The sequence below is a fragment of the Mauremys reevesii genome, linkage group 4 (genome assembly GCF_016161935.1).
Source record: "Mauremys reevesii isolate NIE-2019 linkage group 4, ASM1616193v1, whole genome shotgun sequence".
In the NCBI taxonomy this organism is placed as follows: Eukaryota; Metazoa; Chordata; order Testudines; family Geoemydidae; genus Mauremys; species Mauremys reevesii.
The window spans coordinates 120,585,407-120,689,376 of record NC_052626.1 but is presented as its reverse complement, the minus strand read 5'-3'; the positions used below and the strand labels follow the sequence as shown (position 1 = coordinate 120,689,376).

The 103,970-nt window shown below is 51.3% G+C and overlaps 2 protein-coding genes across 2 annotated transcripts; one reads left to right on the top strand and one right to left on the bottom strand.

Annotated features, from left to right (window-relative positions):
• Positions 1-31,367: 31,367 nt before the first annotated feature.
• LOC120405163 (myb-related transcription factor, partner of profilin-like) lies at positions 31,368-42,982 on the top strand. Its single transcript, XM_039538484.1, has 2 exons — positions 31,368-31,884; positions 42,212-42,982. Exons 1-2 carry the CDS (start codon positions 31,386-31,388, stop codon positions 42,775-42,777), a joined length of 1,065 nt encoding a protein of 354 aa, XP_039394418.1. The 5' UTR covers positions 31,368-31,385; the 3' UTR covers positions 42,778-42,982.
• An 11,182-nt stretch (positions 42,983-54,164) lies between these two features.
• SHISA4 (shisa family member 4) lies at positions 54,165-102,235 on the bottom strand. The gene is made up of 7 exons (XM_039536009.1): positions 102,206-102,235; positions 99,532-99,704; positions 89,468-89,508; positions 71,359-71,530; positions 67,298-67,431; positions 59,651-59,830; positions 54,165-57,379 (listed from the first exon to the last, which is right to left on the bottom strand). The coding sequence occupies exons 1-7, from the start codon at positions 102,233-102,235 to the stop codon at positions 57,333-57,335; spliced, it is 777 nt and encodes a 258-aa protein (XP_039391943.1). The 3' UTR covers positions 54,165-57,332.
• Positions 102,236-103,970: the final 1,735 nt, after the last annotated feature.

The window sequence follows — 103,970 nt, the reverse complement described above, 5'->3', positions numbered from 1 at the left end:
GAGACCAGAACTGCACACAGTATTCCAGATGAGGTCTCACCAGTGCCTTGTATAATGGTACTAACGCCTCCTTATCTCTACTGGAAATACCTCACCTGATGCATCCTAAAACCGCATTAGCTTTTTTTCACAGCCATATCACATTGGTGGCTCATAGTCATCCTGTGATCAACCAATATTCCAAGGTCCTTCTCCTCCTCTGTTACTTCCAACTGATGCATCCCCAATTTATAACTAAAATTCTTGTTATTAATCCCTAAATGCATGACCTTGCACTTTTCACTATTAAATTTCATCCTGTTACTATTACTCCAGTTTACAAGGTCATCCAGATCTTCCTGCATGATATCCCGGTCCTTCTCTGTGTTAGCAATACCTCCCAGCTTTGTCTCATCCACAAACTTTATTAGCACATTCCCACTTTTTGTGCCAAGGTCAGTAATCAAAAGATTAAATAAGATTGGTCCCCAAACCAATCCCTGAGGAGCTCCACTAGTAACCTCCCTCCAGCCTGACAATTCGCCTTTCAGTACGACCTGTTGTAGTCTCCGCTTTAACCAGTTCCTTATCCACCTTTCAATTTTCATATTGAACCCCATCTTCTTCAATTTAGCTAATAATTCCCCATGTGGAACCGTATCACATGCCTTACTGAAATCGAGGTAAATTAGATCCACTGCGTTTCCTTTATCTAAAAAATCTGTTATCTTCTCAAAGAAGGAGATCAGGTTGGTTTGGCACGATCTACCTTTTGTAAAACCATGTTGTATTTTGTCCCAATTACCACTGACCTCAATGTCCTTAACTACTTTCTCCTTCAAAATTTTTTCCAAGACCTTGCATACTACAGCTGTCAAACTGACAGGCCTGTAGTTGCCCGGATCACTTTTTTCCCCTTTCTTAAAGATAGGAACTATGTTAGCAGTTCTCCAGTCATATGGTACAACCCCTGAGTTTACAGATTCATTAAAAATTCTTGCTAATGGGCTTGCAATTTCATGTGCCAGTTCCTGTAATATTCTTGGATGAAGATTATCTGGGCCCCCCGATTTAGTCCCATTAAGCTGTTCGAGTTTGGCTTCTACCTCGGATGTGGTAATATCTACCTCCATATCCTCATTCCTATTTGTCATCCTACCATTATCCCTAAGCTCCTCATTAGCCTCATTAAAGACTGAGGCAAAGTATTCATTTAGATATTGGGCCATGCCTAGATCAGGGCCGCCTGGTTGGGGGGGGGGGGCAAGTGGGGCCATTTGCTCCAGGCCCCGCAGGGGCCCCCCACAAGAGTTTTTCGGGGGCCCTGGAGCAGGGTTCTTCATTCGCTCCAGGGGCCCCGGAAAACTCACGGGGCCCGGGCCCCCGGAGCATCTTCTGCGGCAATTCATTGGTGGGGTCCTTCCGCTCCAGGACCCGCCGCTGAAGTGCCCCGAAGACACGCGGTGGGGGTGGGGGGTGGGGTCCTTCCGCCCTGGGACCCGCTGCCGAAGTGCCAGGTCTTCGGTGGAAATTCGGCGGCAGACCCCAGGCCCCCTGAATCCTCTGGGCGGCCCTGGCCTAGATTATCCTTAACCTCTACTCCATCCTCAGTGTTTAGCAGTCCACTTCTTTCTTTGTTTTCTTCTTATTTATATGGCTATAGAACCTTTTACTATTGTTTTAATTCCCTTTGCAAGGTCCAACTCTACATGGCTTTTGGCCTTTCTCACTTTATCCCTACATGTTCTGACCTCAATAAGGTAGCTTTCCTTGCTAATCCCGCCCATCTTCATTCCTTGTAGGCTTTCTGCTTTTTATTAATCCCTTCTCTGAGATGCTTGCTCATCCAGCTTGGTCTACAGTTCCTGCTTATGAATTTTTCCCCTTTTTTGGGATGCAGGCTTCTGATAGTTTCTGCAACTTTGATTTGAAGTAATTCCAGGCTTCCTTCACCTTTAGATCCACAAGTTCTTCAGTCCAATCCACTTCCCTAACTAATTTCCTTAATTCTTTAAGGTTAGCCCATTTGAAATAAAAAACCCTAGTCACAGATCTATTTTTGTTTATCCTTCCATTTAGTTTAAACTGAATTAGCTCATGATCGCTCAAACCAAGGTTGTCCCCTACAACCATTTCTTCTATAAGGTCCTCACTACTCACCAAAACCAAATCTAAAATGGCATCCCCTCTTGTTGGTTCTTCAACTACTTGGTGAAGGAATCCATCAGCTATCGCATCTAGGAAAATCTGAGCCCTATTATTATTACTAGCACTTGTCCTCCAGTCTATATCTGGGAAGTTAAAGTCTCCCATGATCACACAATTCCCATTAGTATTTACTTCATTAAAAACATTAACAAACATAATCCATATCCAAATCAGATCCCAGCGGTCTGTAGCACACCCCAAGCACTACCTCAGGGGAGGCTCTAGTAGCTTTCTTCCCCAATGTGATTTTTGCCCAGACAGACTCTGTCTTATCCATTCCATCCCTTCTTATTTCTTTACAGTCTACCTCATCATTGATATACAATGCTACTCCATCACCTTTGCCTTTATTTCTGTCTTTCCTAAACAGCACATAGCCTTCAATACCTGTACTCCAGTCATGACTACTATTCCACCATGTTTCTGTTATCCCTATAATATCTGGTTTCACTTCCTGCACCAGTAACTCTAGTTCCTCCATTTTGTTACCTAGGCTCCTCGCATTAGTGTACAAACATCTTAATTCTTGCTGTTTGGCTTCACTCACATTCTTTACCTGATTAGGTCCAGACATTGTACCACCAGTATCACCTATTAGAATTGTATCTGCAGTACCCTTCCTCCGTACGTCCATTCTCCTACCCACACCAGTATCCTTTCTTGCTTCGTTTTCTTCCCTCTCAATTTTAAAATCCAGCAAGGAGATTACCTGGACATCTCCCAACCATCTCCCCCCCAATTCCTAGTTTAAAGCTCTCTTAATCAGTTGTGCCAGCCTCCATCCTAGAAGTCTATTACCCTCCTTATTCAGTTGAAGTCCATCCCGAGAGAACAGTCCTCTGACCATGAATGCCTCCCAGTGGCCATACATCCCAAAGCCCTCCTTACACCACTGCCTGAGCCATCTGTTGATCACCATAATCTTGTCACACCTTTGTTGCCCTTCTCTAGGAACAGGCAGAATCCCACTGAAGATCACCTGAGCCTCAATTTCCTTAAGTGTCTTCCCCAGCCTGGCATAGTCTCCCTTGATATGTTCCAGCGAGAATCTAGCCGTATCATTCATTCCCACATGAAGGACAAATCAGCGGATTCTTTCCTGCTCCCATTAGGATCCTCTTCAGCCTCAGGTCCACATCCCATATCTTAGCACCGGGCAGACAGCACACCCTTCTGTTCTCTGGATCAGCTCTGGTTACAGGCCTGTCTATTCTTCTCAGTAAGGAGTCCCCAATCACATAGACCTGCCTTTTCCTGGTGATGGTATGATTTTCTAGTCTGTCTCCTGTTCCCTCTGGCTGCAAGTCTTCTCGATTGCTATTCGCCCTTGCAGTCCTCTGCAACCCATCCTGTAGCCTCCTGAGGCTCATGTTTGGTGTCATCTCCATTGACTCTTCCCCTCTCCTTAGAGGGCTAGCTGCTCCTCTCTTCTTCCTTGCCCTCTCACCTTCAGCGACCACCTGCTCTGCCCCTTCTTCATTTTCCAACTCTGCAAATCTGTTCCTGAGCTCTATTGCTCCCTCACTAGCCTGTCTTTTCCTGTTTGGTTTGCTTAGTCACGTGCTTCCACCGTCCACTTTCCTCACCCAGCAGTCTCCCCTCAGAGTTCTTTGGTCCTGCTTCCATCTGCAAGTCTGAGCTTTTCCCTTCAGCCTCATCAAGTCTTTGCTCCATCATCCGCTCGAACTCCCTTCTAAACTCGACCAGAGTTTCCACGTGCATCTCCAATCCTCGGATCTTTTCTTCCATCCGCTCTATCAGGCAGCACTTCATGCAGACAAAACTCTTTTCAGGTACCCTCTCCAGGATCATGTACATGCCGCAGCTTCCACATCCAGTCACCTTCATTGCGTCTTCCACTGCTTGGGTCACTACAACTGCTGCCTCTGTATCTGTCATAGGCTTCTGTCACGGAGTGTGGGGGAGTCAGGCCCTGCACCCCCGGGCTCCCTGCGATTCACCAGGACTCTCGGCCAGCCAGTAAAGCAGAAGGTTTATTTAGACGACAGGAACACAGTCCAACACAAGTCTTGCAGGCACAGATAACAGGATCCCCCCTGTTAGGTCCATCTTGGGGCCCCAGGAGCCCCACAGACCCCAGTGGGGATCAGAGCCCTGTCTCTGTTTCCCTTCTTTCCCCAGCCAGCTCCAGTCTGCCCAGCCCCTCCTCCCGGGCCAGGCAGTCACCTGACCCCTTTGTCTCCAACACCTGCACCTTTGCAGAAGAGGCCCAGGCCATCAGTTGCTAGGAGACAGAGTGTCAGGGATTTGGGTGTACCGGCCCTTTGCTCTGCAGCAATCACACACCCTGATCTACCACCTAGATATTGAGAACTGCACCGGGGCACTGAGGCACCAACACAGCACCCATAGGCCCCTACCAACACAGCATCCACAGGCCCCAGTAAGAACAGTCCCACTTCGTCACACATCTCCCCCCTTCGAGACCGAACTGAGCGGGGTCACTTCAGCCAGTGACCTGGGGAAGTTTGAACCCACCTACATTCCCATGGCTGCCCCAGGGTCCCCCCAGTTATGGGGGAAGAGTTACCCCAGGCCATTCCAGTTTCCTGCCCCCCTGTAGGTCGGGGGGACTCGAGGGCACTTGCAGGTTGCAGGAGGGAAGGCTTATGCCGCCCGTGCCCCTTCCCTACAGCCATTTTCCCCCTGTCCCGGGCCTTCCTCCCCTTCTGGCAGAAGTCACAGGAGCGGCAGTGCTGCCGGACATGGGGGAAGACCCCAGGCCAGTAAAAGCTCCGTAGCAGCCTCTGCTGGGTACGCCAGGCTCCCTGGTGTCCTGAGTGGGGAATGTCATGGGCCCGATATAGCAGCTGGCAGCAATACTTCTGGGGAACCACCAGCTGTCTCCTGATCCCCTCTGACTCCATTTTCCCTGGGGGAGCCCATTCTCGGTACAGGAACCATCCGATCTGGGTCCACCACCTCGGGCCAGGCCAGCGTCACCTCTGCGCCCGTGTCCCAGTACCCAGTGACCTCCCTCCCGTCTACCTCCAGGGGAACAAGGCACTCGCTCCAGAGGGGCAGCCCTGTGCCCACCCTGTAAACCCAAAACTCAGGGCGGGGAGCATCCAGCCCCTCGGAGGGGCCGACCCGGGGCCCCCCTCCCTCCTTTGCAGGTGGTATGCGGCCAGCCCCCCTTTCCTGCGAATGCTGCCCCTCATCTGGCTGGGTATCTACCAAGTTAACCCGGTGGGGGGTCGGTCTGCTCAGTTTGTCCATGGGTCTGGGGCACTGGGACTGCAGGTGGCCCCTCTGGCCACAGTGATAGCAGCCCATGTCCCGTTGGTCCCCTCGAACCGGTCGGTTGTCCCTGGCGCTGGCCGTTCCCTTTGGGAGGGGGTTCTCCCGATTCCCCTTTTGGGTGGTCTCAGGGTGACTCTCTCTCTCTCTGCGTCGCGGTGGGCCTGTTCCTTTGGGGCTCCTCCCTGTCACTCCCCGACCGGTTCTTCACAAAGTCATCGGCCAGCCGCCCTGCATGTCGCGGGTTCTCTGGCTTTTGGTCCCTCAACCACAGCCTCAGGTCAGATGGGCACCGCTCAAACAGCTGCTCCAGTACCAGCAGTTTAATCACATCCCCCGGCGTCCGGGCCCCCATCTGCCCACTTGCTGGCGTATCCCTCCATGCGGACTGCTAGTTGCAGGTAGGAGACCTCAGGGGTTTTATACTGACTCCAGAACCTCTCCCGGTACATCTCAGGGGTCAGCCCAAACTTGCACAGAAGGGCCTGCTTGAATAGTTTGTAGTCCCCTTTCTCCTCCTCTCCCAGCTGGCCATACAATGCCATGGCCTTGGGGTCCAGTAAGGGCGTGAGAACCCGGAGCCTGTCCGCAGGATCTACCTGGTGCAGTTCGCAGGCCATCTCAAAGGCACCCAGGAAGTCATCCATGTCCTCCCCCTCCTTGTGCGGGGCCAGGATGGACTTATCAAAGCTCCGCGCAGTGAGCCCCCCCTCACTCACCGCAGCCCGGGGCCCCCCAGCCTCGCCAGGTCCAGCTCATGTTGACGCTGTCGCTCTCTCTCCTTCCGGTCATGTTCCCTCTGTTGCGCCTCATGTTCCCTCTGTTTCTCCTCATGCTCCCTCTGTCGCGCCTCATGTTCCCTCTGTTCCTTACGATCCTCCAGCTCTCTCAGTTTCATGTCTCTCTCCCATTCCAGCCGCTTGCGCTCCACGGAGGCCGAGCGTCGCTGGGAGGATCCCCTGGTGGCCGGGGGGGGGGGGGGGTCACGGTGCCCTCAGTGGCCGCTGGGCTCCTCCTCCCACTCCCCCTAGGCATAGGACTGAGGGGTCTCGGGAAGCCCTCAGCAGCTGGCTGACCACTCCCTGCAGGGCCAGACACTGGTACCTGGGCTGCATCGGCCTGGCTGCTTCCCACAGAGACAGGGATCGGTTCATTCACAAGATCTCTCTCCTCCAGCCGGGCAATCAGCTGGTCCTTGGTGAGCTTCCCACTGTGCAGCCCCCTCTGCTTGCACAGCTCCACCAGCTCACACTTGCGCCGCTTGGCATACATCTTCCTGCTGGCCACTCGCAGGCTGGGGTGTTCGCCACTCCCCACGGGATCCAGGGGGACCCCTAGTGTGCCAGTCCTTGAGGTCACCACCTCTCTGCCAGGGTCGAGCTGCAGACTCCTCCGCCCCTGGGACCGCTCGCTGTGATCCCCCGGGGGACCCTGTTACTGCAAAGTCCTTCTCTCTGGTCACACTCTCCCAGGGGTTAATTGCTCCTACAATCGCCCCTTTGCTTTACTGCTCTCCAGTCACTTACTGCAGGAAGCGCCATCCACGGGGTGCAGTAGATCCTACCACTGCCACCAGTTGTCATGGAGTGTGGGGGAGTCAGACCCTGCATCCCCAGGCTCCCTGCGATTCACCAGGACTCTCAGCCAGCCAGTAAAGCAGAAGGTTTATTTAGACGACAGGAACACAGTCCAACACAAGTCTTGCAGGCACAGATAACAGGATCCCCCCTGTTAGGTCCATCTTGGGGCCCCAGGAGCCCCACAGCCCCCAGTGGGGATCAGAGCCCTGTCTCTGCTTCCCTTCTTTCCCCAGCCAGCTCCAGTCTGCCCAGCCCCTCCTCCCGGGCCAGGCGGTCACCTGACCCCTTTGTCTCCAACACCTGCACCTTTGCAGAAGAGGCCCAGGCCATCAGTTGCTAGGAGACAGAGTGTCAGGGATTTGGGTGTACTGGCCCTTTGCTCTGCAGCAATCACACACCTGATCCACCACCTAGATATTGAGAACTGCACCGGGGCACTGAGGCACCAACACAGCACCCATAGGCCCCTACCAACACAGCATCCACAGGCCCCAGTAAGAACAGTCCCACTTCGTCACACCTTCCCACCTAAATCCTGTGTAACCCTTCTGCCGGGCCGAAACGATAGCAGCAAGGGCCGGGTTCAATACATAGGGGTCCCTTCCCCACAACATAATGCAAAACCAGCTCGAGCCCCCACCCAGTGACCTGGGAAAATCTTACACACACCCCTGGGCGCCTCGAGGAGGCAATACTTCCCCTCTCACAAGCACAGTCTTGGTGTAGCAGAAAAGGTTTAATACATGATAAACAACAAGCATTAAATTGGGAAAATACCTCAGCTAGAGTTCATAGGTCAAACCGTGAGCAAAGACCCACCCCAGCAAATTGGGCCGTGTCCTTCTCTCGGGGCCCTTGAGTCCAGCAACCCCCAAATCACCCACAGTCCCAAAAGTCCCACAATCCAAAAGTCTCTGTCTTGGGGTCAGTGTAGCCCCAGAGCTCAAGAGTCTCTCTGCAGAGGTCCCCCTCCCCAGCCTGGGTAGAAAGGGGCACCTTACGTGGTTTTGGGGCCAACTGCCCTGCCTCTTCGTGGGGTTCTGCTTCCACCAGTCATCCCCGCAAACAGCTCAGCTCTGCTTGCTCTGTGGGCTGCTCCGCTCTGCCAGCTGCTCTGGTCCACCAGCTGTCCTGTGAGCCACTCCAGCCGTCCTCGCGAGCTGCTTGGCTCCACTCACCCAGTGGCTGCACAAACTGCCCCACTCTGCTCCACGGTATTGCTTCAGGCTCCCCCACACTCATTAGCACAGTGCTCTCAGCTCAGCAAGTCCAGCTCTTCAGTGATTTCAGCTCTTAGTGATTCCAGCTCATAGTAGGGGAGCCCCAGTGCCAGCAAGTTCAGCTCAGTAACCTGTAGCTAGATTCTTAAGGGAATCAAAAATTAACTCTGACATTCCACAGTGGAGAGAGGCACAGGTAGAACTGGTGCTTCTGGCTCACGCAAGAAGCCTACACTGCCCAGTACAGATATCTGTCCCCAGCCTCTCTCTCTTGACTGGGTTTTGGAACCCATGTCCCTTGTCTAGCAAGTGCTATTTAATTGATAATGAAACCCTCTATCATAAGACAGTTTTGTAGTTCCTCATTTACTTAATCGGGGTGACAACATTTTATCGCTCCTGCCCCAATAACAATGAAATTGGGGCTCCCACAGCTATGAAAATAACCATCCCATGCTGCTTTGCGGTATGCTAAGTGGGGTGGGAGTGCAGATGCAAATAACCAAAATACCAATGCAACACTTTAAACTTCTTTCCGCACTCCCCATAATTTACCACCAGATCAGATGTCAGGGTGGGGCTCATCCTGACTCTGCTTACACCTGTAAATCTGGGAAACACAAACCAACCCAAACCACCACCACCCATAGCAAAACAAACCCCCAACAAGAACCAAACCACTGCTAGAACACCGCACACTCCCTTCAGTAGTCTGTGTGTTCCTCTGCCTGCCTCTCTTAGTCTTCCCCCAAACTCCCACTCAAACTCCCCTGTTTAGAGCTGTTTCCCGGCTCCTGCAAGGCTGTTTATGCCACTGCCTGACTGGCTGGCTACCTTTTATAGGACCTCTAGTCAGAGAAGCCCTGCCCCCTAATCAGGGCTCAGCTTCTCTCCCAGCACACTGCCCCTACCAGCCTCCACACATACAAATACAACTACAAATACAACTAGCTACAGAGTCTCAGGAATCCTCACCTCACTGGTTTCTGAGATTCCCTCCCTTTTCTCTGGGCTCCCCTCTGCGACACATTTCCCTATGCTCCCTAGAGTGTGGTCCGTCTCTAATTCAGCTGCAACCTGCTGGAAGCTAACAACCTGGATGATTCCCTGGCAGGGATTACACCCCCATCTCTTCCTGATGTGGTGTGGCCTCCCACATCCCAGTTGAGTGGATCTCCCACATCCCAGTTGAGTGCCCTAACCACTGGGCAATTGGAATAATAGGACATGGGCACAGGCATATAGTTGGCCATGCATGCTCAGCACACACCTGGCAGCTCAGGCCCTGCAAGCGAGCTAGGCAAGGAATTTAGTGCAACAGTCCCACTGGTGTGAGAGTCAGGACTCCAAGCAGCTCACTGGCATCAGGACTTAGGTGACTTGTGCATGCTGACTGGTGGGACTTTAGGTGCCTCCAGGGGAGGCTGTGATTTTGTGAATGTCACTGGTGCCTAAATGTTGGATTTAGCTTCCCCTTTAGGGAACCTAGTTGCCTACATCCCTTTCTGAACCTAGCCTTAAGTGCCCAAGGTCACCCCAACGAGTCTGTGGCAGAGGAAGGAATTGAATCTAGGTCTCCCAAGGCTCAGCTAGTGCATTAATCAGCAGGCCATCCTTCCTCTCTCTGCATGCGTCCTACCTGCATGCCACTCCACTTCCAGGTTATATTCCAGGTGCTTATTTCCCTTCACAGAGCCCAAAATATCCTAGTCCCAAGTCACCTCAGGGAGGCCTCCTATGCACCTGGTAACCAGAACTCTTCAGCTCTCTAGCAGAGTGGGATGGATGATCCAGGAATCAGGGCATGCTCTCAGTAGTCACCTCAAGATCCAACCAAAGCAGTTTCCATTCGACAGCTGGCTCCTGCCCTGAGGATCTTTGCAGCTATCTTGTGGAGAGTATTGTTCAAATTCTGGGTAGATTTTATGGGGACAGTTTTGACCCTCAGTGGCCTGGGACCAGCCTACCTGACAGATGCCTCTTCTATGATCACTGGCCACCCTGTGACAGTGGGCAGGGCTGGTACTAGATCTCCCCCGTATCATAGAGAGTGGGTGGCTCACAGGGTGTTCTCCCTATTGGCTTCAGGGCACGGTGCATGGCCCACTTGACTCTGCTGAGCTTTGAAGAGAGGCAGGGTCTGGAGACAGTGCTTAATTTGTAATGAAAGAGGTGCTGGGGCTCAAGCTTGGCAGCTGGAGAGCCGTGGCTACTGGCGGGGCGCCCAGCTCTGTAGCTGCTGGCAGCAGCACAGAAGTAAGGGTGACATGGTATGGCATTGTGTGCAGTGCTGCTAATGGCAGCACTCAGGGCCGGCCTTAGGGGTGGCCAAGCTGGGCCACCGCCCAGGGCACCATGCTCAGGGGGACGCTGTTTGGTAGCTCCCAACCTGACCTGCCAAGAGCCAGCTGGGCTTATGCAAGCAGCCAGGCAGGCAAGCGGTGTCCAGACATGCAGCACTGGAGAGAGCAAATGGACCCAGGCTGCAAGGGGACAACTGGACCTGCCAGCTAACTCCTCCAGAGCAGGGTATCCAGGGCTCCCCTCCCTCCCAGGATGGAGGCCCCCATGTTAGAGGCTATGCCTGAGCTGGAAGAGGCTCTCTATTTCTCTGGGATGAGCAGCTGAGGTTCATGTGGCGGGGGGGAGGGAAATTGTATTCCAGCTGCTCTATGTGTCCCTGCTGGAGGCTCGGAGCCTCCTGCTGTCTAGGTTGTGGTGGGGGTAGGCCTGCAATATCACCCCCTCACAGCTCTCCTGTTTCCCCTGGCAGGTAGGGGAGTGCATGCTGTCAAGGCTGAATCCCCATTCTGTCACTCCAAGTGCACAAGTTGGAGCCCACAAGGATTTTAAAAATTAATACTGGCCATTCCAGGTTTGTATTAAACTCCAGCTTCTCTCTGACCTTGGCTTGGTAAACGCTACCACCACCCAAATTAAAAAACAAAACAAAAAACCTTTGAACCCAGAAAAGAGCACTTGGGAATTCCTTCCTGTGGGGTACCCTCAAGCCCTTTCACACACACCTCCCCTCCTCCCCACCCCACAAGGGAAGAGCTAAGAAAGAAAACAAAGGAAATTAGCTGTTGCCACCAGCTAATCAAACAACATGCACAAACCTCTTAGGACACCAAAAATCCAATCCGGTTCTTAAAAAAAGGTAAATTTTATTAAAAACAAAAAGGGAAAAAATACATCTGGAACTTAAGCTTTTTACTAGATCTTAAAAGAAATAATTACAAAAATTAAGCACCCAAAATAGCTTTCTTGGGGGTTCAGCTGAAAGATTACAAGCAAACAAAAGCATCTAGGGGGGTTAGTACAGAGGAGATCCAGGAGCCAAAATAAGAACTAAACTTGATCACATCTAGCTAAACATTCTGATCTACTTACACATTTGGAGTTCAGAGAAATAGTTCTAGGCATGATCTGATGATTCATGATCATACCTGGCTTAAGCTGCTTACAACATTGCTGCTCTGTCCCTCCAGCCCAGAGAGAACAGACAAAGGGAAAGTTTCTTTCCCCAATTTAAAAGTTCTAGCCTTCCCATTGGCTCTTTTGGTCAGGTGCCCACTCCTGTCCTTTTACCTGTGGGCTTGTTAACCCTTTACAGGTAAAGCAGGCAGAGAACAGACACCAAGAGGGATTTTACAGCTAACTGGTGGCTGGGTGTTCATAAACGGGGGCTACCCCCCCTTCATTTATTATACATGCTGTGCTCCGCACATGTGCACAGCCTGCTCCAATCCCTCTCCTTCAGGGGTGACATGTGGGGGGTCACGTGGGGTTATGTACCCTGCTAGATTTCTGCCAGTATTTGCTGGACAGCCCCCTCCCTGAGCAGCAGCTGCTGGAGCAGGCCAAGTGCGAGCTGCAGCCTGGAGAGAGAGGCAAACAAACTAGATGCTGCAGGGAGGCACTGCTGCTTTCCTGGAGGAGAGAGTGAGGGGAAGGGGAAGGGCTTCCTGGGGGGTAGGGGGCATGACTTGAGCTGTTGGGGAGAACCTTTCGATTGTGCCTACACACACACACACTGTCCTGCCCTGCTCTCCTGGCTCAGCAGCCTCCCTCACTTGGTCTCAGGGGCTGCCTCCCCAAAGTCAGGCAGGGAGATGCACAGGATGGAGATAACTAGGTGTTGGCTCACTGCCCTCATCGTGCCTTCCTCCCCCACCCCCATCTGAACAGGAATGGGTATGGGGGCCATAGTGAGTAGGGAGCTGAGTCATGGCCCTGTGCCCTGTCCCAGGAGGATATTCCCAGCACAGCCAGTCCCTAACCATTGATCCCCACCCTCAGGCTTCTAGTTTGTAACTGTTTCTGTTTCCACCACATAACAGAATACTGACATTCCTTGGGGCTGGGCCTTGGCTAAGCTGTTGGGCAAAGTGCTGTGCACATTTCTAAATGGCATCAAGAATACAGAAACACTTTTCTTTACTCCCATCTCTGACTTAATTCCATATCCTGCAAGCCTCCTTTGTCCTCTGGAAGTCGATGGGGTTCCTGCTGTTAGTGTGAGAACAATGTGTGATGTGACTTCAAGTTTCAGGCCCTTAAACTCTAGTGAGGATAGACTCTGCCCTCCTTCACCCCTCCGCCCTGCGCTTCAATCCTGCGGCTTTGGTGGCTTATAAATAGGCTTGGTAGACACAGTATTTATTTTTTATGACTTTGGCGGATAATATCAATTGTTTATTATAAGCTTTTTTGTTTTTTTTATCAATTTAAAGTTGTGGGAAATTATGGGGGGAGGTCCAATAATTATTTAATGACAATAGAAGTGGAGATTCAAAGAGTTCAAGCTTTAAAGCTATTAAAACACAAACTGAGAGAGTCAAGGCGGGTGAGGTAGTAGTTTTGTTTGGGCCAACTTTGGTTGGTGAAAGAGACAAGCTTTTGAGCTCCGCAGAGCGTATAGGCCCACAGAGAAGAGCTCTGTGGAGCTTAAAAGCTTGTCTCTTTCAGCAACAGAAGTTGGGCCAATAAAAGATATTACTTCAGCCCCCTTGTGGCTCTCATATCCTGGGACCAACACGGCTACAACACTGCAAACACCACACGTTGTCAATGTCACATGTCAAGATATACAAAATATATATCCTAAAACCAGAAAGGATTTGTTGATTGAACTATTCATTCACTAGTCCATTTTTAACCAGCTCATTTCAGAGTCTAAATCACTGGAGCATTTCCTTGTTTCCCTATTTGTATATTTCAATTATGATTGATGGAAATATTCTTGTGACTTTGTGTGTGTACAGTGAAATCAACAGCTAATTTCTAAGTTACTATCTGCAAAAACAACTAGAGTTTTCAGGTGCCTGAGTAGCCCCTGGAAACACAGTGAAAGTTGTCTCCCCACTCAAATATGAAACGGCACCCCCGGTGAGCCAGGAGTGACCAGCGGGCTGCAGATGGCCATGTGCTCTGGCAAGATGCAGTTCCCGTGTGGCAGTGCAGAGCCTGCCTTGAGCCACAGGCTGAGTGCCACTATGAGCCACAGCAGCAGCAGCAAGTGCACCTGTGGCAGAAGCTGAGGGGGCTGCCAGTGCTTCTGCGGAGCAGCTCGCGCTGCGGAGGAAGAACCCTGCCACTGGCAGCTGGTCAAGTGACCACTGAACTTTCTTACCCTCTGTGTTTCATTTCACAATCTGATGCCATTCAAAAATAGCAGTCTTCCTTCTGTACATCACATTGCAGGAATGCCTTAGGGCAGGGGTCCCCAACACGGTGCCTGCGGGGGCATCTTAATGTGCCTGCGTCCTGGCCGCCGGGAGAGCACCCGCCGAAATGCCGCAGTGGCATTTTGGCGGGGACGCCTCTCGATGATGACGCTTGTTGCCGACAAGTGATGTCATCGAGAGGCGTCGCTCCCGAATTTCGGCAGCGACGCCACTCGATGACGCCACTTGCCATCGACAAGTGATGTCATCGAGAGGCATCACCCCCAAATTTCGGCAGGGATACCTCTCGATGACGTCGCTTGTCGACGGCAAGCGACGTCATCGAGAGGCGTCACCGCCGAAATGCCACTGAAATTCAGCGGCATTTCGGCGGGTGCTCCACCGCCGCAGTGGTCCTTCGGCTGGCGCCCGCCAGCCAAAAAGGTTGGGGACCATTGCCTTAGGGTAAATGCTTAATCTAAAATCATCCATTCTCTATGTCACTGTTAGGGGGCGCTCTGCCAAGGACTGATGCATGACAGCCCCTTTGCAAGGGACAGAGAAAATAACAGGCCCTGCACTCAGGGGAGCATAGGAGTGAGCTGCTTCCTTCATATGCCCCAGGGATGTGCATTGTCTCAAAGGGGTTAGGAGACATGGTGGGACCACCAGAGCAACTGGATAATCATAGAATCATAGAAGATTAGGGTTGGAAGAGAACTCAGGAGGTCATCTAGTCCAACCCCCTGCTCAAAGCAGGACCAACATCAACTAAATCATCACAGCCAGGGCTTTGTCAAGCCAGGCCTTAAAAACCTCTAAGGATAGAGATTCTACCATCTCCCTAGGTAACCCATTCCAGTGCTTCACCACCCTTCTAGTGAAACAGTTTTTCCTAATATCCAACATAGACCTCTCCCACTGTAACTTGAGACCATTGCTTCTTGTTCACATCTGCCACCACTGAGAACAGCCTAGCGCCATCCTCTTTGGAACCTCCCTTCAGGTAGTTGAAGGCTGCTATCAAATCCCCCCTCAGTCTTCTCTTCTGCAGACTAAACAAGCCCAATTCCCTCAGCCTCTCCTCATAAGTCATGTGTCCCAGACACCTGAACATTTTTGTTGCCCTCCGCTGAACTCTCTCCAATTTGTCCACATCCTTTCTGTAGTGGGGGAACCAAAACTGAATGCAGTACTCCAGATGCAACCTCACCAGTGCCAAATAGAGAGCAATAATCACTTCCCTCGATCTGCTGGCAATGATCCTACTAATGCAGCCCAATATGCCATTAGCCTTCTTGGCAACAAGGGCACACTGCTGACTCATATCCAGCTTCTCGTCCACTGTAATCCCCAGGTCCTTTTCTGCAGAACTGCTGCTTAGCCAGTTGGTCCCCAGCCTGTAGCGGTGCATGGGATTCTTCCTTCCTAAGTGCAGGACTCTGCACTTGTCCTTGTTAAAATTCATCAGATTTATTTTGGCCCAATCCTCCAATTTGTCTAGTTCACTCTGTATCCTATCCCTACCCTCCATCATATCAACCACTCCTCCCACGTCAGTGTCATCTGAAAACTTGCTCTGGGTGCAATTCATCCCATCATCCAGATCATTAATAAAGATGTTGAACAAAATTGGCCCCAAGATCGACCCCTGGGACTCTCCGCTTGATACTGGCTGCCAACTAGACATCGAGCCGTTGATCACTACCCATTGAGCCCAATAAACTAGCCAGCTTTCTAGCCACCTTATAATCCATTCATCCAATCCATAATTTTTTAACTTGCTGGCAAGAATACTGTGGGAGATCATATCAAAAGCTCTGCTAAAGTCAAGATATGTCACATCCACTGCCTTCCTCTCATCCACAGAGCCAGTTATCTCATCAGAGAAGGCAATCAGGTTGGTAAGGCATGACTTGACCTTGGTGAATACATGTTGACTGTTCCTTCCTCTCCTCCAGATGCTTCAAAATGGATTCCTTGAGGACCTGCTCTATGATTTTTCCAGGGACTGAGGTGAGGGACTCCCCAGATTCTTCTTCTTCCCTTTTTCAAAGATAGGCACTATATTTTCCTTTTTTCAATTGTCCGGGACCTCCCCCAATCGCCACGAGTTTTCAAAGATAATTGCCAATGGCCCTGCAATCACATCAGCCAACTCCCTTGTTAGGATATAGATATTCAGGCCTGTCTGTAAAGGCCTATATTTTAAGAATTTAGGTGCATTCTTATCACTTAGCTAGTTATAGAGGTATAAAAGAAAGAATCAAAATCACTGTCTGTCTGTGTAATGGCCTTCTCTTACTGTGACAGGCTAAGGCCTTCAGCTAAGATGTAGTCAGGCAGCCATAAGCTGGGAAGGGTATGGTCACATCCTCACATTCCAAACTAGTCACATTTAAATAAGGTGATATTGGGCTATTAAGAATACAATCCTGCCCTGATATTCCTATCACCTCCAGAGAAAGGGAAGAGCCTGCCTAGAAGATGTAAAAGGAAACTTAGTTTGATAGCATCCTGTCTGGCAAGAACTCACTTATCAATAGACACAGCTGGAAAACCCTTATGTCTGTATAGATGTAGTTGTGAAATCCTCACTTCTGTATTGTTTTGTATGTTTATTTGCATGGTCTCTGTCTGGTTCTGTGATTGTTTCTGTCTGCTGTATAATTAATTTTGTTGGGTGTAAACCAGTTAAGGTGGTGGGATATAATTGGCTAAATAACCATGTTACAGTAAGTTAAGATTGGTTAGTTAAATTTCAGTAAAATAATTGGTTAAGGTATAGCTAAGCAGAACTCAAGTTTTACTATATAGTCTGCAGTCAATCAGGAAGTGGGGGGGGGGGGGAAATGGGAACAGGGACTGGGGATGGGGGAATTGGGATCATGTTTTGCTAAAGGGGGAGATGGGAACAGGGGATGGGAACGGGAACAGAAACAGGGACACAGACAAGGCTCTGTGGTGTCAGAGCTGGGAAGGGGAACACTGAGGAAGGAAACTGGAATCATGCTTGCTGGAAGTTCACCCCAATAAACATTGAATTGTTTGTGCCTTTGGACTTCGGGTATTGTTTCTCTCTGTTCACGCGAGAAGGACCAGGGAAGTGTAGGAATAAGCCCCCTAACATCCCTCAGCACTCTCGGGTGCACTGCATCCAACCCCATGGACTTGTGCATGTCCAGCTTTTCTAAATAGTTCTTGACCTGTTCTTTCACCACTAAGGGCTGGTCACCTCCTCCCCATACTGTGCTGCCCAGTGCAGCTGTCTGGGAGCTGACCTTAGCTGTGAAGACCGAGGCAAAAAAAGGATTAGTACATCAGCTTTTTCCTCATCATCTGTCACTATGTTGCCTCCCCCTTTCAGTAAGGGTCCCACACTTTCCCTGACCTTCTTCTTGTTGCTAACATACCTGTAGAAATCCTTCTTGTTACCCTTCACATCCCTTGCTAGCTGCAACTCCAATTGTGCCTTGGCCTTTCTGATTACACCCCTTCATGCTCTAGCAATATTTGTATATGCCTCCCTAGTCATCTGTCTAAATTTCCACTTATTGTAAGCTTCTTTTTGAGTCAGCCAAGCTGGTCGCCTGCCATATTTGCTATTTTTTCATGCACTTTGGGATGCTTTGTTCCTGCGCCCTCAATAAGGCTTCTTTAAAATACAGCCAGCTCTCCTGGACTCCTTTCCCCCTCATATTAGCCTCCCAGGGGATCCTGCCCATCAGGTCCCTAAGGGAGTCTAAGTCTGCTAATCCTAAAAGATGCTGAAGGGCTCAGGAAGAGATGGCACTTCCCCTGGGGCACACACCCTATTTAGATATACGCCTTTCTGGGACAATTAATTAATGTTTTTAACGCCCATGGCAGACTCCTATTGGCTATATAAAGCATATGTTGTGATAGATCAAGCATGTTTTCTTGCCAATTCTGAGACAGACATTGCAGGTATGTAATGTTGTTAAAGCTAGAATGTATGGGTTTGCACGGGAGGACATAGGTGTTGGAACTACAGGGGGGGTGGGCTTGAAGTGGCTGCCATTATGTATAGGGTTTACAGTGTCATAGAATTATAGATTAGGGTTTGAAGAGCCCTCAGGAGGTCATCTACTCCAATCCCCTGCTCAAAGCAGGACCAACCCCAACTTAATCATCCCAGCCAGGGCTTTGTCAAGCCGGGCCTTAGGGCTTGGCTACACTCGAAACTCCAAAGTGCTGCTGCGAAAGCGCTCCCGCGGTAGCGCTTTGAAGTGCGAATGTGGTCGCAGCGCCAGCGCTGGGAGAGAGCTCTCCCAGTGCTGCAGGTACTCCACCTCCACATGGGGATTAGCTTACAGCGCTGGGGCACTGTTTACACTGGCGCTTTACAGCACTGTAACTTGCTGCGCTCAGGGGGGTGTTTTTTTCACAACCCTGAGTGAGAAAGTTGCAGCGCTGTAAAGCACCAGTGTAGCCAAGGCCTAAAAAACCTCTAAGGAAGGAGATTCCACCACCTTCCTAGATAACCCATTCCAGTGCTTCATCACCCTCCTAGTGAAATAGCTTTTCCTAATATCCAACCTAAACCTCCCCCACTGCAACTTGAGACCATTGCTTCTTGTTCTGCCACCACTGAGAACAGCTGAGCTCCATCCTCTTCGGAACCCCCCTTCAAGTAGTTGAAGGCTGCTATCAAATCCCCCCTCAGTCGTCTCTTCTGCAGACTAAATAACCCCAGTTCCCTCTGTGACAAAGTGGGGGGGGGTTCTTGTTTTTTCCTTGTTTTCCAATGGTTTGCATGCAGAGGGGGTGGGGACGCAGTTTCCCTGGGTGTTACTGGTTTAATGAGGTGAGGGGAGAGGGAGTTTGTTGTTACAGAGGACCGGAGAAGGAACTTGGGACCCCAGCCACTGGCCTGGAGGACGGATACCTCAGCGACTGGTGACCTGGCGACCCGGAGGCCCAGCTCAGGAGTCACAGCCGGTTCTGGCCAGTGGGAGGACAATGGGCTGTGAAGAGAGGACCCCGGTGACCTGACCAGCTGGTTCCAGCCAGAGGGGGCCAGAGGACAGACGAGAAGAGAGGCGGCCCAGACGACCCTGTTTACAACCCTGTTTACCTGGAGAGAAGACAATGGACAGAGGTGGGGCTTGGGACCAGTGATATCAGATGCCCAGCTGAGAAGCAAGGGGGACTTTGGGCTGGAGAAAGGGAGCAGGCAGAGCCCACCTGGATGCAGGGGAGACTGGGATGTGCTGTGCTGAGGAAGGCCAGGTCTGAGGGCCTGAGAGTTTCCTGTGATGTGTTCAACACTCAATAAACCCTCCTGTTTTATGCTGGCTGAGAGCCACTCTGGTCTAGAGAAAAAAGAACAGGAGTACTTGTGGCACCTTAAAGACTAACAAATTTATTTTAGCATGAGCTTTCGTGAGCTACAGCTCACTTCTTCGGATGCATAGAATGGAACACACAGACAGGAGATATTTATGTGTTCCATTCTATGCATCCGAAGAAGTGAGCTGTAGCTCACGAAAGCTCATGCTAAAATAAATTTGTTAGTCTTTAAGGTGCCACAAGTACTCCTGTTCTTTTTGCGGATACAGACTAACACGGCTGCTACTCTGAAATCTGGTCTAGAGAACAGGGTTGCATCATCCCCTTTGAGGGGTGGAGGCCCCCGGGGTCCAGAGCGAGTGGACTCCCTGAGGGGGCCCACGGCAAGAAACAGGTGTGCTAAGGCTCAGAGAGGTGCGGCTCCAGGAGGTGGAGGGGCCTAACCCTGAGAGAGAGTGGACCCTCGAGAAGGGCTGTCTCACTGAAAGGGGCACCCCCCACAGACCGCATGGGGCCAAGGGTGGGCACAATCTGTGAGTCCGTGACACCCTCAGCCTCTCCTCGTAAGTCATGTACCCCAGCCCCCTAATCATTTTCGTTGCCCTCCGCTGGATTCTCTCCAATTTTCCACATCCTTCTTGTAGCGTGGAGCCCAAAACTGGACACAGTACTCAGATGTGGCCTCACCAGTTTGGTTCAATGGTTCTCAGCACCTCCAATATACAAATTGTTCCAGCAGCCCTGCAGGAGGAACTTACCTACAAATGAATTGCTAATAAAGAGAATTTCATCAGACTAAGCATTGGAATCAACTGCTGCAATATTGATTAGCCTAATCAACCAAATGATTAGTTTTGTAAAGACTGTGTAATAGCAGACAAAGTATGTCCAAGTCCAAAATTTATACTCTTTATGCAGTGTTTTGCACTTGTTTATATATTTTCATTATTGCTTTTTATTTTTAGCTAACACAGAATTTGCTAAGTGGTTGTTAACCTATATGATTCTAAGTTAAGTTTATTACATCACTGCCACTATCTGGAATTACAGACCATGACTCACCTGTGCACACATTTTTACCCGCTTTAACCCTTCAACAGCTCTCACTTCCTTTTCTTAGCTAATAAACCTTGAGCTAGTTTACTATAGAATTGGCTGCCAACATTGTCTTTGGCGTAAGATCTAGAGAACCAACTGATCTGGGGTAAGTGACTGGTCTCTTGGGACTGGGAGCAACCTGATGTGGTATGATTTTTTAAGTGACCTTTTATCACAAAGTCCAGTTTGTCTGTGTGGCAAGATAGACTGGAGAATCTAGGGGGACTGTCTGTGACTCCATGGTAAGACTGGTACAGCAATCCAGGGTTCACATTTGTTACTGCACAGCTCTTACCATGGCCAGGTTGTGGCTCTGAGGCTCCACCCCCCACAGCCAGAGCAGGTTGGGGTAAGAGCTGCGCAGGCAGCTGTGGGGAGCCTGGGTCCCTCCACCAGCTCTGGGCAGGAGGACTGTGGGGCAGGGACATGGGCAGGGGGCTGCTTTCAGCCCCCCCCCCTTTCCAGGGAAGAGAAGGTGAAGAGGTAATGCATTGTGGGGAAGGGGCAGGCTGGACAGGGGCAGGGCCTCATGGGGAAGAGGGGGGCCAGAGGTGCTGGAACAATGTGTATAGTGGGGGTGCTGAGAGCCATTGAACCAAACTGTAAACCCTGGATGTGATGGAAACCACTTCAAGCCAGGGAGGGCTGCAGCACCCCAGAGGTAAGGTGACCAGACGTCCCATTTTTAGAGGGATAGTCCTGTATTTAAGCCCTCCTGCAGTTGTCCCGACTTTTTCTTAAAAATAGGCAAATTGTTCCATATTTTCTGTCCCCCACATCAGTTCTGGTGGGTCCGGCTGCCGGCCAGGTCCCTGCTCACCACTCACCTGCCCACCAGCGGTGAGTGGGAGGGTCCAGCGGCCAAAGATGCAGGTGGGTGTGCAAAGCTGGTGGCAGGGCCGGCCACTCCCCTGCTGTCTGTCAGCACAGCCCCTGCTGTGTGCCGACTCTCTGACGGCAGGGTTTTGCCCCCTGTCCTGTTTCCGGCCGGCACTGGTTGTGTGCTGTCAGCTGCAGCAGCCAACAAGTGCAGGAAGGTACCAGGCTGCGGCCAGTTATATGTTGCCTCTGCTGCCCACCCATCATCCCCCTCTCCCTGCCTTCTCCTTGCTTTGTCCCTTCACCTCCCCTTCCCCAGTCCCAGTGTTCCTTCATATCACCCCCTGGAAGGGCACGTCCTGCTCCCAGTGCTGTGCGGAGAACGGCATGCTCAACTCACCAACATCCTGGTCGGGAGGCTCCTTCCTTCCCCCACTGTCTCTGGCTAGGCTGGCATCCCCGGAAAGCCCAAGACCCTGTGGCCCAGGGTGCTGGCCAGGAGTAGCCAAGCCCTGCATGTGCCAAAGCCCGCATAGAGCTGGCACAGAGAAGTATCTCCGCCCCTCAGCTAAGCTGCGGAATGGTGGAGGGGAAGCAATCTCCAGCCTGTTCACTCCCTGACTCTGCAGGCTCCACAGCAGCACCCCCTCTCCCCCAGCAGGGGCTTAGCACCCTCTTCACCAACACCCCACTCCCCGGGTCCTGCTCTGTCCCCTAGGCACCCTCTCCTGCTGAGCCACCTCTCTGGCCAGGTTCACTGAAGCCCCTGCAGTCAGGTTCCCTGGGCCCCAGTGCACAATGCATCCTGTGTGAGAGAGGTATATGGGAGTGTGTGTGTGTCACCTCTCCCTGTGTGAATCCTAAAGCCTTAAAGTTAAGAAGGTAAAAAAAGGACTCCAACTACACAGTATTTCTTTTTAACAGGAGCTCAGTCAATTTTATGTTAATTTGACCATTTGTACTGCATAATTCTGACTGATTGCCATTGAACTTTGTTTGTCCAGTTGTTCCATTGCTCCAGATATATCAAGGTCAACACCTTGGAGTCTCTTGCTTACGACATTTATTGTATGTCATGCCACAACACTAAGCCACATAGAAATTTGAAGTTATGTATGTTTCTGGTGATTCCATTTCCCTCTGCCACTGTTCTCCCACGAACAATTCCTGTCATAGCATTATCCTCCATAATGGCAACTATGGCATCATCTATCTTCTCAATTTGGTGTTTGATAGGCTTTATCGTCTCCACTTGATTTTCCCAATGTGTGGCACTCAGTGGTTTCAGTGTCAGAGAGGATGTTCCCAGATGTTGCTTCAAAATTTGCCATCAATGAGTTGATGCAGAGAAAAATACATAGATGCTTTGAATTACATTAAAAAATTCAGCAGCCTCACTAGAAGCTGATGCTGCATCACTGACCACCAATTTTAATGAATGAGAACTGCATGGGACAAAAAAATGTCAATGTCAATAAATTCTATAAAATGCTCTGTGACGGTCACCATTGCAGGGATATTTTCACTAGGTTCTGTTGTTGTTACAAAACGCACCATTAAAGTAATTTGTTCCGTATGGCTGATGTCTGGTATGCAGTCCAAAATAACAGAGTAATATCTTGCTGACTTCAGATCTGCCACAATCTTCTGTTTGACTTTTGTTGCCAGTAACTGTATGATCTCATTTTGAATTGTTTTTCCAAGGTAGTGGTGTGTGTACATTTCTTGGGTGGTGACTCTTCTTAGATGCTCCTGGAGTACAGCATCAAACTCAGCCATCAGCTCCACAATTTTAAAGAAGTTTCCATTGTTTGGCACATACAGCTGATCTGAAGTGCCACGCAGGGCTAGGTTTTGGGTAGCAAGCACTCTCACAATGGCAGTGAGCCTTTTCAGAACATTTTGCCAATAAACAGACTCTGATGCAATCTTCTCTTGATGCTGATCATCTATGGTGGCCTTTTAACCTTAGTCTCATCTCAAACTCTTTCCACCTATGGAATGCTCTCTGGTGATTTGGCATGCAGATTTCTAGCCAGATTTTTCCAGTCCTTTGTTCCTGTAGAACCCAATGTGGCTGGAACATTAGACTGGAAGAGTTTGCAACAAAAACAGTATGCAGCATTCTGGGTTTTTGAGTACATAAGCCATGGCCTCTCCTCTTTGTCACCATTGGGGATTTCATGCCAGTCATGTGTTGGATGGAAACTTCTATTTTCATTGTCTTTGGGGAACATGAAGTTTTTCACTTGCTGTGGCCCACGCAGTACAAGTCCCTCAGGCTACTGCTCAAGTGGGTCCACAGTCCTGGATCATCTAGACTTAAGGAACTAAACTAAGCAGCAGATGTTTCTCGCGCCTCCACCATGCTCTTCTCTGATCTACACTTTTCTTTAGGAATGTGCATGGTTACATCCATTTGAGATGGAGATATGGATGCTGCAGTAGCTGCCAGGTCACCTGCACTCTGACTAATTGGAAGATCAGGCATCTCCTCACCACTCACATCCTCACTGGGGCCGGAAGGCTCACCGTGAACATTTATGTCTATGTATTTCAGGAGAGCTCCTTCCTCATAGACTTTAAAGTCAGAAGGGACCATTATGATCATCTAGTCTAACCTCCTGAACAATGCAGGCCACAGAATCTCACCCATCCACTTCTATAACAAACCCCTAGCCTATGTCTGAGCCTTCCTGCTTCGATAGAAAAGCTTCCTTTGCTTTCTTTCTTTTTCTGAATGCTGCCCCAGGGTGGCATTTTCTTCTTTCACTCCTGACTGCTGTTCTGTGTCAGGTATAGTGGCTCTCAACACTCAATTGAAGGGGACAAATAAGCAGGCTGGTAGCAGGGCCTGAGTGAGGGAAGATATCAGCATCTTAAGAGCGTAACTGGCTCCTACTACTTCAGTTGACTGCCTGTTCTCCTCAAGTGGGTTCAGGGAAGCAGCAGGAAACAGGAAGCTCCCTGAGAAGCTGGTGTTAATCAGTCCAGGCTCCTGGGGATGCTAGAGAGGTCATAAGAGGCTCCTCCTCCTCTCTCTCCCTGCAGCTCCTGCTGCTTTCTGTTATTCCCTCTCCCCTTTTCTCCTGCCTGCCTGTTATGTCTCTTATGCCCTCCTTCCTCCAGCACAGAACTCCACCATCTCTGTACATCTAGAGCAGAGAGAATACATATGCACCAGCACCAGACACAATTTTCTACACTCTGTGTCCTAGTGGCATCCCCCCAGTCTGGCACCGAGGTGGCTGCCTCAGTTCGCCTCATGGTAAGGCCAGCCCTGGCTGCTGGCCAGGAGCTCAGAGCTGCCAGGGCTATGAACTGCCAATCCTAGATGTGCTCAGCCTTGGCACAAATGAAGTACTGGCTGGATATACATTCTGATGGATGGGGATGCTCCTGTTAGACTAGCAATAGACTGAGTCTCACCAGCCGCAAGTGGCTCTTTAATGTGTTTCCTGCAGCTCTTTGCCACATGTGATATTAAAACACTGTGTGATTGAATTATTAACCCATCTACGTTATTAACCAATGAGAATGCCTTTACTGTTATTAACCAATTATAGTTGATAAAATAGTCATTTTGCTGTGAGAATTTTAGATAGATAGATAGATTAGATAGGCTGTCAATTAATCACACTTAATGCATGCAATTAATGCAAACAAATTAACTAGATTTTAAAAAATTATTATTTATCAGTTTTAATCGCATTGTTACTACCAATTTAAATTTATTATAAATATTTTTAGATTTTTTTTACACTTTCAAATATATTGATTTCAGTTACAACACAGAATACAAAGTGCAGTGCTCACTTTATATTATTTTTATTACAAATATTTACACTATAAAAATATAAATAAAAGAAATAGTATTATTGAATTCACCACATGCACGTACTGTAGTGCAATCCCTTTATCATGACAGTGCAACTTACAAGTGTAGAATTATTTTATCATACCTGCACTCAGAAACAAAACAATGTAAAACTTGAGAGCCTACAAGTACACCCAGCGGGGGGGGGGGGGGGGAGCAGAAGATAGCTCAGTGGTTTGAGCCTTGGCCTGCTAAACCCAGAGTTGGGAGCCAGCTAGGGATCTGGGGCAAAAATCTGCCTGGGGACTAGTACCTGCCTCAAGCAGGGGGGCTGGAGTAGGTCCCTTTCAACCCTGACATTCTATGATTCTACTTCTTGTTCAGACAAACAAGTTTGTTTACATTTAAAGGAGATAGTGCTGCCCACTCCTTATTTACAATGTCACCTGAAAGTGAGAATAGACATTCACATGGCACTATTGTAGCCAGTGTTGCAAGGTATTTACATGCCAGATATGCCAAACATTTGCATGCTCCTGCATGCTTCAACTTGTAGGCTCTAAGGCACTGGTTCTCAAACTTTTTCTTTCATGGACCAATTGAAATTTGCTGAGAGTCTCAGCAGACCACTTAATGATCTTTCCAAATGTTGCTTGTACCATTAGCTAACTATTGTAAAGTGCTTTGGATAAAAACACTATATAAAAAAACCTTAATAATTAACTTGTTTTTGTTCTACAAATAAAAGCACACAACTCATATTTTAATATCAGTAGTCTTACTTTTCTAATGTAATGGATGTGCCCTCTCTCCCTCACCACAGCAGCCCCTGAGCTGGGACTGAGAAGCAGGGGCATCTCTCCCCAGCAGCCACAGCCCCCAAGCTGTGGAAAGTCACCTCTTTCTCTGGCCACCACAGCCCTGGACATCCCAAATTCCCCCACCCCCTCTTCTCACCCACACTGCCCCTTCCCATCTACCCCTTATTCCCCCCAAGGCCACCACCTCACTTTACATGTGCATCTTCTCCAGGGTCCAGGCACCTAATTAGTGGAGCCACGCCTGTGCAGCTCCACTAATTAGGTGGGTGGCCCTTCATTCTCTCATGTGCAGCCACCCAGGTGTGCACCTTAGAGGAAACTATCTGTGGACCACCTAAATAGAGGGTCCGCAGAGCACAGTTTGAGAATCTCTGCTCTAAGGTTTTACATTGTTTTGGTTTTGAGTGCAGTTATGTAAAAAAATAATAATTCTACATTTGTAAATTGCACTTTCACAATAAAGATATTGCACTACAGTACTTGTATGAGGTGAATTGAAAAATAGTTTATTTTGTTTTTTACAGTGTAAATATTTATAATAAAAATAATATAAAGTGAGCACTGTACACTTTGTATTCTGTGTTGTAACTGAAATCAATATATTTGAAAATGTAGAAAAACCAAAAAAATTTTATAAATGTAAATTATTCTATTATTGTTTAACAGTGTGATTAAAACTGTGATTAATCATGATTTTTTAATCTCACAATTGATATTTTTTAATCATTTGACAGCCCTAATGTATACATACATATAAACTAAATATTTTCCATCATACTGTTTAAATATGACTATACAGCACTAAAGTAAATGAAACAATGAATGCACACGACTGTGGCTCTTTCGGGTAATGTCAATCTGTAATCTGACTCCTGAACCCCTGAGGTCTGAATGGTGAAGGGATGAGCGGGTTGTAATTGGTAGCTGCTTGCACGGGCATGTTTCTTATTCTAAATCAAAATAAAATAAAAATAATATATAGAATTTGCTCCCCTTAGAAATCTCTCTGAGCCTGGCGCTGTCAAGAACTCCCTGCATGAGCCACCGCCCTGCCCCGGCTTTCCACTAACTGGGGGAACATAGGAAATGGAATTACCAGACTGGATTAGACCCAGGGTCTGTCAAGTCCAGTGTTTTGTCTCTGACTGGAACCACCACCAGCTATTTCAGAGAAAGGAGCAAGAAACCCCGCATTGGGCAGAAGGGAAATAATCTGCACCCCAGGGGAGTCTCAGCCTGAACCCTACTAGCTAGAGATGGGCGTAAGCCCTTAAACCAGAGGACTGATCCCCACTACAATGTTTAATTTTTTTAACTATTCTAACTCTGGCTATTCTTGTTGTCCATATAACTGTCTAATCCCTTGTTAAATCTTGGAAAGTTCTTGGCCTCAGAATCCTGTGGCAATGAGTTCCACATGCTAATCATATGCTGTGTGAAAGATTATTTCTTCTGTTTGGAATTTCCCACTTTTCAGTTTCATTAAATGTCCCCCATGTTCCTGTGTTGTGAGACAGGGAGAACAGACACTTCTTCACGTCCCTTCTCTAGACCAGTCAGTATATTTTACAGACTTAGAGCATGTCCCCTCTTACTCTTCTCCTTTATAATGTAAGAATCCCAAGCCCAATCTGGATCAGGGAGCTGCATCTGAGGATCATAAGCACAAAGGTGATAGTCAAAGCCACATTTGCAGCTGAGATCATCCCTATAGAGGATGTAGAGACAGAAGAGGATGAAGCCCTGCGGAACTCCCACAGAAAGCAGAAGAGCTGATACACTGAAGGCAGCAGGAGAACAAGAAGAGGATGGAGTCATGGAAGCACAGAAATGACAATGACAGGAATTGGCCAGCCAGCCCATACTTGTGGTGAGACGCTAGCCAGGAGAGATTAGAGGAGAGTCTGAGGCCTGGTCTACACTGGGTGGTGGTGGTGGGGAGGGTGTCGATGTAAGATATGCAACTTCAGCTATGGGAATAGCATAGCTGAAGTCAATGTATCTTATTTCGACTTACCTCCCGTCCTCACAGCACGGGATCAAGGGCCGCAGCTCTCCCAAAGACTCCCCTTCCGCCACTCGCCCTGGTGGAGTTCCGGAGTCGATGAGAGCGTGCTCGGGGATCGATATATCACATCTAGACAAGACACGATATATCGATCCCTGATAGATTGATCGCTACCAGCCGATCCAGCGGGTAGTCTGGACGTACCCTGAGAGTTATTTCACAGCCAGCCAGGCAGGCAGGTGCCAAGGGGAGGGGCAGAAAGCAGTTGTGTGAGTGGCATCACAGCAGCCAGTGTGGGGTCAGGGCAGTTTATCATGCAGTGGCCAGGTGGCAAGTAGTGTCAGCTGAAGCCCTGACCCCTTTGGGGGCTCAGTGTTCTCACTGGGATAAGCCAGACCTCAGAGCAGGGGGGAGCGTCTGCAGTAGAGATAACCAGCTGGTCTGTCAGAAGCCACCCAAAACACACTGTGTAGTGAGGGGGAGAGTGGAGAAACCTGCTCTGCAAGCCAGCTGCCCCTCTTCCTCAGCCCCCAGGAGGAGGAGGGGAGAGATAGGCAAAGGCCAAGGCAAGGAAGAGCTCACACAGGGCTACAGGCTTCCTCTTCTGTGCATCTGCTAGCCTACACAGTGCAGATGGCTGGTGACTTTATGCAAACGAATCAGCACCCTAATGTGCCTATTTGTATATGTGTGTCATCTTATTTACATAGGTGCCAGCAAGTGTCCAGATCCAACCGTCTCATCATGACATTGCCTCCAAGTGCAGGTCCTCTTTCCCTTCCCCCAACCATGGCGAACCTGGGCTGGGCTCCCCCTCCACCCACTGGCAACCCCCTGAACCATCCTGCCCCCCATCACACACACACAGTTTCTCAACCAGTTGGGGGGGGCGAATGTTGTGCCCCTGCCTCCCTGCCAAGGCCTCAGCAGGACACTCTCCATAGCTCATAGCTCTCCGCTCGTGGTAGGGTGCACTGGAGGCAGCTGCTCAGGGTGGGGGAAGTCTTGACACTTAGGAGGATGGCAGAAACCCGGAGCCTTCCAGCTGATCCAGGAGTGTGCCCAGATCTGAGCTCACGGTCCTCAGAGTAGGCCTGGCAACAACCCCCAGGCTGGACACACTCCCTGGAAGGGGAGATTCACTGCCCCGCTGCTGTCCCCTGCAGGAATGCTGACAGCTGGGGGGCAAGGTGTCCCTGAGACACAGCCAGCCTGGCCGGAGGCCATGCGTGTCTGCCAGCTAGGGCAGCTATAAGGGGGGTTTAGCTGCAGAGAAGCTGGGCCTTTGTTTATTTCATCCTCACAAGAAATGCATGAAAAGGAGCTTTAGGAAGTGGAGTCCAAAGGGAGGGTCACTCTGGACACACCAACCAAAGCTTGAAGAGCTTGGCATTAAGTTAGCCGACCCTGCCAGTTCTCCTCTGGCTCTTTCACCACTGCCTCCTCTGGGCTGGCCTACGGAAATCCAGGTCCTTAGGCACCTAAGTTCCCTCTAAGCTGCACAGCCGCGCAGCAGCCTATTAAGCACCGTACAGGTGCTCAGGGCTACAGGAGGGAGAGATGCCTCTCCCCCAGCCCCTAACCTGCTGCAGCCAGAGGGAGAGGTCCCAACCCAGCCCAACCCCAGCCTGGACCAGGGGTGGCTGGGAGAGGCGCCCCTCTCTTGCCCCCAACCCCGGTCCAGACTTGTGGTGGCCGGGAGAGAGGCACCAATCCCATGGCTCCAGCCCCAGAGTGGCCTCTCCCCACACAGCCCAGGTGCTGCTGTTGGGAGAGAGAGCTGGGGGGAGTCCTCTCTCCCCACTGTAGCCCTGGGGCAGCCTGCACCCCAAATCCGCAGTCATGCCTGCGGAAGGTCCACTGGTCCCGCGGCTCCGGTGGACCTCCTGCAGGCATGACTGCAGAAGGTCCGCTGGAGCCGCCTGCCGCCCTGCCGGCAAAATGCCGCCCCAAGCGCGCGCTTGGCGCGCTGGGGTCTGGAGCCGGCCCTGGTTACTAATCCAGGCTATGACAGACTTCGGCAGGCATTGTACATTAGCTACACACTGCTCATATTTTCAAGGTTTTCTTTGAAACAATGAGCTAGAAACTTACCTTACATCAGACTCTTGTTTGTTTGTTTTTAAATCACAGCTTCAAGGGCGGGGGCCCCGGGCACAGACCTAGAGTGTCTGTGCTGGGAGCCTTTGGCCCTGTGCACTACCCAACCTACACCACTCACCCAAACTTAACTTTCTCCCTCCAAAAATGCAGACAAACATACAAAAAATCACCAGAACAAATCAGCATCAGATGATAAAACTCTCTCTTAGGAATTCATCTCCAGTGTTACTGTGAACTAACAAAGAACAGAAGCATCCAGCTGTTATTTCCTACAAAATAGAGTTAAAAAGGCAAATGCATGAGTTCAACATGTACATCTTTAAGCCCGCCGTACTCTAAAATCAACACACTTCATAACACCAGACAGATCGACTGTTCCAATCCTAGTTACCCAGCTAATCTCCTCATGCAACACCCCACCCCACAGTCCATTGTGATCATCTAATCTGTCCTGGATAGTACAGGCCAGAGACCCACCCCACAATAATTCCTAGGCCCTACTCAGCAGTTCAAGTTGTGACAAGTGGCCTATATGTCTGTTACTTGCTACCTGGGTTGAGTAAGGAGCATGATCCTCATTTCACAGATAGAAAGGCAGAGGCTCCAAGAGGTTAAGCAACCTACCTACAGGACATTCTGGATTAAGTATGGGACTGGCAACCTGGAACAAACTGTGTCCTAATTGAATGGATACTGATTCACTGCATGGCTTTAGGCATCTCACAAAGGTCCATATTTTCAAAAATGGCAGCCGATGTTGGGTGCCTCAAATTTTAGGTGGCCAACCTGAGATCCCTTGGGTCTGATTCACTGAGTTGCTGACCTGCACTGCAGCTGGTGGCACTCAGCCAAGCTAAAAAATCCAGCCTGAAAACAAGGCACCCGCTACCTGCACCAGAGGCCCCTTTTGACAAGTTTGGCCTGGACTCTTTGGGCTCAGGGTCCCTAGCTGCAAAGTGGGGCCACAAGTTGCTCCATAAGGCAAGTCTGGAGAGCCCACTGGGGCTGGCACTGAGCAGCTGGCCGGACATCCCACCAGCCCTGGATCACACAGTGCCCAGGCGGAGCTGGGTTTGCTGGGGGCAGCACAGGACACAGGCTGACCCTGCCTGAAGGCCATGGGCTAGCCACAAGCTCCACGTCCCTTAGTCCGGGGCTGGTTCCTTGGCTCGGTGTGGCGCCCCCGGACAACCCCCAGCCCAGCGGCCGGGCGAGCCCCTGGCCCGGGGCGCCCAACAGGCAGCAGCCGGGCAGAAATCGGTGCCCCAAGGCCCGGCGACGGCCTGGGGGGTCCGGGCCCCACCCCGCGGGCTTTGTCCCCGCGGCCGGCCGGGCCGCAGCCTCCAGCAGGGGGCGGCGGCGCCGCGCAGGAGCCGCTCCCCTGGCCCGCCCCGCTCCGCTCCGCTCCGCTCCCCGCCCGGCCGCAGACAAAGGCCGGCCTCCCGCCCGTCCCGCCGGCTGCCAGCTCCGCGCCGGGCCCGCGCGCGGCATGGGCGGCTCCGGGGCCCCGCGGAGCCATGAGGCGCGGGCTGCGGGCGCAGCGGCGAGCAGCATGGCCGGGGCCGGGGCCAGGGCCGGCCGGCGCGGCATCCCCAAGCGCAAGCCCAACTTCACGCTGCAGGAGATCGACATCCTGATGAGCGAGGTGCTGCGCTACGAGCAGCTGCTCTTCGGGGCCAGCTCCACCAACGTGAACGCCTACGAGAAGCAGAAGATCTGGTGGCGCATCACCAACAAGATCAACGCGGCGGGCCGCAACCAGCGCGACATCGGCGAGGTGAAGAACCGCTGGCGCGTCCTGCGCCGCCGGGCGAACGACAAGATCACCCGGCAGCGCCAGGATCGCCAGGCGCCGCCCGACGTCCGCGGCTACCCCGCTCCCCGCGGCGCCGTGCCCCGCGAACCCGAGCTCGGCCCGAAATGGGGCCTGCACGGCGTGTGCCCGCTGGACGCGCCGCCCGGCTCCGGCGAGGTGCCCGCGCCGCAGGGTGAGTGAAGGAGGCCCGGCCGCGCCAGCGCCCCTGAGCCGGGCCCTGTCCCCCCCTCCCCGGCGCTGCCTGGCCTGGGGCCGCTTCCCTGGCTGCCCCAGCTGTGGCCCGGCCCTGGAGGGGTAGCCCCTGAGCGCTCGCGGAGATCCGCTGCCCTGCGTGGGTCGTGGGGCTCCCCGGCTTCCTTCCCCTGCCCGCCTAGCCCGCGCCTGCTGCTGGCTAGTGGGGGGTCACCCCCGGGGCTGGCTCTCCCCCAGCCGCACGGCAGCAGCTTGTCTGTGGGGTGCCAGCCTGGAGGGCAGTTCCAGGCAGGTCTCTGATGCCCAAGAGTGTGTAACCCGTGGGGTCGTGGTTGGGGAGATGTAGCCTTGAGATTGCTCGAGTTTGGAAGAGCTGCGTGATGCAGCCTGGCAAAGCCGGCGGCATGTCCCTGCGCCCAGCACCCCGGAGAGCAGATCACACAAGAGCTGCGTGGTTCTGGGGCTTTTTACCAAATCCTTTAGCAGAGAGGCCATGTTACAAGAGACTGGGTTGGCTACGCTTCCCCGCGGGGGTGGAGGGGGGGATTCCTGGTTTGAGGAGACATGCTCGCAGTAGCTCTGATCAAGGGAGTGTGCTAAAAATGCAGGGTATCTGCCATAGCATGAGCCCCTAGCTGCCCCCGCACATACCCGTCTGAGATGTTAGGTGGGTGCTTGGGAGGCTAGCCCCTCAGCCCATTGTGGCTCCAATCTATTTAGCACAGTAGCTTGACATGCAGACACTCAGTCTCTCCTTTGGGCCCCACCCTAGCTGGTGCATTTAATAGAGCTTGGGTGCAATTTCTCTGTTTGGTCAGTATCTTTCTGGTGTTGTTTGTAGTTCATGGCGCTTATCATAGCATCAGAGCACCTCCAACATCAGTGGATTAAGCCTCTGTCACAGCACAGTATTGTGGCCATTTTAGAGGGGGGGGGAATTCAGGCATGGGTGGTGAACTGACTTGTCCAAGCTCACACAAACAGTCTGGCAGTGCCAGGAATAGAAGCAGATTTCCTGATTAGCTGTACTATGCCTTAACAAGCAAATCTTTGCTTCCAAAAGGCACCAGAACAGAACACCGTGATCTAGGTGTGGCTGGCACACAGCTGTGGGGAGGGCCTTGCCTCCATGCTTGGGAACATGATACCTCAGCAGCTGCTGCCCAGTGCCACACTGCTTTGTTGCCCTATCACTCTGCAAACTCGCATCTGTCTTGCTATTCTCACTACTTCCTCTGGCTCTTGTAGCACTGCTCCTTTTCAGATTTCTTCCTCCCCATGAGTACTTTCTTTCAGGCTCTCTTCCCTCCATGGTACTCGGATTTTTATTTATTTATTTAATTTTGTTAAGCTATTGCAGTTTTGCTCTTTTATTTTTAGCTTCAGCAAGAGCCTCTGGATCTCTCCTGTGTCCTCCCTGGTATCTTGACTTTAGCAAAGCTTTTGATACAGTGTCCCACAGTATTCTTGCCAGAAAGTTCAAGAAATATGGATTGGATGAATGGACAATAAACTGGCTAGATTGTCGAGATCAACGGGTAGTGATCAATGGTTTGATGTCTAGTTGGCAGCCAGTATCAAGCGGAATGCCTCAGGGGTCAGTCTTGGGCAAGTTTTGTTCAACATCTTTATTAATGATCTGGATGATGGGATGAATTGCACTCTTAGCAAGTTTGCGGATGACACTAAACTGGGGAGGGGAGTAGAATAAGTCATAGAATAAGAGGAAAGAGGGAAGGTCCTCTCATGGATGGATAACTGGTTAAAATATAGGAATCAAAGGGTAGGAATAAAAGGTCAGTTTTCAGAATGGAGAGAGGTAAATAGTGGTGTCCCCCAGGGGTCTGTACTGGGCCGAGTCCTATTCAACATATTCATAAATGATCTGGAAAAAAGAAAAGGGTAAACAGGGAGGTGGCAAAATTTGCAGATGATAGAAAACTACTCAAGATAGTTAAGTCCCAGGCAGACTGCGAGGAGTTACAAAAGGATCTCTCAGAACTGGGTGACTGGGCAACAAAATGGCAGATGAAATTCAGTGTTGATAAATGCAAAGTAATGCACATTGGAAAACATAATCCCAACTATACATATACAATGATGGGGTCTAAATTAGCTGTTACCACTCAAGAAAGAGATCTTGGAGTCATTGTGGATAGTTCTCTGAAAACATCCACTCAATGTGCAGCTGCAATCAAAAAAGTGAACAGACTGTTGGGAATCATTAAGAAAGGGATAGGTAATAAAACAGAAAATATCATATTGTCTCTATGTAAATCCACGGTACACCCACATCTTGAATACAGCATACAGATGTGGTCACCACATCTCAAAAAAGATATATTGGAATTGGAAAAGGTTCAGAAAAGGGCAACAAAAATGATTAGGGGTATGGAATGGCTTCCATATGTGAAGAGATTAATGAGAATGGGACTTTTCAGTTTAGAAAAGAGATGACTAAAGGGGGGTATGATAGAGGTCTATAAAATCATGACTGGTGTGGAGAAAATAATACTTCCGTATTTACTTACTCCTTCTCATAACACAAGAACTAGGAGTCTCCCAATGAAATTAATAGGTAGCAGGTTTAAAACAAACACACAGGAGTATTTCTTCACACAATGCACAGTCAACCTGTGGAACTCTTTGCCAGAGGATGTTGTGAAGGCCAAGACTATAACAGGGTTCAAAAAAGAACTAGATAAGTTCATGGAAGATAGGTCCATCAATGGCTATTAGCCAGGATGGGGAGGGATGGTGTCCCTAGCCTCTGTTTGCCAGAAGCTGGGAATCGGTGACGGGATGGATCACTCAATGATTACCTGTTCTGTTCATTCCCTCTGGGGCACCTGGCATTGGCCACTGTCGGTAGACAGGATACTGGGTTAGATGGACCTTTGGTCTGACCCAGTATGGCCGTTCTTATGTCTGCGTGGCTGTTCTGTGTCTGCATTATGGCTGGGGAGCTTTGAGGAGGCACTCTAAGGAGGATATGGTTATTGATGGCTTTAGGGATTCTTGCTGGGATGAAGGGCTAACATGGGAGAAAGTTGGAAAATACTAGATGATCCTCACTCAGATGAGACTTTTGGCATCATGGGGATGGGAAGACTGGATCTTGGAGGTCTCATGTAAGAAGAAGTGGCAGAACTTAGGCACAGCCTAGTCAAAGAAGGTGGCCAAGTAAAACATAGGACTTGAGAGATGCTGTCCATTGTGCTAGAGAAGTGAAAGAGCAGGAGCCCCAACTTGGCCAAGTTAAATTTCATTTGGCAGCTGTTTTGTTCAACACCTTCATTAATGATTTGGATGATGGGATGGATTTCACCTGCCGCACGTTCGCGGATGACACTAAGATGGGGGGAAGAGGTAGATATGCTGGAGGGTAGGGATAGAGTCCAGAATGACCTAGACAAATTGGAGGATTGGGCCAAAAGAAATCTGAGGAGGTTCAACAAGGACAAGTGCAGGAAGGAAGAATCCCATGCACAGCTATAGGCTAGGGACCAACTGGCTAAGCAGCAGTTCTGCAGAAAAGGACCTGGGGATTACAGTGGACGAGAAGCTGGATATAAGTCAGCAGTGTTCCCTTGTTGCCAAGAAGGCTAACAGCATATTGGGCTGCATTAGTAGGATCATTGCCAGCAGATCGAGGGAAGTGATTATTGCTCTCTATTTGGCACTGGTGAGGTTGCATCTGGAGTATTACATCCAGTTTCGTGGCCCCCACTATAGAAAGGATGTGGACAAATTGGAGAGAGTCCAGCGGAGGGCAACGAAAATGATCAGGGGGCTGGGGCACATGACTTATGAGGAGAGGCTGAGGGAACTGGGCTTGTTTAGTCTGCAGAAGAGAAGAGTGAGGGGGGATTTGATAGCAGCCTTCAACTACCCGAAGGGGGGTTCCAGAGAGGATGGAGCTAGGCTGTTCTCAGTGGTGACAGATGACACCACAAGAAGCAATGATCTCAAGTTGCAGTGGGGGAGATCTAGGTTGGATATTAGGAAACCCTATTTCACTAGGAGGATGGAGAAGCACTGGAATGGGTTACCTAGGGAGGTGGTAAAAATCTCCTTCCTTAGTGGTTTTTAAGGCCCAGCTTGACAAAGCCCTGGCTGGGATTATTTAGTTGGTGTTGGTCCTGCTTTGGGCAGGGGTTTGTACTAGATGACCTCCTGAAGTCTCTTCCAAGCCGATTCTTCTATGATTAATTCTGAGGATGCTGATAAATTGAAGAAGGTTCAGAGAGGATCTGGGAGAATGATTAAAGGATTAGAAACAAGCCTTATAGTGAGAAAAGCAAGGAGTCCAATCCATTTAGCTTAACAAAGAGAACACGAAAGGGTGACTTGATCACTGTCTGTAAATACCTACATGGGAAAAATATTTTAAAATGGACTCTTCAGTCTAGCAGAGGAAGGTCTAACACAATCCAACAGCTGGAAGTTGTGGTTAGACAAATGCAGACTGGAAATAAGGTGTAAATGTAACAGTGAGGGTAACTGGTAAATTAAGCATTGGAACAAGGGGCATGGTGGAGTCTCAATCACTGACCATTTTTTAATTAAGATGGGTGTTTTTTCTTAAAGAGCTGCTTCACTAATTGTTTGGGGGAAGTTCTGATTTCCTGCATCACGCAGGCCGTAAACCAGATGATCACAATGGTCCCTTCTGGTCTTGGAGTCTGTGAATCAGAGGGAGATGTTTGGAGTCAAGGTAGGTCTGTGAGTTATCAGCTCATCAGCAGAAGCAAGCTCCCCACAGTCTAGCAAACACCTGCTCAAAGTGGCATCTGATCCTGCTGTAACAGCAGATGCAAAACCTGCAGCCATATCTCCACAGCTACTTATGATCAATACCCCCCACAGCACACCTTTTAGGATCCATGGGTGCTACACGTGCCCATCATAATATGTGGTGTACCTCACCCAGCACACTAAATGCTCCAGTAACAACTACATAGGAGAAATGAGATAATCGCTACATGCTGGAATTAATGCACGCAGAAAAATGAGACAAATACTCTACCACCTGTGGGTGAACACTTCACAAAGCAACTCTCTATAGCTGATCTCTCAGTCCTCATTCTCAAAGGAAACCTGCACAACACGGTCAAAAGACAAGTCTGGGAGCATAACTATGCTAGATGCTAACAGTCATGCTAACAGTCTCTAGTGTAGACATAGTCTACAGCGGTGCAGCTCTACCGCTGCAGTGGCACTGCTGTAAGGTCTCCCTATAGCTGCTCTTTGCTGATGGGAGAGAGCTCTCCTGTCGACATAACCCACTCCCAACGAGCAGCAGTAGCTCTGTTGGCAGGAGAAGCTCTCCCACTGACATAGTGCTGTGCACACTAGTGCTTATGCCGGTATAATTTATGTCACTTGGGGGTGGAATATTCACACCCTTGAGTGACATCAGTTTTGCAGACATAAGTGGTAGTATAGCCATGGCCTTAATACAGACACTGGATTTATGGCTTATTACAACAATCTGTAACCCACTAATCCCCCTCCCTCCCCCCCTTTTTTTGTTCTCTGACTGCAGGAGTGTTAACAGGCCACTTCACTTTGAACTGTTCCTTACCATTGTGTTAACTACTTAGGTTAAACAATGTGTTCTACCTTGCCCTTAGCTATGATGCTCAGAGTACTTTTCCCAGGCCTGAAAAAGAGCTCTGTGTGGCCCGAATGCTTGTCTCTCTCACCAACAGTATTTGGTCCAGTAAAGGATAGTCCCTCACCCACTTGTCTCTGTTAGCAGCATAGAGATAGTAGCCAAAGCCACGTTTGCAGCTGAGAACATCGGAGACAAGGCCAGGGTAGAGGCCGTAGGGGGGTGGGCATAAGGACAGATGAAGGGAGAAGGGAGGGCACTGATGGAGCAATCTGAGAGGTTCTAGGAGAACCAGAAAGGGACTAACTCATGAAAGCCCTGGGCTGACAGGATTTGTTTTAGAAGAGATGGGGTGATTGTGTCAAAGGCAGCCAATGGGCCACGAAGGCACCGGCCCCGAAATCGGGCCAGGAAATAGCTGTTGGAGACCGTGCAAGAGCCATTTCAGGACAATGCAGGGGGCAGGTGCTGGCTTGAGAGGGCACTCAATGGAATTAGGGAGGAGTTTCAGACAGTGGCTGTAGGCACCATGCTCTCAATGAGGGGGTGGGGCAGTAATTTGTGGGGAGTTGGGGTCAAGATGGCTTTTTATCATCTGAGAGGCCATGCACATCTGCATGTTGAAGGGCAGGAGCAGGAGAATGGAGGCAAGCGGTTAGGAGTCAGGGCTGGGTCCCTGGTACCAGTGGGTGGGAGGGTGAGCAGGGAAGTCAATGGAGTGCATGAGCACCCACTGGCAGCCCCGCTATCAGCTCCCCCCCAGTGCCTCCCACCCACCATGAACAGATGTTTTGTGGTGTGCAGGAGACTGAGAGGGAGGGGGAGGAGTGAGGACACGGTGTGCTGCGGGGGTTGGAACTGGGTGGAGCAGGGGTGGGAAGAGGTGGGGCCTGGAGGGAAGGGGTGGAGTGGGTGTGGGGCCTGGGACAGAGCTGGGGGTCAAGCACCCCCCAGCACTTTGGCAAGTCGGTACCTGTGCTGGAGTGTTAGTAATGGGAGAGGGGGAAGATTGGTCCAGAGCTTATCTGGCAACCCCCTGCCCTGCCCTCATTGCTTCCTAGGGAAGGAAACTTGGCTGAGCAGCGATTGGCTGGGTTATGCTCCTTTCCTCTCTGGAAAACTTGGTTTTCTCGTCTGATAATTCCTCAGTTCCTCCCAGATCTTCAGCGAGTCTGTGCTCTAAGTAGCCCCTTGCATGTCACCAATAATGTGCACTTCTGAGGAGCTGGGATGCCAGACTGCCCCACACAGCTCTTGAATACAGAACTGCTCACTAAGATGTCAGTTGGCCCCCCCTTCCTTTTAGCACTCTGATGTTTTCTGAGCCAACCCTGCTCTGATGTATTCCTTTTGCTTGGGTTAAAATATCCTTACTCCTCCCTTATGAAGGGGTAAGTGAGCTCACCTGGCCTCCTTTTCTCTGCATGTGTAGCTTTGGAGCTGTCCTTAACATGGAAAAATCTCTTCCCATTTTGGCCTCTGCAGGGCTGGCAATGCCAAAGGGCTGTGGATGGTGAGAACTGGCAACTTCTTTCAGAAATGCCACTTGGCCCCATGTCAGACAAACCCATCCAGACAGCTCAGTTTTCTGCAATAACTTTATTAGTGCTTAGATGCAGAGGAGCATATATAGTAACTCATGGGCCAAATTCAGCATTGGCAGGAACACTGCCAATGGAATGGTGTGTTTACACCAGCACTGAATTCGGCTCTACAGCTGGCTATACAGCACCTTACTGCTTCTCTGGCCTTGGGCAAGTCACTTAACTTCTCTGCTCTCTGCCTTTCTGTGACATGGGGTAACTGCCTCCCTACCTCCCTGAGATCTTAGGCAGCCACTCTGCAGTCTTTTAGCACAGACCCTGCATAAGCCCATTGATTTGATGAGGGCTTAACATAGGACTCCATGTTAGTGAAGACTTGCAAGAATGGGGCCTTAATTAGCTGACACTTCTGAAGGGCATTCAAAGAGTGCTTTCAGGTCAAGCTCCATTGTTGGGGTTACATTCTAAAATGGGACCATGTTCCTGTTTTCGGGGTTATAGGTTTGTGAGGCTTTTTTCCCCCTCTTGGAAAAGCAGGTGGGCCATTGGTGTGACAGCTCACATGGGGTCACTTTCAGGCCACCGGAATGTTCTTCGTCGTGCTGTGGTGGGTTTTTCTCTCTCAAAATATTTTACTGAGGAAATTTTTTTCAGGCTCTGGTTGAAATTTTTCCTTGGTACTTTGTTGATGCAGTCTCTTCAATAAACCCTGTCTGGCTCCACAAAATGTAGAGGGGTGGGTCGTGGGTACAGCTGGTGCAGCATGGAATATGGAGGTGTGTTGGAGGGACACACTTAGGAGTCCTGCACTTAGGACAGAAGAATCACGTTCACTGTTACAGACTAGGGACTGAATGTCTAGGAAGCAGTTCCGCAGAAAAGGACCTAGGGGTTACAGTGGACGAAAAGCTGAATATGAGTCAGCAGTTTGCCCTTATTGCCAAGAAGGCTAATGGCATTTTGGGCTGTATAAGTAGGGGTATTGCCAGCAGATCAAGGAACGTGATCATTCCCCTCTATTCGACATTGGTGAGGCCTCATCTGGAGTACTGTGTCCAGTTTTGGGCCCCACACTACAAGAAGAATGTGAAAAAATTAGGAAGAGTCCAGCGGAGGGCAACAAAAATGATTGGGGGCTGGAGCACATGACTTGTGAGGAGAGGCTGAGGGAACTGGGATTGTTTAGTCTGCAGAAGAGAAGAATGAGGGGGGATTTGATAGCTGCTTTCAACTACCTGAAAGGGGGTTCCAAAGAGGATGGATCTAGACTGTTCTCAGTGGTACCTGATGACAGAACAAGGAGTAATGGTCTCAGGTTGCAGTGGGGGAGGTTTAGGTTGGATATTAGGAAAACCTTTTTCACTCAGAGAGTGGTGAAGCACTGGAATGGGTTACCTAGGGAGGTGGTGGAATCTCCTTCCTTAGAGGTTTTTAAGGTCAGGCTTGACAAAGCCCTGGCTGGGATGATTTAGTTGGGAATTGGTCCTGCTTTGAGCAGGGGGTTGGACTAGATGACCTCCTGAAGTCCCTTCCAACCCTGATATTCTATGACAGTTTTAGCTGTTTGTTCACGTTATAACTGAAAGCTTGTGCACAGTGCACCCAGACTAGATTGACTGACCCCATGACATTTTTCCTGTCAGATTCTATCCTACAGATGGGAAGGGCTCATGTGCAGCTGCTGAATGATTTAAAATGTATTCTCTCTCAGCAGCTGTACTTCAAACATCCATATAATCTGCTCTCGTTTCTCCTCCCTCCAGTAGCATGGCTGGGTGGGAGCGGGGCAGCGGCCACTCCCTCACTGAGCATCTTGGCGCCTTTATAATTTTTACTCACCCAGCGGCTCTCCAGGTCTTCGGCAGCACTTCGGCAGTGGGCCCTCACTCGCTCCGGGTGTCTTCGGCAGCACTGAAGGAAATGCCGCTGAAGACCTGTGGAGCGAGTGAAGGTCCTGTCGCCGAGGTGCCGCCGAAGACCCAGAGCGCTGCTGGGTGAGTAAAAGCACCACAGTGGGTGGCGCCTTTTTTAAATCGCCCCCTCTGTTCCCTCCACCTGGCTATGCCACTGCTTCCATCCCCCTTTGTGTGTAACCCTCCACTCCCACAACACCACTTAAAAAATGCTAGGAAATTCATACACACAGCTCTGCTGATAAGCAGTTAAGGTTGCTACACACACAACATACCTGACACAAAAACAAGGAAATGAAGTTAAGCCACCTAACAAACAGTATGTACCGATCCCTGCATATACATCTGCACGCACATACCTTATCCTTGCCACAAACCATACAGTGTAGTCTCCCTCTGTCCCCTTCGGTACCAGCCTTCCACTACTACCGTTAACCCACCCCTTTACCAGAGTGCCCCCTCCCACCACAACCACCATCCACAACTACTAGTGGGAGAGAAGTGGGAATAGTCTCTTCTGTGGTATCTCCATTACTGGAGGCTTGCACTCATGGTAGCCCATTGTATACGATCCTCAGCTAATCTCTTTGTGGATTAGTAGTTTTCTTGATCCACCCAGGACATTGCTGTTAAATGGCTCAAGTTTTTGTGTTGTGTATGGGAGGGGAGTGGGTGGCATCTCTAGCTTCTTCACAAGGGAGTTCATGTACTAGATACTAAAATTGGAATGGGGGGGAAAATTAAATCCACTACATGTATGTCCTTGTCCACGTAGCCTAGATGGCTTCACTATGCAATGCTGCCAGTCCTGGCATGGGGTGAAATTGGCGGAGGGGGGGCAGGCCTGGGATATGGCTCTCCCTGCAACGGGGAGGACTGGAAACTCTTATTTAATGAAAAAATAAGGTGCCACAGGACTCTTTGTTGCTTTTTACAGATCCAGACTAACATGGCTACCCCCCTTATTTAACGGTAGCTGAGACTGGAAGACGGTGCTGTGGCTGACCCCCGGCCCTCCTGTTGGAGGAGAGTGGGAGACAGAAGGTTTTTCTGGTCTTGCTTTGGTGGGGGTGGGGTTCAAACGTAACCCTGGCTATCCAGAGCCAAAGCACAGGCTGTATTTTCCTTGGTGGCCCATGTCCAGGTCGGAAGCCGCCCTCTGTTGATGACCCTGGTTCTGGCCTGCTGCCTGCTTTCTCTTTCCAGTCTGATCTGATCTATCCTCTTTGCCAGGGACGGGTGTGAAGGAGGAGCCAGTAAAGGAGGAGCCAGTGGACGTGAAGCCAGAACCATTCCATACGCCTTCCACTGAGACTATCCATCAGCAAGTGACGCGGGGAGGAGAGAGGCGGCTCCTCAGGAGTGCTGGCCATGTGCCGGACGATCCATGTGAAGGCTGGAGCCGGAGCCCGCAGAATCCCTCGCAAACCGAACTCGCCATCAGCGAGCTGGGAGGGCAGCAGGAGCCCCTGGGCACGGATTTCACAAGTATTATCTTTGACCAAGAGGCAGAGCACCTGAATGACTGTAACGCAAGTGAGAGCGTGACCCCTGTAACTGTGGCACTGCAGGAGGGGGGGCTGGAGAGTGGCCATCTCAGCCCTGTGGAGAAGCGGATTCTCCAGTCCAATGAGCAGCTGGTGCAGGAGATGCGAGCCTTCCGCAGGGAGTACACGGAAAGCCGCAGGGAAACTGCCTCTATCCTACGCATCATCGCCAAGGCCCTCAGCAGTGTGAGCAGCAGCCTCTGTGAGATCCGCGATCTCTACCTCCGACAGCAAGTGACCCCCAAGCAGTGAGGGGCCATTAGGCCGGGTCATCATGCAGCGTGGGTTGGGGGGGCGGGTAGGACCTCCCACTCCCAGGGAGGGAAGTGCTTAGGGGCTGCATGGAACAGAGACGTGAACCACCCCTCAGCCAGCGGGAGAGAGATCTGGGGTTGGGGACATGGTTCTCCCACACTTCTCCCCCACTTTCCCTACTTGAATAAAACTCTGAACTGGCCATGTGCTCCCCCGTCAGTATCTGTTCCAGGCAGGGCCTGTGCAGGGAGCTGCACTCCAGTAAGAGTAGCTGGGGCATGGTCGTCGCATTTCTTTCTAAACACTTAAGTGCGTTTGTTGCCTTCTCTGCTTCTGCTGCCTGTCCCTCCTGTGTCTCCTCTGCTGCAGCCCTGCCCTGTCACACTGACACCAAAAGAGTCCCCAGAGCTCTGCATGGAACTGGGATGTGGCCACCTCTCAGACTGGGCTGTCACTAGGGCTGGGGGGAAGGGAAAGTGGAGGAGGGGATCCTTGGGTTGGAGGGCACGAAGCCAGAAATGTTCAGCAGTGTCCGTTGGTTGCGTGAGTGATCCATTTCAGCAAGTTCTTCTGGAACTGTAGCACTATTGAGGGAAGATGGGGGAACTGTTGGGGGAAGGTCAGTCTCTTGGGGTGACACTAACATGCCTGTTCACACTAAATCCCATCCCTCCCTTCCTCCTGGGCCAGAATCTCCTTCACCTGGCGATGGGGTAAGTGCTACACACTCTGAGATGAACAGCCTAGGCTGCCATGTCTGGGCAATGCAGAGTCTTTTCCATGATGGCAGCCTGGCTTGTGCCCTCACTGTGCTCCGCTGGGTTCTGAAGTGGGGGAGGTCTAGGCTGGATATTAGGAAACACTATTTCACTAGGAGGGTGGTGAAGCACTGGAATGGGTTACCTAGGGAGGTGGTGGAATCTCCTTCCTTAAAAACCTCAAAGGTCAGGCTTGACGAAGCCCTGGCTGGGATGATTTAGTTGGGAATTGGTCCTGCTTTGAGCAGAAGGTTGGACTAGATGACCTCCTGAGGTCCCTTCCAACCCTGATATTCTATGCTTCTAAGTGGGACTGCAGTACCGCAGTTCAGGGAGAGAGCACGCACAGCGTCTGGGCCAGTCCTTCTCTGCTGTTTCTCCAGAAAGGTGGGAAGGGCCCCTGATCCCAGCCAGGCCAGGCCCCCAGGCTCAGGGCATGAGGCGTCTGACAGTGAATCCTTACCTGGTCCATGCTGGAAGAGCCCCATAAGTGCTTTCCCACTGCTGCCCACACTCGGGAGCTACTCATCCCTATCGTAGGAAGGGTCCCAGGGCCTTCGGTGGGACTAGGGGAGTAGGGTACTCTCACTCGGGCTGGGGTGGGGTGGTAGAATCTAACCCAAAGCAGCACTCCAACCCCTTTGTTGTGTTGCTTTTCTCTGACTTCCCTCCCTGTTGCCTCTCCCCCTCTGGGACTGTGCTGCCCACTGTGGAAAGGGATGTACTGCAGGGGCAGCGCCCCAGAGCCCTGCACATGGGCGGGTTATTGCTTCCTTTCTGCACAGAAGCTGTGCGAAATGACATTGGCTATTATGTTTGCAGCCTTTCCAGGGCCCTTAGTAATATTTCCCTGTCTTCCCAGGCATTGTCAGCTCCTATCATCTTTAGCTGATTAGCAGGCTTCCTCCCACCTCCCAGCGAAGTGGGGAAGAGATAGAGAAGGACCCAACACCAGTTCCTTCAGTCCCTGTTGGACACTCTCGCTTACTCACCAGCTTATAAGATCTTTGGGGGACCCTATCAGACACTCCACTAAATGCAGTTATTTCTGTACTTGCTGCATTGCAATCAGAGATCTTCCCCCAACAGTTTGTATCTTGTTCTGAACATGGGTTGGTTGGCAAAAATGTTCCCCTGTGGGACCCTACCATTGAGCACCCCAATAAGAGCCTTCCCTTTCAGAGGGGCTGGGAACCAGCAACTGCCATCTGCTTCAACAGAGACTGAGAGGTATTGCATGTTCATAGATCATTAGGGTTGGAAGAGACCTCAAGAGGTCATCTAGTCCAACCCCCTGCTCAAAGCAGGACTAATCCCCAACTAAATCCCCAAATGGCCCCCTCAAGGATTGAACTCACAACCCTGGGTTTAGCAGGCCACTGCTCAAACTACTGAGCTATCCCTCCCCCCAATCCCTCCCCACATAATTAGGGGTGAAAATCTTGATCTACATCCTTGGTGGCTTTTGCCTTTAATGTCTTCGGTAAGGCTGAAATTTAGACTTACTGGCTGGGTCTGGATTGCATTTCTTCCCATTTTGAAATGTTACTGAATTTTCTTGTTCCAGTCTCCCGACACTTTGACAGTAATTGTCAGAGGTTTGTTAGCTAATTCCTTCAACTCCCTCCAGCCCAATAGGATCTAAGCCAGTGGAGTTGTACATGTTCATGTTTCCCACTATTCTATTGTTTTACAAGCTCTTAATTACTTCCTGCTGTCAAAACTCACCTGTATTTTTCCATTCAGGACGGATCTGACCCAAGCCCTGTCCTTGGTAAAATTAGATATTGTGAGATGGGGCCACCTAAAAACTGACCTTTTAACAAATCAGTCCTATTTCCCCTTTGTAGAATGGGTTTTGTCCACAGCCAGCTTTGAGCAGGAGGTAGGATCAACATGAAACAGCTGACACAGGCATCCTTCTGAGACCTAGTGTCTGGTACCAAGAGTAGTTCCAAAACCCTACTAGTAAGTGATTTGGGCTTGTTTTCTGATCCTGTGGCTCACTGGGCTGCCATATTCCCTGCCTGAAGCAGCAGCACTCTGTGTAGCAGGAGAGACCCCCCCCCCCACCTGTAGTCCAGAGGAGGTGCTCTGGGCTGAGAGCCAGGAAGCTGTGAGTTGGAGTGTTACTTTCTGTTGGCTGCTAACATTTCTGTGACCTTCACAACCCTTTCTAGTGGCCAAGCCCTCCTCTGGCTGCTTTAGAAGCAGGCATCTATCACCCCACCCCCCAGTGTGCAGACAAGAATATCGTGTGCCAGAGCAGCCAGTGGCACCCAGCTCTTCACTAGGGCAGAACCAAGTCTCACTCACCCACACACTTTTGGCAATGAAGGTGCTAGTACTAGGTGTAGCTATGCTGACAGGCATGGTGCTGAACTGGCTGGAGTTACAATGCAGTGGTAAAGGTAATGGACTATAGCCCAGATCCACAAAGGTATCTAGGCTCCTACTTCAACTGACATCAATGGAAGTTAGGAGCCTAAATACCTGTGAGCATCTGGGTTGATGAGGCTGAGCTCTGGGCTGGGCACATCAGTGTATTAGGCCCCTAAATACTATTAAAATTTGGGCCTTGGGCTAGAACTGTCCCCTCTTTGCAGTCAATGCTTCTGCCCCCCACACAGTGAGATGTTGGGGGAGGATGGTCTTGTGGTTAAGGCAATGGACTTAGGAGAGACTCCTGGCATTGGCAGAGACTTGCTGGCTGACCTTACCCAAGTTGCTTAATTATGTGCCTCAGTTTCTCCAGCTGCAGAGTGGGCTTTTCAAAGGCCTGACTGGCCCATTTTTTGCTCATTGAGGGTTAGAATAGTGGTTGGGAAAACAGGTCTTGCCCCCAGTGGAAAATTTTGATTTTCATTGGCAAACCAAACATTTTCAGCCAAACACTGAAAACTTCATTTTTTGTCCATTTTTAAAATTTTTTTTGATGTTTCACTTTTTTGACAAAACTGAAAACTTGTGAGGGAAAAGGGACCCATTTTCCATCTGGGGAAAAGACTGGATGGAACATTTCCCCATCAGCCCTAACTAGGAGCTAGGGCTGGTTGCCTTGGTGGCAAGAAGCCTTTAGAGGAAGGGGGGAGACACCCCCCCCCCAGTCCATTCCCCCACTGCCTGGGGTGGCTGGGTAATCTGCAGGGAGCATGGGGCAGTGCTGTGCCCACCAGGGCTGAGGGGGCAGGGAGCTGGCAGGGAGTCCTGTGTGGGCAGCTGGCTGTGCAGCAGACTCCTGCTCAAAGCTGAATCCTCTGCAAACAGGGCTGCAGTGGGAGCAGCCTCAAGGGCGCTGTGCCAGCCCGGGGCCCACTTGGAGCTGCTCCACCGAGCAGCGCCTCCCCTTTCGCACCCACCAGGGAGCCTGCAAGGCAGGGAGCTGGTGCTGGAGCTGTCTCCAGAGGACTGCTAACAGCTTGGCTCCAGCAACTGCTGCGCTCCATCCCTGGCCTCAACTCTGCCTGCTTTGACCAGGTCCTGGACTGCAGAGCTGCCCCCACCCCAGCTCCAGGGATGCCAACATTGTATTTCAAAATTAAGGGACTGTTTTCTGAGCCCTCCTGCCCCATCTCTCCTCCCCATATTATTAATACTAAGCAGGACTCACCTGCATTAGCTGGTGGTATTTCTTCCTGCTTTGGGCAGCACTCAGCAACTCCTGAGATGAGTTTTCATCTAAAGAGATGAAAAAATCAGGGGTGTCCCTTGTAATAAGGAACTGTTGGCAAACCTAGCACCAGCTCTGCTCCTGCTGGGAGCTGCAGTGGGGTGGTGGAGCAGTGTCTCCTGCTCCTGAGGGCTGGGGCAGCATGGAGTCCCCTTCTCCAATCTCTGGGCTGTAAGACTCAGGCTCCCCTTCCCCCCAGGGCTGCTTCTAACTGGTAGCTGTGCCCATTTCAGCCCTTCCAGAGGCACGGGGCAGCCAGGAGAGGGCAGGGTCCCTCACTAGCTCTATTGTGGTGGTAGCAGGAATTCACACGGGGTTGCAGGGCTGGCGCTCAGCATGGCCCAGGCCTCCTGCCCCTAGCAGGAACCAGAGAAGGTGATGCCTTCCAGCCCTGCTGGGGCCGAGCTGCTGAGCTGGGCTCATGGGTTCCACCACCCATGGGGAGTGGAGAGCACTGGTGACCGAGGAGCTGGGTCTCCTGTGCAGTAGCATGTCTGCACTGGGCCTGCACCACACACAGCCCCTGGCTGGGCCCACTGCAGTCTTCTCTTGTACTGCAGGGTGCTGGTAACAGGCAAGGCAGTAATGGGCAAGCCTTCTCAATCAGCTCTGAGACCGCAGCAAGCCCACGGAGGGGTTGTTGGATAGTGAGAGCGGTTGCCTGTCAGTCCTGAAGGTGCTGGCAATGCCTGTAGCACTGGCATCCTGCATGTGTGGCTATGCTGGCAGCTGGGGAGTCACTCAAACTCTGCAATTCCTGCATTTGCAAACATTGGAGCTGTGGGAATGAAACTCCTGTTGTGGGTGGCCAGTGTGCACTCTGGGCTGCTGCACCATGCGCCTGGGGCAGAACAGTTCTCTGCATGTCGGTGCTAGGGTTAGTGCTAGTGCTGGGGGCCTGGCTATGGACCAGTCCCCTCCCCTGTGCAATAGGGCAGCCTGCCCCATTAGTGCTCACAGACCATTCCCATTTGCTACAGTGAGTCATAAGAGGACAAAGACTGAGTCAAGGGCCTTGTCATTGGAGCAGATTGTGTCTTGATCCTGTGTTCAGCCCTGCATGTGAGCTAGAATCCCCCATTGTCTGCTCCTGGGGTCCAACCCTTGCCTGCTTGTTCACCTGCTGGGAGCGGAGAACCCTAGGCACTACTGCCGATTTGGTGCCATCCCCTCTTCCCATCCTTTGGTACAGCCGCAGGAAGCCTGTAATGTGCGGCTGTACTGCCATCAGGTGCACACACTGAGCAGCAAGTAGTGGAGGGAGCACAAAGCCCTGGAGTGTGGGACACCTGTCCCGGGACCAAGATTCTGCTCCACTGCCTCTGCGGTGTCTTTGAGTGCAATGGAGAGCAAAGGCCCCGGGAGACTCCGGGGCTGGGTTGTCCAACACAGTGGACAGGGCTGGGCTGTAATGGACATAAAGGGGCTTCTTGTGCAAGGTCACAGACAGGCCACAGGACTGGCTCTGGCTCTGAGCCTGACACTACAGCCCCAGCTTTTTACAGTCACCACAGGCAGGTTCCCTTGATGTTCTGGCCTGGACCCTGCTGTCATGGAAGGGACTGTAGGCTACCCAAGAGATGTGAGGCATGCACAGGCCTGCCTGACACAATCATAGAATATCAGGGTTGGAAGGGACCTCAGGAGATCATCTAGTCCAACCCCCTGCTCAAAGCAGGACCAATCCCTAGACAGATTTTTACCCCAGTTCCTCAAATGGCCCTCTCAAGGACTGAACTCAGAATCCTGGGTTTAGCAGGCCAATGCTCAAACCACTGAGCTATCCCTCCATAGGCCTGGGTTTATTCTTCCTTCTGCTCTCCCCTTTCCTTGTGCCAGCAGAAACTGCCCTGGTGGGTGCTTGCAGCTAGGGAACCTGCTGCACAAGCCCCAAGCATCCCAGAAGCCACCCCCACTAACTCATTTGGCCTACTTCCTAGATTCCAAGGCCAGAAGGGACCACTGTGATCATCTAGTCTGACTTCCTGCATAGCACAGACCAGCAAACTTGATAGACTCAAGAAGCTCAATATATTTAGTTTAACAATGAGCATAAGGAGTGACTTGATTACAATTGCTAAATACATAGTTATTTACGACTGGGCTCTTTGATCTAGCAAAGGAAAGGATAACACAATCCAGTGTCTGCAAGTTTAAGCTAGACAAATTCAGGGTGGAAATAGGTGTACGTTTTTAACAGCATAATTAACCAGTGCAACAATTTGCTGCAGGGGTGTGGTGGCTTCTCCATCACTGACAATGTTTACATCAAGAAGGGATGTTTTTCTAACAGCTCTTCTCTAGGAATTCTTTGGGGCCGTTCTCTGGCCTGTGTTACAGGGATGGGCAGACTAGATGATCACAATGATCCATGGATCTTGGAATCCATGAATCTAAACTTACCCAAAATTGTGGTCTTGGTGATTTACAGCTTGGATGGCACAGCTGAAAGGCGCTAGAAACTCCCAAATCTGCACTGCACAAGACATGCTGCCTCCCCTTCCTTATCTGGGGGTTCATTCTGCACAGCAACATTACCTCTCACCCTGCTGAGGCTGCCAGCAAGGGGGCCTGTGCCAACTGGGACTGATTTTGCACCAGGCCTGTGAGCTCCAATAGCTTTTTGCTGTGGCCAGCTGTTCCCTGAACACTGAACTGAGACTTACCTAACAGCAGCCTATGAGCAGCCATCTACAGGGAATGCCTGATCACAGCAGGAGTGAAGCCATGGGAGTTCCTTCATAGCGCATCAAGTTAACGCCTAAGCTTTTCTCCAGTCCAGTAAATAGACTGTCTGCTCTTCTGTCTCTCACAGTAAGGCAAGTTTTCTGACTTGTCACTCTTGTAGCTCTACTCTGAACTTGTTCCAATTTGTCAACATCCCTTTAGAAATGTGGACATAGTATCCAGTCCTGCTCTCACCAATGCCAAATTCCACTCCCTGCTCCTACTCTACATTCCTCTGCTTATCCAGCCAAGAATCATGTGACCCCCTCTTAGCCACAGCATAGGCCTGGGAGCTCATGGTCAGTTGGGCCCAGGATCCCAAGGTCTTTCCAGAATCACTGCATTCCAGGATACCATTTCCCATCCTGTTTCTAGATTTAGGGACTTGCATTTGGCTGTATGAAATCATATGTTGTTCAAATGAGCCCAGCTGACCATGTGATCCACCTTGTTCTGTAGAACTGATCTGGCTCCATCGCTATTTACCTCTCCATTAATGTGTCTTCTGCAAAATTTATCTGCAGTGATTTCGTATTTTCTTTCAGATCATAGATACAAGTATTGACTAGCATTGGGCTGAGACCCAAACCCTGTGGGACCCCACTAATTGCTGATTCCCCATTAACAATCACTGGATTGTGAGATTTCTCAGTAGCCACTTTTTGAATCTATTAAGTATGGGCCATATTGATTTTGAATGCTGCTGACTGTTGTGTGGTACTAAGACATATGCCATAGGCCATCCAATTACCTTAGCGACCAGACTAACTTGTCAAACAATGATATCAAGTTCATTTGACAAGATCTATTTTCTATGGCACTGTATGGCTCCAGTATTTCTATCTTTCATCTCTTTACTGATGGAGTCCCATATCAACAATTATTTTACCCAGGATCAATCTCAGGCTAATAGGCTTCTAATTAGACAGATCATTTGGTTCACCCTTTTTAAGGTATGGAAAACTTGCCTCACAGTGAGACTCCGGGAGTTCACTCTATTTAACTTAGCCAAGAGAAAGTGAAGAGGGCCCAGATCCACAAAGGTATTTGATTTCAATGGAAGTTTGGAGCCTAAATACCCTTCTGTATTTGGGCCCTCTTCACTAGGAACAGGGGGCAGTCACCTGGGCTTCTCAGCTACCCGCAGGGGGCAGCCACCCAGGCTTCTTGGCTCCCTGAGCAAGGAGCTGGGGCAGGAGGCAGCAGCCCGTCTGGGAGCTTGGGGGCAGCCGGGTTCCCAGCAGGGAGCATGGGCAGCAGCTTGGCTCGGAGAGGGGAGCTGGGATGGGGGGGGGTAGCTGGAGCCCACCACTGGCCTGGGCTTTCTTGTCAATTTCACGGCTCCAGCATAGAGCCATGAAATTGGCAATGACAGCCAACAGCCGATGTAAAGCAGTGTGTACAATGTGTCGCCCTAACTACACCAACATAAGCCATGCGCCTCTCGAGGTGGTGCCATTATGTCGGTGTAGTAGGGCACTTACATTGGTGGGAGCAAGGCTGTGGTGTGTACGCTGCCATAATTAGGTTGACATAAAGTTGCCTTATGTCAACCTACCTGTAGTGTAGACCAGGCCTAAGGCTAAGCATCTGGATGTCGGTCTCCCGTCTAAGGCCCGGTGTTATCCATGACCCACGGGAAGACAGGTGCTTCTCCACCTAACTCTCCTGTGGGGCCTGATCAGGGAGGCGTGCTCAGAGACCACCTAATGGATTGGGCCCCATTCAAAAGCTGTCAGCAGGAGGTGGTGCTGATCACTGTTAGTCCAGTGATCAGAGCACTCATCTGGGATGTGGGAAACCCAAGGTCAATTGCCTCCCTCCCTCCACCGAAGGGGGAGAAAGGATTTGAACAGGGGGTTCCCACACCTCTTAGGTGACTTCTACAGCCACTGGTCTAAAAGTTCTAAGATGGCCACCTCCTCCTCCAGCGTGAGGCAGGCACTTGGCACATTCCCACGAGAAACGCCTGGCTCCAGCAGAGGGTTCCTGGCAGGAGCACTGGAAGCTCCCTAGAAGTGGGGAGCCATTGGTGGCTGGACCGTGGCCCCGCACCCATGGTCCACTCATGCTCTGCCCTGAGGCCCCGCTCCTGCTTGGCCTCTTCCCCCAAGGCTCCACCCCCACTCTGCCTTTTCCCTCCCCTACTCTGGCCCTCCCCCACTCTGCCTCTTTCTGCCATCATTCCACCTCTTCTCCCTGAGGCCCTCCTCTCCGCCCCATCCCTCCGGTGACTTACCCTGGCCCCCCTGTTCTGGCGCCCTTGGTTCCTAGATGAGAATTGCTGGCACGGCTACGTGCTTCCCTGCGGCCTGGACTCAGATGCCAAACTCCCAGAGGGGGCAGGGCTTAGCACACCCCTTTTCCTCAGATCGCCTGGGGGCTAGCATAGGTGGCCAGTCTGCTGGCTTGTGTGCATGGCATTCTAAGGGTATGTCTACACTATAGCTAGCCACTCACGGCTGGCCCCTGCCAGCTGCCTCGGGCAAAGGGGCTGGTTCATTGTGATGTAGGCATTTGGGCTTGGGCTGGGGCCCAGGCTCCAGGACCCTGTGAATTGGGGGTCCCAGAACATCTGCTCCGCAATTACACAACCCCTTAACCCAGCCCAGCAAGCCTGATGTAGCTGGTAGGGGCCAGCCTGGGGTGTCTAACTGCAGAGTAGACATACCATAAGGCACCTAGCTCTCCCCATTCTTTGCATAGGGAGCCTAGACACCTATCTATGGCTTTGTTGATCCCAGTGGATAAGAACCAATATGGGCCGTAGATTTCTGATGATAGAGGGCTCTTTAATATAGCAGGCAAAAGCAGTACAAGATTAAGTGTCTGGAAGCTGAAGTTAGACAAATGCAAAGGGCTTAAGGGTCATGGTGGAAACCAGCAGACCATGAGCACCCAGACCTGTGAAAGCAATGCTGTGGCTAAAAGGAATCACATGACTGTGGGATTTGTCCATGGGCATAATGAGCAGGAGTGGGAAGGTGTGTCTCAGTACAGTTCTGGGGAGACCTTACTGCATTCACCCTTCAAAAAGGATGTTGAAACATTGGAAAGGGATCAGCAAAGAGCTCCAAGGAAGATTCCAGGTCTGGAAAACCTGCATCACAGTTAGAGCTCTATCTATTTAGTTTACTGAAGAGAAGTTTAAGAGGTGACTTGATTGCTTTCTGTAAGTGCCAGCATAGGGAGATTTCTGACACTAGAGGGCTGGTCAACCCAGCACACAAAGACCCAAGAGCCAGTGGTTGGAAGGTGAAGCTGTAAAGGAGGCACACGTTTTAACAATGAGAACAATTAATCTTTGGAACAACTCACCTAGAGCTGTGGTGGAGTCTCCTCACTTGGTGTTTTTAAATCAAGTGTGGGTATCTTTCTAACATAGGGGTTCTCAAACTGGGGGTCGGGACCCCTCAGGGGGTCGCAAGGTTATTACATGGGGGGTCATGAGCTGTCAGCCTCCATCCTAAACCTCGCTCTGCCTCTAGCATTTATAATGGCGTTAAATATATTTAAAAAGTGTTTTTAATTTATGGGGGGGAGGGCGCACTTGGAGGCTTGCTATGTGAAAGGGGTCACCAGAAGAAACATTTGAGAACCACTGATCTAACAGAACTGCTCTAGCTCAGTGGCTCCCTAACTGGGATATGAGCTCCATGTGGCATTCATTCACTTCACAACAATCTTTAAGAATCAGTGCAGTTGAGGAACCGCTGCTAGCTCTTCCACAAGATAAAGTCTCACTGCAGGATTTACTGGGTGAAATTTGATGGTCCATGTTATATGCAGGAGGTCAGACAACATGCAGTCACTGCTGGCATACAGTTCATCCAACTGCGGGGGCCAGCTTGTACGGATGCAAGGGCAGTGGTGCAGATGTGAGCCCATCCCCCAGAGGGTAGTTGTGGAGACACACACCGCCAGCTTGATGATGCTGCCTCTGGCATCTGGGAGTGTGTGATACATGGGGGGGCATATGGCAGACAGGTATCAGCCCCACACACATCCGCCAAATTCATTATGAAGTGGTTTTGTTGCTTTCACATAAGAGACTACTAGGGTTATTATCTGTCAGTAGCCCCTGGAGCCCTGCAGAGTGACACGTGCTGCACAGACACATGGTTCACAGTTCATGGAGGATAGGTCCATCAATGGCTATTAGCCAGGATGGGCTGGAATGGTGTCCCTAGCCTGTGTTTGCCAGAATCAAGGAATGGGTGACAGGGGGTGGATCACTTGATGATTACCTGTTCTGGTCATTCCCTCTGGGGCACCTGGCATTGGCTACTGTCAGAAGACAGAATACTGGGCTAGATGGACCTTTGGCCTGACCCAGTATGGCCTTTCTTGTGTTCTTATAGTGAGTGGCAGGGCCTGCCCCAAAGAGCTTACAGTCTCAACAGACAAGACAAATGGGGATGGGGAAACAGGCATAGAGATTTGCTCAAAGTCATACAACAAGGCAATGGCAGAGCTGGAAATAGAACCCTCGTGTGCTATTGTGTCCTGTCCACCACACTATGCTGTCTCCCATCAGTGGGGTCCTGCTGTGCCCCCCAAGGTGATTGTGTTAAGAAGACAATGGGCTCCCTGAGATGACTAACCTGAAGTGTTTGAATCAGCCCCGTTGCTATGGGAGGAGGAAAGAGGCTTTCCTGCCCAGCTCGAAGGCCCAGGGACAGCAGGACAGAGCTTGGCTGACTCTGCCAGAGCCTGACAGCACCCTCACACACACTCACACCACAGGGGAGCCCAAGAGAGGTGACTCCCTGATGTGCCATGCCTAGCCCTGCTGGAGTGACGCCCTGTGCACAGGGAGGCAGGTGTAGGAGCTCAGGATGCTCACGCTGGAATTTGCCTCCTGAGCAGCTGAGGGCAGAGACATTGACTATGTCCCCCTGAGGGCTTGTTGTCATGGACTATGTAAAAGAAACTCACCCTTCCAGCTGAGCTCTTGTCACACCCCATAGTGCAGCCTCCTCCCCTCAGTCAGAGGGCCTTGAAGGCCAAGAGTCTGTCCCTGCTCCTTGCTCAGTGGCTGGGATGTTTGATGGTACCCGAAGCCAGGCTGAATATGGTCCCTGCCCCTGCCAGGCCTCACCCTGCACTCTTCAAGTCCCAGAACACAGAAGGCGTTTACCTATGAACAGGTTTAATCAGGTTTTTAGTGCACACTGATGGACACACTTGTCATTCCAGCTATGACAGCACAGCAGTGGCTGCTGCACGGCTCCGGGCAGCAGGAGGCGGGTGCATGGCTGGAGCAGGAGGCCACCACACATAGGGTGATGAGGCAGCTCACCTCCTGCCTCCAAGCCTTACTCCTGCCTCTTGGGGAAAAGCAAAATCTGGGCTTCAGTGCAGGCGTCAGGGAGGGGAAATCCCCAGGGCAGTATCACACAATTGGCCAGGTGACTTTCCTTTGAAGCACCAAACACCAGCTGTTGGCAGAGGTGAGCCAGCAGCCTAGACAGGCTGAGTCTGAGGTGGCAGGGCACAGGCCAGAGGGGCCAGCAGGTCTGACTTAACAGAGCAGGGTCTAGGGCAGGACAGGCCGGACCACTGATCAAATCTTGCGCACCTAGCTTCCCAGTGACCTGGCCATGGCCCCAGGCTGCCCAACTGTCTTAGAGGCCCTCCTGTCTCCCCCAGGGAAAGGGCAGTAAACAGCCTCAAATACTGTACTGAAGTGAACTAGGAGGAGCAATGACCCCAAATGACCCTGGCCAGCTGGGCAGGGACCCCACAGTCAGAGCCCTGGCACTACAGACAAGGTGAGAACTGATCTCTGTTACCCATTTCCAGGGACCCCAATGCACCTGGGGAAGGGTCAGTCACAGGTTTGTCCACTTGTAGAGCAGGGAAAGTAGGAGAGGAAGAGACAGGCTGGGAAGCCAACCCGGCCTGCAGGGGAGGAGGCAGAGTTTCCCTCTGCCCTGCTGTGTGCATGGGGGTGGGGGTGGGATCTCTAGTCTGAGGGTCAGGAAGGGTGGCACTAATCAGGGGTGGTGAGATGGTGTTTCTCCAAGGAAATTCCCACTCCAGCTCTGGGGGATTCCTGTGAAGCTTGAGTGTAAGCTCGCCTGCCGCTATCCCCATGAGCCACCTGGACGCAGTGAGCCCCTAACTTTGCCACTGCTCCCTGGGGGCAGCATGGTGCAAGCGGGGGCCCTCTTGGCCACTGAACAGAGGATGCAATAGCATGGGGGCTGCGGCTCACCTGCGAGAGCAATGGTCACACTTGCTTTGTGGGGCTGAGCTGCGTGATGCTGGCCAGATGCCGGATGGAAGCAGGAGCCTCCTGCCATTCAGGGGCCCTGAGAGGAGCCCCACTGGGCTTGGCAAGTGATCCTGGACACCCAAGTGCAGTGCGGGGCCATCCGCTGTTAGTGTGCTATGCCCGGCCCCATACAGGCTGCAATGGCAGCTCCTAATGTGATGTTTCTCCTTTGGGAGGACGCCCACTGGGAGCAACGAGCCGTACCAGGCCCCACTGAGCAATAGGACTGTGGGTGCCTGCCAAGTGGCACCCTGCCCTGCCCCAGTGCCTGCGGCTCGCACCTGTCCTGCTGCAGCTGCAAATGGACAGGGCCCTTGTGCTAGGTTTGGAGAAATTGCACCATGCCACAGGAGGTGCTGCCTAGGAGCCCCCCAGACCTTGGTTCCATGGCAATCGTTCTCAGGCTAACCTGCCCCTTGGGAAGGGCTGGCCTCTGCCAGGAGGACAAGGGCCCAAGGTCACACCAGGGTCACGCCAACAGGGCACTGCTCCCCCTCACAATTGGGCTATTGAGATCTCGGTGCCTGTGAGCGCTGAGCTCAGGTGGAGCCTTTGCAGAGGCGGCTTCAGCAGAGGGAACTCGTCCCACAAAGGAGCCAGTGTCTGGCTGCACAAGAGCTTCCTTTGTGCTCATGTTGTGTATTTTGGTCCCTCAGAACTCAGCCTCCCTCACTAAGGCCAGACAGAGCTGTGACCGAAATGGCCCAGGGACTGCAGGGGTGCCCCACTTGGCACATCCTGGGGTACCCCACTTGGCATGCCCAGGGGACTGTGGGGGTACCCCATTCAGTACGCCCTGGAGAGACTCACTTATCATGCCCAAGGGACTTCAGGGGGACCCCATTTGGCATGCCCTGGGGGGACCCACTTGTCATACCCAGGGGACCACAGGGGGACCCTAATCGGCATGGTCCCTCAGTGAAGCAGGCAGGAGAGGGCAGAGGGTGTACTGCACCGCTTTGCTGAGGGAGAAGGTGGCAATGGCTAGTCTGGGACCAGGCACGGGGTGTCTGAGGTTCACAGGAGTCACAATGCAGCAGAGAAGCCCGCAGCAGGGGCTCATAAGCTCACAGTCCAGGGCACAAGGCGCTGACTCTGCAGTCTCTCTGGGGTCTCCTCAGGCTCCAGGGTAGGTGGGCTGTGGTGGGAGATAGGGTGGGGGTGCTGTGGAGGAAAGAGATGGAGAGCGTCATTCAGCAGAGCCAAGTGCAGCGAGTGCCAGGATCAGAAGGCTCCCACATGCCCCAGCCCTGGGGGTTTTGGGATAACATGAGTGGGTGAGGCTGCAGCACACCCAGCCAATACACTCAGGGACCTGCTGCTATGGCCAGCTGAGGGCAAGCTCTGGCATTATGGGGCTTAAGGCCTGGGCTCTAGCCTAGCTCCCCTCAATATGCAAGGGCCATCAATTCTGGGTCTGTTGCAGGGAATGTCCATTGAACACACAGGCTGTCACTGTTCTACAAGCCACTGTTCTACAACCCAGTGCACTCTCCCTCCGGCACTGAGCGGAGGACCTGCCACCTGCTCTCTGAGGAGATCAGGGTCAGGGGACCATTCTCCTGCCCCAGACCCAGAATCCCACCCTCTCCGCAGCCACAGGGACATTTTGCAAGCTTCATGCTATCACCAAGGGCCTATCTATACCAGCCTAGAGTGTGCTCAGCTGGGGAGTGCCCACACCACCAGTTAACTAGCCAGGGAACATATGCCAGGGCCTTGCCTTCGCTAGGGATGGACCTGGTGCCATCAGGTACCCACAGACAAGCCCCCTGGGGCTGCTGCCTCCACACAAGGGTAAGTAGATGAGCTCTGAAGAGTGGGGCTCCAGCACAGTCCTGGGCAAGTGGAGCTCACAGGCTGAGGGTTGAATTCAGGCCCCAGGGAGCAGGAGTGGGGAAGAGTGTGCAAGTGACAGCACGCCAGAGAGCCCCTGGTGAGAGCACGGGCACATGGGGCAAGGCTTTCCAAAGCACGCAAGTACCACGGGGAATAACGCAGACCACCCCCCCACCCTCCCCACATGGGGAAAGACACAGGCCACTTCTCCCCACACTGGGAACTATGCAGACCGCCCCTCCCCTGCCCTTCCCACGTGGGGAACAATGCAGACTGTCCCTCTGCACATGGGGAACCACACAGACTCCCTCCCCTGCCCTCCCCAAATGGGAAACAATGGAGACTCCCATCCTCTCTGTTGTGATAACTGCACCTATACATTTACCCTAATTGTAAGCTCAGCTGTAAAACATGAGTGAAGGCTCATAAACTGTCCCAAGAACTGATAACAATAAATGCTGATGGGAAAAGATGCAGAGGCGAAACCGAAGAGGGATTTTCGGGGGAAGCTGCCTTCTGAAACACTGGCGGACTGAAAAACAGGAGATGGGGAAGAAGCAAGCTTCACTGTCACAGCTGCCACCCCGGACCCCAGATCTTCTTCTGCCTAACCCTGAGAGATGTCCTGACCAGACCAGGCCAGAGGGTGGGGGGGCCCTGATGACACCAGTACTGGCTCAGGCTCAAGGGGCTCAGGCTGAGGGATTTGTAACTGCAGTACAGACATTCGGGCTCAGGCTGGAACCCAGGCTCTAGGACCCTGCAAGGTGGGAGGGTCCCAGGGCTCAGGCTGCAGCCTAAGCCTGAATGTCTATGCCAGAATGGCTGATCAGAGCGTGCGCTGGGCCTGGGTTTTCCAGCACTGTCGTAGCAAGTGAGAGGCAACCCCAGAGACAGAAGCTGCATTTCCTCTTCTAGCTGTTCTGTTCTTTTCCCACTTCTCTGTGTTTTTCTTGGTTCGTCTGCTATGATGCGGGATCAGACTTTAACAGCAGAAGCAATGACAGCTCCAGCCCAGTAACTTCTCTTTAACCCAAACAGATGGTTATTACCCACTCTGATACCATCTAAAAGACTGTCAGAGTCAGACAAGGGCTTTTTCCTTTCAAGACTCTCCAGCTAAAGGGACAGGAAATGAGAGAGGCTGTTACAACACAAGCCTTTCACTGGTTTTCCTTCTGTTCTGTCTCTTTACTGAAGTGTTAATGTGTAATGGTGGGTTTGGTGTGGGACTGAGCAGGCTGAGGTCTCTATGTACCAAACCCTGGACCTTGGTAAACACTGGTTAAAGTTGGATGGTGACAGGGTCATGTTAATGCCTATGACACTTTGGGACCCTTTCTTCCATCTCAATGAATACAAACAACCCCTCCCCTCCCGACCCAGAGAACAATGAACCCCCACTCCCTATGGAACCTGCTGGGTGCTGAGCCCTTCTGAGAATATGGCTGTGAGTACTGGATCTCAGGGCAGAGGATACAGACTGTCCCCTAAGCGATTGGTGTTGGAGGAGACCCCAGGGCTCCTAGTTTTGGAGGGACACAATTCTGTAAAGAAGAGAGCTTCAAGCAGTATTGTGGTTCCTGCTGCTCTTACCTGTTGGGTTGTACAGCGGGGGCCCTGCTGGGTACATCGGATACTGTGCAGCTGGGGCAGTGGGCGGATACATGGCCATGGGGGCAAAGCCTGGCTGGGGGGGTGCAGGTCCTGCTTTGGGATCCACAGGGTAGGTGAATGACGGCTGAGCTGGGTAGCTGGACAATGGGATCTCCTGGCCTGTGTGACAAAGACAAGGTTTGCGTTTCAAGCCCCAGAGTGTGCACCGCCATTCTCCTGCCGCAGAGCAGGGGCACTCTGCAGCAAATACCCCCTCCCCATCCCCTTTTGAGATGCCTTCAGCAGGCTTTCTCCAAGCCAGCCCCCAAAGTACCTCAGAGCCTCCGAAATGCTCCAGGCCCTCTGACAAACTTCCAGCAGACCCCCACCCCAAGACTCCACCACAGAGACATCCCACCAGGCCACCCCAGATACCCCCATTGCAAGAGAATCTGCATCAAACAGCTCCCTGAGACACTCAAGCTCCTGCAGACCATTCCATTTTGGGGCAAAAATCTGTCTGGGGATTGGTCCTGCTTTGAGCAGGGGGTTGGACTAGATGACCTCCTGAGGTCCCTTCCAACCCCGATAGTCTATGATTCTATGCTTCCACGCCTGCAGCTCCATAGCGCACTAAAACGGCATAGTACACTGGGGCTAGAATGCCCAGGGTGGGAAATTGCCACCATCCCCAGGCCCAAGAGCCCTAGCTTCCTGCCTGGACTGGACCCTCCCTTGCAAGCATCACAGACTCAAGCTTCACCACCGGATCGGCCAGCAAAATGTTTAAGGGAGCTGCAAAGGCCAGGGGTCCAATGGAGGAGGTGACTGCTCCAAACCTCCCATGGGGCTTTCAAACCTCCCATGGTGCTCTACCCTGAGCAGTGGGGCCCTCTCCCTGTGACATCCCAAGCTCTGCTGGGCTGGACACCCACATCCTGAGTGAACCTCTCTGCTGAGAGCCCCAGGAACCTGCTTCAGATGCTACAGGGACCATGTACACCCCCTAAAACTCACTATCTGCAAAGAGTAGAGATAGTTCCTCCTTCCAGCCCAACATTTTACAGTGACCACAGTGCAGGGAGTAGGGCTGGGCTGGCAGCCTCAGAGACAGAGTCACAGAACAAATACAGAAGGAGCACAGTATGCGCCCCCACCCCCTGCAAATGTCCCTCCATCGAGTCGTGGGGGTAGGAGAGGGTCACTCAGTCTCTGGGGCCCATTCATGGGGGAATTCTGTGCTACTGCGCATGCACAGAATTTATGTCCCCTGCAGATTTCTTTGCTTCCCCACAGAAAAATGACTTTCTGATGGGGAAGCAGAGGGAAGCCACAAAAGTGGTCATGCAACCTTCCCCAGGAGTATGTTTCGGGTGCCCAGGGCAGCCAGCAGAGAAGTAAGTCACAGTAGGCCAGGAGGCAGGACTGGGGAAGACCCGGCTGGTGGCTCCTACCCTGTGCTGGGTTCAGCTGCTAGTCCCAGCTGGGATGGGGAGGATGGGACTTCCTGTTTCCCTGCATAAACCCACCCCCAGATATCTCCCTTGGCTGCAGGAAACTATAAACTCCTCCCCCCCCCCGCCCCGCCTGCTTCCTGCACTCATCGCTCCTGAGCTGCACAGGGAGGGATCCCTGTACAGGGAGCTGCACCCACATCTGCCCCTGTGCATCCAGCCCCCCTCATGCCCAGAATCTCCTGCCAAGCTTCACCCCGCACACTCAGAACCCCCCCGATGAGCCCCACTCCCCCTGCACCTGAACCACCCCAATGAGCCACCCTTACCCAGATCCCCACCCCACCAAGCCCCAACCAGCTGCACCTGGATCTCCACCCCAATGAGACCCTCTTCCCCCACATCTGGACTCCTCACTGAGCACCCCACACCCAGACCCCCCTGCCGAGCTCTATCCCCCCCATATCCATACCTGCCCTGCTGAGCTCCAACCACCTTCACCCCCATGCAAAGTCTCATTACCATTGCATCCAGAACCACCACCCCCAAACATGCCCCTGTGCATCCAGATCCCCTCTGCAGCTGGATCCCCCACTGAGCTGCCTGCACCCAGATTGCCCAACACAGAATTCTTTCACCCCACACCTAGATCCCCCCACACTAAGCCCCTCCACACTTGGATTATGCCTTGCTGAGCCTGCCTGCCCACACGGAGGGGCAGGGCCCTGGGGTGTTTCTGGGGCAGGCCCGGTCCTTGCACTGTGTCAGGGTTGGGTGCAGCCTCACTGCTGAGTTCATGTCCCAGGAGAGGGGGAGCTTCACAGTGATCTCCCACCTCTGTGCAGCCAGTGGCCTGTGCTCCCCAACACCATGCTGGAGCCTCTACATTTATTTGACAAATAAAATTAGAAGAATTTTAAAATATTGTGTGCAGAATTTTTATTTTTTGGCACCGAATCCCCTCAGGAGTAGGTACTGAAGGGCAGGGAAGGCTGAGTCTCCCCAAACAGCCTTGCGTGGCCCTGCCCATGCTCTGCCCCCAGGTCCCTTCCCGCTTCCCGGTGCTGTGCTGCGGGAGGCTCTACCACCCGTGGCTGGGGCCCCTAGACTGGTGCTGGGGCTAATGGGGGCCAGCCTGTGTTCCGGGACTGGAGGGGGGGCACCCTGGTGCTGCGGGGAAGTGGGGCACACTGCCCGCCCTCCTGCCCAGTGCTCTGGGGCTGGGGGAGGAGGACCCTGTCACCCACCTGGTACGCTGGGGGGCGGGGGGAATGTGCTGCTCATCCAACCACCCAGCACCCTGGGGCTGTGGGTGGCCTGGGACTGTGGGAGGTAGCTGGCAACCACGCAGGGGGTAGGGGGGCTCTGGCCTCTAGCAGGAGAAGCAGAGCCTTGGGCAGAAGGGGTGGGGTGGGCTGGACTGGACCAGGAGCTAGCCTCCCCGAGCCTGGGGTTCACCTGCCACCCATGGGCCCATTCATCCCTTGGTCTCTGCTGAGATGTAATTCGCAAAATCATATGTGGCATATGGCTGAGAACTTCAAAACTGGATGGTAACAGACTGCAAATCTGGTGATATTCTCAACAAAGAAACGGCCTCAACCAGGCCTGGAGCTCTTTCCACTGCTTCACATGAACTCAACAGACACTCTAGATGTCAGAGTGACAATCCTGGAATCTTATTATATAGATGAGTGGAGAATGGGACCGGGATTGTGATGCAGGCGAGCCTGGTACCAGCTCATGCCAGGCCCCTAGCACTGACAAATGCATAGCTAGAAACCAGTCTGGCTCCCCTGTCTATTAGCATTTGTAAAGTAAGAATTAGGTTTATGAAAATGCATTTGGTGTTTAGACTTTATGGAATGCTTGTAAATTGCTGCCGGCATTAATCTCACTTATAATACCTGTGTCCCATGTTTAAGGTTAATATTCTGTCACAGGTATTTTTAGTAGAAGTCAGAGGTACAGGCAATAAACAACAATTCACGGAAGCCTGCAACCTGTCCCTGACTTTTACTAAAAATACCCTGGGGTGGGGGTGGGGGAGACAAACAGAGCACGGTTGGGGCATGCTTCTGCTCCAGCCATGCTGCTGCTCCTGCAGCAGAGGCTGACTGCTGCTGCTCCATCCCCAGGAGGGCTGACCCAACCCTAGCTGCTGCTCTGCTGGTCAGCTGTTTGGCAGCCTTACGGTTGACTGCTGGTTAGCTATCCTTGCAGCACCCCCGGCTGTTATGCTCGGGCGGCCCCGCAGCTAGACACTGGCCAGTGGTTCCAGAGGCTGCTGCTCCAGCCTGATCACTGCTCCAGCAGTCCAGCCGGCGGCTGCTCCATGTCTGTGGGGCTGGCTGCCTGTCAGCTGTTCCAGCAGCTGCTGTTCCAGCAGTCCTGGGGCTGGCCATCAGTCAGCTATTGGCCAGCCCCCCCAATCATTGTTCTGGTGGCCCCAGGGTAGGCTATGGTGGTCGTTGCTCTGGCAGCCCCAGGGTTGACTGCCAGTCTGCTGCTCTGGCACCGTGCCACCAAACACCCCACCTTGCGCCCCACCCCCCTGTTCCAGCGGCCCTGGGGCTGGCCACTGACCAGCTGTTCCATGGGCCTCAGCTCCAGCCCTGAACCAGAAGAAGTCCTGGAGGTCCCAGAAAGTCCCCCCGTGACTAAATCGTATTCTTATCCATGTTACAAGGTAGTATTTAAGTGTCTGCGCTGAACCTGTAAAAGCACCAGAAGCATTACCAAGTGTGAAATACTAGTTTACCACAGGAGGTGTTATCTCCTGCCCATCAAAAGCACATAGGAACATAAGAATGACCACACTGGGTCAGACCAAAGGTCCATCTAGCCCAGTATCCTGTCTTCCGACTGGCCAATGCCAGGTGCCCAGAGGGAATGAACAGAACAGGTAATCATCAAGTGATCCATTCCCTGCGTCTGGCAAACAGAGGCTAGGGACACCATATCCCTGCCCATCCTGGCTAATAGCCATTGAGGGACCTATCCTCCATGAATGACATGCATCCGACAAAGTGGTTATTCACCCACGAAAGCTCATGCTCTAACATGTCTGTTAGTCTATAAGGTGCCACAGGACTCTGCTGCTTTTATCCTCCATGAATGTATCTAGTTCTTTTTTGAACCCTGGTATAGTCTTGGCCTTCACAATATCCTCTGGCAAGGAGTTCCACAGGTTGACTGCACATTGTGTGAAGAAATACTTATAATAATTGGAGATATACCAATCTCCTAGAACCAGAAGGGACCTTGAAAGGTCATTGAATCCAGCCCCCTGCCTTCACTAGCAGGACCAATTTTTTGCCCCAGATCCCTAAGTGGCCCCCTCAGGGATTGAACTCACAACCCTGGATTTAGCAGGCCAATGCTCAAACCACTGAGCTATCCCTCCTTTTATTTGTTTTAAACCTGCTGCCTATTAATTTCATTTGGTGACCCCTAGTGCTTGTGTTATGAGAAGGAGTAAATAACACTTCCTCATTTACTTTCTCCACACGAGTCATGATTTTATAGACCTCTATCATATCCCCCCTTATTTGTCTCTTTTCCAAGCTGAAAAGTCACATTCTTATAAATCTCTCCCCATATGGAAGCTGTTCCATACCCCGAATCATTTTTATTATCCTTTTCTGAACCTTTTCCAATTCCAATATATATTTTCTGAGATGGGGTGACCACATCTGCATACAGTATTCAAGATGTGGGTGTACCATGGATTTATACAGAGGCAATATGATATTTTCTGTCTTATTATCTATCCCTTTCTTAATGATTCCCAACATTTTGTTCACTTTTTTGACTGCCGCTGCACATTGAGTGGATGTTTTCAGAGAAGTATCAACAATGACTCCAAGATCTCTTTCTTGAGTGGTAACAGCTAATTTAGACCCCATCATTTTATATGTACAGTTGGGAATTCAGACACCAGACGAATTGTTGTGGAACATCAGAGAACAAAATACTTTGTTGATTGCTCCCCCCATACCAATGAAGAGGAGCTGTGCATGAGGCTCGTCCCATCAGCTTGAGCTCTGCGGGAAGAGAATAAAAATCCCTTCCAGGAAGAACTGGATCCCTTTGCTGCTTGGACTTTGTGAGAGCAAGATTTCTAAGCACAAGCAAAGGATCCCCAGCTGCTTAGCCTGGGTTAGCCCTAGAGGACATACAGGGCTTGCATATTACAGCAGCCTCTGTTACCTTTTGGAACTTAAGACTGTAACTCATTTGTGTACTTGTGGCACCTTAGAGACTAACAAATTTATTTGAGCATAAGCTTTCGTGGGCTACAGACCACTTCATTGGATGCATGCAGTGGAAAATACAGTAGGAAGATATATATATATATACACAGAAAACATGAAACAATGGGTGTTACCATACATACTCTAATGAGAGTGATCAGTTAAGGTGAGCTATTACCAGCAGGAGAGAAAAAAAACTTTTTGTAGTGGTAATCAAAATGGTCCATTTGCAGCAGTTGACAAGAACTTGTGAGGAACAGTAGCGGGGGAAGGGGGGGAATAAACATGGAGAAATAGTTTTACTTTGTGTAATGACTCATCCACTCCCAGTCTTTATTCAAGCCTAATTGTTTCATGTTCTCTGTATATATATATATATATATATATATATATAATTGTTTCATGTTCTCTGTATATATATATATATATATATATATATATATATATATATATTCCTACTGTATTTTCCACTGCATGCATTCGATGAAGTGGGCTGTAGCCCATGAAAGCTTATGCTCAAATAAATTTGTTAGTCTCTAAGGTGCCACAAGTACTCCTGTTCTTTTTGCGGATACAGACTAACACGGCTGCTACTCTGAAACCACTCATTTGTGTGTGTATGTTTACCTGCTTTAACCTTGTAAATAATTCTCATTTCTTTTTCTTAGTTATTAACTCTTTAGTTCATGTATTATAGTATTGGCTACAAGTGTTGTCTTTGGTGTGAGATCTGAGGTGCAAGTGACCTGAGGCAAGTTCTTTGGGACTTGGAGTAAACTGAATATTATGGTGATTTGGGGTGTAAGGGACCATCGACCACAAAGGCAAGCTTCTCTGGGTGGCAAGATCATAGAATCATAGGGATAGAAGGGACTGTAAGGCTCATTTATTATAACCCCCAGAGATGGATCGGAGTACCCAAGGGAACTGTCTGTGGTTCCATGTCGAGGCTGGTGTAGTGTCTGAGGAGTTCACACTTGATTGGTTGGTGAAATACAAATATAGAACTCACAGCCAATTTGGGACGTGTGCCCTGTTTCTTGACAGTCTGCCCTGAGGTTGGTATTCATGCTCCTGAGCCACTGCAGACAGCTTAACAGGGACCAGGAGCTGGAGATGTGGACAGGACGGGTTAGGGACAGGTTGGAAGAGACAGGGCAGAAGGGGTGAAATATGTGTGTGTATTTGGGGCGGGGGGAGGAGGGACACAGGTAGAGTGTCTGTGACCACTAGAGAATACCCCCCTGCAGAGCCTGGAATGGAACCCACAAATCCTGGGTTTCACCATTCCTCTAGTGTCAGCAAATATCTGTGAAACCCATTAGCAAAATGTCTCTGTAGTGCTGATGACAACCTACTGTGATCAATTACTTCCTTAGCTCAAGTGATAGAGATCTGTGCAGTGGATCAAAAGGTTCCAAACCCGATGATGATCCATGTGGGTGTCAATATGAGGCACATTATGTAATTTCTGATTTTTCAGTTTGCTGTTTTAAAAACCTAGAACATTACACACAAAAAACTATGGTAAGGTTGCAAAGTCAAAACCACAGAAGTTAGGAAATGCCAGAAATAAGGTTGCCTGTGCAACCTTAATTCAGCCCCCCATTTTGCATATGCATGATGATACATGATCATGTTGTATTTTCCCCCATTCCGCATTCAGTGCACAGGATGGACAGTGCTCAGTTAAGGAGCAGCTAGTCAATATTTTCCTTCTCTCCCTTCCTCCTGGACACACACACTACAGTCACCCTAATTGCATCCCTCCCCTCTCTCCCCAGCCTAAAGTCAAAGAGAACTAAACCAACTAACATTTACCAAGTACTTCCTGTGCCTGAGCCCCCTCTGGTGCCCCCTCTACCCCCCTCTTGGGCCCCACCCTGCTCTTCTCAGGCCGTGGCAGCACAGAGGGTAGTTGTGCTGCCAGCCCCTACCTTGGAAGGGTGTCCGCATGTGCTGCCGTCTCTGGTACAGGTAGCAGCAGGAGCACATGAAGCAGCAGATGATGGTGGCAACGATGGCCACGAAGAGGACGACGGCTGAGGCAATGCCAGCGATGGTTTTTGGGCTATGGGACACAAGCAGACATGGTTACAGGGCAGTCTCAAGTACTGTCCCGAGTGCCCAATGCTGCCCTTCCCTGGACCAAGTGGATCCTTCACAGACTCATGCTGGTTACATGCTGCACAAAGAGAGATGTGCAGTTCACAGGCAGCGCCTGATCCCTGCACATTGCATGGATCCAGCTCCCTGCAAGGGATGAGTCCTGGGACTCTGCCCTCCCTCCCCAAGGCTGTGGAGATGAAAGGATTAATGGGTGGTCTTGGGGTTTGTGCATGGCAGGGACTTGGGACCCCTTCCCCAACCCTGGGAATGCCCCACCTGATGCTCTGGGCAGTGCTTTGATCAAGTAGAGCCTGCCTGTGCCATGAGTCACTGGAGATCTGGATCATAGCAGCAGTCAAAATCCTCCCAAAAGATTACAACAGAGAAGAGAAAGGCACGATTTGCAGAGCTCCTCTAATGTCTCTGCCCTGCACCTCAGCACAGTGGGCTTCATTCCACTCAGGGCTCCACTGCAGGGATGAGAGACCCACTGCCACTGGAGTTAGGAACCCACATGGGAATGGGCCGTGCACTGGAGCACACTGCATGCCATGTACCGCCACCCCCTCCACGCACCGCTGCCTCCCCCCACATACACAGCCATGCATGACCATTTTCCCCCCTCTCCCCCCCGCCATGTACATGGCCACACACCACAGCCATGCCTCCCCATGTCTACGGCATGCACCGCCATCCCCCCAACATATATGGCCATGCACCACCACATCCCCCATATACACGGCCACGCACTGCCGTCCCCCACACATACATAGCTCCCCACCCCCCAACATAAATGACCATGCACAGAACATTCCCTCTCATACACAGCCAGGCACTGCTGCCCCCTCCACATACATGGCCACGCACTGCCGGTGGCTCCCCATGCAGAGCCCGTGCCCCAATGCTCCTTTCTCCTAAATGGCCACATGTTACTGCCCCTCCCCCCACATTACAGCCACTAACCAAGATGCCTCCCCAAACACAGCCCCACCCTTCCCTCCATATGGCATACATTGCTACTCCCCCCCCCCCGACCCCTGTATACAGCTACACACACACCTGCACTGGCTGCACATACACAAACACCAAGCAGACTGCAGGGGATCTTCAGTCCTGGGTGCTATCAGGTGCCAAGTCCCCTCTCTCTCCCTCCATCTCCTCCCCTCCTCCCTCAGCCCCTCCTTCAGCTCCTTCCCACCCTCCATCTCCAACCTGAATCCTCAGTCATCCCTCCCCTTTCGCTCTGCCTTTATCATGTGGCACTCTCCCCTCACACAAATCCTCCCGAGTCTCCCAACCCAACCCCCAAATGGGCAGCCTCCTCCCACTGCTCTCACTTCCCCCTCTAGCTTGTCCACTGTGGCGACTCACACACACTTGCTTGCCTTAGGGACCTTCTGGGCTTGTCACCATGGCTGGGTGGCCAACCAGTGAGGGCTGCAAACCATGCCCTCTTCCAGCCGTGGCTGGTGAGCAACCTGATCCCCAGCCTGAGCCCCAAGGCTGTGGCTATCCCCGCACTCCTGGCCACCAGGCCACAGGGCAATGCACCCAGCAGGAGTGATGAAGACACAGCAGCCAAGCTACTTGACAGCACAGGTGTGCACAGCACAATACACCTGCGCTCCGCTCTGCACAGGCTCCTGGCTAAACACTGGGGCCAAATGCAAGGCTCACTCCTTATCTTCAAAGCCCTGCACTGGACTGGCCCAAGAGCTCCCTCCCACTGCCAGATCCTACCCTGTCACCACAGCACACAGCATGGGACAACAGAAATGCCAAGCTCACAAGAGCAGGGGGAGGGGAGGAGGACTTGGCAACAGGGCTGGCTGCTGGGAGAGATCAGAACAAGCACCAATCTCAGCCACTTCTTCCCACAATCAAACCCAAGGAGCCTGGCACTGAGCCAGACAGAAGCCCTGTGGCCTCTCCTCCAGCCTCACCCTCCAATTGGTCAACTCAACGCTACTGATCACACCAACCTTCTCACCCCCATCACCTTATCCTGTGTGCTTGTGCCCTCACCCCATGCCTACAGCCATCTTTCCCCTTTACTCTGTCTTAATCTGGGTAGAGCCTCAGTATCGGGGATGGGCAGGTGATGCTCCAGTCGTGCCTTGGCCACTAGCCACAAGCGTTCAGTAATCACACCCATTAGAGACCCGCTGCAATAGCAGCTCATGTTACAAACTCGCCGCTGGATACTCATCTCTGTCTTGCACATGGAGGAACTCAAGGCAACGGCACTCCACAAAGAGTCTCTGATTCAGCACTGCACTGTGGCCCATTTATCCCAGCTTTAGCATCACAGCGAACCAGGCAAGGGGAATTCCCCTGGCATGGGGGGAAGCCCTGCAGAAGACAAGGCCTGTGTAATGGCTCCGCACCACCCCTCACAGCTCTAAGGGGCATGGCCAGATCATTGGTGTGCTCTGCTTCCCTTTGTCAGGCACCAGGGCAGAGACAGAGACCACCCTGCACTCTGCCAGGAAGAGGCCATCCACCAGAGTCGGAGAGAGGAACAGCCACCTTTGGTAGCACTGGCTACCCGATCAGCAAGCATGGTTCTGCCTCCATAAAGCCCTGGGGTGAACTGTTATGTCCTCCTTTTTCTATCCACTCACAGGGTCATGATGAGCAACAGTTCTTTCATCCCCAGGGCCCTCACTTTTGCAGTGCCCTGGGGCTCAATCTTCCCCCACTTTACTCAGCATCTATATGGAGCCACAGAGAGAGCTGGGGAAACAGGATGCTCTGAAGGGCAGCAGTCCCAGACATGGCCAGCGCCACCCATCCACATTAGAGACAGCCAGCCCCAGCTCTTCCGGCACCTCTGAGTTCAGCACCTGTCTGAGGAGCAGACGCCAGCCCATGCAGAGCTGATGCTGGTGGGAAGCACTTTGAACAACTCACCTCCTCTGACCCCTGCTATTGAGGGCATCTGCCTGCAGGTTGTTACATCTGTCAGTGGTCTGGGGGTCCTTCTGGGCTCCTCAAAGCCACTGGGTGCCCAAAGAATCACAGCAGCAAATGCACTCACCTGCACCCCACTCCCCACATCCCCATGGCAGAGCTGGCCAAGGTGATGCCCAGGCCTGATTATCACAACTTGCTGCACCTGAGAATGAAAACGCAGGACCTGGAAAAGCTCCAAAATGCAGCAACCCACCTGTTCAGCGCACAGACCACCGTAAGCACTGTACTCTGGTTCCACTCTCTGTGCTGCCTCCCCACCCAGTACAAAGCCCAAGGCAAGGTCTTTGTCACAAGAGACAAAGCCCCGTAGCACCAGCCCTCACCACTTGAGAGTCACTTCCCCAGTGCAATCATCACCTCTCACGACAGCTACACCCCTGCAGCCATAACACGATCAACAAACAGTGGGGATTCATTAATGCAGGAGATAGAACTACCATGGGAGCCCGACCCAGACTGTGCAGCTACCTCCCAGAATGACACATCCAGAACTACCTGCAGCACTCACCTCCTTCTCTCAGAGCTCCTCATACACACATGCACCAACACCTGGCCACCCACCTGCTCCTACTTGGAGGAATGGAGAGGAAGAGACATTGTTGCTGTTTGCTATTTTTAACCTGTGGGAGGGAGATGTCCAGATCCTGGGCTGGGGGCCAGCAGCCAAGCAGCTAGACAGAGAGTTGGTCACAGTGAGAGGAGAGATGTCAAAGGCTACAATACCTGAACAGGGTGGTTTCTAGGCGGGGATGGCATGTGTCTTCAACTCCTGAAATTGGGGGCAGGAGTCTCAACCTCCAATCGCCTGTCCATAACCCTATCAACACTCCCTCCCTGTGCCAGGACACAGTAATTCCCAGTGGGCCCAGTGTCCCCAGGCAGGAGCTCTGGCCAGGCTCCGTGCCCCTCTCACCTGAAAGCAAGGCAGTGCTTCTGCTGCCTCTCCGTGATGAGCTTCAGGGGGTCGATGCAGCAGTAGCGCTGGTAACAATTGCCGCAGCAAAAGGTGAAGAAGTTGCATTCAAAGCCGGGGTGCCACGAGCCATTCTTGTCCAGGTACCACAGGCAGTCTTCATCCGCCAAGCCTGTGGAGAGAGAAGCCAGCTGTCAGACCCCCCGGACCGTTCAGAGCCCCCAGCCGGGGAGGGGCCCCAACTCTCCAACCCTCCAGGCCAGGAATTAGAAATGCAGGCAGGGTCTGGGGAGCTCTACACCAGGTCCAGTGTTCCTGCTGCCCTTTCCCAGTTCAATGATGGATGCAAAGAGGTGTCCAGAATAATACTGGCTCTTGCTGCAGCGGACTGCCATGGCCTCTGCTCAGGTTTTTCTGACTGTTACCCACTGGGGAAGCATTCACCCTGCTTTCCAAGGACAAGTCCCTCAAGCTGGGCCTGTGCATAGAGTCACTGCCCGTCGAAGATGGCAGGAGCAGGATGTTCACAGCTAATGGCATGGTTATTGGGGCACAACTCAGAGGCCTGGCAGGGGATGAACTGCCCTCTCTGAAGACTAGAGCCTCTGGAGCAGTCCCTTTCTCACTGCCTTGCATCAGGCTGGGGCATCCATCCTGGATGGGTTCCTGAGGTGAAGCACCTGGCAAGCATGGCCAATGAGACTCACATGGCAGCAGGCACCTTGTATATAGAATATGGATTGGAACAGGGACTCCAGGCAAGCTCCGTCCTTCCCCCTCCCCGCCATACTCATACCAGAGAACAGCACAAGGTAAAAAAGTATCAGGACATCAGACAGGAAAGAAAAGCAGAGGCCTGCGCTCATCAGCAGGGCGGATTGGGCCCCTCATGGGCACAGATCCATTAGACAGGAATGCTGACAACCCACTCACCATGGAGAGAGACACTCCAACTCAGTGAACAACTGATTTTGCAGTTTGGTAGCTGAACCAAGGGGGTGGAGTGTGGGGGCAGCGAGGTTCATTTCAAACCAATGTGTTTTGATGCCAGGATGCTCCCCTACACACACCTCCCCATACACAAGCTGTGTCAGCCCTCTCCCAAGCATCCCCTCTCTGGGAGATACCCTAGGAGGTGGCTGTGTGATGCCACCATGTTACCATAACAACATTACTCTACTGGCATAAGGAAATGGTGTCCCCTGGAAAAATATGTGAAGGGGTTAAAAACCTCAAACCTAACCCTAACTCCTAGTGCAAGGTATTCACTGAGGAGAGCTGGGGACATGGCTATTGGCACTCAGCTCTCCCTCCTAAAGGGGGGAGGCCCTGGCTTTACAGGAATGAGGATTCCAGGATTTTCTTGGCACAGGACTTGGTTTTGTTTATGTGAGCAGGATCTGAATGAGCTCTCCCCGACATCTACTGATGCACTGAAGGAAAAGACTTCAGGACTTCAGACCATATTTGCACCCCAACTTTCCCTAGGTCAGGGGTCAGCAACCTTTCAGAAGTGGTGTGCCGCGTCTTCATTTATTCACTCTAATTTAAGGTTTTGCGTGCCAGTAATACATTTTAACGTTCTTAGAAGGTCTCTTTCTATAAGTCTATAATATATAACTAAACTACTGTTGTATGTAAAGTAAATAAGGTTTTTAAAATGTTTAAGAAGCTTCATTTAAAATTAAATTAAAATGCAGAGCCCCCCCTCGGACCAGTAGCCAGGACCCAGGCAGTGTGAGTGCCACTGAAAATCAGCTTGCGTGCCACCTTCGGCACGCGTGCCATAGGTTGCCTACCCCTGCCCTAGGTGATCAGCAGATCTGCTTTGCCAAAGTGATCAAGTGTTGGTGTTTTGGGTTAAAATTCACTTTAGTCTTGAATGCCATTATCCTTATTGTATGACTAAAGGGCAGCAGAACTTCACTGACCATGCCCTAATTGAGAGGATCACCCTAAGTGTAGCTTCACTCCCTAAGTAGGGGGTAGTGCTGCCAAATCAAAGTAGAACTCAGACAGATGCTAACAGGTGTTCTTCTCTGGTGATGGGGAGTCCTTGAAGCTGTTTGATTTTCCTTTCCACAATGTTAATGATAAAGCTGATCTCGCTTATGCATGGGCGGGGAGTGAAGCTTCCCCTTGAAGAGGCCAGCCCCCTGCCTGCCTCTTCCGGCCAAGGACCTGCCCCCACTTGCTCCTCTCAGGCCCCACCACTCATGGCCCTGTCCCCCCCCTGAGACCAGATAAGCTCTGTGAGCCATAGCAGGGAGCGAGAGCTCCTCCAGCTCTGGGACCATGCTGGGAGATTTTTCAGAGGGCTCCAAATCCGCCACTGCCTCCGCTCATTGGCACGAGATTTGGGGAGGCTTAGTCCCTGGCCTCCATTACGTGCTACCTATGCACTCATGTAAGAGTCTTTGTTTCTGAATAGGGATTACTAGAGCTGAAATCACTGATGACACGGTGTACCTATTGGGTTTCCGGGAACCGGGCTAAAGGTTCCCCCCACCAGCCTAAGGGGAGGATCTACAGGACCTCAGAGACCCACTAAGTTCGGGGGACAACTAATAAAAGAACAGGGACAGGAGTGCAGTCAAAGGGTCATAAGAAGGGAGCCTGACGGGGACACCGAGCAGAGAAAGCCTGATGGGGACACCGAGCAGAGAACCCCGGACAGCGCCCACTGCTCCTCGAAGGCATCAAGGGAGCCAGTGGACGCCGCCCAGAGGAACTCCGCCCAGAGACGTGAACAGACTAAGGACCGGAAACAAGCCCCACAGTCGCAGGAGTCTCCATTGGCCAACCGCCTCTCCCTGGTCGCGTGGATGGCCATTTTAGCCAGGGCGAGGAGGAGGTTGACCAGGAGGTCCCATGACTTCGTGGGGCCACGGATAGGGAGTGCATGGAGAAGGAGGTGACGGGAAAAGTGCAGCCCGAAACGTAACAGGGATATTGGTGAGGAGCCGGTATAGGGGCTGCAACCTGGCGCACTCTAAGTAAACGTGCGCCAGGGTCTCCCTCACGCCGCAGAAGGGGCAGGTGTCTGGGACAGGGGTAAACCGCGCCAAGTACATGCCCGTGCTCACGGCCCCATGGAGGAGTCGCCAACTGATATCCCCGGTGGGCCTCGGGACCAAGGTAGAGTAGAGGCAGTCTACATTTCTATGACACTACAGGGGCTGGGGGTTATGGCTCTGGTGTCACACAGCAGGTGTGGAGCAGGGTCGGGCTGTGACTGCACTTCAAGCCCTTGAATGAGTTACTGTATGAGCCCTTTTCTGGCCAAAGGCAGCAAGATACTCAGTGCAGATCCTGTTAAAAAGCCCCTGCAACACTATCAATCTAGGGTATTTTATCCCAACTCTAAAGCCTTACAATCTCCCAAGTATGTTTCTTAGCCCCCTAGTTGCAGGGGCCTGAGGATGGCAGCCCTAAATGCTCAGGAACCAAAGGTAAAGAACGCCAGCATCTCAGATGTTCTGAAATCTGATGATTTGGGGGCCTGCCTGCTGATGGCTGAACACTTGGGGCTGGCAACTCTGCAGCCCTTGGCCTTCCCAGAGCTCCTGGAGGTGCCCTTTAGCCTGCATTGTGCTGAGGCTGCAGCGTGTCCAGTGACACCCACAGAGCCAGCACCAGCTCCTCTTTCAGGAACTCCTCCGCTGTTGCTGAGCCTGCTCCATTTATGTCCTGCAGCTGGCACAGCTGATCAGTGCTTTCTGAAGCCATCTGGGAGCAGAGGCTGGAAATAGTACTCCCTGGGAAATGGAGCCAGGAAGTGGAGCCAGAAATGGAGCTATGCTGGGCAGGTGCTGGGCTTTGGGAAGGCTATAGCATGAGGCTACGTCCCAGCACAGTGCTGTGCTGCAGGAAGCCACATGGATGACTTCCCTCCCTGATGCCTCCATGCCCTGCCACGGCTCATGAGCCTTGCTGAGAGCAAGGGTCTGGGAAGGGAGCAGTGATGGGGCTTGGAAGAAAATCTCCTAAAGAGCCAACAGCAGAGGCAGATTACCGCACAGGCCAATGGGACCCATGCCCAAAGGCCCCGGCCAATTGGGCAGCCGCAGCAGGATTGCTGGAACTCCATCCCTCCCCTCTGCCCTGATCCTCCTCCTCCTCCCCCCCACCCCCGCCCTGCTCCTTCTCTCCCTCCAGCCTCCTGGGATCCCGCTGCCTTGCTTCTCCTCTTCCCGCCTGGTTAGGCCAGAAGCCAGAGCCCAGCTGTAGTAGGGTAAGTATATTTCCCACGCATGGAGCTGGATGAGCCACTCACCCAAAGCCGTTCCCCAGACTCCCTTCCCACCCACGCATGGATCTGGTCCGAGCCTCTCTCCCCGATTTCCCCCTCGGCCCCCCGGCAGATGTGGCCCAAGCCCCTTTCCCCCTCCCCACCCAGTCCCAAGCCACTCACCCCCGTCCCCTTGGTTCTGAGCCGTTCTCCCCCGCCCAGGGCTGGCCTTCAAGAAAACAGCACTCCTAGCCCCTGTGGACTCCCCAGACTCCCCATCCCCCCTGCACCCAACCCCCTTCTGTGCCCCAACCCCTGCACTGGTTCCCTCTTTGCCCCTAATCCCTGTACCCCAACCCCTGCACCACCCTCCTGCACCCATGTGAGGAAACTGACCTGAACGCATGGAGCAGCTGGCATTGCTGCTTGCTCCCCCCTCAAATGCCACTCCTCCTCATGGACTCCTAGGGGGATGTGAGGGGGGGGGGAGTGAGGAGCAACATCAGGGCTCCCTTCATCCAGGTCACTTACTCGACCTGGGCTGCATAAGAGGAGAGAAGAAAGGAGCGGCCCCTGATGTTCACCTCCCAGCATAGCCCAGGTGGAGGAAAGTGACCTGAATGAATGGAATTGGTGTTGCTCTTCACTCTCCCCCTCAGCCCCCTAGAGGGGCGCAAGAAAACTTTGGGGATGAGCAGTATGTGTGTGTCACTGCTCACTCCCCAGCAGAGGAATATGGGGGGAGGAAGCCCAGAGAAATCTGGGTGCCCCCAGATGCAGCACTCTTCTGCCAGCTGGGAACAGTTTCTGACTCTACACCAGCAGTGCACCTGCTTGATTATGGCACCCTTGGGAAGTTGCCGGGGTGGCCTACCCTTACGGCCAGTCCTGCCCCCATGCGCCTCCCCTCCCCCTCATGTGGACCAGGCTCGAGCCCCTCTCCTGAGCCTCTGCTCTGCACAGACCTGGCCCAAACACTCCCCTGTACCCCACTGCTCATTCCCCTGTACCCACCACTCGCTCCCCAGCCCTTTTTCACAAAACTGGGCATTTGTCCCGTTTGCTCTTGCCAACTGATGATCAGTTGGTAAGAGCACACAGCACAAATGCCCACTTTTTCCAAAAAAGTCAGGCTATCTGTGGCAGGGTTAAAAAGGAGACTGTCCCAGGCAAAACGGGATGTATGGTCACTCTAGGCTGTAGTAAGAGCTACCCAGGTAGCCCGGGCAGCTGTGGGGAGCCCCAGACCCTCTACCTGCCCTGGGTGAAGTGCTGGGACGCCAGCATCCCTGTCCCCCAGGGTGCACCCCCCAGGGTGCGCCCCCCAGGGCAGGTGGAGGGTCCACGGCTCACCACAGTGGCTCAGATTCCCTGGGCAGCTCTTACCACCAACCAGCTTTTGTCCAGGCCAGGAGGCAGAGCCATGGGGGAACAGGAGGAGTGGGGGCAGGGCCCCATGGCACGAAGTGTGGGGGGTTGGGCCCAAATGTTCTTTGTGCCCAGAGCACAAAGAATCTTAATCTGCACTGGCTGGCAAGAAGTCAGACTATATGATCATAGCCGTTCCTTGTGGTCTTAACTTCTATGACAGCCAGCTCAGCGACCACAGGAGCTGGACAGGCTCATCAACTGAGATAAATAACTGCAAACCAACATAGGCATGAGGCATAGCAGAACACCACTAACATTTGTGCACTGAGTGTGGCTGCACTGCCTTGGGTTGAGATTGATTGATCCATTCTCATGCTGCAACAGAGACAAACCCATAGGTGTTTCTGAGGCAGCTAGACCTTGGAATTTGAAGGAGCAACACAGGGAGATACAACACCAAGCAGTGTCACATACTGCCTAATACAATGTACAGTGAAGCCCATTCTGAATAGTCACTGGAGGGCCTGCTAGCTTTCTAGGGCACTGCAATAGGAGACTGCAGAACAGTGTGGTGAATACAACAGAATCCTCACAAGGACCATGTTGCTGTACACACAGATGCCCACTGCATTTCAGCATGACATCATCCCCCTGCAGAAAACCATATTCCTGTGCAGGTAGGGGTTACCATAAAGGCTGGGAAGTTCTTAGCTAAGGAGCCTACACCCAGCTTTACAGACTAAATGTAACACCGACAGACCCCGGTCATCAGCGGGCGTGACCGTACCTGGGACCACTGGAGCTTAGTGCATGAGCCTCTACTGCATCAGCTAAAAGCCATATGGCTGTTAGCTAAGGCTGTAGAGCAAACTTACTGATCTCTCTCTAAGTGGTCTCTGTGCCACTAGATGGGACAGAGCACCACACCCAGGAGGTGTGTGGGTTACATAAGCACAATATATCTAATACATATTCAGCCAGGAAAAAGCACGTACATTTTAACACGATAAGCAGTGGAATTTGTTGTTTTTTTTTCCAGAACTTTCCAAACAACTACCCTCACATGTGGCTCATACAGCACATCGCGGAGAGGAGAGCTAGCCCGAGACAATACAGCCTCAGAAGCACTTGCGTGGGAGACTATAAACCATTGCATACAGGATGTTGGAATTGAAATATCTGATCAGCCATAATGACAAGAATAACTGCACTCTAGCAAGCAAACAAATAATTGCAAAGCCTGGAGGGCTGCAAATGAGCCAGCATTGACTAATTGGCCTTGTTTTGGTACGCAACTCAGTGCAGCAAGTTACTGAACCAGAGCATCTAAAACAGCAATATCTGAAAAGTAGTAGGGGCTACCCAGAAGGCTAAAGGAGTCTGACTTTCCTGTCTCTACTGATGACCTACAATGGAAAGATAAGACTGATTGTGCTCATTCTGTTTTGTCGTTTTGCTTCGTTCTGCAACAGAAAAATAACCTAGAAGGCATTTACATTTTCACTTTTTTCTGCTTGGATTTTTATTATTTTTAGGTTACAAATCATCAATATCAAGTCTGAACTTCTCTGGTTATGCTGAAGATTTATGGGAGGTGTCAGAATCAGGGCCTATGAATTTCTCAAAGGCCAGAGAGGCTGAATCTTAACGGCTATTTTTTAGTCATGTGTTTCTTGGACACTGACACTAAATAGGAGTTTTTTAAACAGGCTGACCACCTCACTGTCATAGAGATTTCACTTTCTCAGTGCGGTGATGTAACAATCTGACTGGCTCTCTTGTCACACAAGAGACTGCCTGGGTACCAGACCAGAATTTCAAATATAAAAAACCAGTGAAATGGACATAAACTCTTTGGTGAAGAATCCTTCCAGGCTTTCTTCAGATGTGTAAAGATGCAAACAAGAGCCCAGGGCCTAGCTTTACCTTGTGCAGGTTGTTTTAAGGGCTCTTAATAATAAGTAAAAGAGGTCTGAGTGATAAGAAACTCATACTTCCTGATTCTGCGTCAGGTTTCTCCTGCGAATACAGCAGTTACTATTACAGCCTGTACACCAGAGACTGCTGAAAAAAAAAAATTCCATTTAACTGTGCTGGATTCCCCCAGCTGTCAATCTCTGCCGGCCCCTCTCACCATCAGTCAGGAGGCTCTGGGATGCAGGTAAGGTTCTTGTTCCTACAGTTTATTAGACAATGTGGCACTAGAGAAGGGGTCAGCAACCTTTCAGAAGTGGTGTGCCGAGTCTTCTTTTATTCACTCTAAATTAAGGATTACACGTGCCAGTAATACATTTTAATGTTAGAAGGTCTCTTTCTATAAGTCTATAATATATAACTAAACTATTGTATGTAAAGTAAATAAGGTTTTTAAAATGTTTAAGAAGCTTCATTTAAAATTAAATTAAAATGCAGAACCCCCCCGGACTGGTGGCCAGGACCCAGGCAGTGTGAGTGCCACTGAAAATCAGCTCATGTGCTGCCTTTGGCACACGTGCCATAGGTTGCCTACCCCTGCACTAGAGGCAGATGTGGAAGTTGGAGTACCAAGCAGCACCAACAGGCAGCACCTTGGTAAGGCTCCCAGCCTCTGAGGGTAGGTGGGCTTCCCCACCAGAGATGCCAAATCACGTGGCATGGTCCTTGTGCATTTGGAAGAGCCATCACACCTACCCATATAACTTCTAAATACACTTAGATGTTTATTGGTAAATGTCAATTTCTCTCTCTCTCTCTCTCTCACACTCACACACACACACACCTATGAACAAATATTTCCACAATAATAAAAGTACAGAAAGGCAAAGTATGAAAATGCCACCTGAGATTTCAGTCAAAATCCAGTGATTTAGACTGTAAATTAAGATTGTTAAATATGGACTAATGAATGAATAGTAAAAACAGGTATAATTTGTTGGTTTAAGAATATTTACTTTGTATATTTTGACGTATAATGTTGACAATGTGTTTTAATAGTTATAAAACTTTAACTTTTTTGAATATCAACATCTCATCATTAAACATCTGCTGTCATTAATTATCTGACTTAGAACTTCCTACAACCATGAAAATTTAAATCTATACAGATAAAAACATGCTTAAGCCAGATATTATCTAACAAAATTATTTAAAATCAAATTTTGCCAAGCCTACTTTTAAAACATCACTGTTTTGATACAAGTGCTCAGAGGTGCCCTGTTGTATACAGAAAAGTACACAAAGTTGCAAGCTGGAAAGACCATGAATCCTAGCCCTAGGTCTCCCACTGACTGGTGGCAACATTTCTGTGCCCTTCACAATCCTTTGTACTAACTAAGGCCTTGTACACCTACATATGGCAAGTCACCCTTTTCCCCCCAATCATCATTCCTGAAGGTGTCACACTAGCACTGATGGGGACAGGAAGGGGATTGAACTACAGAGCCTTGGCTGAGAAATCACCATCATGAATCCAGCCCAACTCAGTAGAGATTATTCCCATCTAATGGTAGCCCCTATATGAGATTATCAGTTCCAGCTCCTACGCCAGAATCTCCCCATTTTACTCTGCACTAAGGTCTTGTCCACACTTGACAAATATGTTTGTTGGAGAATGTGATAGCTAACACATTTTCAATCCTACTGCAGACAGGGCAAACTGTCATTTGAAACTACAAGGGGCAAAGCCTACGCTCGGATTTTGAAACATGCCAGTGATCACCTTTTTCAAAACACACTTTTTCCTCATGACAACAAGCCCTTATTGACATACTCACTCAAGGCCAAGAACTCATGGCTCATAAAGACTGAACAGAAGAAGCCACCCAGACCAGGGCTGAGCCTGCTGGCAGGGCAGCATGTATTCATTTAAATGTATACTGTGTAATAATAGTTATTGCTCAGGCTTTGGTGTCCTTATAAGAATGGCCGTACTGGGTCAGACCAAAGGTCCATCTAGCCTAGTATCTGTCTACTGACAGTGGCCAATGCAGGTGCCCCAGAGGGAGTGAACCTAACAGGCAATGATCAAGTGATCTCTCTCCTGCCATCCATCTCCATCCTCTGACAAACAGAGGCTAGGGACACCATTTCTTACCCATCCTGGCTAATAGCCATTTATGGACTTAACCACCATGAATTTATCCAGTTCTCTTTTAAATGCTGTTATAGTCCTAGCCTTCACAACCTCCTCAGGTAAGGAGTTCCACAGGTTGACTGTGCGCTGCATGAAGAACTTCCTTTTATTTGTTTTAAACCTGCTGACTATTAATTTCATTTGGTGACCCCTAGTTCTTGTATTATGGGAATAAGTAACTTTTCCTTATCCACTTTCTTCACACCACTCATGATTTTATATACCTCTATCATATCCTCCTTTAGTCTCCTCTTTTCCAAGCTGAAGAGTCCTAGCCTCTTTAATCTTTCCTCATATGGGATCCTATCCAAACCCCTAATCATTTTAGTTGCCCTTTTCTGAACCTTTTCTAGTGCCAGTATATCTTTTTGGAGGTGAGAAGACCACATCTGTACACAGTATTCGAGATGTGGGCGTACCATGGATTTATATAAGGGCAATAATATATTCTCAGTCTTATTCTCTATCCTCTTTTTAATGATTCCTAACATCCTGTTTGCGTGGACATCTTCAGAGAACTGTCCACGATGACTCCAAGATCTTTTTCCTGACTCGTTGTAGCTAAATTAGCCCCCATCATATTGTATGTATAATTGGGGTTATTCTTTCCAATGTGCATTACTTTACATTTATCCACATTAAATTTCATTTGCCATTTTGTTGCCCAATCACTTAGTTTTGTGAGATCTTTTTGAAGTTCTTCACAGTCTGCTTTGGTCTTAACTATCTTGAGCAGTTTAGTATCATCTGCAAACTTTGCCACCTCACTGTTTACCCCTTTCTCCAGATCATTTATGAATAAATTGAATAGGATTGGTCCCAGGACTGACCCTTGGGGAACACCACTAGTTACCCCTCCCCATTCTGAGAATTTACCATTTATTCCTACCCTTTGTTCCCTGTCTTCTAACCAGTTCTCAATCCAAGAAAGGACCTTCCCTTTTATCCCATGACAGCTTAATTTACGTAAGAGCCTTTGGTGAAGGACCTCGTCAAAGGCTTTCTGGAAATCTAAGTATACTATGTCCACTGGATCCCCCTTGTCCACATGTTTGTTGACCCCTTCAAAGAACTCTAATAGATTAGTAAGACACGACTTCTCTTTACAGAAACCATGTTGACTATTGCGCAACAGTTTGTTTTTCTGTGTCTGACAATTTTATTCTTAACTATTGTTTTGACTAATTTGCCCGGTACCGACGTTAGACTTACCCATCTGTAATTGCCGGGATCACCTCTAGAGCCCTTTTTAAATATTGGCATTACATTAGATAACTTCCAGTCATTGGGTACCAAAGCCGATTTAAAGGACAGATTACAAATCTTAGGGCAGGTCCATACTCACCGCGCGGGTCGACGCGGTAAGTTCGACTTCACGGAGTTCGAACTATCGCGTCTGATCTAGACACGATAGTTCGAACTCCGGAAGCACCGCGGTCGACTCTGGTACTCCACCACTGCAAACGGCGGTGGTGGAGTCGACTGGGGAGCCGCGGAGTTCGACCCCGCCGCGTCTGGACGGGTGAGTAGTTCGAATTAGGGTACTTCGAATTCAGCTACGCTATTCCCGTAGCTGAATTTGCGTACCCTAATTCGAAACCCCTTTTTAGTGTGGACCAGGCCTTAGTTAATAGTTCCGCAACTTCACATTTGAGTTCTTTCAGAACTCTTGGGTGAATGCCATCTGGTCCCGGTGACTCGTTAATGTTGAGTTAATCAATTAATTCCAAAACCTCCTCTAGTGATACTTTAATCTGTGACAGTTCCTCAGATTTGTCACCTACAAAAGCCAGCTCAGGTTTGGGAATCTCCCTAACATCCTCAGCCGTGAAGACTGAAGCAAAGAATCCATTGATTTTTTTTTTAAAATACACTAAAATAAACAGACCTGTCTTTCCTTTCTAGATAAGTTCAGACACACAGGGGCAAGAGAAACGTGACTGCAGTGAGTCAACCCCCAGAATCCCACCCCAGCCCTTGATTCTTCATGAGCCTGAAGATAACGTGGGCTTTGCAGAGCACCATGAAGGCTGACAAACTTGGGCTGTGATGGGCCTCTGGGGGAAGAAGGGAGCGAGTCACAGAGGCCCAGGGCCCATTGCCTCCTCTCTCTTACACTGAAGGGCCTTCAGACCAGGCTGGGGTTGCCAGGTGTCCAGTTTTTAACCAGAACACCCGGAACACTGCTGAACCAGAACACTGCTGACCGGGTCGTTAAAAGTCCGGTCAGTGGCACAGCGGGGCTAACGCTCTGCGCGGCTCCCAGAACCAACGGCATGTCCTCCCTCCGGTTCCTAGGCATAGGGTAAGTCAGGGGGCTCCGTGTGCTGCCCCCACCCCAAGCGCCAGCTCTGCAGCTCCTGCTGACAGGGCAGTGCGCAGAGCCGCCTGGCCGCACCTCCATGTAGGAGCTGGAGTGGGGACATGCAGCTGCTTCTGAGAACCACCTGAGGTAAGCGCCACCCAGAGCCTGCACCCCTGACCGCCCCCCCACGCCCCAACCCTCTGCCCCAGCCATGATCCCTCTCCCGCCCTCCAAACCCCTCAGTCCCAACCCAGAGCACCCTCCTGCACCCCAAACCCCTCATCCCCAGCCCCACCAAAGAGCCCGCACCACCAGCCAGAGCCCTCCCCCGCACACCCCAGCCCTGGTCCCCCTCCCGCCCTCTGAACCCCTCAGTTGCAGCCCAGAGCACCCTCCTGCATCCCAAACCCCTTATCCTCAGCCAGAGCCTGCACACACAGCTGCACCCCAACCCCCTGCACCAACCAGGAGCCCCCTCCCACACTCTGAACCCCTCAGCCCCAGCCCAGAGCCCCATCCTGCATCCAAAACCCCTCATCTCTGGCCCCACCCCAGAGCCCATGCCCCCAGCCGGAGCTCTTATCCCCTCCCACATTCCAACCCACTGCCTCAGCCTGAAGCCCCCTCCCGCACCCTGAACTCATTTCTGGACCCACTGCAGAGCCCTCACCCCCTCCTATACCCCAACCCCCTGAGCCAGCCCGGTGAAAATGAGCAAGTGAGTGAGGGTGGGGAGAGCAAGCAACAGAAGGAGGGGGGATGGAGTGGGTGGGGGGCAGGGCCTCAGAGAATGGGCAGAGCAAGGGTGTTCAGTTTTTTGTGCGAGTAGAAAGTTGGCAACCCTAGATCAGGCGCCTCTGTGGACCACAGCTACAGCAGTGAGACTCGAAGGGAAACATCTCTGTAAAGGTTTGTCTTCATGGGGGGATTGATCAGTACAGCTGCGACGTTAAGCCAGAAAGGGTTAAGCAACTCGCAGACTAAATGACCCAAATTCTACCTTCAAAGACATATTAAGAAAGTATGTAAATGGTAATTAGGGCTATTCCTTATAAATAGCTAATAAAGCCATGTTAGATAGACTAGAGCAGTGGTTCTCAAACTGAGAGTCAGGACCCCAAAGTGGGTTGCGACCCCATTTTAATGGGGTTGCCAGGGCTGGCTTAGACTTGCTGGGGCCCAGGGCTGAAGCCAAAGCCCAAGTCCCACTGCCCAGGGCTGAAACCAAAACCCAAGGGCTTCAGTCTGGGCAGCGGGGCTCAGATTACATGCCCCCTGCCTGGGGCTGAAGCCCTTGGGCTTTGACCACCCGACCTGGGCTGGTGGAGCTCAGATCATTAATAAAGATGTTGAACAAAACCAGCCCCAATACTGACCCCTGGGGCACTCCACTTGATACCGGCTGCCAACTAGACATTGAGCCGTTGATCACTACCTGTTGAACCGAACGATCTAGCCAGCTTTCTATCTGCCTTATAGTCCATCCAGCCCATACTTTTTTAACTTGCTGGCAAGAATACTGTGGGAGACCATATCAAAAGCTTTGCTAAAATCAAGATATATCACGTCCACTGCTTTCTCCATATCCACAGAGCCAGTTATCTCATCATAGAAGGCAATCAAATTGGTCAGGCATGACTTGCCCTTGGTGAATCCATGTAGTGTAATTACTGGTGATGTTTAGGAAATAGGAGGTCTACTTTAAAACCACAATGATTCACCTATTATTCACCTGCTGTCAAGAGGCTGCAAGAGAATTATAAAAATAACTCTTGGGCCCTGATCCTGTATCTCAGATCTGCTTAAGCTTCATCAGAGGAAGTCTGAGTCGCAAGACTGAGGTCCCCAGCTCCAGTCTGGGTCACCGTGATATTGGACATTGGACTATAACCTATGGAATTTATTCTGAAATTTTTTTGCAACCCTAAAGCTTACCATCTCTCTCCTATGAAACTGACGTAAGAACTTTATTCATATCTGTATGTGTAATGATCTTTGAATCAATATTCTCGCTCTCTTTTCCTTTTAAATAAATCTTAGTTTAGTTAATAAGAATATGCTATAAGTGAATCTTTGGGTAAGATCTGAAATATTCACTGACCTGGTGGGTAATGTGTCATAGAATATCAGGGTTGGAAGGGACCTCAGCAGGGGCGGCTCCAGACCCCAGCATGCCAAGTGCGTGCTTGGGGCTGCATGCTGCCGGGGGTGCTCTGCTGGTCGCCGGGAGGGCGGCAGGTGGCTCCGGTGGACCTTCCGCAGGCGTCCCTGTGGAGGTTCCGCTGGTCCCGCGGCTCCGGTGGAGGAGCCGCGGGACCAGCGGACCCCCCGCAGGCACGCCTGCGGGAGGTCCACCGGAGCCGCGGGACCAGCGACCGGCAGAGCGCCCCCCGCGGCGTGCTGCCCTGCTTGGGGCGGCGAAATGTCTAGAGCCGCCCCTGGACCTCAGGAGGTCATCTAGTCCAACCCCCTGCTCAAAGCAGGACCAACACCAACTAAATCATCCCAGCCAGGGCTTTGTCAAGCTGAGCCTTAAAAACCTCTAAGGAAGGAGATTCCACCACCTCCCTAGGTAACCCATTCCAGTGCTTCACCACCCTCTTAGTGAAATAGCGTTTCCTAATATCAAACCTAGACCTCCCCCACTGTAACTTGAGACCATTGCTTCTTGTTCTGTCATCTGGTACCACTGAGAACAGTCTAGATCCATCCTCTTCGGAACCCCCTTTCAAGTAGTTGAAAGCAGCTATCAAATCCCCCCTCAGTCTTCTCTTCTGCAGACTAAATCATCCCAGTTCCCTCAGCCTCTCCTCATAAATCATGTGCTCCAGCCCCCTAATCATTTTTGTTGCCCTCTGCTGGACTCTTTCCAATTTTTCCACATCCTTCTTGTAGTGTGGGACCCAAAACTGTACTCCAGATGATGCCTCACCAATGCCAAATAGAGGGGAATGATCGCATCCCTCGATCTGCTGTCAGTGCTTCTACTAATGTAGCCCAAAATGCCGTTAGGCTTTTTGGCAACAAGGGCACACTGCTGACTCATATCCAGCTTCTCGTCCACTGTAACCCCTAGATCCTTTTCTGCAGAACTGCTACCTAGCCACTCAGTCCCTAGTCTATAGCAGTGTATGGGTTCTTTCCGTCCTGGGTGCAGTACTCTGCACTTGTCCTTGTTAAACCTCATCAGGTTCCTTTTGGCCCAATCCTCGAATTTGTCTAGGTCCCTCTGTATCCTATCCCTACCCTCCAGCATATCTACCACTCCTCCCAGTTTAGTGTCCGACCCTTTGGGATTGGTAGAACTTTTTATATGATGAACAAGATTTTCAATAATCCTCATCATATCTGACTTGGCTGTCTGGCTGTCACAGTTTAAGGGAACTGTGGCTTTTGGCTTCTGGGTAACCAGGAAAGTATTGCAGAAGCTGTTTTGTTGCTGGATTGGTGAATCTAATTATTAGAAATAACTCCAGTTTTGGGGATTGTCTGCCCCATTTTTTGCAGTTTGCCCTGAGTGAGCAATCTCAGTGTGGCCCTCCCTGGAACCCTGGTCACAGTAACTATAGCAGAATAATTATATCCTATAGCTATGCTGGAATAACTCCATGTGTGGTTGCTTCCTTCTGGAATTAAAGTGATTTTATTCTGGAATAATTGTTCCACTTTGGATCTCTATCTGCCAACCCTTCCTGTTGCAGAGAGATTGCAAGAGAAGCCACAGGATTGAGACCAGACATCTAGCCTCTGGCTTAGACCTTCTCATATGTTTCCTGTGACCTTGTCTCCCACTGCCCTCTACCACAGGGATTGAGGGTCCTGCTTCCCTCTCAGCCAACGCCCCCGTCACAGGCCTCTACTTCTCCACTCTGCGGTGGTCATCGAAGGTGAACAGCTGGGCACCCAAGCAGGAGCCTCTAGTGGGAGCTATAAAGTCTGTTGGAGAAAAACTTAGTTTTTATTTTTTGGTTGGGTATAGCAAACAATTCTCATTCTCAAACAAACACATCCCTCTTCAGAGCCCACTCCCCACCCCCCCAAGGGCACACAAAGACCCCATTCTACATGTTCCCCCCAGAATAGCCAGGCAACCCCAATCTACGGTTGGGTCTCCTACACACGCAAGACAGGGTCTGTGACCACCAATTCCCTCTCACAGAGGCATGGGAGTAGGGATGCCATATACTCACACCTTCTAGGTGCACTGAACCCCACCAAACATACCACACAGCCTCCTCCCCACACTCCCCCATCACCCAGCACTTCATAACCCAGCCTCTCACCAGGGAAGAGCAGGGCCCACAAATACCGTATCCAGCTCTGCTGGTAGTACTGTATCCAGTAGTACTGTATCCATCCCTGGAGGGGGACAGAGAGAGGTACCCACCCACCTGCTACGTCTCTCAGCCACCTCAGTGTGGAGAAGACTTTGTGCTCAGGTAAGCAAAGCACCAAGCACCAGCTGAAAGGCAACAGGCCACGACCAAGTAAACCCCGCACAGGCTCAACACCCAAACACCACAGATGAGTCTTGACCTGTCTGCGTGGGAGGGTCCCTAATAGGGGTTTTCTCCTCCCATAAATGGCGCTGCTGCTGCTGTGGAGTCAGGCTGGAGGCCCTGCTGTGAAGGTGACTCCCGGGTCTCTGCCTGACTGGGTGGGGAGGTTGGGAGTTCGCCCTGCTGCTGTCCTGTAGATAAACAGAGGGGTTCGTCCCCAGGGCAGTTACCAGCACTATATCCACACTGTTGTTAAAACTGAAGTGGAAGATAGGCAAAATAATGTGCAAAAATGCTAGTTAGATAACTATATAATGCACCTGACATGGCACATCTGGCACAACAGCGGGCAGTTTCGCTTATTAGGGCACTACTTTGGCCCATCCCACTCACTTTCCCCAGTCTCAGTCTCTGCTTACTAGCATAAGTCTGCTTATAGACATCAGGAATCATAACACTCAAAAACCAGTAGGAGAACACTTTAACCTGTCTGGTCATACAATGACAGACCTGCGGGTGGCAATTTTGCAACAGAAAAGCTTCAAAACCAGACTCCAACGAGAAACTGTTGAACTGGAATTGATATGCAAACTAGATACAATCAATTTAGGCTTAAATAGGGACTGGGAATGGATGAGCCATTACAAACATTGAATCTATCTCCCCTTGTAAGTATTCTCACACTTCTTATCAAACTGTCTGTACTGAGCTATCTTGATTATCACTTCAAAAGTTTTTTTCTCTTACTTAATTGGCCTCTCAGAGTTGGTAAGACAACTCCCACCTTTTCAGTGTGTGTGTGTGTGTGTGTGTGTGTTTCCTCAATATATGTTCCATTCTATGCATCCGAAGATGTGGGCTGTAGCCCACAAAAGCTTATGCTCAAATAAATTTGTTAGTCTCTAAGGTGCCACAAGTACTCCTGTTCTTTTTGCGGATACAGACTAACACGGTTGCTACTCTGGAACCTGCTTACTAGTATGAGTTCCCAGACTTGTATCAGCTCCACTGAGTCTGTCTCTAAGGAGGATTCCTAGCCAATCACTAATCACAACCAGCACAGACAGTTTTTAACAGCAGGGAGGTCTTGCACATTCAAGCCAATACAACCCTGTTCCTTCAACCTGAAGCCAAGGGATAGATGCTGTGTGCTCTTCCCAACAACTTTTTCCATTGCAGTGTCCTGTGCTTCCCATAATTTATTCATCCCACACACATTGCTTTGTCACATTTGCAAAATAACGGAGAGTTTCTTACAGCACTAGCATTAACATCTTATAACACTGAGTATAGGTGACGCAGAACCGTTAAGTGGGGTGATATTTTTGCTACAGGAAGACTACTGAGCAAGGTACTTCATTCATTAGAAGAAAGAATCTTCTTGTCTGCTATCCAGAAAGATTTGCAGGGACAAAACTTCCCCCAAATCTAGACTACAGAGTCCTCTGGAATCAGTATCTGGAAGCACAGAAAAATCCAGTATCACAGTGCAATCATTTGGACCTCAGACCTTGGGAAAGAGGCAGTCTGATTCAGTAACTAGAACACAGCTGTGGGAGTCAGGAGACATGGGTTATAGTCTCTCCACTTAACTTGAGCAAATCTTGTGTCCTCTGTGCGTCTGTTTCCTGATCTGTAAAATGGAGATAATGAAACGTAACTACCTCCTGGAGGTTGTAAATCATAACTAATATTTGTTAAATGCTTTGAGTTGCTTGGCTGCAAGCTGTTGAGTATCATTATTATGGAAAATATAATAGTGTACATAGGAAGATCAAGGCCCAGTTTTGAGAAAGTTTGGTGCCCATGCACACACCTATGTGCACATGTTTAAAACACTGACTCCGGCCTACATGGGTGATGGTCTAGATTCCAAAACCTGCATGTGCATGGGATATGTACACACTCAAAAGAGGTTGGGTTTGGGACCCAAGATTTTCAAACATTCAGAACTCTGTTCTCTTGAAAGCAAAGATTCTCAAACTTAGTGAAGTAGTTTGGACCCCCCCAAAAAGCTGTTTTTAGCTATCCAAGTGCAAAAACATAACTGAACAAATTTTTAAATGCACAAAAAGGTTGTTTTTACTCACACAATTCAAAAAGGGACAAACTAATTTCATTGCAATTTCTCAACATTATTCATATCTGGTATGAAAATTCTAGCCTTGAAGGAAATGGATGAGACTTTTAAGCAAAAAAACAAAAAACCAGCCACATAGATATGTAGAACAGCATAGCACTTTCAAACATATTCTGGTTGTTTCAATACTACAACCATATACTAGAGTAGTGGTCTCCAACCTTTTTATGCCCAAGATCACTTTTTGAATTTAAGGGCAACCCAAGATCTACCCCGCCCCTTCCCCAAAGTGCCGCCCACTCCATCCCCCCCCGCCCCCCGTCACTTGCTCACCCCTATGCTCACTCACTTTGCACTGGGCTGGAGCAGGGGGTTGGGGTTTGGGAGGGAGTGCGTGCTCTGGGCTGGGGCCGAGGGGTTCGCAGTGTGGGAGGGGGCTCTGGGCTGAGCCTGGGGCAGGGAGTTGGGGTGCAGGAGGAGTTACGGGGTGCTGGCTCTGAGAGGAGGTAAGGGCTGGGGCAGGGGGTTGGGGTGCAGGTGGGGGTACGGGGTGCTGGCTCTGGGAGGGTGTTTGGGTGGCTCCAGGCTGGGGCAGAGTGTTGGGGTGCAGGAGGGGGTGCGGGGTGTTGGCTCTGGGAGGGGGAGCAGGGCTTGGGCAGGGTGTTGGGGTGCAGGTGGGGGTACGGGGTGCTGGCTCTGGGAGGAGGCTCAGGGCTGGGGCAGGGACTTGGGGTGCAGGAGAGGGTAAGAGGTGCAGGAAGGGGTATGGGGTGCTGGCTCCCACCGGGCGGCACTTACCTCAGTCAGTGGTGCAGCGAGGCTAAGGCAGGCTCCCTGCCTGCCGCAGGCCCACACTGCTCCCAGGAGCCAATGCGCCCCTGCAGCCCTGGGTGGGGCTGGGGCAGGGGGCACGTGGCGCTGTGCACTGCCCCTCTCTGCAGGCACTGCCTCAAAGCCCCCATTGGCCACAGTTCCCCGTTCCCGGCCAATGGGAGATGTGGGGGTGGTGCTTGCAGGCAGGAGCTGCATGTAGAGACCCCTGCCCCCAACACAGGCCGTGGGGGCATGCTGGCCGCTTCTGAGAGTGGCGTGGAGCCCTGGCCACCGCAGCCGAAGATCACGATCAACCAGTCAATCACGATCAACAGGTTGGTGACCACTGTACTAGAGAAAACTGGGTTCTGAAACCGGGGACTGTCCTCCCTTATTTTTTGTTAAGCACTAATGTTTAGGGCAGGGGTCAGCAACCTATGGGATGCATGCCAAAGGTGGCACACAAGCTGATTTACTGTGGCATGCTGCTGCTGGCCTGGGGTCCCAGCCACCAGCCCCACTCGGCCTGCTGCCGGCCTGAATGGACAGGACCCCAGGCTGGCAGTGGGCTGAGCGGGGCCAGCGGCCGGGACCCCCGGCTGGCAGGGGCCAGCAGACAGAACCCCAGACCAGCAGCAGGCTGAGTGGCTGAGTGGCTCAGTCCGCTGCCAGCCTGGGGTCCCAGCTGCCAGCCCTGCTCAGTCCGCTGCCAGTCTGGGGTTCCATCCGCCAGCCCCCGTAAATGTAAAATGTATTACTGGCACGTGAAACCTTAAATTACTGCGAATAAATGAAGACATGGCACAACACTTCTGAAAGGCTGCCGACCCCTGGTTTAGAGTGACCACATATCCAAAATTCTTCCCCTTTAACAAATCAGGTCCTGGTGTCTGCTCAGATTATAGGGATATAGACTGGGAAGGGATCTCCTGGGTCATCTAGTCCAGTCCCTGCTCTTGCTGGCAACCCCAACACATAATCCCCTTCATGAATTTATCAGGCTCCAATTTAAAATGGGTTAGGTTGTTTGCCCCCCACACTGCTCCTAATGGGAGGCAGTTCTAGATCATCCCATCCCTCCTCTTATGGTTAGAAACTTTCTTCTCATTTCCAGTCTTCATTTATTCATGGCCAGTTTATCCCCATTTCTTCTTGTGCCAACATTGTCCTTTAGCTTCAATAGCTCTTCACCCACCTTGGTGTTTGCCCTCCCCGCGATGTTGTGCTAGACCAGTGGTTCTCAAACTTTTGCACTGGTGACCCCTTTCACATAGCTAGGGTGACCAGATGTCCCAATTTTATAGGGACAGTCCCAATTTTGGGGGCTTTTTGCTATAGAGGCACCTATTACCCCCCATCCCTATCCCGTTTTTTTACACTTGCTATCTGGTTACCCTACACATAGCAAGCCTCTGAGTGTGACCCCCTGTAATGTCTGATCAGATTATAGGGATATAGACTTTAATAAATGTATGGACATTTGTGGCTCATAGTCATCCTGTGATCAATTAATACACCCAGGTCTCTCTCCTCCTCTGTCATATCCAACTGATGAGGCCTCAGCTTACAGCAGAAATTCTTATTAGTCCCTAAATGCATAACTCTGCACTTTATACTGTTGACTTTCATCCCATTTCTATTGCTCCAGTCCTCTAAGTCATCCAGTTCTTCCTGTACAATATTCCAATCCTCCTCTGTATTGGTGATGCCTCCCAACTTTGTGTCACCAGCAAATTTCATTAGCTCATGTCCTCTTTTTGTGCCAAGGTCATTAATTAAACTATTAAATAAGATCTGTCCTAACTCCCTGAGGACCTCCACTAGTAATTTCGTTGTACCCTGATAGTTCTTCCCTTTAGCCAGTTCCTTACCCACCTTACAATGCTTGCACTATGCCCCATATTCTCCATCTTAACTAATTTCCCATATTGTACTATATCAAATGTTTTACTGAAGTCCTGATAGATCAGATCCACTGCATTTCCCTTGGCTAAGAAATTAGTTATCTTATCAAAGAAAGATAGCAAGATAGTATGGCATGATCTACCTTTGGTAAACCCATGTTGTATTTTATTCCATTTTCCATTTACCTCCATGTCTAACTATTTTTTTCCTTCAGAATTTGTTCTAAAGCCTTGCATGCTATTTAGGTCAGACTAATGGGCCTATAGTTTTCTGGATTACTTTTTTCTCCTCGTTCTTAAATATACGTGTACAACATTTGTTATTCTCCAATCATATAGTACTACCCCTGATTTGATCATTTATTACAAATCCTTGCCACTGGACTTGCATTTTCATGTGTCAGTTCTTTCTGTATTCTGGTCTGGCGATCCCCCAACTTGAATGCATTAAACTCTGTTTTCCTTCCACCATGGATTTGGTAGTTTCCATTTCTATATACTCATTTCCATCAGCCATCCTGCCTTTGCCTCCATGTTTAGAACCCTGCGCAGATACACGCTCCTGTCCAGCAACGGCCTAACATGCTGCTGCTTTTGCCGCTGCAGTTCGTGGCCTTGCTGGTCTTGCTCATTGTCACTAGAGCCCTGCAAATCCACAGATATCTGCTTTATATCCATGGATATAAATTGTGTATCTGCACAGGGCTCTACCCGTGTTCTACATCACTATTATAATTGAAAACTGAGGAAAATTATTCATTTAGTTTTGGAGCTGTACCTAGATTATCCTTGCACTCTACCTCATCCTCACTGCATAGCAGCCCCACTTCTTTTCCTATTCTATTTTATTTATATGGCTAAAGAGCCTTTTTACTATTTATTTTATTTTCCTTCTAATTCAGCTTCACTTCCAGCAACTCTCTTTATTCCTACACTCTCTGATAGCCAAAACAGAGCTTTCTTTGCTGATCAATCCCTCCTTCCATTCTTTGTAGGCCTCTGCTTACTCCTGATATCCTTTTTGAAGTGTTTATTCATTCAGTTAGATCTGGAGCCCTTCCCTACAAATTTTATGCCCTTGTTTGGGATGCAAATTCCAGATGGAATTTCTTTAAGTCTGTCATAAACAGAAAGTTAAGGGTTAATGCCTCTTTTACCTGTAAAGGGTTAAAAAGTTCACCTAGCCTAGCTGATACCTGACCAGAGGAACCAATGGGGGAACAAGATGTTTCAAAAGGAAGGAGGGAACAGGGCCGGCTTTAGGAAGTGCGGGGCCCATTCGTTTTTTTTTTGGGGGGGGCAGATGTGAAAAAAAAAAAAAAAAAAAAAAAGCCTTCATTTCTTAGTTCCTCCCTTCCTAAAAAAAAGTTCTGCTTTAAGGATGTGCCACAGTATTTGTTTTTTTACCATAATAGTTTTACCGTCGTTAAAAAAAAAAAAATTCCTCTCGATTTAATTTAAGAACCAAAAGCTGGACATGTCTGGAAAAAACACATGTACGTTAACCAGAAGAGACTTTTTTTTCTTTTAAGAAAGATGAGCCTGAGAGAACTGAGTGTCGTCATGTGTGTGGTGGATCCCACCCACCCCTGTGGTGTGTGTGTCCAGTCAGTAGATTTTTATTTTTTTTTCCCGATTTTTTTCTTTTTTCTATATAGGTTTTCCCTGTTTACCCCCCCCCCCCAATTTTTCTTTTTTTGTGCCCTCTCTCACCTGTGGGGGTGTGTGTAGTGTGTCTGCCCCCAGTGCCTCCCCTCCCAGAAGCAGGGCAGCAGTGGGGGGGGGGCTGGGCAGGGCAGCAGGGGGGGGCTGGGCTGGAGGCAGGCAGGGCTGGGACTGGAGGGGGGGGCTGGCTGCAGGCAGGGGGGGGGGGGGCTGCTGGGGGAGGGGTGGGGTGTGGGGGGTGGGCTGTGGCTGGGTAGGGGGGGGTGGGGGGGGTGGGTGGCGGGTGGACAGGCGCGAGGCTGGAGGGGCGGCGGGCAGGCAGGGGCGCGGGGCGCAGGCGGGCAGGGGCTGGAGGCAGGAGGAGGGGGGGGGGTGCGGGCAGGGCAGGGCTGCTGGGGGCAGGGCTGCGCGCGCGGCAGGCAGGTGTGCGGGGGGTGCAGGTAGTGGCCCACTGTACAGTGGTAAGCTCCCCTCCTCCCTCCCCACCCCTCTCCTCAGCAGCCAGGGCCCGGGGGGGGGCTTGCGCCTGGGGCTGGGGGGCTGGGCCAAGGGCCCCTAGAGCCCGGGCTGGAACAGCAGCAGTTTAAAGCTGGGGGGAAATAAGCGGCCAGGTGGGTTCAGGGGGCATTCAAACCAGCTGGGGCAGCCCCAGAGCGGCTGGTTTTCAGCCCTTGGCATTGGCTTGGCCCAGGGGCTCTGGTGGCAGGCCACTGAGCTGCCCAGGCCCTGGGTGGCCTGGTGCACCCCCCCTGGCCGGTCCTGCTGGCCGGGCTGAGCCTGGCAGTGCCAGGCCCTCTCTTGTGTGGCCCGTTTGGCCCTGGGAGGGAAGTTTTCCTTTGTTTAGAGTCTCAGTTTCAGCCAGAGTGGAAAAGATCAAGGAACCAACCTCTTACCAGAGTAGTAAGTTTAGAAGGGAATAAATAGGTTTATGTTTATTTCTTTGTAACCTGCAGGGCCGGCTCTAGACCCCAGCGCGCCAAGCGTGCGCTTGGGGCGGCGTCCCGCGGGAGGGCAGCAGGCGGCTCCGGTGGACCTCCCACAGGCATGCCTGCAGAGGGTCCGCTGGTCCCGCGACTTCGGTGGAGCATCTGCAGCCATGCCTGTGGGAGGTCCACCGGAGCCGCGGGACTGGCAACCGCCAGAGCGCCCCCCGCGGCGTGCCACCCTGCTTGGGGCGGCGCAAATCCTAGAGCCGCCCCTGGTAACCTGTCTTGTGCAATTAGAGGTAGAATCAAATTGGGTATTGGGGTATTTTCATTGGTGTACTAAGTTTTTGCCCAGGGGAACATCCTCTGTGTTTTGAATCTGTTGTCTGTGAGAGTAGCTGGTATGCTAATCTCTTCCAGAGGGTTTTCTTTTACCTTTCTTTTCTTTAATTAAAAGCCTTTTTCTTAATACCTGATTGATTTTTCCTTGTTTTTTAGATCCAAGGGGGTTGGATCTGGATCCACCAGAAGTTGGTGGGAGAAAGGAGGGGGAATGGTTAATTTCTCCTTGTTTTAAGATCCAAGGGGTTTGGATCTGTGTTCACCAGGAAATTGGTGAAGTCTCTCAAGGCTACCCTGGGAGGGGAAGGTTTTGGGGGGAAAGAGGGAGTTCCAGACGGAGGGATCTGGATGGTGGCAGCGATACCAGATCTAAGCTGGTAATTAAGCTTAGAAGTGTCCATGCAGGTCCCCACATCTGTACCCTAAAGTTCAGAGTGGGGAAGGAACCTTAACAAAGTCAAAGGTAGAAAAAGGTAAGTCTCCTCCACATTGAAGTCCCTGAGCTCTTCAGTCCAGTTGACTTCACTAACTAATTCCCTTAATTTATCAAATTCTTCCCTTTTGCAATTGAAAACCTTAGTTATGACCTGATTTTGATTATCCTTCCATTTGATTTAAACTGAATCAACTTGTGATCACTTGATTCAGCATTATTTTCTACAACCAGCTCTTCTATACTGTCCTCACTACTTACACCAAAATCAAGTCTAAAATAGCATCCTCTCAGGTTGGTTCAGTGACTACTTGGTGAAGAAATCTGTTAGCTATCACATCCAGAAATAAGTGGGCCCTACCACCTTTATTTCCCCCTAAACAACACATACCTTCAACACTTGTCTTCCAGCTATTAGTGCTAGTCCACCATGTTTCTGTTATCCCTATAATGCCCTTCACCAAGAGTTCTCATTCCTCCATTTTGACGCCAAGGCCATAGGTGCCGACTCCGTGGGTCCTCCAGGGCTGGAGCACCCACGGGGAAAAATTGGTGGGTGCTGAGCACTTACCAGCAGCTCCCTGCCCCTCCCCCCAGCTCTGCTCCGCCTCCTCCCCTGAGCACGCCGTGTGCCTGCTTTTCCCCCCTAGCTCCCAGCGCTTGCACCACAAAACAGTTGTTTCGCGTGGCTGGGAGGGAGGAGGAGGGGAACGCAGTGCACTCGGGGAAGAGGCAGAGCTGGGGCAGGGAGTTGGGGAAGGGGTTGGAATGGGGGGGGGGCAGGGTGGGGAAAGGATGGAGTCAGGATGGGGCGGGGGGGCACGAACACCCACCAGCGCCAGGGAAAGTTGGCGCCTATGGCTGAGGCTCTTTGTATTAGCACAAAAAATTGTTTTCTCTCTGACCTCACTCAATTTCTTAGCAGGATTTGGCATAGTCCTTTTGCTGTCCATATGCCTATCTTCTGGTGTTCATTTATCCATTACTATATTTTCACTTACCTGATTTTCCTATTCCTGTATATTAAAACCATGTGTGGAGATTAAATGAGTCTCTCCTAACTTCTAGCAATGAAACCAATAAAAGAAGAAGAGATTGGAAGAATGCAGAATAAGAGAGAGGTAGGAAGACGGAAAGCAGAGCAACTCAAAGCATCAGTTAGGGTCTTGCAATAGAACTTTAAGCCGATCACAAATATGAGATGTGTTAAAGCTGGCCAATACATGCAGACACAAAGAGTGAGCAGCATGACACTGCTAGTGTAACCCACACACCTCCTGGCCAATGGGAGTGCAGAAATGGTGCTTGGGGCAGGGGCAGGGGCAGCACGCAGAGCCCCGTGGCCCCCTGCCTAGGAGCCAGACCTGCTGCTGGCTGCTTCTGGGGCACAGCGCAGTATCAGAACAGGTAGGGACTAGCCTGCCTTAGCCTGGCAGCATTGCCAACCGGACTTTTAACAGCCCGGTCAGTGGTGCTGACCAGAGCCACCTCGACCCAGTACTTTACATTCTGTGACCCAGTACTGGGTCATGACCCGCAGTTTGAAACCACTGCTCTAGTGGAACTGAGACCACTTAGAGATTAATGAGTCTGCTACCTTAGCTAAGAGCCATGTGGCTTTTAGCTCATGCAGCAGAGCAAGGGTGGGCAAACTTTTTGGCCCGAGGGCCACATCTGGGTATGGAAATTGGATGGTGGGCATGAATGCTCACCAAACTGGGGGTTGGGCGGTGTGGGGGGGGTGAGGGCTCTAGCTGGGGCTGCGGGCTCTGGGGTGGGGCTGGGGAAGAGGGGTTGGAGGTGCAGGAGAGTGCTCCGGGCTGGGACCAAGGGGTTTGGAGGGCGGGAGGAGGATCGGGGCTGGGGCTGGGGCAGGAGCCTAGGGGGATGGCTCAGGGGTGCAAGCACTGGGTGGTGCTTAACTCAAGGTGCTCACGGAAGCAGGGGCATGTCCTCCCTCCGGCTCCTAAGCAGAGGCACGGCCAAGTGGCTCTGTGCCCTGCCCCATCCGCAGGTGCTGCTCTTGCAGCTCCCACAGGCCGTGGTTCCCAGCAAATAGGAGCTGCGGGGATGGCATTTGGGGTGGGGGCAGCGTGCAGAGCCCCTTGGTTGCCCCTGTACATAGGAGCCAGGGGGGGATATGCCGCTGCTTCCAGGAGCTGCGCAGAGCTATGGCACATGTGGAGCGGGGCCAACCCCCAACCTTGCTCCCCAGCTGGAGCTCGAGGGCCAGATCAAAACTTCTGAAGGGCCAGATATAGCCCCCGGCCCATAGTTTGCCCACCCCTGCAGTAGAGCCTCAGGCATTTAGCTCTAGAGGTCCCAGGTTCAATCCTGCTTGCAGGTGGTCCTCGCTCCCTCACACACCCATCCCCACGTTTCCCCATTACCTCAGCACCCTACACATGCTCCCTCCGCACCTAGCCCCATGTTCCCCCAATACCTCAGCACCCCACATAGACTCCCCCGTGCACCCAACCCCACGCTCCCCCAGTTACTTCAGTACCCCACACACACTCCTCCCATTCCTCTCAGTTATCTCATTACCTGCCATAGATTCCCCCCACACCCAACCCTACACTCCCCTCCCAGTTACCTCAGCTGCCCCAACATACTTCCAGCTGCACCCAGCCCCATACCCCCCACACACCACAGGGTGATTACAGTTTTGTGAGGCCCTGGGCCAGAACAAGCAGAGGTCCTCCCCACCCCTTCCGCCTGCAGTCCCTCCCCCCACCCACTCCTGCTGGGGAAATGGGGTTGGGGCACGGGGCATGCCCCTTCCCACCCCCCGCCCGGCACTCCTGCCAGGGAGCTGGTTCAGAGTACAGGGGCACCCATTTTTTCAGGGCCCCCCAATTGGCCAGGACCCTTGGGCAAAGGCCCTGTTAGTCCAGTGGCTAATCCACCACTGCTACTCACTCCTCCCCGCAACCAGCCCCACATTCCCAGGTTAACTCAGCACCCCCTTCATGCTCCCCTGTTATCTCAGCATCCCCACACACTCCCCCCATTATCTCAGCACTCCCCACACACTCCCCCCACACCCAGCCCCATGATCTCCCATTACCTCAGCACCCACCATACACTCCCCCAGTTACCTCAGCACCCCCCCAGAGGATCCCCCTGCACTCAGCCCCACACTCCCCTTTGTTTCCGCAGCATCCCCCACGTGCTCCCTCCCCTGCACCCTGCTGCCCTGCATCTAGCCCCCCAGCGCTCTCCTCTACATTCTCCACCTGAATCCAGCTCCATGCTCTCCCCTCCTGCTGCCCCCTCCGTAGTTTTCCTCCCGCACAGCCCCACTCCCACACTTCCATCTCCACATTGCCTCCCCCAGCCCCATGCTCCCCCCGGCCCCACACCCAGCCCCACGCTCTCCGTGCCCCAGTGCCAGGTCTGAATTCACCCCCTATAGCCAGTCCCAGCTGCCCCATACCCAGCTCTGAGTTCACCCCGCGGGCCTGCCCCCATGCCCAGCCCAGGCTCTTACCCAGAGAGGCGGTCAGGCTGAAGAGCACCATGGCCAGCAGAGGCCAGGCGGGTCGGGGGCCCCCATTCCCCATCCTCCTCCCGCTCCCCTGGAAGCACCAGGAGGCCGGTGGTGCCACGGGACGCGGCGGGCAGGCGGAACGATCCGCCCCGGGCCCGGCGGCGCAGGGAACCCTACCGACAGCGGCAGCTCCAACCCCGCAGCCCCCTCCTCCCGGGCCGGCTTAACCCGGCCCCTGCCGCAGGGCTGCGAGAGCCGTGTCCAGCGCAGGCGGTGCCCAAGGCCAGTCCGGAGTCAGACCACAAACAAAGAGAGCTGTCACCGTCAGTGCGTGTGTGCGTGCCCAGTGTGTGCATGTGTGTGTGCGCGCCCAGCGTATCTCCCCGTGTTTGTCGTGTGCCTCGTGTGTCTCCCCCAGTATGTGTGTCTGCTCAGTTTGTGTGCATGCCTTGTGTATGTGTGTGTGCTCATTGTGTCTCTTCCTGTGTATGTATGTGCCCAGTGTGTGTGTGCGTGTGTGCCCAGTGTGCATGTGTGCATGCCTAGTGTGCATGCCCAGTCTGTCTCCTGCAGTGTGTGTATATGTGTGTTCCCAGTGTGTCTCCCACCATGTGTATGTGTGCCCAGTGTGTCGAGCCCAGTGGGTGCGTTCGCCCCCAGTGTGTCGAGTCCAGTGGGTGCGTTTGACCCCAGTGTATGTCTGCCTCCAGTGCATGTTCACATACCCTGTGTGCACGCCTAGTGTATGTGTGTGTCTGCCTGCAGTGTGTGTGTGCCCAGTGTGTCTCCCCCAGTGTGCGCATGCATGCGTGCCCAGTGTGTGTGTGCACATGTGTGCCGAGTGAGTCTCACCCAGTTAGGTTTGGAGTCTCTAGGAATTAAAGATATAGTTTAATTAAAGATTGTCATGTAATGAAACCTCCAGGAATATGTCCAACTAAAATTGGCAACCCTATCCCTCAGTGGGTGGGTGTGTGCCCCGTGTGTCTGCCCCAATTGTGTGTGTGCCCAGTGTGTGCACCCCCAATGTGTGCATACCCACTGTGTGTCCCCAGTTTGTGTGGGTGGGTGTCTGGTCCCAGTATGTGTGTCCCCAGTGTGTGTGTGTGTGTGTGAGCACACCCCCAATGTGTGTGTGCGCATGTGTCTGCCCCCAGTGTGTGTGTATGCCTAGAGTGTGTGTGTGTGTGTGTGACCCCAGTGAGTGTGTGCCCAGTGTGTGCATGGGTGGGGTGTCCACCCCCAATGTGTATGTGTTTCCAATGTGTGTGTATCCACAATGTGTATGCATGTGCTCAGTGTAAATGTGGGTGTGCGTCCACTCTCAGTGTGTGTGTCTGCCTCCAGTGTGTGTGTCTACACAGTGTATGTGTGGGTGGGTGGGTGTGACAGCTTCCCCCCGGTGTGAAGCCTGGGACCAAGAGCCACTCATGAATCACACAGAGAAAGGCACCAGCCAAATCCCTCCAGTTCCCAGCACCGTACCTCAGGAATATACCATCTTGCACTGCTCAAGATGGGCAGTGCAAATTTATTAATTGGTTCACCACTTCAACAATGGAAAGTGGACATACCCCAGCTTTTGCCAACCTGAGCAGATTCGCTACACTCTTCATACAAACTCACTGGTAAAGATAAACAAACAAATTTATTGACTATAAAAGGTAGATTTTAAGTGATATTAAGTGATCAGCAAAAAGTCAGAGTGGTTACCAAAATAAAATAAAATATAAGCACACAGTCTGAACTCTCAACCGTATTAGACTGGGCAACATCTAGATTAACCCCACTGGATATTGCAGTCCTTAATATACAGGTTTGTTCCTTAAACCTGGGCAAATCTCCTCTTCTCAGTGTGTTGGTTGCTTGCAGCATAGGTGGGGGCAGGAGAAGGGCCCAGTATGTGTCTGCTCTGTCTGTTTTATACCCTTAGTCCATGTGTTTGGGGAGCACAAGTCCAGGCATGTCTGGGTGGGCATTACTGAGTCTCCAGGCAAGGTTGAGCAATTCCCCTGATGTGGCCTCATACAGGTGAGTCATTGCATTGTAGCTCCTTTGCTGGACAATGGCTGTTGATGGGTTGTTTGACACCCCACCTGGATGTTGGTTACTTTCCTTGCTGTTGCCTCTAGGGAGCTAATATCTGGCTGAGTCCCCAATTTACAGCATGTTTTAGTGACAACCATACAACCCAATTCTCATAACTTCATATGCATTAATGATACACATACAGATAGAGAAATGACTTTCAGCAGATTGTTGCCGGCACAGAGGCCCGAGGACAGCAACAGGGGTTCGTTGCCCGGTGTGCACCGCACTAATTAACACACCAGGGTGGAGAAGCAATACCAAGTTTATTTGAGCCCAAATAAGGTGCAATCTCAAATCCTGCACACCGATACAAGCGGTTTTCCTCTCTTTATACATAACTTAAGCTAAGCATTCCCATCACCCCCACACTCCTCCTCTCCCCCCACCTTTCATTCCCATGCAGCAAATACACTTTGCAATAGCAATTACATTAAGCAGTTAAGTCATACTTGGCAAAAACCACTTTAGCTCGTTAGTAACTCTTCTGTGAACAGTTATCTTGTTTTATTTCTTTGATCTGTTATTCTGCCCCCCCCCCCATAGCCAGGTGTAAGCAGGCCCCATCATTATCTCCTGGCAGTACCACGGTTGAGCTAGCTGTTGTACATTCCATTCTCGGTTACTGGCCTGCTAGGTTGATTAAAGTTCAAACATAAACATGGAAGCGCTTTGGTCAGACATGGAGTGACTTTAGTTCATTCAGGCCTACTACAGAAGGCTTTATTGACACTTATGGCTTTCCACCCTCCTGAGTTACCTAGGGTTATGCCTAGTGACACCAACAAGATCATAACCTTTCCCCTGATACCTTACAAAGCATGCTTTATATGTAAGATCATGATTATATGAAAATGAGGAATATGGGGTTACAGTACGCTCCCCCAAGGTATACAATGTCACAGTGGGTCTCTGCCCCAGTCTGTGTGTGTGTGTGTGTGTATGTGTCTAACTACAGTGTGTGGGTATGTCCCCAGTGTGTGGGTATGTGCCCAGTATCTGTGTGTGTCAGCCCACCGTATGTGTGTGTGTGTCCAGTGTGCATGTCCCTGTGTGGGTGTGGGCGTCCCTGCCTCCAGTATGCATGTGTGAATGCACCTCCAGTGAGTGTGTGCGTGTGTGTCCAGTGTGAGTAGAGTGTTTCCAGTCTCTGCTCCCAGTGTGTGTGTGTAGGTGTGTGCCACCAGTGTGTGCATGTGCCCCCTGTGTGTGGGTGTGTGCACGTGTGCCCCAATACATGTCCCCAATGTGTGTGTGTTCCAGTGTGCCCCCAGTGTGCATGTGCACCCCCAGTGTCTATGCATGTGCACACCCCAGTGTGGGTACATGTGCATGCATGTGTGCACCCCAGTGGGTGGGTGTGAGAGGAGACATGGTGCATGTGCATGCTTCCCTCACTGTGAGCATACGAGTGGGTGTGAGACACAGCATGCATGCGTGCATATTTCCAGTGTGTGCATGTCCATGTGCACACCCAGTGGGAGGCTAAGACAAGTATATGTGTGCATGTCTGCGAGGCGTGTGTGTGTGTATGCCCCCATGGATGAGTGTGAGACACAGTGTGTGTGCATGCCCCCCAGCAGGAGGGTGCGAGACAAGGGGTTTGTGTGTGAGAGAGAGAGTCATCAGGAGACTGGGTCCTGGCTAGGGTCCAGAGTCAGCCCATGTTCCCCAGGAGTAGAGAAGCTGCTCCCATGTCATTGATCCTTGGTGGCACTAGTATGAGATGAATTTGGTGGGTCTCCAATCCAGCTCCTATATCACAAACCCACCACTAGCTTTTGCAGTAACTTGCAGACTCAGCTGGCAGGCGAAGAGCTGCTTGGGCTGTGGAGTGTGAATGACCCCTGACACCCCTAAAGGAAGTTCCCCTGGGATGAGGCCTGCTGGCAGGGCAGTGTGTCTGAGCAGTGTGCCCTACTATTGCCTTGTAAAAAGAGGATTCCATTCATCAGGGTCGTCAAAGAGATGCCTTCCACCAACATTAAATCCACCCACCATTTGTTTTATACTTCTGTATATGGTCATGCAAATTATCTCCAAATATGCAAATTAACACATTAAATAATTTGCATACAATGATTGGGTAACAGGAAGCTGGTCCTTATTCTCCATTGCACTAGATACACACATAAACCAAGCTCTGTTTCCTAGGAGACTCTGCAGAAGGAAGATCATCTTTCTATGCTAATGCCCAGAGCAAAATGTTCATGGAAATCCATCCAGAAAATATACCATAGAGGAGCAGGAGTTCCTCTTTCACAGGAATAATTGCCAGGAAGTGTTGGGAGCTCTTTAAAGTTGTGGAAATTGGGGAAGGCCCTCCTGACACTGTTGTCAGTGTGCCCCCA

Bases quoted from the DNA above. Each gene is read 5' to 3' on its own strand.
- LOC120405163 (XM_039538484.1), top strand. From the start codon at position 31,386: ATGGGCGGCTCCGGGGCCCCGCGGAGCCATGAGGCGCGGGCTGCGGGC. The intron at 31,885-42,211 runs GTGAGTGAAGGA...CCTCTTTGCCAG, and splicing joins CGAGGTGCCCGCGCCGCAGG to GGACGGGTGTGAAGGAGGAG.
- SHISA4 (XM_039536009.1), bottom strand. From the start codon at position 102,235: ATGGAATGTACAACAGCTAGCTCAACCGTG. The intron at 71,531-89,467 runs TTAAGTGGAGAG...CTCTCTCCACAG, and splicing joins GGACACAAGATTTGCTCAAG to GCTTGGCGGATGAAGACTGC. The intron at 57,380-59,650 runs GTAAGAGCAGCA...TTTCCTCCACAG, and splicing joins CCCGCTGTACAACCCAACAG to CACCCCCACCCTATCTCCCA.